The sequence below is a fragment of the Amborella trichopoda genome, chromosome 13, assembly GCF_054954075.1.
Source record: "Amborella trichopoda isolate Santa Cruz 75 chromosome 13, AtrichopodaSantaCruz75HAP2 v2.0, whole genome shotgun sequence".
NCBI lineage: Eukaryota > Viridiplantae > Streptophyta > Magnoliopsida > Amborellales > Amborellaceae > Amborella > Amborella trichopoda.
In genome coordinates, this window is record NC_142348.1 from 34901565 (window position 1) to 35045743 (window position 144179).

The 144179-nt window shown below is 36.4% G+C and overlaps 2 protein-coding genes and 1 long non-coding RNA gene across 24 annotated transcripts; 2 read left to right on the plus strand and 1 right to left on the minus strand.

The window, feature by feature from the left end:
* Positions 1-25826: 25826 nt before the first annotated feature.
* LOC18448978 (DNA-directed RNA polymerases II, IV and V subunit 8B) lies at positions 25827-57157 on the plus strand. Of its 21 annotated transcripts, none has more exons than XM_088855432.1 (7): positions 31853-31885; positions 39480-39738; positions 41095-41232; positions 42501-42611; positions 49700-49857; positions 53721-53812; positions 56732-57157. In XM_088855432.1, the coding sequence occupies exons 4-7, from the start codon at positions 42539-42541 to the stop codon at positions 56772-56774; spliced, it is 366 nt and encodes a 121-aa protein (XP_088711558.1). In that variant the 5' UTR covers positions 31853-31885; positions 39480-39738; positions 41095-41232; positions 42501-42538; the 3' UTR covers positions 56775-57157. The 21 variants fall into 21 exon arrangements, 20 of the variants coding, with proteins under 20 accessions (XP_088711553.1, XP_088711552.1, XP_088711550.1 ...); XM_088855422.1 differs by having other exon boundaries at positions 56743-57157; XM_088855424.1 differs by lacking the exons at positions 31853-31885; positions 41095-41232 and adding an exon at positions 25891-26039 and having other exon boundaries at positions 56743-57157.
* A 66900-nt stretch (positions 57158-124057) lies between these two features.
* On the plus strand, positions 124058-127151 carry LOC105421786 (uncharacterized). The gene is made up of 3 exons (XR_016047277.1): positions 124058-124230; positions 124567-124645; positions 126033-127151. It is a non-coding gene; the product is annotated as an uncharacterized LOC105421786 (long non-coding RNA).
* A 47-nt stretch (positions 127152-127198) lies between these two features.
* LOC18448976 (kinesin-like protein KIN-10A) lies at positions 127199-132868 on the minus strand. 2 transcript variants are annotated; one of them, XM_020676539.2, is made up of 5 exons: positions 132172-132868; positions 129645-129788; positions 129303-129413; positions 129094-129204; positions 127199-129008 (listed from the first exon to the last, which is right to left on the minus strand). In XM_020676539.2, exons 1-5 carry the CDS (start codon positions 132703-132705, stop codon positions 127557-127559), a joined length of 2352 nt encoding a protein of 783 aa, XP_020532198.1. In that variant the 5' UTR covers positions 132706-132868; the 3' UTR covers positions 127199-127556. The 2 variants fall into 2 exon arrangements, with proteins under 2 accessions (XP_020532198.1, XP_088711561.1); XM_088855435.1 differs by having other exon boundaries at positions 132159-132254.
* Positions 132869-144179: the final 11311 nt, after the last annotated feature.

Consider the following 144179-nt stretch of genomic DNA (forward strand, 5'->3'; position numbering starts at 1 on the left):
GAGGCTTTGAGAGGAGGGAAATGGCATGGTTAGAGAGAGAGAGTACATTTAGATAGAGAGGAGTTAGAGAGAGAAACCACACATTTAGAGAGAAAGGAGTCATGGGCATGTTTTGGGAGAGGAGTCGGAGTACATTTAGAGAGAGTTAGAGAAAAATGACACGGTTAGAGAGAATTTAGATGAGGAGCATGGTTTATGGAGAGATGAGTTAGAGGGAGGGAGTTAGAGAGGACATGGGAAACCAAAAAAAAAAAGTAAAAAAGGCGAGAAACTAACTCCCTGACAAACACGATCAGCGAACTTCCATGAGGGGATAATGGAAGCTACAGGTTATCATTTTTGAGAACCTAGAACTTCCGAAAGCCAGTTCCCTTTAGCACTTCTTGTTAACAAATGAGGAAGTGCTACGGTATGTGTCCCCAAGGACTACTTGTAATGTAGGAGGCAAACAAGGAATCTCCTCCAAACAAGCTGGAAAGTCTTGTTTTCCATGATTTGTAACTTCTGCTGAGTCCTCCCCAAGTTGAGGGAACAATGATTAGAGCTAGCCACCCCTCCTGTCTAAATTCTAAAGAGCCCAAGAGCCAATCATCTTAGAAAATTGATGGTCTACGTCCCACTTTACAATCGCATTTCCTATTTTCGTAGACGACCACTTTCATGCATGCAATACACGCAAAATGAATGATTTATACTTCATGGTGTTCAGCTATTATCATTGACCAACATTCTTTTTTTTTTTAATTTCATATGTTTATATATCTAGTTGATTTTAACCAGTTTTGGAGTTTAAAATTTTATAATTAGAAATGAAAATAGATTTTAAGAAATCCTAAAGAATTTTACGCCTAATTTATATGTTATGATGAAATTTGAAGGTGCGCCTTAATTTGATTGTTTAACGTTGCAGCCTTATAGAAACCACACATTTCTTTTAAATAACAAAAATCTTAAATGATGGAGACCTAGAAGGTAAGTACATTTTTAGGAATGAATTCAAAGCATAGATAGTTAGGGTATGTAATATTTTGAGTTTCATTCATGCCATATGGGATACCTTCCTTGCTAATCTATCCGAAAAACGAACTGAGATAGAGATGGTAGATATTTCTACTATGATTGAGTTTTTAACAAAAGGGATAAGATTTATACTGTGATCCAACTTTTAGGAATCAATGTTTTCTACCAAGGTTTGAAAAAATGGCGAACCTGACTAGAATTGTTGGGGGTCAGTCCCGCTTCTCCAAAATATTGGGAACCGATTGATTGGGAACCGGGATGTCTATTCACTAACAGAACCGACTAATTCTATCAGAGAACTGATCCCATTTTTATTTTTAATATTTTCAAATTTTTATTTTCTAATCATTTTAAATTTTTATGAGCCAGTTCACTTAGTCGGATCGCAAATTCAGACTGGTTGTCTGGATGGCCGATCTAGGTCACATATCTATATTTTTAACCCTTATTTTCTACTGAGAGCGCAAACTTTTTAAAAGACAAATTTGCCCTCGCTAGAGGTTAAATGGCTTCTTCCAATTGTGTAGGGTACGGATTAACCAAAGAAATTGTAGGGAAACATAGAGATGCATAATTATATGTGGAAGGAGATGCAAGATCAGCTTTGATTTCCATGATTCAAGCTCTCCATCATGCCAAGACTGGCAAAGACGTCGTATCCCATACTCCAGTATAGTACACCGCACCCCCCTGTGCCTTATTGTTTATATTCAAGTCCAATAAGCATCTAAAGCACACAATAGAGAGAGAGATGCGTGTATACTTTGTTTCCTTGGGAGCAAAGTTTATTTCTACTCCATGGGTCTAAAGAGTTACTAGGGAGTAGTTTTTCAATCTGAAATTTTGAGAAGCACTTAAAAATTACTTAGTGATTATTTCAAATACAAAAATTAAAATGTGTTTTTCTAACACTTAGATCTCATCCCAAAAAATAGGATGGTCTCTATTCAATTTTGAGACATTATTTATTTTTTAGTGATAGAGAGTGCAAACAGAATTTAAAAAAAAAAAAAAAAATTGAGATTAATCCATAGATTGAAGATGTTACAGTCAAAACCTTAGGTTCCTAAAATTAATCCTAGGTGAGGATTTACCCAAGGGAGTAAGTGTGCATTTTACTCCCGAAGGAGTAGAATATCTTTTGGAAAAAAAAAGAACTCCATTTACCTGTATTGCAGATATATCCATGGTTGAATAATTGTGCCTAAGCACACATTGTAGAGAGAGAAAGAGAGATAGAGAGAGAGAGAGAGAGTATATACATTTGCTTAATGTTAAGATCTTAAGTTAAGGCCTATATGGATTTTGGACAGGGGAGGGCGCACTTTGCTAGACCAAATTGGCACAGAGTCTATTGCAACTTGGCAGAACGCCATGCTGGAAACATCGTCATCTTAGAGAGAGAGAGAGAGAGAGCATAAAGTGGGAGGAATTTTTATGGGTGATGAAGAATAATATACCCGCGGAACTTTGTTGCAGGAGTATTCTGTTGTGGACCTCAAAGTTTGGCAAAAGAGCTAGAGAGGTTGTGCAAAAAGTTTACAAATAAAACCAGCACAATATTTGTTTTCCACAAAGAGAATTATTGAATTTTTGCTTCTCAAGAAAGTAAAAAACTAATAAATTTGTTTACGCAATTTTTGTTTTCGTTTTCTTTTCAGGGGTTACGAAAGCCCCTAATTTGTAACTGAGCTATTTGCTTTCAATAACTTCATTTTGTGAGTTGCATTTTGTTTATCAATGCATATCTAATTTGTACAATAATGACTTAATTTGACAAAATACTAATAAAAAACTAGCAATCCGATATTTTGGGCACTGAAAAAAAAAAATGCAGTTCGAAGTGTGTAACAAGGGGAGCAAAACTAGAATTAAAGAAAAACCAGGAAAAAAAAAGATCCATGCATAAAATTTCAAAAATTTAAAACCATGCGGTAATTCCACAAATTAATTCTGATCCATATACGTACATAGCACGATGAGATGTAAACTATAGTGCCAAAGGATTTCCGACTCCCTCAGGAGTACACTATCTATTTACGCCTCCAGGTGTGACATAGGGTAGGAATATCATTTAGATCTCAAATTTTGAGGATGTAATCTTTACACCCATGAACTAATCTCAATTTAAAAAATTCTGAAATAAACCTATAACAAAAATAATGTCTCAAGATTGAATAGAGACCGTCCAATTTTTGAAGAGCTAGATCTAAGTGTACAAAACTCAAAATTAAAATTTTTTATCTTGAAAATAATCATCTATTATATGTGGTTCCCAAAATTTTAGACTAAATTAATCTTTTTGAATAGGTTTTTCGTACGAGGGAGCATATGCATAGTATGCTCCCACGGGACTATAGATACATGCTCAACTAAAATAAGATAGTTATTTGGCTATCTTAGTACTACGCTGGAGGCCTTATATGTCAACATGGGTTAGTTGAACTAAGGGAATTAGCATGGTAGTTCGTAGTGATACATGCACGTAATAAATAACTTATCGGCTAAACATATATGTATTTCATTTTACTTAGGCGCGTATAAGGTGCTCACCTTATGCCTTACAAGTAAGGTGCACTTTTAAATTTTGCCAAAAGATGTAGTTCTATTGTTGGTAACTTTATCATGGTTTGAAAATTTATGTTCAATCCTAATAAAAAAGGTTAAATTTCATAAATATGCAGATTGAGCAAATCTACAAACACATGAAAATCTTGAAAATAGACAGCCTAGATAACTCGTTGTAATATTTTAGAATTTGAAATTCTTTTATTATTTATATTATAGATCTCGAGGTCAAGATGAACTACTAGAAGATTTTCCAACTTTCAAAAACTATTTTCTATTGGAGTTTAGGTGCATCTAACTTCTATCGTATAAGGTTGCAACCTTAAAGATTTTACCAATTGTTGCCACTAGCAAGGTCTTGGGCCCATCCGGCTGGGCCTAGCCCAACAAAAATAAATAAAAGTTTAACAATAAATAAAAATACAAGATCGGACTGGTCCTGTCATGGCCTAGGCTTAGGCCTAGCCTAGCCCCAGCCTAGCCCCGTCCGGACTTGGCATAGCCCTCAAGTTGAATTTTGTAGCCCAGACCCTAATTTTTCAGGGCCCGCCCACCCTCTCATTGCTAGCCTTACATACAACCTAAGGATGCAGTTTTAGTGAGTGAGCAAACTCATCTATTTTGGTGAGTATTTATGTGGCGTCGAACGTCTATCTTTGAGATGAAATGCCAAAAAATGATGCCTTCACTAAAAGTCAAAATGTGGTAGAAAAATTCAAAAATAATAGTCCCCGACTGTGGAAAAGTGGGGACCACTTTTATTTTTTAGCCTGGGTGAATCTTTGAGGGGCTCGTCCGTGCTTCCATTGCTTTTCGGGTGTATTTGGTACCCAAATGTTGTTGTTGCTACCATGGCCTCTGTTATTTGTAAGCGGGGTACGGTGCACCGAAAATACATGCAAACATACCACGACACGCAAAGATGGGAACTCAATCTCAAGTGACAAACCGCCTTGCAACTGTAGATTAGAGAAAAAGAGGGTGGCATCAGTTGCACCCCTTGTGGCGGTTCTATAAGCTTACAAAACCTCATGTCATTTTTTATGCCAGTCGCTTTTGGCAGACTACCTTATTTAAGGCACTACACAAGGTCTTGTTGAAAGCCTCGGCTTGCGCATTGGCGTGAGGATAGTATACAATATACTATTTCCATGGCAAGTAAAACTCCTGATGTGACTTGGAGATGTCCTTACTTTTTGGAAGGAGGAATTGTTGTCTGAGTTTATAACATCAAGGATCCTGTATATGAAGATGATGTGGGTACAAACGCCACCTTTGTGGCGACCCTACCATCCATCCCCCACTTAGAAAATGGCCATGAGGGTATTGTCGGATAAAGGGATTCGGGCAAATTATGTATATAATTGTCACAAAACTCTCACACAATGTATTTCTTAGTGTGCCACAAGTTCTCTTATATCATTGCGGGCCAATAGTATCCAAGATGCCAAATCCTCTCATAGAGTTTGGGACCAGACTGATGTAAACCACAAATCCCCTTACGAGCCTCAATCTAGATTTTACGAACTTCTTCCTAAGGTAAGAACTAGAGTAACATGCCATTAAAACTTCTCTGATATAGGACTCCATGCAAGAGTGTGAACCAAATCTCCCTTCTCCAAATGGAATTTCTCTCATATTTGTCTTCAAGGAGAATTTCATATCTATGAAGTCCAAGTAAGGCTACCTCCAATTCACTAATTCGAGCTAAGACAGTGAATTACTTGTGTAGCTTCCCCAATGCTTCTATCGAGTACGGTATCAACTTACCAGATATAACTGGCTCAGGTAGAGTGAGAATCTTTTTCTCTTGAACCCATGCTTATAACTTCTTAGAGTTAAAGAGTTATTGATGCTCCCAACTTAGCCAGAGCACCGGCTTGACTGTTCTAACTTCATGACAAATGTGCGAAGGATATGCTTTTGAAATTGTGGATTAAACTTAAAGCTTATTGATGGTAATAGAGTAGCTCCTCCTTATGTACCACATAACTCACATCTATTTGACGACTTACCAGTTGTGAGTCGCCAAATACAAACAGCTTATCAATCCCTAATACGAGAACCATTCGTAGTTCTGTGATAAGAGCTTCGTACTCAGCTTGGTTTCCTAAACATTTCTTTTTGAGGGAAAAAGAATATGGAAGGAGTGTTAGAATCTCAGAATATGTAAAGAACTCTCTATGTATTGATTGAATATACAAGACCCGTAATAATATACGTCCATTAAAAATAAATACAACAGTTATGGATAGACAACACCCAATCTCATCAACAGTAACTACCAACAGTTATGGATAGACACCACCCAATCTCGTAAAAAGTAAATACCAACTGTTATAAATATACAAAACCTAATCTTATCAACAGATATTTGTACTAATACATATCAGTATGATACAGATCTATATCTATACATTAACATCCTCTCTCAAACTCAACATACTTTGACAAAAAGCAACTGGAGTTTCAACAATAAGTTGAATGAACAAACGAGTTGGGTCTTCAGGTGCATGGCGTGACCGATAGAGGCAGTAATCTCCATGCTCAGATTGCTTGAACAACAAGCACACAGATTGCTTGAACAACAAGCACAAAAAGCAGTGGTAGATCAACAAGCCTCAGGAACATACGGCCTCAAGAACAAAAAACAACCTCTAACAAAAAACTCCAGATCTTGACCAGAGACCTCAGGAACAATAGACGGCCTCAGGAACATACTTGAATTGAAAAAAAACTCCAGATCTTCAACAGAGACACGATTTCGATCTAGGATAGATTCAGCAGCTTGCATATCGGAGCAAACATGATCGAGTAACGGAAAACTCAATCAAAATAAGATCATTCCATAAGGGTGTTTTTGGGTCAACAGAGAGGGTCAATGACATGGCGAGATTTTGGATGGATCTAGACCATGAGATCAAGATCCAAAGGCAAATGTAGAGCGGTTTTTTGGTTTTTTGGTTTCTCGGATGGGGCAAATAGATCGTTTTCAGTGGCCATTTTTCAAAGGTAGATTTAAAGGCGGGTTTCAGATCCGGCTAATAAAGATCCGACATTAGAAGAGAGTCCGGTATAAAAAACGTTTCGTGCCAACGGAGAATGCGACAATGACATGCCTCAATCATCTTGTGCTTACCAATCTGTCGATCTTAAAATGCCTCGAAAACCTTCAGAATGCAACGACAATTATCAAGACAATGGGCAGGTGCCTTGAATAACTTCTATATGCAAACTTGTCAATGGTAGTGATCTGCTCCAGCACGAGCTATCCAAGAAGCTTGAACTCATCTAAAAGTGGTTGCACCACAAGGAGTTTTCACATTAAGAAAAGCTTTTACAACCACTAGGAAACAATCTCGCACTTTCTCTCTTAGAGCTGCACCGTCAAAAATTTTCAAGTTTTCATAGATTTGCTCAATCCACACTACTTTTTAAGCTGTAAATTTTATAATTGAACATAAAAATATATTTTAAGTCTATCACAAAGATTTTCAACATTTCATTTCTTGAAATTATCTAAAGGTGTGCTTTACTTTGATTGTTTATAGCCTAGGCTCTGTACAAACTCACCCTTGTAATAAATACCCCTTTTTCTTCTACTATTTCTCACTTTTCTCGTTTTTAGTTTTTGCCCTCCACCCTCTGCTTTGTGAGACAGAGAGCAACAAGCACACATATTGCTTGAACAACCGGCACAAAAAGCAATGGCAGATCAACAAGCCTCAAGAATAAACGGCCTCAAGAACAACAAACGGCCTTGGACAAAAAACTCCAGATCTTTAGCAGAGACCTCAGGAACAATAGACGGCCTCGGGAACAGACTTGATCTGACCAAAAACTCGAGATCTTCACCAGAAACATGATTTGGATCTAGGACAGATTCAACAACTCGCAGATCAGAACAAATATGATCTAGTACGAAAAACTCGATCAAAAGAAGATCATTCCAAATGGGTGTTTTCAGGTCAACAGAGAGGGTCAGTGATATGGTGAGATTTTGGATGGATCTAGACCTTGAGATCAAGATCTAGAGCCAAATATAGTGTGGTTTTTTGGTTTTTCGGTTCCTCAGATGGGGCAAAGATACGATTTTCAGTGGCCATTTTTCAGAGGTAGATTTAAAGGTGGGTTTTAGATCCGACTCAATAAAGATCCGGCATTAGAAGAGATTCTGGTAGCAAAATGGTTTCGTGCCAGCGGAGAATGCGACAATGACATGCCTCAATCATCTCGTGCTCACCGATCTACCGGTCGCAAAATGCCTCGGAAACCTTCAAAATGCAACAAAAATTATCAAGACAAGGGACATGTGCCTCGAATAAATAGTATATGCAAACTTTGCAACGGCAACGATCTACTCCTTCACGAGCTATCCAATAAGCTGGAACTCGTCCAAAAGTAGTTGCACCACAAGGAGTTTTCACATTAAGAAAAGCTTTTGCAACAACTGGGAAACAATCCCGCACTTCTCTCTCAGAGATGCACCATCAAAGAGTTTCATGTTTTCATAAATTTACTCGATCTACACTATTTTCTAAGCTTTAAATTTTATAATTGAAGATAAAAATATATTTTATGACTATCACAAAGATTTTCAACATATCAATTCTTGAAACTATCTGAAGGTGTGCTTTACTTTGATAGTTTAGAGCCTAGGCTCTATACAAATTGTACCCTTGCAATAAATACCCCTTTTCCTTCTACTATGTCTCTCTTTTCTCATTTTCAGTTGTCTCCCTCTACCCTCTGCTCTGTGAGACAGAGACCAAACTCTCTCTCTCTCTGACCAAGGACAACATGGAGAAAAAAGTGAGTTTTACATCCTTTTTTGTGCTTATTTCCATTTTTTCTGAATTTTTATGTTATTTCCCCATTTTCGGTAATTAAAGAGATCATGAAATTGAATTCAAATATTGGGAGTTTTAGTTTTTTATTTCATTTTTCTTTTGTTGTTTTTTCCTTCATATTTCCTTATGGTTTTCTTGAAATTTATGTCTTTCCTTGTATTTTTTTTTCTTTTTTTTATAGTTTGATATGCTATTCTAACATATTGCAAAATCTGGATGCAAACATGAATGTATATTGTAATCCCTATAATCATATATGTCGGGGAAACGATTATACATATCACTCGATCAAATCACTATGACTGTAATGTTCACGAGGTTTGCAAGCTTCTGTATTTTAAATATTTTTCAACAATCAATAAAAGTTTCCCTAAAGTGCATAAAATTTCATGTAAATTGCTTTTTCTCATCTCCAATATTGGCAAAAACACAGTGGACATTTAAATTTTAAAAAGAAAAAAATTGTTTTCTCTATATTCCTTTTTAGAATACCAAAATGAAAATTTTGCTAAATTTTGACATATTTGTGCTCTGTTTCGTGCATATTGAGAAAATTGTTGATGAAATTCACCGTTTTGTTGATTTATTGGAGCTCCATGTAGGCTGTGATTTATCCTGGAAAAGTTCTATCATTAAAATTGAGAAAGCCAGATGGATTTCATTATAGAAGCGGAATGTATATTTTCCTACAGTGTCATCAAATTTCTCCATATGAATGGTGAGCTTACATTTAATCCCAAAAGGTTTCTGAAAACCCTAAAAATTATATGCAAAACATACATATGCTTCCCTAGGTAAAATCCTAGCTACGAATATGGTAGACCCCAAAATTTTGGGATGTGATCTACTCAGACTTGCACTCATCTAGAAACTAGAAGACTCCAATTTGCATCCAAGGAATGCATGACATCCTAAGACTGCATATTGGATGTCCGGTTTTTTGGCATATCAGATCTGTAAAGAACATTGTACTTCTCTATATTAAATTATGTATAGGCACCCTTATTTATAGGGTTACAAAACAATATAGAAGAAATAACATTCCTAATATGAGTACAGAGAAAAAGGAAAAGATCCAAGTGTTTAGGTACTTAAAGTCGTGTTTTTGTTCTTTTGATAATATACTCTGATTGGTCAGTTACTTGAGTGAGCAAATGTAATTTTTTCTAATTTCTTGGGGATAGTTCAGTAATAAGAATCCAACTTGAGATGCAGCACTTATAAACGTCGACTACTAATCACTTAAGCCCAAGCCCAAGCCCAATTCTTATGTAAAATTTGCCCATGATGGAGTACAATAAACATGCTTTTGAAATAATAAAGAATTGACAGACAACAAGAATAAAGGGATTGTATACAATAAACCATTTACCTTTGAAACAAGGTGTTTACAATTACTTACAACCATCCGATGTGAAATATGATAGCTTGAATATGTCACAAAGTTCAAAAAAATTTCTTTTGAAGTTTGAGTTTGATTAATGAAAGAATAGCAACCACCCAATTTCACATCCAATAGCCAAGATTAATGTTACCACCTTACACCAAAGATAAATGGTTTCATTCTATACTTTCCCAAGAAAAAAATAGAAAAACAATGAAACTTGTAAAAAATTTATAACATGCTTTTTGGTGCCGAGTCCTATTGACACCCCAACATCTCAACCTTTTTTAATCATTTGAATCAACAAAGCATAGTCTGATAGTTTGATTAGAATTAAGTTTTGGATGCTACATTTTGTTCTCATCATCATTTTTCTGTTTCAATCTTTATATTATGTTTTGAAATGGCTAGGCATCCACTCTCATTGACATCAGCTCGAGATGACCCATATCTTGCTCTTCATATAAGAACCCTTGGTGATTGGACTCTTCAAATTTACAACGCTTTCCAAGAGGTAATTAGTCTACAAATATATATGTTTTTACCTAGCCAAATATGAGAAGGAATATGTTATTATATAAAATAATAAGAGTAATTTATTAAAATACGCTTAACATGAAAAGTTTTGACAAAATTTTATGTGGAAAAATATGGCTAACATATAAAATAACATTTTTTCCTTTTTCAACTATTTAAAGTCATGATCTTGTGTAAGTTTATGAGAAATTTATCAAAATACGCCTAACATGAAAAGTTTTGACAAAGTTTTATACACGCCTAACAGATAAAATGTTCATCATTTTCTCTTATTGCAACTATTTAAAGTCATGATCTTGTGTAATTTTATGGGTATTGTGAAATTAAATAAAGAGAAATGAGTAAAATGTTAAATGGTTCGCCTCTTAGGTGTACTTTGACAAATTTCCCTTGTATTATACAACTCTAAAAGCTAGGTAATATCATTGTGAAAAACAAGGAGCAATTTGTAGGAATCAACGATGAATATGCAAGCTAAAGTAACTGGGAAAATTGTTTCATGCGGGTGGACCGCATTTCTACAATCTGTGGTCCCAAGTTATAAAGCATCCATCTTAAAAATAGATGCAAATAGGTGGTCCATCTAAAAACAATTGAAACTAACAGTTCAAATTCTTTCTTAATAGAATTATTATTCTAATTCTCAAAATTTATTTATTTTTTATATTCATGAACTCCATATTAGAGATTACATGTCCTTAAACATCAGTCCAAAAATCCATCTCAAAAACAGGTTTTTAAGTGGTGACTCATTTCTACATGGACTCATAGAAATTGTGTCCAAGTTATTGAGTTAGTGATTTTTAATATTTAAATTTTAATATAAATAAAAATTAATGTCAATTTCATTGCAAAAATATGTTGCACATTTATGTTTATGAGTGTGTAGGATGGAATTTCATATGTACTGCTATTAATAAAAACATATTCATTTAATATTTTAAAGTCTTGATAATTATTTGATAAATTCCCAAAAAGCTATAAAGTTCCCAGTCAATAATATCGTGACAACGATAACTATTAGATAAGGTCAAAACAAACACACACACTTGTGACAGCAGGTGAGCACGCACAAACACACATTCATACATATACATACAGAAATGCGCAGTTAAAGTTTGTGGCATGCATTAACAGACATCAAATTCCCGCACTGTAAAGAACTCGAGATTATTGATCGATAGACCGTATGGATCGGCATCGCAAGATCACATAAACTACGACATCGTCCTCTCGTCGGCCTCGGCATTGGTGCAACACCTTTCATCAGCATCCTACACCACATTGTTCATGCTCTTGATAGACCAAGTCCAAACATTGTAAGTTTTTCTAGGCCATATTAACAAATTTTCCATTTTCTCATTATTAGAATGCAAAGAAAATGCCTCTTAGAATGAACCTCCCTTTCTTTTTTTAAAAAAAATTTACTTTGCATTTTCTTTTTTTAAAATTTCTTATTATTTGTCTTTATTTAGATAGAATAAAATAAAGTTAGAATAAAAAATCACAATTAGTATCATGATATTAATAGCAAATCCCTTTGACCCTCGTTTCTTTATTAAAAATCACAAAAATAAGTATAAAACCTATGTAAAAGTATTGCATTAAAATTAATATCAATATACTCCAACAAAATACATCTCATATTCACAAATTTTTGCAAACTATTTAAAATCCATAATTCACTACCCCACTTTTAAAAAATCTGAAAAAACAATATTTATAATGATTTTAACACTTTTTTGAAAAACCAATTAGGTCAAATCAGGCCCATCCGACCAATACACCAATCTAGATATTTGATCTGCCAATCCATACCAATTTTTGGATGGGCAATCTAGGTCACGGTTTTTAAAACATTGGTTTAGCGTTGGGAACTTGGGATAGAAATACAATAACCGATAAGTGGGCATCCGCTTCATCCCTCTTTGGGGCAAGGTCCCATGCTTGTCTTTTCACTGTTATATATATTAAAAATAAGAAATGATCCTATAGGACCCTCTCCTACCCATGTGTGTAGGACCCCAAAGGATCATTATTAAAGATGACAAAGATCTCTAAAAAAGTCAAGTCCCACACCCACGTGTTAAGTTTTCTAGAGATCCGTATCAACTTTAATGGTGATCCTTTGAGGTCTTACACACACAGGTGGGGGAGGGTCCTATAGGATCATCACTCATTAAAAATATATCCTAAGATTGAATCTCGACCATCTAAATTGTAGATTGACGGTGGAGAATTCAGCTCATCATCCCATCCCTCAAAAGTGTACTTTCATTGGGTTACAAGAGAACAAGGCTCTTTTGACTGGTTCCGACATATCATGAATGAGATCTCCAGCACCAATAGAAAGCAAGTAAAATGAGAGAGAGTTAAATATGTAAAAGGTTCAATTGTTTGGTTGTTGAAGCTTCAAATTTTACTGCAATGAGTGAAAATAGATTTTTAGGGCCTTTCAGTGGAGGAAAGCTTTCCATCTTTCCCTACTGTATGGAAGTTATATACTTTCCTATAATTGTGTGAAGTGTATTTTTCGATGGAGTTTTAAGGTGTTATTTTACGTTTGAATCACAACAGCTACATATATATATATATATATATATATATATATATATATATATATATATATATATATATATATATATATATAATAAGATTCATGATGGATTTTGGTAAAATTTTACATTGGCTGTTTACCTAATACAACCATGCTATTTTTTCTGAGCATGGGATAACTGCCTACCTAACCCTTCTTAGACCCATATATAATAAGAGTACTTAATTTTTATATTAAAAAGTCACAATCATCATTGACTATTATATTTAAAATCAGGTAGTTGAGGATGTGCCATTGTTTGGGCATAATATCCAAAATAAAATTTCTTGAATATTGCAACATGCTTTCATCTATTAGACTTCACATCCCATGGCTAAAGATAACTATACCAAATATTGTTCTCGTAGTATCCCTTTATATAATTACCTAATTTCTTTTAAAGAAAAAAGTTTACATAAGGTTGCAACCTTAAAATGTAAAATTATTGATGCACCTCAAAAATCCATCGAAAAAAGTTGTTTTAATGTTGAACAACCCTATAATTGATCATTTCGACATCGTGATGTATGAATATGGGAAAGAAAAAAAAAAGAATTTAAGTCTCGAAAATAGTGTATCTTGCAACACATTATCTAGAACGTCCATTTTTCGAGATTTTCATATGTTTATAGATCTACTTGATTTGAACCATTTTTTTATTTCAAAATGTTATATAGATGAAAATAGATTTTAAGAAAATCCTAAAGAATTTTTACACCAGAAATATATGTTACGATAAATTTGAAGGTGCACCTTAATTGGATTGTTTAATGTTGCGATCTTATAAAAACCGCACCCTTCTTTTAAATAACAAAGATCTTAAATGATGGCCACCTAGAAGGTATATATACATTTTAGGAACGCATTCAAGGCATAGATAGTTAAGGTATGCAATATTTTGAGTTTCATTCATACCATGGGTATGGGATCCCTTCCTTGTTAATCTACCCGAACAAACATGATTAAGTTTTTTACGTAGGGGAGGAGATTTATATTGCGATCCAACTTTTGAGAGAGAGAGAGAGAGGCGAATTAATGTTTTCTGCCAAGGTTTGAAAAAATGACGAACCTGACTGGAACTGGTGGGGTATGTCCCACTTCGCCAAAATATCGGGAACAGATCGATTGGGAACCGGCTGGTCTGTTCTCTAACAGAACCACTAGTTCTATCAGAGAATCGGTCTCATTTTTATTTTTAAATTTTTTATTTTCTAATTTTTTTGTAACTTTTTACTACCCTGTTCATTTAGTGGGATCACGAATCCATATGGGTTGTCTGGATGGGCAATCTAGGTCACAGATCCGTGTTTTTAAACCTTATTTTCTACTGAGAGCCCAAACTTTTTAAATGACAAGTTTGCCCTCACTAGAGGTAAGAGATGGCTTCTTCCAGTTGTGTAGTGTGTGGATTAACCAAAGAAATTGCAGGAAAAGATAGAGATGAATAATTATCTCACTAGCGTCTACGAGGAAGGGGATGCAAGATCAGCGTTGATTTCCATGATTCAAGCTCTCTATCATGCCAAGACTGGCATAGACACCATATCCCGTACTCCAGTACAGTACACCACACCCCCCTGCACCTTCTTGTTTATATTCTAGTCCAATAAGCATGTAAAGCACACAATAGGGAGAGAGAGAGAAGCCTGTATACTTTGTTTCCTTGGGAGCATAGTTTATTTCTACTCCATTGGGCTGAAGAGTTACTTGGGAGTAGTTTTCAATCTGAAATTTGAGAAGCACTTAAAATTTACTTAATGATTCTCAAATATAAAAATTAAAATGTGTTTTCTAACTCTTAGATGTCATCCCTAAAAATCGAATGGTCTCTATTCAATTTCGAAGCATTATTTCTTTTTTAGTGATAAAGGGTGCACTCAAAATGTTTTTTTTTAAAAAAAAATTGAGAATGATCTATTGAACGAAGATGTTACATCCCAAAAGTTACGTTCCTAAAATTAATCCGGATTTACCCAAGGGAGTAAGTGCGCATTTTACTCCCAAAAGAGTAGAGTATCTTTTGGCAAAAAAAAAACATAACTCCATTGACCTGTGTTGTAGACATATCCATGGATGAATAATTGTGCCTAAGCACACTTTGTAGAGAGAGAAAGAGAGAGAGAGAGAGATTTGTGTGTTGGGGTGGATGATGTGAATAGAGAGAGTGAGAGAGAGAGAGAGAGAGAGAGAGAGAGTATATACATTTGCTTCATGTTAACATCCTAAGTTAAGGCCTATTTGGATTTTGGACAGGTGAGGGCGCACTTTGCTTGACCAAATTGGCACAGAGTCTATTGCAACTTGGCAGAACGCCATGCTGGAGCCAAAATTGGTAAGAAACATCGTCATCTTAGAGAGAGAGAGAAAGAGAGAGCATAAAGTGGGTGGGATTTTTATGGGTGATCAGCAATAATTTACCCGCGGGACTTTGTTGCAGGAATATTCTGTTGTGGACCTCAAATTTTGGCAAAGCAGCTAGAGAGGTTTTACAAAAAGTTTAAAAATAAAACCAGCACAAGATTTGTTTTCCACAAAGAGAATTATTGAATTTTTGCTTCTCAAGAAAGTAAAAAGCTAATAAATTTGTTTACTCAATTTTTGTTTTCGTTTTCTTTTCAGGGGATAAGAAAGCCCCTAATTTGTAACTGAGCTATTTGCTTTCAATAAATCCATTTTGTGAGTTGCATTTTGTTTATCAATGCATATCTGATTTGTACAATAATGATTTAATTTGACAAAAAATAAATTAATAAGCTGTCCGATATTTGTGGGCACAGAAAAAAAAATGCACTTCGAAGTATGTAACATGGGGAGCAAAACTAGAATTAAAGAGCAACCAGGAAAACAAAAGATCCATGAATAAAATTTCAAAAATTTAAAATCATGTGGTAATTCCACAAATTAATTCTGATCCATATACAATAGTAAATAGCAGATGAGATGTAGACTACAGTGCCAAAGGATATCCTACTCCCTCAGGGGTATACTATCCATTTACGCCCCCGGTTGTGACATAGGGTAGGAATATCTTTTAGATCTCAAATTTTGAGGATGTAATCTTTACAACCCATGAACTAATCTCAATTAAAAAACTTCTGAAATAAACCTATAACGAAAATAATGCCTCTAGATTGAATAGAGGCCGTCCATTTTTTGAAAAATGGAGAGTTAGATCTAAGTGTCAAAAAACTCAAAAAAAAAGAAAATTTGTGGTTCCCAAAATTTTAGACTAAATTAATCTTTTTGAATAGGCTTTTAGCATGCGGAACATGTATAGTATGCTCCCACAGGACTATAGTATACACGCTCAACTAAAATGAGATGGTTCTTTGGCTATCCAAGTACTAACTACGCTGGAGGCCTTATGGTGTCTACATGGGTTATTTCAAGGGAATTAGCATGGTGGTTCATAGTGATACAGGCACGTAATAAACAACAATCATGTTATAGGCTAAACGTATATGTATTTCATTTTATTATTTCATTTTATTTAGGCGCGTATGAGGTGCCCACCTTATGCCTTACAAGTAAGGCGCGCCTTTAAATTTGCCAAAATATGTAGTTCTATTGTTGATAACCTTATCATGGCTTGAAAATTTATGTTGAACCCTAATCATAAAGTTCAAAATTTCATAAATATGCAGATTGAGCAGATCGATAAACACATGGAAATCTTGAAAATAGACGTTTTAGATAACTTGGTGCAAAATATACTATTTTTAGGATTTGAAATTCTTATATTATTTATATTATAGATCTCAAGGTCAAGATGAACTACTAGAAGATTTTCCAACTTCGGAACACTATTTTCTACTGGATTTTAAGTGCATCTTACTTCTATAGTATAAGGTTGCAACCTTAAATATTTTTCCACTTGTTTCCACTAGCAAGGTCTCGGTTGGGCCTAGCCTAACAAAAATAAATAAAAGTTTAACAATAAAGAAAAATGCAAGGCCAGACCGGTCCTGTGATGCCTTAGTCCCATGCCCGGCCTGCCCTATCCTCGAGCCATGATGGCTAGGACTTGGCCTAGCCCTCAAGCCAAATTTTGTGCCCTAGGCCCTAATTTTTTAAGGCCTGCCCACCCTACTCATTGCTAGCCCTACTTATAACCTAAGGATGCAGTTTTAGTGAGTCAGCAAACTCACCTATTTTCGTGAGTATTTGTGTGGCGTCGAACGTTTATTTTTGAGATGAAATGCCAAAAAACGGTGCCTTCACTAAAAGTCCAAATGTGGCAAAAAAAATTAAAAAATAATAGTCTCCGATTGTGGAAAAGTGGGGACTTCACTTTGTTTTTAGCTCGGGTGAATCTTTGAATGGGGCTCGCCCGTGCTTCCATGGCTTTTCGAGTGTATTTGGTACCCAAAGGTCGTCGTTGCTACCATGGCCTCTATCATTTGCACGAGGGGTATGGTGCACCGAAAATACATGCAACATACCACAACACGCAAAGATGGGAACTCAATTTCAAGCGACAAGCCACTTCACAACTATAGATTAGAGTAAAGGAGGGTGGAATCAGTTGCACCCCTTGTGGAGGTTCTATAAGCCTGCAAAACCTCACTTAGAATTAGCCACCGCCTTTCAGGTGATTCCCCTAAATGGGACATCTGTAGCCTACTTAGAGAAATAGTCGGTAGCAGCCAATATAAAGGCACGTCTACTTGCAAAGCAAGTCCAATGGGCATGATACCATCCATCCCCCACATAGAAAATGGCCATGAGGTTACCGTTGGATCAAGAGATTTGTGCAGGTTATGTATATAATTGTCATGAAACTATCACACAACATATTTCTTACAGTGTGCCACCAGAGCTGTCTTATATCATTGTGGGCCAATAGTAGTCAAGATGTCGAATCCTCTCATAGACTTTGGGACCAAACTAATGTAAACCGCAAATCCCCTCATTTCGATTTTACGAGCTTCTTCCTAAGTTAAGAACTGGTTTAGCATGCCATTGAAACTTTTCTGATATAAGAGTCCATTCAAGAGTGTGAACCAAATCTCCCTTCTCCAAATGGAATTTCTCTCATATTTATCGTCAAAGAGGACTTCATATCTATGAAGTCCAAATAAGGCTACCTCCAATCGACTAATTCGAGCTAAGACAATGGCTTCCCCAATGCTTCTATCGAGTACGATATCAACAACTCTCAGGTAGAGTCAGAATTCTTTTCTCTTGAACCCATACTTATAACTTCTTAGAGTTAGATAGATATTCATATGCCTAACTTAGCAGAGCATCGGCTTGATTGTTCTAGCATCGTGATAAATGTGTTAAGGATATGCTTTTGAAATTGTGGATTAAGCTTAAAGCTTATTGATGGTAATAGAGTAGCTCCTCCTTATGTACCTCATAACTCACATTCATCTGATGACTTAGCAGTTGTGAGTCACTAATTACAAACAGCTTATCGATCCCTAATGCAAGAGCCATTTGTAGTCCTATGATAAATACAAACAGCTTTTATTGATCCCTAATGCAAGAACCATTCGTAGTCCTGTGATGAATGCCAGAGCCATTCATGGTCTTGTGATGAGGGCTTTGCACTTAGCTTGGTTTCCTGAACTTTTCTTTTTAAGGGAAAAATAATATGGAAGTAGTGTTCGAATATGAGAAAATCCTCTTTATATTGATTGATAAAAAAAATATACATGACCCATATAAATATAAGGCCAATAACAGTTAAAGATAAATACAACAGTTATGGATAGACAACACCTAATCTTATCAAGAGTAAAGACCAACAGTTATGGATAGACACCACTTGAGATATTCATATTATTGCAGTATGATATCAGTGTTCACAAAACCGGCCAATCTAACCACCCGGTTAGATGGATCCGGCCAGCCACCGATTCCAGTTTTGGGCGGTTTTGGTGATCAATTGGTATTTTGAACTTTAAATAGAATTCTACTTTACACTTGCATCAATATATGTTCAAATGGATTATTGGTTAGTGTTGAGGGTCAAGGTTCAAATCTTGCCTGCAACGTTTTTTCTTTTGGTTCAAAAAAATTACCAACTATAAATTTTTTATAAATAAAATTTTTTTCTTTCAAAAAATTTACTTGCCCTCTAGAATTGAATTATAAACTTCTTTTGGTTCAAAAAAATTACCAACTATAAATTTTTTATAAATAAAAATTTTTTCTTTCAAAAAATTTACTTGCCTGCTAGAATTGAATTAGAAACTTTTCATAAAGAAGTCCTTTATTATTATACCCACCAACCAATATACCATTTACTAGTTAGTTAACAAAAAAAAAAGGCTTATAGTATATTTAACTTAACTTTTTCTTTATTTTCTTTTTAAAAAAAGAGTTTGTCAAGTCAATTTTTTAACATTATTTTAATATTCATTACATTATGGCAAAGAATAAAAAACAATTTGGTCATTGATAATCACTTTTATGTTTTTCTCATCTTTTATAGAAAATTTTAAAAATACCCCTGGGCACAAATCGATTCGTTAAAATCCATTTTTTCATTAATTTTCAAGTTCATTTTAGTGGTTTTGTTTTAATCACATTCTCTATATGATTTTATGAGAATTTTTTGTATGGTTTTTATTTTTTAACACCTTTTTTATTGTTTGGGACTTGTCCAGTTATGGCAGTTGAATCGGCCAGTTTATCGGTTAGACCGGTTAAATCGCTTCCGGGCCCATGTCTGGTTAACCATTCTGGTTTGATTTTGCGAACACTGTATGATATCCATATCTATGTACCTACAGTTATGGATAGATACTACCTAATCTTATCAAGCCTCAAGAACAACAAATGGCGGATCAACAAGCCTCAGGAACAAGAGGCCTCAAGAACAACAAATGGGCCTCAAGAACAAGCGGCCTCAAGAACAACAAATGGGCCTCAAGAACAAGCGGCCTCAAGAACAACAAATGGGCCTCAAGAACAAGCGGCCTCAAGAACAACAAATGGGCCTCAGGAACAAGCGGCCTCAAGATCAAAAAACGGCCCCGGGAACGGAATTGAGCCATCAGATAAATAACTCAAGATCTGCACTAGAGACACTGTTTCGATCCGAAACAGATTCAACAGCCCGCAGACCAGAGCAGGCATGATCAAGTAACGGAAACTCGATAAAAAGAAGATCATTCCAAAGGGGTATTTTCAGGTCAATGGAGAGGGTCAATGACAATATCAGATTAGAGTGGCTGGTGAGATTTTGAAAAGATCAGGACCTTGGGATCAAGATCAAATGAAGAGTGATTTTTTGATTTTTCGAATGGGGCAGATGGTAGATAGGCTATTTTCAGAGGCCATTTTCAGATCTAGCTCAATAAAGGTCCCGCATTAGAAGAGAGCCCGTAAACCTTGCAAATGCAACAACAATTATCAAGACAATGGCATGTGGCTCAAATAACTTCTATATGCGAACTTGTCAATGGTAGCGAGCTGCTCTAGCACAATCGACCCAAGAAGCTTGAACTCGTCAAAACGTAGTTGCACCAAAAGGAGTTTCAACATTAAGAAAAGCTTTTGCACCATTGGGAAACAATCTAGCACTTTCTCTCTCAGAGTTGCACCGTCAAAAGAGCTTTTGCGAAGCTTCCAAATTTGCAAAGCATTGGGTCCCCTTAACTGCTGAATACTAAGAGAGAGAAAGGACGGAGCAAATAGTGGTAACTTGTAAATAAATGGTGCGAAAAGATTTCAACGGAACGGAAACAAGAGAGAAAGAGAGAGAGGGCTTGTAGGATTGCAGCATCAAAAATTCAAAATGGAACGGAAACAGAAGCAAGGTAGTATGCAAAGCAAAATGGAAGAAAAACAAAATTTTCTTTTTTTTCATTTTTGTTTTTTTAACATGGGAAGCTTCCCCAAAGGACGGGTGGTTGTTTTGTGGAGAATCTAAACACGATTAGTTGATTATATGTTTACAAATTTACGACGAATCTTCGATGTGGATAGGCTGGGCAAAGAAGCTACAAAATCTAAGATAGGTTGATACGAGGTTAAGAAGTCTTGGCTCTGATACAATGTGAGAATATCTATGGATAGGCTGAGCAAAAAGGCTACCGAAACCTAGATAGGTTAACCTATCTGAGGTTGAGAAGTTTATGGCTCTTATACGATGTTAGAATATATGGCTCTGATACGATGTTAGAATGGAGTCTATGGCTCTAATACGATGCTAGAATCTCAAAATATGTAGAGACTTCTCTATATCTTGATTGACAAAGAATATACAAGACTTGTATAAATACATGGCCAATAACATATAAACATAAATAAGCAGCATCTAATCTTATTGAATACCAATTCTTAGGGATAAAGGCCACCTAATCTTATCAAGAGATATTCATACAGCACCCCACGAAATTGGCTAGTACATGTCTCTTCATAGCATGTAGAGCCACACACATGTTACAATACTTGCCTCAATGCCTTCAAAAATTCCGGCCCCAATGTCATCTTCTCACCTCCGCCCCTAGTGCCATCTTCTCATCTTCCGGCCCTAGTGCCATCTTCTCACCTCCGCCCTTAGTGCCATCTTCTCATCTTCCGGCCCCAGTGCCATCTTCTCATCTTCCGGCCCCAGTGCCACCTTCTTATCTCGAGCCTTAATGCTGCCTGCAAACAAACAAAAAAAAAAAAAAATCCGGCCTTCGGGCCAAACTTATCCCGAGCTTTATGTCGTCTTCTTATTCTTGGTTCAAAATAACTTACCATTTAGCAGTCCTCATAGTTGATCAAGTTCGCCCTAGATATGAGCTTAACCAAATACTCAACGAGATAGCGTGACGCAAATGAACATTCAAAAAAATAATTTTATTTTATTTAATAATTTTAAAATGGGTTATGTCTTTAGGAATTGGGTGGGGGTGGCATGAGTGTTTTTTGCTAGGGGGTTGGATATTATGATAACCTATCTCTTAGTCGCTTTGAGTGTTTGAAGCTTGTGTAAAAAAAAAAAAAAAAACGAGTGGTATTTTTTTTTAAGATGTGGGCTATTGTCTAGAAGCCCAATTTCATTGAAATTTTTTTTTGATATCATTGTACTAAAAAAAAAGTATTATGCAAGTTGGGTATTTCTTCACATCTACAACCAACTTGAGGGAGAGAACATAGGAGATATGGAGATGATATAAGTAGAGATGAAGTTAATATCTCTAATGTAACCGCTATGTGGACAAAAACATCAATTCTTACAGGTATTTGCGCATTTTTTAGTCGTCTCACACATTATTTGCTCCTAGCACCTCACCATATAGCAAAACTGCGTCACACCATTGATGTCAGGGGGAGCACATTCATGATTAGCGTATTTTTCAAGGTGAAGTTTTCACCAATCTTCAGTGTTCATTGCCACTTTGTCGTAGAGTTGTCTTCATTGCACCTTTGTAGCACTTTTAGTGGTTTTTAGACAAAGTTTGGTGATCACGTACCCCGGATCACATCTCTTCGCTCTTGCAGGCAATTCAAGCACGCACATCTCTTCACTCTTGCAGATTATTCAAGTACGCCAGTGAGAGCAGTGTAAGTTTTTTTGGCAACTTCTAGTCTCAAGACTCCAATTCCTGTTTCAGTTTGGCAAGTTTGGCACTTCGCTTCAAATCTCGGTGCACCTACTTGAAGGGAAGTCTTGAAGATAAGAAGAAACCAAGTCAAATTACTTGGTCATTACATTGGTTATTGGTGATAAGGCCTCTTACTATATACGTCTATCTCCAATTGTCCTCTATATATAGAGGCACATATTTATGTAATTTTTATCCAAAATAATGAAGATGTAGTCAATTGGGCTTTGGATTCATGGACGTAAGGCTTCGGCTGGAACCGTGTAAATCTTGTGTTACCTCTTTTATCTTCTTCTTTGTTCTCTTCTCTTCAATGCCGGCATGTTCGCTCTCACAAATCTTAACATATATGCCCACCTACGTTATGAAAGCAGTCAATTCCACCTCTGCCAAATCCATTTTTATTTGATTGTACCCAATGTACCCATCTATGAATGAAAACAATAAGCTTGAACGACAGAATCGATGAGAATTTTGGCATTTTATTTGGGGGAAATCGCCCCATCTATGAATGAAAATAGTCAGATTGAACAACAGAATCTATGAGAATTTTGCTACTTTATTTGAGGGAGATCGCCTTAAGGGTAGGCAGCATTAAGGTCCTCAAAGTCTATAACAAACACGGATTTGCCCATTTTTCTTATTTACAGGTTTGTTGTCCAAGCAGGTGTTCTACTTCCAGAATGGATTTCGCCTATCGTGGTCTCTTAGCTTTAGCTTCAATCTTGTGTAATAGGTTTGGCCTCCAGGCTAACAAAATAACTAATGAAAAGCTACAGAGGGATCTAGCCCAAGCATTTCTTAACAATCCAGTAAAAAAAACATCACTATTTTCCTAAAGGAAACACTTATCAGATCCTTTTCGTGAGTGGACGAGATAGCACTACTAAAAAAAAGCTTACAGAATATCCATCTCTCCAGCTCTAGGAGGGACATGTTTCATCTCGGGTCATTGCGGGGCATATGCTTAAAAAGTATAATCTGTAGGTTATCTATAATTTTTTTTATTTTAAAGGGCAAGTTTTCTATGCTTTCCCTACAACATAAAACTTATATTCTTCTTTTTATCCAACCGTCCACTTTGAATGGAGGGCTAAGATTGCCCCAATCACAATGTCACATCTCTACTCTATTTTTTTTTATAAACTATTTTGACACCAAAGTTTTAAGTCAAATCCTCTTTTAAACTCGTACTATCGAAGAATATAAAAAAATATTTCCAATAAAATAAAATGATCAAAATACGATATTTCAGTCATCATATTTTATCGAAAAATTATTTTTAATATTTTTTATAGGTGCACCCTAATGAGAAGATGACACATACTAAATTTTCTATTTATAAAAAAACAAAAAATAAAATACTTTGAGACATCGGATCTAAGATCAAATGATGAGTGGCTCTAATCAAAATTGGATGGATGGATGGTAGGGGAAGCATAGATCTTATATGATGTAGAGAAAATAAAAAAACCTTTTCCTATTTTAAATACAACATATTACAATGTATAAGAGTTTTTTTAACCTTTCTTTGAAGAAATAACATTTTATCACTCTCTCTCATGTACCCTGCTAAAACTAAAATCCGAAACACTTTTGTCCACCTCGATCATGCTTAACTCAACCAATATTCTCACTCCTCTCTCTCTCCTAGCATACTCTATCATCTTTTGGATCTTGTCTTCCCAAAGCTACTTATTCTTCTCTCTTTTATGAAATCCATTTGGATAATCCAAAACATTCTAAATAAAGAAGAAAATGAAAAAAAAAAAGAAAATTTTGAAGTACCGCCATGTCCAAGTTCTAACATTGCTTTAAAACCAATGGTTTAAAAAAAGGATCGGTGACCCGGATCGAGCTTCCAAAAAACCGATCTGGATTGGCGAATCGGCGATCCGGATCGGAAATCGGGTGAATCGGTCAGAATAAAGCTTAAAAAAAATTCGAAAAAATTATTAAAATTCATTATAAATATTATTTTTTAGGAATTCAATAAGAAATGAGGGTACTCCATTAAGAATTTTCATGTTTTTGAATGAATATGCGAATATTGATATGTTTTTTCCCTGCATGAACCGCCATTCAGTATTTAATTTACATCGCACAAAAGGATAAACATATAATTATCATGGAATAAGTATATCAGCATACATGGACTACAATAAAGCATAAAATTAGTAACATATGATCTAAAAACAAAATGATAGACGACGTTATTGTTCTTCTTGGTCACGTTGGTGCCATTGATTGAATTCGTTTAACAATTCATTGATTCGATCTAAAAACGAATCATCGATATTAGCAGGCGTCTGACTATTCCCAAATCCCTAAGTGTTAGTGTTTTGTTGTGTTCTCAATCTAAAATCCCCGAAGATTGTCCATCCTTCATGCTCACCTGCACTGTCGTGCTCATCCCTACACTGTTGCTGTTGGAACTCGATATGTGAATAATATGACTGGGATAGGGTGGCCTCAGAATCATCATCTCTCTCATTTTCTCTTTGAATAATATGGATTAAAAAAAAAAAAAAAACAAATTTTCAAAAAAATCGATCATGGATTTAAAAAAAAAATCACAATTTTTCAAAAAATTCTATCATGGATTACAAAAAAAAATTCGATCATGGATTAAAAAAAAAAAATCACAAATTTTCAAAAAATTCAATCATGGATTACAAAAAATTCGATCATGGATTACATAAAATTCTATCATGGATTACAAAAAAAACAAACAAAAAAAAACAAAAAATTTAATCGTGGATTACAAAAAAAGAAAAAAACAATTCGATCAAGATTACAAAAAATTCAATCATGGATTACAAAAAACTCTATCATGGGTTACAAAAAAAGCAAAAAACAAAAAATTCGATCATGGATTACAAAAAAAAAAACAAACATTTCGATCATAGATTACAAAAAAAAAACAAACATTTCGATCATGTATTACAAAACATTTGATCATGGATTACAAAAAATTCTATCAGATTACAAAAAATTCTATCATGGGTTACAAAAAAAAAAACAAAAAACAAAAAATTCGATCATGGATTACAAGAAAAAAAAACAAACATTTCGATCATGGATTACAAAAAATTCAATCATGGATTACAAAAAATTATATCATGGGTTACAAAAAAAAGAAAAAAACAAAAAATTCGATCTTGGATTACAAAAAAAAAAACAATTCGATCATGGATTATAAAAAAATCAATCAAGTATTACAAAAAAATCTATCATGGATTGCACACAAGATAAAAAAAAAAAAAAAATCCGTACGGAGCTCGCCGATTCACTATTTAAAACAAAACTTCCAACCCAACGGATGGAACTCAAAGTTGGAACCTTTTTTTTTTAACCCCCGCCCGATAACCCGGGCCCTACTTCGCAGACCAGAGAGAAGGAGTCCTCGGCCGCCATCTCTTCACAGAGGTGCGAGCTCTCTCTCCGCTATCTTTCGAGCTCGCAGTTCGCACACAGGTTCGAGCTCTCTTTCGGGTTCGCAGACAGCTCTCCGTCAGCCAACTCTCACACAAGTTATGCAACGTTTTTGCTTTCCTGATTATTGAAAATAGGGTTTTTCTTTGATTTACAGAGACAGACTGTTTTGGCAGAGAGAGAGAATCGTTTGTCCTATAGAGAGAGAAAGAGAATCGTAAGAGAGAGATTGTTTTGAGAGATAGATTGTTTTGGCTAAAGCCAAGACGAGAGACTCCTGGTTTTTCGATTATTTCTCTCTCTACACTTTTTCCCCTTTAATTTTCAGTTGTAGATGAGGAATGTTATATTCAAATTATAAGGGAAGTCTTAGAGCAAAGGTGTGGAAAGATGAGGCAGTTGATGGGTTTTTACAGGAGTTAGTATGGGGGTTTAAATGGAGAGGTGAGGTTCAAGTATTGGGAGTACTATTGGAAGTTTGGGAAAGGTGGGTTGGAGGAAGAGAGAGAAAGAGAGGGTTTAGAGGGAAGCAAAGGGGAAGAGAGAGAAAGGGATGGTTTTTTGGGGAAGAATGGGGAAGAGAGATGTAGGTTTCTGAGATTAAAAAAAAGAGAGGTTATTCATCACAATCACCTCTCTCTCGTTTTTTGCTTTATTTTTCACGTTTCTCGAAAAAGGTTTGAAATTTAGATTACTGGGTGAATGTTATAATATGAGCTTGAATTTTCGTATTATTATGGCGTATATTTTTGCTTATTTATTGAATTGGGAGAGTTAATTTTCACTGATATACTGACTTTGTTGTTCATCTGCTCCATTCTCTTCTTCAAGTCTGATTTTGAAAAAGCGGGTTTGTGATTGTTGTATTTATCTGGTTTTTGCAAAGGTTTCTTAGTCCAGTGATTGTTTTTCTCCTCCTTTATTTATTACCCAAAATTCATCTGCATTTCCTTTTCTCAAATCAAAATTTGGCAAATGCATTCTCTTGGCCATACTGCGGAGTCCTTTTTTCGATGTTATTATTATTTATGCATAAAGTTACACTCGTTTTAATTTTCCTCTCTTCATAATATCAACACCACACAAAAAGCTTTATGAAAGATGATAGGTAAGAATGACTGATAATGGAATCTGTTACTATAGCCAAGAACCAATTCACATTTCAATATGCATATAAGATATCTGGTATATTTGCTGAAAAGTTCTTGCCCTGACTAAAGTATCTTGCCTTTTGTATATTATTGCAAGTTCGATTTAGAGACCACCATGCATGCCTGTGAGCAATCCTATTAAAGTATTTATTTTCTTTAACACCTCATTTTGGACGGATTTATAACATGGGTAAAAGTGGTTATGACCTGATATTTCATGCATCAAAATGATATAGGACATTTTGCATGAAGCTGATTTTTAGAAAATATAAATTTATAAAACAATTATATGCCGGGTTTAAGGGATATTTGAATAGAAAATATTCTCAAACTTGTATTGGTTAATGCATGCTCTAAACTTGATCAGATGACAATTAGGTGTGATCCATTTAGATATTGGCTAGAGGAATGGGGATTCTATTCAGCTATCTGATGGCCTAGATAATCCAATACTATGGCCTAAATAATCCAATATTTGAGTGTGCGGAAGCAGTGTTAGGGCCCTCCCCCCGTAGGAGAAAAAATTCATAGTTGCTGATCACTGATAAGAATCATTCAGTCACTTTGAGCTCATGTTCGAGCCATATGGTCATCTTCAATAGTACGTAGTAAGGTAAGGTTGTTTCATTTCTATATTAGGCTCCATGTGAATTTCTCTATTTGGACAAAAGAGAATGGAGATACACCCACCCTGCTTCATAGCGGCCTTCTACTCTGTAGAACTATAGAACCTTGTTTTATAATCATTTGAGCTTGAAGATTTAGAAAAGCTTTAGTAGAATTAAACTTTGAATATTGCAATTGGTTGCCTCACCTTCAACTGATATACATCATGCTATCAAATGAGGAATTGAGTCTTGGAAAGAATGTACAACATTTTCCATATTGATTTTCTTGTTAAATCCTGGGTAATTTGGAAGCAAATTTCTATTACATGATCAGAATGTTGTAACATAGCATGATGACCTTATTGTTATGAAAAAATATGTTTGTGAATAATCTTGCCAAGAGAGAGGGAGCACACAACATATCTTGCCGAGAGAGAGAGAGAGCACACAAATGTTGTGTGCATGACTTGTGAATGACGTATAGTTTTTGAATTGTGAATGACCTGTACAGGTTATTGTTTAAACTATTACGGGTTATTGTTTAAACTTAATTAAATTATGGTAAGGACTATAGGCCGGTTTGGAAAACAAAATGCATTTTTATCATGTGGTGTTAGTGGTAGGCATATAAAAAATGTAAGTCTTGCCAATGGGATGAAAACCGGTCTTTCAATACAGATACTCAGTTCTTTTTTAACTTCTTAGGAGGTTATCAAACACAGAATCAAGAATTTCTTAACTTCTCTGGAGGTTATCAAATACAAGAACTTTTGAACTTCCCATAGATGTTATCCAACACAAAATCCAGGAACTTCTTAAGTTCACAAAACTTAAGAATTTCCAATTTACAGTTCTATGAACTTGTTTCCAATTATCTAACAGGCCCTTAATGTTGAGAGTACTACTATTTTTTCAACCTTATGAGCTTCTTTAAGGGAAAAGATGATATTTTAGAAAAATCCACTTCTCTAATAGCTCATTAGTGAAAAATGTGAGCGAGGAAGCCTATGGTATTGGTAAGAAAAGAGAAATGTGAGCGAGTTGTTTTTTATTGCAACCTTAAACTATTGACGTAAGTTGCACCTCAAAAATCCTCTCAATGAGAGTGTTTCGATGCTGGAGAACCCTCTAATAAATCATCTCGACCTCAAGATACGCTGATATGAAGAAAAAGAATTTCAACTCCTAGAAATGACACATCTTAAAAAAGATTTTATGTAGACTGTAGAGTTTCAAAATTTCCGCGTGTTGATCGATATGCTTGATTTGCACCATTTTTTGAAATTTTAAATTTTATAATTAAGGAAAAATATATTTTCAAGCCACCGTAAATTTTTTACATCGGAATTATATTTCCAAGTAAATTTTAGTAGTGAGTCTTACTCCTATAGTATAAAGAGTGCTTTTACAAGCCTCATCCAAAATTATATATATGTATATGGAAAATTGTGAGATTAGTCCACTAGCTCATATAAACATATGAGCCCAACGGTGCAGATTGAATCTGGGCCGATCTGACAGTCACAACATTATTTCAGATTTTAATTTTAATTTTTTTTACAAATCCAAATAACTTGAAATTTAAGGCGTCTATTCTTCTCATCAATGCACACCTAATAAAAATATTTTAAAAATAATCTATAGAGAAAAACTAAAATTTAAATACGAAATGAAGTTGTGATTATTAGATTGGTCAAGATTCAATCCGAGTCTTTGGACTCATATCAACACATATGTTCATATGAGCTAGTAGGTTAATCTCAACATTTTCTATATGGGAAAATATCTTGTTAGCTCGCGGGCTGACAACTTCAATATTAGCCAACGGTCCAGATTGAATTTGAGCTCAATCCAATAAGCACAATTTTATTTCATATTGAATTTCTATTTTTTTAATACAAATTCTGGGCATTTGAAATTTTAAGTATGTATTTTTAAACAATATTAGAGTCTAATAAAAATATCAAAACTCGAAAATATAAATTGATCAAAATACCCTCAAAATGTTTCGGGGGTATTTTGATCAATTTATATTTTAAGAATTATTATTTTTATTAGCCGTACTTTGATGAGTATAATGTACTCTTAAATTTTCAAGTGATTTTGATTTGTAAAAAATAAAAAAAAAATTCAAATACAAAATAAGGTCGTGACCGTCAAATCGGTTTTGATTCAATCTAGGCCATTGGTTGACATTGTAACAATATATATATATATATATATATATATATATATATATATATATATATATATATATATATATTGAGATTAGCCGACTACTTCATATGAATATATGAGTTTGTATGAGTCCATTGGCCCATATTGGATCTGGGTCGATCTGACGGTCATGTCCTCATTTTGTATTTAAATTTTATTTTATTTATATAAATTCAAATAACTTGAAATTTTAGGCATGTATTATTCAAAAATATGATAATCTGATAAAAATATCAAAAAATATTCACAATAAATAATTTGACCAAAATACGCCTGAAATGTTTTGAAGGTATTTTGGTTAATTTGGTTTTTACAAATTATTTTTAAATATTTTTATTAGGTGAGAAGAATGGAGGCCTAAAATTTCAAGTTATTTGAATTTGTAGAAAAAATATTAAAATTCAAACACGAAAAGGAGTCGTGACCGTTATATCGGCTCAGATTCAAGCTGGGTCGTTGAGATCATATGAGCTAGTGGGTTAATCTCGGTATTTTCCTCTATATATATGAAAGAGTGATTGAAGTAATTTATTACTGTGCTTAACAATTTTGGACATTTCTATACCCTTGTTTTGAATATTAAACATTTTTTTAATTAGAGCATTTACCAAAAACGTATTTACTAAAATAAAGGTCAATATACAAACAATAGTATATATAGGTCTAAACTTTGTCGTGTCAGCCTACGAACAGATGGCTATAGTATCAGCCAATGGCCCAGATTGAATATAGGTCGATCTGACTGTCACAACTTTATTTCGTATTTGAATTTTTATTGTTTTTTCAACAAATCTAAATCACTTGAAATTTTGGACGTAGATGTTATTCATCATGATGCACCAAATAAAAATATTTAAAAAATAATTCGAAATATATAAATTGGCTAAAATACCTTCGATAAATTTTGAAGGTATTTTAATATTTTTATATTTTTTTGAATTATTATTTTAATATTTTTATTAGATTCTAATATCTTCTAATATCAATCAACATGGGATTTGCGTGAGAGTGGTTTTTGGTTGTCGCAATATCCACTAAAAATCCTTGAACACATGCGTCCATTTATTTAGTGGAAATTTATCAAATTGCAAAGAGATGAGCTCTTTAATATTTTACCCATCTGTTTTGAATTATAGTTGATAAGCAAGGTATATTTTGGTAAACTTATCTTTATTTTAACAGGTACACTTAGGGCCTGTTTGGAAACTTGGATTTTGAAGTATGGATTTATAAAATCTTGGATACTAACCAAATCCACTGGATTATTTAAAGACCAAGATATCAAAAATCTAGAAAACCAAAATCATGGAAATGTGGCTTACTTTTCCATGAACCCATTTTCTTGAAAAAAAAAAATAAAAAATCTGGAAAACCAAAATCATAAAAATGTGGCTTACTTTTCCATGATCCCATTTCTTTGAAAAAAAAGGAGGTTGTAGTTTGTATAAAGCCGAGGCTCTAAACAATCAAATTTGAACCTACCTTCAAATAGCGTCAAGAAATGTGGTTTCAATATTAGAAATTTCTGATTAACCTTAAAATATAATTTTAACTTTAATTATAAAATTTAAAACTTCAAAAATAGTGTAAATTGAACATATCTATGAAAATTCGAATAACTTAAAAATTAATGGTCAAAAAATATAATACAAGATCCGCTTTTCTAAAAATTAAAATCTATTTTTTTCTCAAGTTCATACATCTTGATGTCGAGATGGTCAATTTGAAGATGTTTGAGCATCAAAACAACTTCTTCTAGTGAAATTTTTGAGGTAGGCTCTTATTTGATTGTTTAGAGCCTAGGCTCTATACAAACTTTCCCCAAAAAAAAAAGAAAAAACCTGATTTTTTTTTTGCATTTCCACGCTCACTTTTCCACGTCGTCACTCATTTTAATTTCATGACTATAAAACCTCTCTCTCTCTAGCCCACTCCACGCCGCAGCCCGTGCTCTCTCTCTCTAACCAGGTAACTTCTTGTGGCCCTTCTCTCTCTAAGCCTTCTCACATGCCACAGTCTCTTCTCACTCCCATTCTCTCTCTAACCACAATCTCTTCTACCTCCCATTTTCTCTCTAACCAGGCCACGGCCTCTGCTCTCTCTAAGCCCTTTCTCTCAACCACAAACTCTCTCTCTCTAAGCCTACAATCTCTTCTCTCTCTTACCAGATGCCTCCCTCTCTCTAAGCCCCATCTCTGTCATTCTGTAGGGTTTTACTTTTATCTCGCTTTTAGTTTTTACAGGGCTTTGTATATTTTTTGGACATATACAGGTTTGTTCAATCTCTACGCATACAAATAAGTTTGTAATTAGGGATTCATTGCATTTTCTTATCCTTTGAATTGTAATTTATACCCTATTTTAGTAGTTCTAGATCCATGCCTTTTGCCCTCATTTAGATCATCGTTTGATTGTGTTTTCTTGACATTGTAATTGATTATTGTTTGAATTAGATCATAAGGTCATATTGCCCAAATTTCATTGATGATTTCATTCAATATTTTGAGCATATGTTGCGGTTTTTGGATGATTTGGTTCAATATATTTGACGCATATGTTGCTGTTTTTCTATTATAGATTGGTTCATACTTTATAGTTTTAAGGAAATGAGAATTGGAAAAGACCAAAGTTAGAGAAATGTGTAACTCTCTCTCTAGATTTTTATTTGTGTTTGAGTGACAGAGAGAAAAACCCCTTTTCCTTCTCTCTAGATTTTGATTGATTGATTTTCATCCCTTCATTGATAGTAGATAAGAATTGAGAAATACCCATTTTTAGAAAGACAAAATTCAGTAATAATGGAAATAAAAATTGAGATAGACCCAAGCTAGGAAAGCAGAGAACAGAGGAGATAGAAAGGACTTTGATGAGGCTATCAACCTAGTGCCTTGAGTGAATTATTTAGCTATCATATTTTGCTTCTTTTAATTGTTTGGAGCTTCATGTTTCAAGGTCTCTCATGTTTTCTTTCCAAGTAAAGTAAGCATGAGATATCATTATTCTTATGAGGAATGATCTCACGTATTTTAGAACATGGTATTGCACTGATAAGAGCCTAAAACTGCAGGATTGAGAACCTACCTCAGTGTACAGAAGTGGATTCTACTGGATAACTGGTTCACCTGATTTCGTTTTAAGTATTCTTGGTTTGAGTTTTTTCACTTGTTTACTTCTTTTGATTTTTTATTTGTGGTAGGGAGAACTGGCCCCAAGTACACAAAAGATGGACTCCCTCCCATTTGATGGTTTGGGCGTTCTCTCTCTTTTTGAGGGAGGAAACATGGGATGGCCTTACATAATTGTGATGATGATAATCAAGGTTATAGTTTTTAGCCCCGTCATTTAGTTAAGGACTTGGTTTCTATGTGCCCACATATTGTAGAAATGCCGGCTTGACAGTAAAAATATTTTTTAAATATAATTTTGATCCTAATTTTTAGAGAATATATAATCTTTAACATGGATATCATGAATATGAAAAAATAAAAAAAAATTTAAAAAATTAAAAAGTAAAAATAATAACATTTGGGCCGTTAATTACAATTGTTTTTAGATGGACCACCCATTTGCATCCATCTTTAAGATGGATGCTTTATACCTTTGGACCACATATTATAGAAATGCTGTAGAAATACGGTCCAGCCCGCATGAAACTATTTTCCTTTAGTTAACCATTGACCCTGTGGCTGATTTTTATTGCCACTCGATTTAAATCCATCCTTGCATACTATAATACTAGAGCTAAGCTTCCTACTTTAGAGAGCTAGGTGTTTTAGAAAGTTCTCACCTTTTTATATTCTGAATCTTCTTAATCTCCTGATGCACTTCTTATAACATATGATATTTACTTATTTGGTTCTTTATACATTGGTGTCGTGAAAACTGAAGGTTGTGTCAGTTGTGTTAGTAATATAAGTCGCAGTTGGCAATCCATGTCCTGAAATTTTGTTTACACGATAGAATAATTTTAAATTCATTGAAGAGATATTTAGGTTTATTGAGAAAATACTTCCTTCTTTCCAATTGAAGTTGTAAGATGTCAGAGACATGTCCAAGGGGCTCATGGATCTGATATATAAGACTGATCAGATTGTACGCATGAGTGACAATGTGATAAAATATAGTTTTAGGAGCCACAAAATAAGTTATTGTGTTCCTGATCAATGTTAGAATGTAAGGATCCATTTTGTTTGATTTTCTTAAGCTCTAGGTTAGTAGATACTGCCCCATCATTGCGTTTAAAAAAATAAAAATAAAAAGAAAAGAAAGAAAAAAAGCTTGTCAATGTCAATTTCATTATTCATCTCATTTTTGCTTAAGACTTGGTAATTACAGAGCGGTTGCCATGATAATGGTGTTACAGGGATTAGGGTAACTGGTTGAGGTTCAAAGTAAATACTCTTTGTATCGCACAAACTCATTGGCTTTGAACTTTAATGTCCAAACACTTGGAAGGTTCTTAAGCTTCTTAGAAGGTTCTTAAGCTTCATAACTATTGAATTATGTTCATGATTTGCATGAGACATGGTGTATATTTGGATTAATTTCCTGATTTTTTTAAGGATAGCTGTAAAATTGGATGTAAATAACAATAGTTTCAATCAAAATGCTATGAGTTGTTGTGGAATGTATCCCTTCACTACATAAGGATTGCCTTGTTAACTCTTGTGAGAAGAAAAATGACTCCCCACCCCACCCCACCTCCCTTCTGTTTAGTTCCTGCTAGTGCCCCCCACCCCAAGGGCCCCTTTTCACATACACATAACACTGAAACCTGAAATGCCTTATTATTGTGACTGTTATTAATATTGTGCATCTCCGTTCCAATTTGGATGCATTTGGATTTTATTATAATGTCTTCTTTATTATTCGTACTTTATTGTTAAGTTTCCCATTTGATGTTTACCTTTGTTTCTTATCTTCTTGCGAGTTATTTAAGTTCTATGTAGCTTTTAAGAATGAATTGTCTAAAAATGTGGTTTAATGAGTGATAGATGTCTAACAACCATGGGGAAAATGTTTGCATTAATGAAATGGAAACATAAGAGGACGATGAACTTGATATGTTAACCATGCTTATGTTGGTAGTTGCAACTACATGTGCTGCAGCTGCGGCCTGGTATCATACAAGTTACATAGATAGAGAACCAAATGTGGATAAGGATCTAGGAAGAAACAAATGCATAAATGAAATCATTAACGCATCAGATGTACTTTAAGGTTGTGTATTTAAATACAACCTTGTCCTCATCTTAGTTTAAACACAACCTTTATTTGGACAACTACAACTTGCCCTGGTGAACCACATTAAAATTGGTGTTGTAGTTTGTCACTCTAATTTTCTCTCATGACTAAGTTTTTCCATCACTAGTTTATTTTCTTAAATTGTTGCACACGATCCTTGAGCTTATTGTTGGATTATCGATTTTACATGTTTGGTATTGAGTGTGTGATATTCGGTGATCGGTTGAATTGGAGTTTCGGGTATTCGGATCTTCAACAACATCACAAAAAGAAAAGTTCTCCCAAGCATTGTGTAGAGAGGCCTTACAAAATTATAATAAGTGTCATCCATGTTTTTTTAGTGTGTAAAAGCACAAAAATAAATGAATCTTTACTCACCCATTCGATTCAATAAAAACCCCCCAAAAACACCATCAACAACATCAAAACCCTAACACTGACAAAAAGCAGAAAATGGGCCAAAAAATCGAGTAAATTTTTCTCATACCTAGCAAGATTAATGGAGAGAAAGGGGGCTTCCGGCTCTGCAAAAAATGGGCCAACAATGAAGTCCAAAATGATGCAGTGAAGATTGAGGCTTGGTTTAATGCCTTCTGAGCTTCACTTGGTTGTGATGGCAAGGCAGAATGGAGAACAGAAGCTCGGTGACTTCTCCAATTATGACGGTCGAGAGAGAAGGGTATGAATCGTTTCATCAGTCGGGGATGCATTTCTACATTTGAGTCCCCCAAGTTATAAAGCAATGGATACAAATGGACGGTCTATCTAAAAACAGTAGAAACTGACGGTCCAAATATTTTCTTTATAAAACTATTATTTTAAAAATTGTAATTCTTTTTTGCCTCTAAATCAATTGTTTTTTACCATCAAGTGAACACATATTATGTGTGGTTTAAACAAATTTTAGATGGTTAAAATCTTAGATGTTTGGTAAAATTATCTAATTGGTTTTGTAATGTTTTAGTGCTTCTATCCTACCTCAAATGAAGCAATCTATCCTAACTTTAGTTGGTAAAATAAAGATAAAATACTGTAGGGCCCTTCGCACTTCCTCCTTCGATCTTAGTTTAAACACAACCTTATTTTAGTAGGGCCCTAAGTGTAGTTAAAATACATCTGATGCGTTAATGATTTCATTTATGTATTTGTTTCTTCCTAGGTCCCTATCCACATTTGGTTCTTTATCTATGTAACTTGTATGATAACATGAATGAAATCATTAACGCATCAGATGTATTTTAACAATTACACTTAGGGCCCTACTAAAATAAGGTTGTGTTTAAACTAAGATTGAAGGAGGGAGTGGAGAGGGCCCTACAATATTTTATCTTTATTTTAGCAACTACACTTAGGGTACATTGCTTCATTTGAGGTAGGATAGAAGCACTAAAACATTACAAAACCAATTAGATAATTTTACCAAACATCTAAGATTTTAACCATCTAAAATTTGTTTAAACCACACATAGTGTGTGTTCACTTGATGGTAAAAAACAATTGATTTAGAGGCAAAAAAGAATTACAATTTTTAAAATAATAGTTTTATAAAGAAAATATTTAGACCGTTAGTTTCTACTGTTTTTAGATAGACCGTCCATTTGTATCCATTGTTTTATAACTTGGAGGACTCTAATGTAGAAATGCATCCCCGACTGATGAAATGATTCATACCCTTTTCTCTCGACCGTCATAGTTGGAGAAATCACCGAGCTTCTGTTCTTTTGCCTTGCCATCACAACCAAGTGAAGCTTAGAAGGCATTAAACCAAACCTCAATCTTCACTGCATCATTTTGGGCTTCGTTGTTGGCCCATTTTTTGTAGAGCCGGAAGCCCCCTTTCTCTCGATTAATCTTGTCAAGTATGGGAAAAATTTAATCGATTTTTGGCCCATTTTCTGATGTTGTTGATGGTGTTTTTGGGGGTTTTTTATTGAATCGAATGGGTGAGTAAAGATTGGTTTATCTTTGTGCTTTTACACAATAAAAAAACATGAATGCCACTTATTATAATTTTGTGAGGCCTCTCTACACAATGCTTGGGAGAACTTTTCTTTTTGTGATGTTGTTGAAGATCCAAATACCCGAAACTCCAATTCAACTGATCACCGAATATCACATACTCAATACCAAATATGTAAAATCGATAATCCAACAATAAACTCAAGGATCGTGTACAACAATTTAAGAAAATAAACAAAAACTTAGTCATGAGAGAAAATTAGAGAGACAAATCACAACGCCAATTTTAACGTGGTTCACCCTGTAGGGCTACGTCCACAGGCAAGCCGGCAAGTATTCCACTATCAAAAAGAGAAATTTACAAGGGGATACAGAGTTACCTCAAAAGGAAAAAAATGATGAAAAAATATCTTGAAAAGACCTTCCTTGTGATCATCCAAAAGAACACGATTTACCCCACTTCACTTCAGATGACCCAAGAACATGAGCAATACAAGCTCTTACTATTTCTCCCAAAAATAGGACAAGAAAAACCATCTTCACCTCCTTCTCTTTCTCAACCTAACCCAAAGAAGCCCTAGCCCCTTTTAGAGAGAGAGAGGAACTCAAAAGAAGAACCGTGTTTTTCAAAAAAACCCCTTTGTTATGGCTTTTATACAAGTCACGTAATTACAGTGACCAAAAAAGCCCCAAAACAAATGATAAAAGACAAGCATACAAAAGGTTATTTTTATATCACAATTCAACATTTGTTTCCTTTAGTTGTTCTTGGTTATTGAATATAGAATGCTTGAGAAATCTTAAGTGAGATAATTTCCGTTTTAGTGGGGATAGCAAAATTTGTCTTAATGGATTGTAGCATGTTTTATGACTTATTTGATGATCCATAATTTCTTGGCTTTATATGGATACGTTTTCTTCGTTCTGGGACTATTAGAAGTTGAAAATTTTTCCTTGTTGATTTTTGATTAAATAGAATGGTTTTTAAATCCCTTCTTTTTGGTGCTGGCTTTACCATATGAATATTATCATTTGATTGGATTCCACGTAGGAATTCTCTTTGCAGTTTATTCAGAAAAAAAAGATGCTCTCTGTAGTGATGCTGGTCGCAACAGTTTTGATATCCAGGGATTGATGAATCATATGTATTTCTCAATAGTTTTTTTAATGCTTTATTTTTTTAAGTGCATTTTGGTTATTTGTATTCTACAGAATTCACAATAGAAAGAGCTATCAGGTCAAGTCAATGAGTCTTGCCATTTTTTCTTTCTAATTTTATAGTTTAGAAAACTCACATGCTGGTATACATATTAAACCTGTACAATTTGCACGTGCATAGGCTAATGACGCAGCTTCGAAGATATTCCACATTGTTCTATCTCCTATACACCTCATGGATCAAGTTTTCTTAGAGGACATAGAATAATACAACCTATGCAATAGTTTAATTTCATTATGATTATAAGACTGAAAAACAACCTATGCTAAGTGTACTTTGGACTTCATGGCAATTTTATATTTAACTTCTTAAGTCTCTAATGAGATGTAGTATGGATGTAGAGAGAGAGAGAGAGAGAGAGAGAGAGACAACGTGAGAGAGAGAATATCATAACTCGATTCTAAAATGATAAAACAGAAATGATCGAAACTATCTAATTTATTTCTCATATAGGTGATTACTTCTTACCAAAAAATCTTTTTGATTGGCCGTATATTACTTTGGAATCATCAACTTATGAAATGAACAACTGAACTGGTTTAATGGCAAACAACCATATCCTGATTTTCAACTTAGTGGAGCCAAACAGGGCATTTTTCAAATACTGGGCTCTCCCAATAGCCAGCCAAACAACATTGTTTTTAAAATCAGGTTTTGCATATACTAGAATATGCATAACCAGTTTTTGAGGCATATCCAGGATATGCATATCCAAGGACCCAAATGACCAATTAGATAATAAAAATAGAAAGGAGGGGTTTAGTGTCGTAATATTAAAATTTGAAAAAAGTTTATGTAGTGTTGAGGTTCCAAACAATCAAATTCAAGGCCACCTCAAAATTTTCACTAGAAAATGTTGTTTTGATACCCAAATATCTTCAAATTGTTCATCTTGACATCAAGATGCACGGACATGAGAAAAAAATGGATTTCAAGTTTTGGAAATAGTGCATCTTGTAATGCATTTTTGGATCGTTAATTTTCAAGATTTTCATAGATTTACTTGATCTACACAATTTTTGAAGCTTTAAATTTTATAATTAAAGATAGAAATCTATTTTAAGGCAATCAGAAAGATTTTCAATATTGAAACCACATTTCTTGAAACCATCTGAAGGTGTGTTTTACTTGTGTTTACAGCCTAGGCTCTATACAAACTACACCCTTGCAATAAATATCCCTTTTCCTTCCTCTATTTCTCACCTTTCTCGTTTTCACTTTTCACCCTCCACCCTCTGCTCTGTGAGACAGAGAGCAAGCGCTCCCTCCCCTCCCCCAACCCCAACCCAAGTGAACCCACAAAGTCGAATCTTTGTGAAGCTGTGACATCGTGAAGCCTGATAATCTTCAACCCTAATCTCTCTGTGAAGTCTGATCACTGTTGGTTTATATCTATCGGGTATGATTAAGCATTTTCGTGGTGTGTTCTTTCTTCTTTCTTTTTTCTTTTTCTGCTCTCTTCTGTGTGTAAATTTTCTCTCTTCTGCCCTCTCTCTTTCCCTTCCTCTCTCTAGGTCATGGTATACTCAAAATATATGTTATTTTAATCATCTATAGTATAAAACTATCATCTAAAGAGTAAGTAAATATCTTTTATCTCTCTCTAAGTCCCTGATATTCAGAATATGTGTTATTTCAATTATACATGGATCCCATAAATTGTCACCTAAAGAATCAGTAAATCTCTGTTTTAGTGTATTCAAGAGTGTAAAATATTGAATAACCTAAATAAAGAGTGTAAAATCTCAATGTCTTTTTTCCTGTGTGAAATCCTTGTATAAAAACAGAAAATTCTATGTTCATTATCAAGAAACAGGAAAGCTCGTGCGAAAAGAGTATAATCTTTGTGAAAACAGTAAACTAATCTAATTTTATAAAGAATAAATGAATCTTTGGTTTTTTAAAAACCACACTGTAAAATCTGTGTCTCTATCACTGGTTGAAATTGATGTGAAACTAGTAATATCCGTTGTTGATCAAATTCATTCATAAAATAGTAAATATCTGTTATATATGTCAATTTTGTTATTTTTTTTTTTCATATTTGTACACAAAACTGAGGAAAAAGAACTAAAGAAAGACTAAGTAAAGCACCAAAGGCATAGTCCCTTTTTCTCCACAAGTGCTGAATTATTGCTTGCTTTTTTCTTTCTCCTTGCATTTTTATTTTATTTTATTGCGTGATACGTCCAAGTTATCAGTGGGCACCATCTTCTAGCAAGAGATTTTACATAACATCCGAGGAGAACTCACTCCATGTATTATGATGAATTACATAGTTTTATTTCTAAGTAGGAGTTTAGTCATGATTTTGTGGAGTGGTTTGTTTGTGATTATTAACATCATTGATCATGGAAATTTAGAATCTAGAGAGATTTGCTTCAAGTTAAATGCTCATGGATGAGCATCACTCTGAAGTGCAAGAGTTACCTAGATGTTTGGCTTTTGTGCTCATTTTATTTGGGTTTGTGTTTTCTTATTCATTTCAGAGATGTGGTTGAATGGTTAGTATCTGTTCCCATCTGTGGTTATTCAATGTTGGGTTAGAAAAAATCTTTTGGCAAGCAATTAAAATAGTAGAGGACTAGCATAATGTTCTTGAATGTTAGAAATTCCGCTTAAGCTTAGAAGGGAAACATTATCACAGAAGTTTGATTAAGTCATAGTATGAAGTTGGTGCAACAGTTTTACCATATTCTCCATCGATCTATTATTGTTTCATTTTCTCTGATGCACTTGAGGTTAGCATTTTCAGTTTGGTAGCCATTCTGTTTCTTTCCACTTTGTGGTTCACATGGAAAGTTTCAACATACAAGTGAGAAAGGAGAAGAGTGAGAAGAAAAGAAATGGAAATCTTCTTCTATCCTATTTTATTTTACGAGTTCTCTTTTTGGTATGTATTGTATTGTCTTTTCCTCCTCTTCATTTTGATTGGTTGAGAAAATAAATTGAATGTTAATATGGACATGTTTTAATTCTATGTAATAAAAGTTTATTGAGTGTACTTACTTTCTCCTACTTATTATTAAAATGCAATCTCATGTGAAGCTCTGTTGATTTCTTTTTCCTTTTAATTTCTCACTATGGGTTCTCTATTTTAAGGGATTGTATATTATGAGACTATTTATTTGGGTACAAGGAGCTCACGATCACTTTTGGCCATTGGATGTGAAATCTAATAGATGAGCGTGTCACAACATTCAAGAAATTTTTTTTGGACTTTGTGCCCGCCCAAACAATGGCACATCCTCAATCATTGGATTTCATATCGAAAGCTTAATGATGATTGTGACCACCCTATATCAAAAGTAAATGGTCTCATTGTGAGCATGTCCTTTGAATTCATTGAATGTCTTATGATTGGAGGGTGAGAGGTGGAACTCAACAAAAAAGAGATGCTTCTTTAGTTTTGAGTTAAAATGAGTCATTTGTTGTTTTTTTCGTTTTATGTGTGTTTTTGAGAGAGAGAATTGAGACTTCTTCATTAATCAAAGAATACTTCTTCATTGTTGGGCTAAATTGGGAGGTGACTCTCTCTCTCTCTCCTCCCCCCTACCCCCATGCATGTGTGTGTGTGTGTGTGTGTGATCATGAACTTCTAATCGGGAGATGTAGTGAAAATCTAGCATAAGTTGAAATTTTGGATCTAATAATGGGGTTTTGAGACTTGAACGTGTAAGAAAATTGAGGTAGGGAGCGGATTTCTGCCTCCATTTTATTTTCTGTTGTAGTGAACAATACTTGGGTGACTATTGTAGCCCCTTGCCAAGTACTGTAGAACTTGGGGAGTCTCCCTGAATAGCACCGGAATGAGTTTGTACAGTACTCGGCATTCCACCAATTTGATTGGAAGTACTCGCCTTGGAACCCTGCCAAGGCCAAGTAACTCGGCCTCTGAGTTGGCTTGGCTAAGTTCTCGAGTACTACTATAAGGCCCTTTTGATGTCAATGATATATCATTGAAATAATTTCTGACATTTAATAAAAAGATAATTGAAATTCGGTTAGCTTGCTTTGATTATCATGATGTTCACTCATAACATGCCTGTTGATTAGTGGGATAGTGTGGAACTCTTGAATTTGTCTAAACTCATGCAAATGAATGGACTTCTTGTTAACATTGTTTAATTTTTGCCTCTCTCTCTATCCCATTACTTGCAGGAACAGTTCTGCTTGTGTGGGAAATTTTATTCTAGAAAATGGTGGAGCTACTCTTTGAGGACATCTTTACTTTGACAAAGTTGAACCCAGATGGAAAGAAGTTCGATAAAGGTATACATTTTTTGTCTTTCCACATTTACATATTCTACTGTATTGAATATTTCATGGTTTTTAGTAGGAAATATGCGATCTTCAAAGTATATATATTCCGCCCTATTGATTTTTTTATCTGGTTTAGTGGTAAACATGCTACCTCGAAAGTATAACTTTGAAATAAATAGTGTTCATGGAAAATCACCAAAAGCCATGTCAATTACATGCCTGTGGCTTTTGGTCTGGTGGTGTAACTTCTAGTTTGGGTGAGCAGGTATAATGTTTTTAGTTGTCCCTCACACACACCAAACTTGCATTCTCTAAAAAAATTGCTCTTATTTTAGTGAGTTTTATATTTGATTGATGTAAACTTTGTAATTAAATAGCCTGTGCATAGAAAGTAGAAATCAATGTATGAAGTGCTTGCAGTAAATTACATGACAGCAAGAATGCAAGTCAACCAAAAAAATGATGTAACCGGTGATAATTCCTATAGGCACCCTATTAGTGTGAATCATGCCTTATTTATCAACTTAAAATCACATGAATGGTCAAAGGTTCAATTTTTTTGCATCGAATCTATTCTTTTCATCTTTCAATTTTGCAGTTCTTGTGTGATGGTCATTGCTAGTAAAATATGATGCATTATTCAGAGGAAGACCGTCAAAACAATTGTTGAGACTGTTGATTGATATTATAGTTGCTATAACCTTGTTGGATTTGATAAAAAAATTGAAATCGGTAACTTTCAAAGGAGGTAGGGCTCAGGTTACTTCTTTCTGGTTTTTTGTTTTTTGTTTTTATTTTTATTTTATTTGGTGGTGTCGAGAGGTCTTGATGAAGTTAAAGTGAACTTTAGGGTTAATAATAAAGGGTTTAATGGATGCTAAAGTTATTGAACTTTAACAGTCCGGCAAGATACATGAATGAAGGGCTCTTAGGTTGGTTTTGAAATAGAAAAGATTGAGGATTGAAAATATATTGTTAGGTTCTGTTATGGGCTGAATTTCCTAGGGTTCGAAAGAACTTCTGGAATGATGGAGGTAGAGTTTTCATAGGGTTTTGGTGAAATGGTGGGATATGAATAGTAAGGAGAGAATGGTTAAAGGAAGAAGAAGGTTTTAACTTGTATAAGGAGTCAAAGACCTTATTCTACTTAGGAGGCATAGAATTGTATTGGCATCAACACTAACCAAAATGCTTTCAACTAAATCAATCATAAGCAAACCTTTTCTCAACTCAAGCTCTATCATCGTTGGCCTTGGGCTTACATCTTCATTTATAGATGTAGGAACCTCCTATCTTCCTTAACTTGGAATTTAGTCAGTAAAAAATCATGCCTTTCCTATATCAAGGAACTACATCCTTTATATTTTTGGGAGCTAGACCCTTTACAAAATTAGGAAGTTAATTTATGGAACACTTCTAACAACAAATGAGAAATAACTGACTTTCTAAAACAAAATCGAAGTTTCAAACTTTCTTATTTAATTCCAATATTCCTAATAAAAATTTCGGTTGCTTGTCAACAAAGATTTGAGGGCTGAAACATCAATATTGTTAAAAAGACCTAGAGATATAGCCATGGATCTCCGAGAGACCTTCAAATTTTAGATCCGAATCACCTGAAATGGGCATCCATGTGTAAAGTTATACCTTTAAAAAGGAGTTTGCGTCACGTTTATCAAGGTTTTGGGGCTTGGATGCCTAGTGGGCACCTTTTACTTGAGGATCCTCAAACCTTATAGGGCTGTAACCCTATGCTGGTCTCGCCAACGCAGGTTGCTGGGAGGGGTGAGCTGGAAACAGTCTTTACCTTTGGCTTTTATGCACAAAGTGGCCATTCTCAGGACTCGAACCTGCGCTCTTGTGCTGGCTACCCGAGCCTTTTACTGCCACACCAAGTGACGGCCTCTAGGGTCCCCAATCCTATCAATCAATCTATCTATCTATCTATCTATCTACCTATATATATATATATATATATATATATATATATATATATATATATATATATATATATATATATATATATATATATATATATATATATATATATATATTCATATGCTATACACAATTACATATAATGCATGTGATATCTAATAAATTATATGTTTTATATAACATGTGTATAAAAATTGAAGAACTGAATTATAGAATCCAAAGTTTGAGAATAATTAAGTAGATGTTGAAACACATTCAGTTGATTTATGATCCGAGATGTTTTGGATGAATTTTGAGTTTTAAATCAGCCCAAATATCTCCTTGTAACCTCCCTTGATATTCCAAATATACCCACCCAAGGGAATGCTAGTTGTCCCCCTTAACACTGAGAGCTTTGATTGTGTACCGTTTTTTAGTGTTATAGTGAGGAGACCTGTACATAGTGAGCTCGAGAGAGCTTGATATATTTAGTCAATAATCCACGAGAAAGGAGAAATTGAGGAAGGTGTTACTCATAAAATTAGAGCTTGGTGGACGAAATGGAGATGCATTTTTGGATTCTCATGTGATCGTCGCATACCAATGAAACTGAAAGGGGAAGTTTATAGGCCGGACGGTTGTAAGACCAGCCATAATTTATGGGATGGAATGTTGGGTTATCAAGAAACAACATATTATAGAATGAGTATAGTTGAGATCATTGTTCAAATAAATGGTCCACCCAACGCCTAGGCATTGAAAGGATCTTATGGTGCATGCCTAGGCCTCGATGGCCCTCCCTGAACGTCAATACCTTGGTGCCAGCCCTGGCGATCTAAGTGGGTGCACTGTGCCCAGTCCTTGGTAGGCACCTAGGTATTGGGCCCTTTTTTTTGAGATTAAAGTAATCCCAAGGGCACTTGGGTCATTTTGGCCAACTAATTTTACATAAATGACTATGGGGATATTCTTTTTTTTTTACCATCGTATGCCTCCACAGGGGCGACTATGGGGATATTCTAAACTGCCAAAGTGAAAAACATTTCAAATCTAAGCCCTCAAATTGATTGATTTTGAGATATCTTTGAATTGAAAAGGAATCTATGTTTGAAGAAGCATCCAAAAGCGTACTCTTCACTTTCGGAATTTCTTTTAGGTTATTGGTGAAGGTTTTTGAAGACTTTTGCGAGGTGAGTTCTAGCTTGAAAGATATATAAACATTGAAGAACAAAGACCGGGCAAAAAGTTGGTTTACAATCAATATTTGAGATTTCTTTTTTCAGATTTTAGATGGCTTCCTTGCGGTCTAATAGGAGTTGGGATTAGGGATGGAAGTATTATGTTAACCAGGATAAAAAAGACTACACAAAGTTATGTGCAATTTTTGTGTACTTTTTTGAATCCCGGGATAAATAAATTTAAGAAACATCTTGCCAGTATTAGAGGAAATATTGCCCCATGTGAAAAGTTCCCGATCTTGTAAAGAACAAGAATTTTGACTACATGGAAAACTGAAATAAAAGATTAACAAAGGAGAAGGATATAGAATAAATGCAGAATTGAGGGTTGGCGTTAATATTTTTGATGATGAAAAACATTGATGAGGATGATGAAGGGGGAGAGGAGGTGGGCTAGGTGGCAGTATCTCAGAGTTCTAAGAGGCATTAAATAAAAGGGCCCTTTGATTTTGTTTTTTACACCTAACTCGAAGACTGCAGTTGAGAAAGTGAAAGGGTAAGGGGAAGAAGCGACACTAGAAAAGAGATAAAGAAGGAAAATCGAGGCTAAGTAATTTAGTATATTGCTAGTTGGTTTTATCATGCTGTCATTTCTTTTAATAATGCTCGTTTAAGTGGCTTCCATACAATGTTAATGCAATTGGCCAATTTGGGCTAGGGTTGAATGGCCCAACCCCTTATGAGATTTCAAAGCCACTATTGAAGAAAGAGGTAGAACGCACTACAAATGGGTGGCTCACTTTGGGGTTTACATGAGGATGGGTGGGCGCAGTTTAGGGTTTCTAGAATGACTGATGCTTGCCCTTTGATTTTTTTTTTTTACACCAAACACGAAGTCTGCGGTTGAGAAAGTGAAAGGGTAAGGGGAAGAAGCGACACTAGAAAAGAGATATAAGAAGGAAAATTGAGGCTGGGTAATTTAGTATATTGCTAGTTGGTTTTATCATGCTGACATTTCTTTTAATAATGCTCGTTTAAGTGGCTTCGATACAATGTTGATGCAATTGGCCAATTTGGGCCAGGGTTGAATGGCCCAACCCCTTATGAGATTTTAGAGTCACTATTGAAGAAAGAGGTAGAACACACTAAGGATTGGTGGCTCACTTCGGGGTTTACATGAGGATGGGTGGGCGCAGTTCAGGGTTTCCATAATGATTGGTGCATGAAGTGATATGAGGGGGAATATCATGAACCTATTGGTGAATTGTCCCTTTGCTATAGTATTTTGACTTCCATTGAGGCTTTTGAAGAGGTTCAAATGTGTATTATATATTATCTTTAATTGATAAGGGCATTGAGGTTGGGGAGGAGCATATAATTCATTGGCGACTTGTCTAGTGTTAAAGGACACTTTCGAAGGCTAAGGAGGTCACAAAGTTCACATTCAGCCACACTATTACCCTTAACATGATATACAAGTTTACCAAAAAGGAGGAGCTAGTGAGGCCTGTGGTCATCAGTTTGCTACTACTCACCTGAGTGGCTGAGTCTTAAGAGCATATATAGCAAGAGGATCCCATTGAGATCTATGTTCACTTCATAGGATTGGAATGGTTTAGGTGGTCTAGAGAGTTTTTTGATTTGGGATGAACCACTCACTAGCAGTTTTCTACCCTTGGTCGAGGTCTTACTCTTGGCTGATGCTCACAAGCCCTCTATGGGCCTTATATATGATATATTAGAAGGAGCTAAGGAGGAGATGGCAGAGAATTTGGGCAACATGATGAGGCCAAGTATGGCCCAATTTGGGAAATTGTAAATGAAAGTGGAATGGGCAGCTTTATAGATCATTTGCATGTAGTTGGATACTATTTGAGCCCAAAGTTCTTTTATGCTGACCTAGATATGGAGAGGAAATATACAATCATGGATGGATTTAGTGAGTGCCTTGAGAGATTAGTTCTCAACACTGAAATCCAAGATAAAATGTCCATTTGAACTCATTTTGTATAAGTGTGCTTGAAGTCGTTCAGAAAAGAAATCGCAGTGAGACGAAGGACAAATTAGATCCAGGTAAAATATATTTCATTTGGAAATGTTTTTTTGAGTTCCTAATGACTAATGTTGTATCTTAAATTTGCTAAACTTCTATATGAATTATGACAATGTTAAATTAATTATGGAAATTGCACCCAAATTGCAGCCTGCATGGGAGTGGTGCTCCAAACATGTAGAGATTGCTATTTGGGTTTGAGTTTAATAACTAGCTCTGCTAGTTGTGAGAGGAATTGGAGTTTGTTTGAGATGTCATTTTAGTTCTTTTTTTGTTTAGTTCGTTTCTTTTTTAGTTGTTTTTGAAAAAGTTAGTTAGAATACACATAAATGAAAAAATACGAAATTAACACAAATATTTACATATATGTGCTTTTGAACAACACATATATGCAATTTTCTAAAGACTTTTCACCTCGGGGCGCCCGCCCAATGCCTAGTCGCTAGGCGTCGGGCCGACCGCCTTGCGTTTTATGAAACATTGACTGAGGATGAGGATGTTGAGATGGATGAGTGGCAAGTGAAGGCAGGATAAAATTAAAAAAGAATACATTTGAGGGTCCTTAAGGTTAGCTCCAATAGGCAAGAAAATGAGAGAAAGTAGATATAGCTGGTCTAGGCATGTGCAATGTTGACCTAGAACAACACCGGTTAGGAAGGATGATTTATTTTAGGTGGAAGACTCTAGGCAAGGGGAAGGCCCCAAAGGATATAGATAGAAGTATTGGAAAAACATATGTTGACTTATGATTTGACTGAGCGTATGGCTTTTTGATAACACGGAATGGTGGAACGGGTTTCGTGTGGCTGGTCCCAAATAGTTGGGATAAAGCTTAGATGATGATGATGACGACAGGAGAATTACATAGACCCTCCACCTTGCATTTTCTACACATAGATACCCGATACCCCCGATACTTTTTTATTCACACCATAAACCTTTTTATTTTGTCATTTTGGATGAAAATACCCTATTTAGTCAAATACATAAAATTTCAAGTTTAAGGCCAATTCATCCTTGGGGAAAGTTCTTGGAGCCGAGGTCAGTCAGGTCCTCCAAGGGTTGAACCTGCCTTAAATTTAAATTATTTTTATTTTTAATTTTTTGATCTTTAAATTTTTAATCTTTAATTTTTTAATTTTTTGTGTTTGACTGATAGGGGTATTTTTATCCAAAATTACCTAACAACTTCACCTTGGGCAGTCAATGCAAAAAGAGAATAGTAACAAGTTTTATGATTTGAATACAGGGGATTTTATGTGTAGGAAGTTTGTGGAAGGGTGATCCATGTAATTTTCTCTTAATATGATGGGTGGGGTGCCCGCTCAAACACCTCAATTGGTATGCAATTTAATGTGTGCATTTCTTAAGTGTAACTTCATACAGATCTGCCTTAATGATGAGTTAGTTTATCATCATATCTTACGCTTGGTATGCAATTTAATGTGTGCATTTCTTAAACTGTAACTTCATACAGATATGCCTTAATGATGCATTAGTTTATCATTATATTCTAATGTTGCATATGTTTTCTCTTGGATATGTATGCTAGGTATTTTATGTAACTTGATGCATGCTTAGTCAATATAGAATTTAGAGTTACACATTTGGTGTCTTAATATTATATTTGATACATTCACAATTTAATATATTATAAAAAAAAAAGTTTCCGTATATATGTGTTCATCTTTCTCTGCCTTTGATGCACTTATAAGTAAATGTTATTCGAGTATCGAATTTATTGTGCTAGTAGTTGAATGTCGTCTGCGAGTGTAGTCCCCATTTTGTGAAAATTGAGTTGGAGGTTGATTTTGGGAGATCTCAAAATTTGATTAGCATGCTAGTTTGTACAAGCAATTTTCTTTAACTAATATCTATCTTTTCTTTATCATGTTATGTTCCTCTCGTATATCTTATGAGCTGAGGCTTTTGAAAATACTGCCTTTCAGTTTCCCGAATTGAAGCACGCAGCGAGCAGTTTGATATGTTCATGCAGTTAGATGTTAATACAGAGGTATATCCTCTTAATGTGGGTGACAAATTTACAATGGTGCTGGCTCCAACTCTGAGCTTGGATGGGACACCTGATACTGGTTACTTTACTCAGGTATATGCATCTGCATTTCACCTTCTTTGATATGTCAATCCTTCGCTTGATATATTCCTCAACGCACAACTATATGCTCTAGTGGGCTTAACTATAGCTTGTATGTCGCTTGGGAAAGACGCGAGGGCAGCATCGACAGGGGGGCAGAATAGAGTCGACAGAGGAAAGGCCTACATCGGGTGACACCTGTACGGCGGTGGCTCGTCCACCAAAAGGTAATACAACCAAGGGGCTTGATTCCGGCGGGATCATCACGATCGCCGACGAAGCAGTAGGAGAGAGAGGGGGTCCTCAAGAAGCTCCTCCGTAGGAGGACACGCGTCCAGGGGGGCCGCCTCAGCAGGACACGCCATCGACAAGGGTTGTACCAAGGCAGTACAGGTGACGGTGGAGTTGGCATCCTTTGGGGCCTGTGATGGGTCACACCCTCCCGATGGCGCTGTCTTGACAGGGCACGCGTCCACCGAGTAGATAGCCACTCCTGCAGGGGCACACGTGTGAGACCCATCGACCTGGGTAGAGGGGTATGATGCCAACGGCTGGGAGAGAGCGAGATCAGTCGGGTCTTGGATGTAGCCCGAGACCCGACCACTGAGCTCGTCGATATTGGAATAAGATGGGCTCGGGTCGAGGGAGAGCCCAAAGGAAGACACACTTCCTTGCCCAACCTTTGCGTAGAGGCGAAGGATGCTACCGGGGGATGGGTCAAGGTACCTGGCTCACACGAATTCGGGTCGACGTTCAGACGTCTGTCGGTGGCCGTCGTCTTTTCTTGTGTTGACGACGTTTCCTGGTCACCTTCGTCTAGCCTTCCATCTGGGCTTTAGGGAAGAAACCTTGGGGGTTGTTGTGCAGGAAAAACCGGGAAGGGGGAGAAGAGTAGGACCAAGATAGATGGATGGGGTAGAAGTGGTTATGGACCTCTAACCAAATAATCTTGGGAAGGGCGAGGGGGTCTAAGAGTTCAACAAGATCTCGAATCACACCTTTGGGTAGAGTTTCAAGGGAGATCCAATGGATAGAAATCAAGAACCCACATTCGGAAGCCAGGCGCCTGAAAGTTTTTGGGCACCAGGCATGAAGAGGTATATGGCGAAAGGTGACCCAAACCTTTTGCTTCTTGACTGAGCCATCTAGCGGGGACCATTGTCGAAGGTGAGGGTGCACGGATCTTGAAGCGCTGCAGTAGCCTCATGGACGGTCAGGAACGAGAAGAGGATATCTCCACAGGATAGATTTTGCGAACACTGGTCGATTTTGCGAACACTGGTCTATATCCTTGCACAACATAAAAGGAATAGTGAGAGTTTGTGGTAGTGTAAGGTCAAATTTCAGTTAGCTCATACTTCACAAACTTTATTTGGGTTCTAGGTCCATTATGTAAAATTCCAATTGTTGCTCGCTTCTCACTTTATTCTTTACATCTTTGTATTTCACATTATTACACCTTTAGCCTGTGTCAACCTGCACCTTGTTTTTTGTGTGTGCCATCACTATGACCTGTATCAACATTTCTTGACTGTCCTTTGAAACATTATCCATTTCTTAAATACATGTTCATGTTTCAAAATGTTAGAACCTTGGTTCCATCCTAAAGTCCTATTGACATTTTTGACATTAAAGGTCCTTGGCATTTCTTTGAAACTGTTAAACATCTTGTAAGTCTGTCACTTTTCATGGAAAGTAGGAAGAGATGCTGTTTATACTTCCTATACATGTCAGACTTTCTGTTGGAACTTGGATAAATTAACTGGTGTTCCCATCTTTCTTTGAACTTTATGGATTTTTAATCTACACAAACTTTAATTTATTGATCTATTTTCCCAATTGGCCATTTTAGCTGTCATGTGGGACACCTGAACAGGTGTTTTGCTTCTTCTTTATCTTTTTCAATAGATCACTATTTCTTTAGATCCAGGAGGTTCATTAGTTCAATTTAGATGAGGAATATCGTTTTCAATAGATCACTTTGGAGTATAATGCAAGTCTTTACGCATTTTATGCACCATTTGTCCTCTTTCTGATTTGTATTTTGTAAAGTTCGGCTCCTCATTTGATTGGTAAATTTTGGAGTTGCGCTCTGAACATTATGTCCTGGACTAAGAGTTCCATATCAGTAGGCTGCTAGGTACTTCTTATGTGTACTTTTTTGTGATAATGCTCAAAAATACCTTTTTGAAGAGCCCCTTGGTACTTGTCAAAATACCTTTTTGAAGAGCCGCTTGGTACTTCTCAAAATACCTTTTTGAAGAGCCACTTAGTTTTCACACTTTTTTATTTCTTATTGGGGAAAAAATGTTTTCTCATTAAATATCTCCTGTCAAGGTTGGTATATTTTTACTTAAACATACAATTAAAGTTGTCTTTGATTTTCTCAAGCATAAACACGTGCACATAGTCGCATGATTAATTTCCTCTTCAGTGAAGATGAAGTATTTTTGGGATTAGTCCTGATTACATGTAACTGTTCTCATGAACTGTTCACCACAATTAACTAGGAAATAAGGTTATTTTTTATTTGTTCTCATGAACTGTTCACCACAATTAACTAGGAAATAAGGCTATTTTTTATTGTTCAAAATAAAATTTTAAACCTCTGCAAGAAATACATACTAGAAAACTGGATGACAAGATTAATAAGATTGTTAACCTTTTCTTCAAAAGAATATATTGATTAATGAGAAAGCACCGCAAAGAGAAGATTGTATGTTAAATGCTAACAAGGCTAAAGCAAGAACAACACCACAAGAAACTTAGGCAAAAAAAGACAAAATCCGAGTTGTGCACTTCAAGTCAATGTTGGTCAGTGCATAATGCTCTCGCAATGCCAATCCCATTGCGTCACATTGTAGTTGGCTCTGTAGTAGGTTCAATGATTCAAAAAGCGGACCGCCTAGTGCCTAGGCGGTCCAGAAGGCTTGGGCGCATCGCGCAGGCCTAGGCAGCCAATCTGGGCGGTAGTCCTTGGCGGGCGCTTGGCGCCCAGCCCAAGGTGGCCATCTAGAGCTTGCGCTCCGCCTAAGCGGTACGTAACCTGCCTGGGCAGCCGCCCTGCCTAGAGGCACAATTTTTTATTTATTTTCAAAGTTGATAAAAATTGATCAAAACATCACCCATTGATATTAGATTTAATTGATGTTTTATAAATTGATCAAAACATCACCTGTTGGGGGGTATTTTAGAAGATTTTGAGTCCTTTGAAGCATCTTTGACTGGATATCTTTTTTGGATTTGACTGGGCTGTTCAGGTTCTGGGCACCCGCCTAGGCGTTGGGCGGCCTGGACCTCCCATGCCGCCTAGGACCTGCTTAGCACTTTTTGAAACTATAAGTATGTTGCATACTTTTTATCTCTTGGGACTCTATTGCACTGCTGTTTGCATTTCTTCGCCAGAGGTACCATGCTTTTCATAGGATCTCAACCTTGTAGCCATTTCATCTTCACACTATTTGTCTCCCTCTCTCTATCTATATTTTTAAAAGGATTCAATAATTCATCGAATACTGTCTAATTTGTATCTGGTGCATTCAAAGGCATGCAGTTCTGTTGGATTGGATTATAGGCAAACATTTTGAGACAATGGTAGTGCATTCCATAGATCCTTTTTATGTGGTGTCCTTGGTGTTAATGCACAAGGAACCTTTTTTCTTGTACATATGTGCTAGATGAGCACTTTCTAGCTGCACCTGGACAAATCATTATCTTAGCCATAAAGTTTCTTTGTTATCTAAGTTATGTTTATCTATCTTAAATTTTAAAAATGACTATATTTCTCAAATTATGATTTCACAGACTAATAGATTTGCTTGTGATATTGTCCTAAGGCTAGATCGTAAATAGTGTGTGATGTTTCTGCTATCCAGGGAGGGCGTAAATCACTTGCAGACAAATTTGAGTATGTTATGCATGGAAAGCTGTATAAGATCTCCGAAGATTCTGGAACCAACGTCAAAGTGTAAGTCTTCTGAATATTTTTATATTAAAGCTATAAGATTGTTGCACTAGATTGTTACATTTAAAGTTTGAAATGTGTTGAGTGGTCTAGGAGTTTGGAATTTTCTGTTCTTGGCATAATCTTTAGCCTGCGTGCTGTTTCATTGGCAATTCATGCTAATTTTGAGTTGATTTCATGTGATTCAATTCATTGTGTTGTTATATTTATTATGTACAATAAGTAGGATATGTGAAGTTAAGAAGGGGGGTGGTTGATATATGGTTTGTATATTTGTTTTAACGATTTAGTCTTTACTGAGTGAGTATGTTGCGTTCTATCCGAATTCCCTTTCACTTGTTTTTCTCCTTATTTTGTGCTGTGAACTTATATGAAGTGAATGTATGAAAATACCTTTGGGAAGAATTAAAATAAACCATTGTTAATATTTTCCTTGATGTCAGAGCTTTTCTCTATGCTATTGAATTTCTGAGGCATCAGTACTATTAATTGTGCATATTGTGCTTTTGGACAGCTCAGAAGCATTGTACTTTTTTACTATATTTATATAATAATCATCAACTGATGAATGAATTGTGCAATTTGATCCTTAGAAACTAGTGCATAATATTTTTGAACTCAGAAATCTGTTCGGGCTTTGCTGAGATTCCAAGTTGAGTTTTGGATGATGTTACTCAGTTTGTTTACTGTTATGTGGAACTCAATTTATGGTCATGACTCATGAAACCCTCACTTGATATAAGGAACCAACTGGCCATGGTGTGCTCGCACGCCCACACCTATACTTGGCCAGTAGACAAAAATGGAACACTCATTATATTACAATGGAATGGCTCATGTATCATTCTAAATGATATTTAATATGTAAGCTATCGAGGCCACAAAAATTCGAGGGGCCTTAGCTTATATCCATGTGTAAATATTGTCAAGTTCTTTATGGAGGAGGTCGTCAATCTCAAGATAAATATGTTTTTGGAGTCTCTATGTGTTGTTTTGTGATTTGTGATAATAGTGATCTCAACATGCATAGATGTGATAAAGTAAAACCAAAAAAAAAAAGCCATGCGTATGTGATATAAATACACGCACACACACACACACTGCATAATAGATATGATATTTTGCCTTCTAAACTTTCACAACATCAATTCATCTGCAAAAATGCAAAGGCCTCTAAAGTTTGCTTTTGTGGATTTTAGTCATTTAGCGGAAGTCAGTAATGGGGGGAGACAATGTTATTTCAATTTCTGAGGGTATTGTTCGTAGTTCTTCATAACATAACAGAACTCACATTTTAGATATTTTCCCTTTTTAAAACACCTCTTATCTATTTTGTAAAATAATGTGGCAAAAGGGTATTTCCTAGCAGTGTTCGCAAAACCGGCCAATTTAACCGCTAACCGGCCGGTTAGATCGGAACTGGTCAGCGCTTGGTTTCGGTTTTGGCTGGTTTTTGTGGTCACCCAGTATTTTAAACTTGAAATATAATAATACATCATATTTATATCAAATACGTTGGAATGACGTATTGGTTAGCTTTGACGAGTGGTTTCTATATAAATCGGGGTTCAATTCCTACTGCCAGCATTTTAAAAACCCATGAATTAATTGCTTCAAAAACCATATGCGTTTTTCTTTAAAAAAACCTTGAATTGGTTAAAAAACCATATGCCATTTAGATCCCCATTTACTACTTAGTTGATAAAAATAAAGGTTTATATTATATATAACATAATTTTTTCTTCATTTTCTTTTAAGAAAAAAATGGCATTTTTTTTTAGAAAATATCTTTTTCTTTTAAAAAAAAAGATAAGAAAATATCATTTTTTTAAAAAAAGAAAGATCATTTTCTTTAAAAATAAGTGTTGGTCAAGTCGATTTTTTTAACACTATTTTAATATTCTTTACATTATTGTAAAGATTAAAAAATATTTTGGTCATTGACACTCACTTTTATATTTTCCTATCTTTTTAGAAAATTTTAAAAATACCCTTAGGCACAAATCAACTAGTTAAAATCTATTTTTTCATTAAATTTCAACTTCATTTGAGTGTGTTTTGTTTTAAGCACATTCTTTTATGTTTTTCATATTTTAGTAGATTTTTTTGTGTCTTTTTTATGTTTTTAATTGTTCCGGACTTGCTTGGATAGAGCGGTTGAATTGGCAAGTTTATCGGTTAGGCCAGTTAAATCGCTTCCAGGCTTATGTCGGATTAACCGTTCCGATTCGATTTTGCGAACATTGCTTCCAAGTCATGGTTTAAATCATCGTACTCATTAAGAGTACACATCAGATATATCTATTTTTTTATGTATTTTTTTCTCTTTTGGATATCTTGGTCATTTCCGTAGTGCACTTGGCAATTGACCAACTTAAGTATTTTGGTCATTCCTTTATTATGTTTCTGGTACTATAAGTATTTTTTATTTTAGTAGATGGGTTGATGGTTGTACTAGTTCGTCACTAAGAAATTTCATTACACTGAAATAAACTCGATACTGTACTTTCTGCTCCTGAGCAGCAGAGACATCTGAATTTGTTGGGAATTTGCTGGCAAGTACATTATGAACTACTAGTTCTTTTCTAACTCTTATACATGTTTTCTGCTTTTACTCTCTCTCTCTCCCTCTGTGTGTGTGCGTGCGTGCACACGTGCGTGTCTGTTTGTGGATTGCTCAGTGAATTCAATGTGGTCACTAAATCGCAGTTAAAGATAGTTTTTGCTCCTTAGGGAGTTGCATTAAATGGTCAGATGAGCATGTTGAGATGGTCAACAAAACCTAGATGTTTTAAACTTGTTCCAAATGATCTCTGCCACTTTTATACTTTGAAGCAGTGGTTTTGATATTTATTTTTGCGATTGTGTAGTTGAATATATAGCAATTAGATCTCCTTTTGACTGAAGGCTCATTATGTTTAGCTTTTGTGCAGAGAGATCTATGCATCATTTGGTGGGCTTCTAATGTTATTGAGGGGTGATCCTTCTAATGCGGTTAATTTTGAGCTGGATCAGAGATTGTTTCTTCTGATGAGGAAAGTCTGAGTGGCATATTGTGTTAATATTACAAGCCTTTTGATGATCTTTTAAGATCTGATGGGAATTACTTAATCTTCGTGGGAAGATCTTACTGTATACTAAAGGCATTAGTAGCCTTATGAACTTCTACTATAAGATAGGAAATACTTGATTTTATTTGTACCCCAACTTCGTATCTGTGTTTGGGCGCATGCATGCGCAATTGTGGATGGGTGGTGCATGGTTATATATAGTACCATGTTGCCGCCCTTTAAATACATACTCGAGAAAGAGAAAGTAATGAAAGGAAATCGGGAAATTTGACTACTATTTAGATTTTACTTTTAATTATATAAACTGTAACGAGCATTTAACAAAGATATGAAACCAATTATGGTTCATACAATTTGGGAGAACCTTGTTCAAATTAAAATTTTGGTGACTTCAAATTTTTTATTTTTTTATTTTTCTCGTATTTCGTTTGGTTGATTGGTTTGTAACTATGGGAAATCAATGACTGCCAATGAAAGCATATTAAACAGGTTTGTTGTGCTGGTTAATTTTTTAAACGTTGTCAATAAATTGAGGGGAAATGTTGAATAACACCAATAAGCAGCGTGGCCATTATCCACCTGAAGAGCTTAACAAGTGATGATGAGTCGACTTTTAGTTAATTAGTTAATTTTTGACGGTATGATGCAAAGGTAATAAAAAGTTGGGAAATTATTAGAATATACATTAATTTTTGGCAAATTAGAAAATTGTATGCTTTTCTAAATCTCATGCGTACCTTTTTTTCTCATTTTTCGTGTTTTTTTTTTTTTTTTAGCAAAATAGTAATTGCATTAAAGTACTTTGATGAATTTAACATGTTTTACCGCCCTTAAAGTGCGGTGATTATATTAGACAAGATCTAAAATTAGAGAGTAGAAAAAACATGGAAAAAACAGTAGGAGCTTATGACAGCGAACTCCTGGCATGTGATTGAATCTCGATCTCATGTGCCTACGTGCTCAGAGAAAAAAGCTTCTCTCTCTCTCTCTAGACTTTTAGACTTCTCTTGCACTGGCTCTCTGCTCCTTTTGCAGGCCACAAAGTTTGCTTTTATTGCGACTTGAAGCTTTTCTCTTCTTTTAAGCTTTAGAAGTTTTTGATATAAGCCGTATACTGCAGGGGATCTCAAGCACGTTTATAGAGAAATCAAAAGAGATACCTTTCTCTCTCTAAAACACATGTATTAGCTTTCTCAATCATCTCACTTTTCTTCTCTTACTAACAACTGTAATCTTCTCACTCCATAAACACGATATGTAGATCTCTGAGTCTCTTCTCTCTTCCCTCTCCACCAAGTCGTGATCTCTCTCTCTCTAATTTGGAATGTTGTTAGGCATCTTTGTTTGCTTTCTCTCTAGCCACAGTATCTCTTTACAAGAATTGCTCTATCACGGTCTTTCGAGTGTCATAGTACTCCTAGTCCTCATGGCATTTTAAATGCCTTATAATCTGTGCTAGTCACCATGTACTTAAAGTATTGTGATGCCAATCTATAACCTCTAATTGTCATCACGACACTTTAATACCGTGATGCATAGGGCCTTCATGGTAATACGACTACCGTTGATGCTATTTTGGTCTAAAAATCATCAAAAATGAAAAAAAATATATGAACAAGGTTTGTGAAAGTACAGATTTTTTTTTTTTTTTTTTCTAATTCGTCAAAAGTTAAAGTATATTTTTGATAATTTCTCTAAAATGCTTAATTTAACAAATATGACATGACAGTGAGCTGTTTTTTGGGTTTGTCTTGGCATTCTCTTACACTGAATCTAATTGGTTTTTTTTTTTTTAATTGCTCTATTCCCAGCAAGGTTTGGATCCTTTTCCAACTTTTTAATGAGTTGATTGAGCTCATGGTTTGATGTTTTTCTCGTTAACCAATGAACTTGGGGAGGACCAAGGCCCTGTCCGGCCCTATGTTTCCTTTTCTTTTCTTTTCTTTTTGTTCTTCTTTTATTTTTTTTTCTTCGAGTGAATTAGGTCCAGCCTGAGCTAGGGTTGGGATGGCTTAGGGCGTTTGTCAGGCCCCGGCTGAGTTCGGGCTGGCCCTTTAAAGACTAGGGTTGAGCTGGCTTAGGGCTCTTGTCAGGGCAGGCCCCAGTTCGAGCCGGCCCTTTAGAGAACAGGTCCTGGGTAGGGGTAGGGTTTGCCCGGCTCGATTCGGTCCTAGCCAAAATGATGGGAGGAGGCACAAAGTAACATCATTTCCTTATGACTTCCCAGCACAAAATGGCTATTTTTACATTCCCTTGTTTTCCAAAAGGACTTAGCAAGCACTTTGGAATTAATGGACAAATCTCAAGCGGATGCCTTGAGTAAGAAGTGCAGAGAAGTGAAAAATAGAGAGAATAATGATGAAGATGAAAATATAATCCATATATATCAAAAGCACACAAGAAAAAAAAAAATGTTGGATGCTACTCTGTAGAATTATAGCGATGGATAATATCGACCACATGCGATACGCATCAACGGTGGGGAGTAAGGTCCTATATAAGTCCGACTACTCTTGCCCTAACGGTATTAGTAATAACAAGGAATTATTACGAGCTTCCATCATGGTTGGACTTTGTTTTGCCTCACTTGATATTTTGGACGCGTTAACCTCTTACCTCTTAGGCAAATTAGTTTTGGACTTTGCTAGGGGATTTTTAAAGATGGGATTGAACATTTTTCTTTTGTACATCGACATTACAATCATTTTCATGCATTAGATGTCAAATTGGATGGCTTGAGGTAAGTCACGAAGTCTGAATTAATTTTTTTTATGGAACTTTGTGTATACCTTTACAACTACCTTTTTTTTTTGTTTTGTTAATGTAATCTTGACCATTGGATGTGTAACTGGGTAGCAGTAATTATTTCATTGACCAAGCTCAAACTTCAAAAGAAATTTTTTCGAACTTTATGACACTTTCATGCTATCAAACATCACATCGGATGGTTGTAAGTAATTGTGATCATTTTGTATTAAAGGTAAATAATCTCTTTGTAGACAATCCCTTTAAATATAATGCAAGACAATGGAGCATGGATATTTATCTATGGCTTACACACATTTAATCCCATGAAGTAAATGTTACTCCATAAAATCACATTTTGATAAGTAAAATTGGTGTAAAAATAAGGAAAAATATAAAAAGAGACCCTTCATTTTTTATCCAAGGAGGTCACAATCACTCTCGTTCATTGGATTTCAAATTGGACTACAAGTTCACATTTTTTTTTCTCAAACTTCGTAACTAGCCTAAGCCTTCCAATTTGATATCCAACAGTATGAGTGATTGTGATCTCATTGTAAAAAAGATAAATGGTCTCATTGTATACAATCCCAAAAAATAATGAAAAAATATGCAGTTAGAATATTTACATTGGTTTGATACAAGAATATCATACTCACCCTTAAATGTTGAATATAAAGTCGTGCACCAGGAGTTATGTTATTGGTCAGGTGTACAACCCAAAAAGAATTTATTTGTACTTTGTGACATCCCAAGCTGTCAGATTTCATATCTAGCAGGCATGAGTAATTGTAACATAGCATAGGTCAATAGTTTTATTGTACACTATCCAAAAAAATTCATATGAAAAGAAGATTTTGCTCGAACTAGGACATCAAGGTCCAATTGAGCTATGAGCTTGAATTGAGGTTGGGAATTACGCTTTCGAACTGACATGTGTCTATCTCGAGTCGAGGTCAATTCGATCCTGACATTTATATGTGTGTACGGAAAAGGCTTCCGAACACCTATAGGCAAATAGTAACAGTAATTTCGCTTACCCCTTGTCCACTGTCAATTTAAATTGAAATAAATGAAAGGTCGTGAATGCCTCAAAAATCTTCAAACCTAATATATTTTAAACCAACACCCTCCTTCTAACACAAAACTCAGCGAACTTCTCTTTCTTTCGCTCGCCTTCTCCTCTGCTATGCAAAAGGTCGCCTCTCTCTCGTTCGCCATCTCTTTTGCTTTGCAAAGCTCACACCTCTATCGCTCGCTCTCTCCTCTTTGCACTCTCCTCACGATCGCCCTCTCGAATCTCAACAAAGCTTTTGGCAGCAACATACGCCACCCACAACAAGCAAAGTTATTTAGCATCAATCGGTGAGTGACCTCCATTGATGCTGAAGAACTTTGCTCTAGAAGCTTTGTTGAGAAAAGAGAGGGCGACCGTGAGGAGAATGTAAAGAGGACAGAGTGAGCGATAGAGATGCGAGCTTTGCAGTGCAAAAGAGTGGGCGAGCGAGAGAGAAGCGACCTTTTGCAGAGCAGAGGAGAAGGCGAACAAAAGAAAGAGAAGTTTGCTGAGCTTCGCGTAGGAGGGAGAGTACTGATTGAAAATATGTTAGGTTTGAAGTTTTTTGAGGCAATCACGACTTTTCATTTATTTCAATTTACATTGACAGTGCACATATGGTAGGCAAAATCACTATTACTATTCGCCTATAGGCCTCGTTCGGAAGCCTTTTCCATATATATATATATATATATATATATATATCCTCTCAACCCACTAGCTGATGGAATAACATAAGCTCAATGGCCCAGATTGAATCTGGGTCAATTTAATAATCACAAGAGTATTTCGTATTTATATTTTAATCTTTTTTAAAATCTAAATTACTTGAAATTTGGAGCATCCACTCTTAACATCAAGGCTCATCTAATGAAAATATTATTCACAAAAAGTAAATTAATAAAAATACCCTAGTAACTTTAAGGGTATTTTAGTTATTATAAATTATTTTCAATAATTTATTTGGTTCTTCTATTTTCCAAGAGGTTCCGCTCAAATTTCAAATGAATTAGATTTGTAAAACCAAATTTAAAATTTAAATACCAAATGCCGTTGTGACCCATAATCAGCCAAGATTCAATCTGGGCTGTTGAACACTTGGTGTAATTGTCAGATATATATATATATATATATATATATATATATATATATATATATATATATGAAAAATTCTTTCCAATGCCTATAGGTGAAAATGAACAATGTTTTCACCTACTCTCATCACCGTCTAAAATTCATCGCATGGTCATGTTTGTCCAGTAGTGTTTCATTTTTCATTTTTTTACAAATAAAAATGATCTGAAATTTAGAGCATGTGTACATCTTAGTGAGTTGCACCTAATAAAAATATAAAAAAAGTAATCCGTGAAAAACAATTGGCCAAAATACCCTCAAAACATTCTGAAGGTATTTTGGTCATTTTATTTCATGTAAAATATTTTTTTGATATTTTTCATAGATTCATTTAGTTTTTATAAACACGCACACTAAATTTTAGATCATTCCAATTTGTAGAAAACAAATGAAAAATAAAAAACTACCGGATAATTGTGACTGTGTGATGAACTTTGGACGATAATGAGGGTAGACGAAATTACTATTCATTTTCGTCTATAGACATTTTGTAATATCTTCTTATATATATATATATATATATATATATATATATATATATATATATATACTTAGAATCACTTAGAATCTCTATAGATAGACTGGGCAAAGAGGCTACTGAAACCTAGATAGGTTAACCTATCTGAAGTTGAGGAGTTTATGGCTCTTATACGATGTTAGAATGGTAGAATCTCATAATATGTAGAGACCTCTATATATATTGATTGACAAAGAATATACAAGACTTGTATAAATATACCGCCAATAACGTATAAACATAAATAGACACCACATAATCTTATTAAATACCAATTGTTATGGATAAAGGCCACCTAATCTTATCAAGAGATATTCGTACGGCAGCCACGAAATTGGCTAGTGCATGCCTCTTCATAGCATGCTAAGCCACACACATGTTACCATACTTCTGGCCTCAGTGCCTTCAAAAATTCCCGCCCCAGTGCCATCTTCTCATCTCTAGCCCTAGTGCTATCTTCTCATCTTCCGGCTCCAGTGCCATCTGCTCATCTTTCGGCCCCAGTGCCACCTTCTTATCCCGGGCCTTAGAACTGCCTGCAAAAAAAAAAAAAAAAAAATTCCGACATTCGTGCCAAACTTATCCCGGGCCTTTGTGTCGTCTTCTTATTCTTGGTTCAAAATAACTTCCCATTTAGTAGTCGTCATATTTGATCAAGTTAGCTCTAGATATGAGCATAACCAAATACTCAAGGAGATAGTGTGACGCAAATAAACATTCAAAAAATAATTTTATTTTATTTATTAATTTTAAAATGGGTTATCTCTTTAAGAATTGGGTGGGGGTGGCATGAGTGTTTTTTGTTAGGGGGTTGGATATTAGGATAAGAAATCTCTTAGTCGGTTTTAAAGAGATAAGTAGGTATTGTTGGATTATTCAGGATATACACTTAAGGAAACTTGAGCTTATCTAAAGATGTCCTATATTTATGATCTTATAATCTAGGAAGAGATTTTTATGGTGAATCCTTGTGGGTTGATAAAGGATATACACTTAGGCAGGGTTCTGAGAGGGGTGAGCTGGAAACGGTCTTTAACTTTAGCTTTATGCACAAAGTGGCTGCTCTTACGACTCAAACCCCCTCTTACACTGGCTACCTAAGCCTTTTACCATCACACAAAATGACGGCCCTTTTATAAAGTGACAATAAAAAAATACAAAATGCAAAACATAATAATAATAGGTGCAGTTTGCAAACGGACGCCTCCGTAGGTATAATGGTAAGGTACCCTTCAAAATTTAATCATGGTAATATTTTTTATGTAAAATTTTTTTACGATTATCTCAAAATCTATTTTTATATCTAATTATAAAATTTTAAATTTTAAAAATGGTTAAAATCAAGTAGATCTATAAACATATGAAAATCTTGAAAATGGACGGTGTAGATAATATGTTGTAAAATGTACTATTTTTGAGGCTTAAAATCTTTTTATTTTTCATGGTCATACGTCTTGATGTCGAGAATATCAATTGAAGGGTTTCTCAACATTAAAACTACCTTTTCCGATGGTTTTTTGAGGTGCATCCGTAGTTCTACATTACATCCTTATATAAACTTTTTCTTTATAAAAAAGAGCTGCGCATCAAAACAGATAGTAATATAATTTTTCGTAAAAAAAAATTATAACAAAGAGCCACGCATTAAAATATTATAAAAACGGATATTTATGCAATTTTTCCTAAAAAAAATATTATAAAAAAGAGCCACGCATTAAAATATTATAAAAAAAGAAGATGGTTATTTAAATATTTTTTAAAAAAATTATTATAGAAAAGAGCCGTGCATTAAAATATGGGAAAAGTTCATATAGAGCCGAGGCTCTAACAATCAAATTAGAGCCTATCACAAAAAAATCACTAGAAGAGGTTGTTTTGATGTCCAAATATCCTCAAATTGATCATCTTGACTCAAAATGCACGGACATAAGAAAAAAATGGATTTCAAGTTTTGGAAATAGTATATTTTGTAATGCATTTTTGGACTCCCAGTTTTTAGTTTTTAAAATTTTGAAGTTTTAATAGTTCTGTCTGTCTACATTATTTTTTAAGCTTTATACTTTATAAATAAAGATGAAAATATATTTAAAGGCTATCAAAAATATTAAATATTTCTAATATTGAAATCAAATTTCTCAACACTATTTGAAGGTGTAGGCACTAATCCTCAAATTGATCATCTTGACATAAAGAAGCATGGACATAAGAAAAAATGGATTTCAAGTTTTGAAAATAGTATATTTTGTAATGCATTTTTTAACCATCAATTTTTTAAATTTTCAAGTTTTAATATATTTGTCGATCTACATTATTTTTTAAGCTTTAAACTTTATAAATAAGATGAAAATATATTTTAAGGCTATCAGAAATATTAAATATTTATAATATTGGAATCAAATTTCTCGGCACTATTTGAAAGTAGGCTCTAATTTGATTGTTTAGAGCCTAGGCTCTATACAAACAGCACCTTTAAAATATTATAAAGAGGGAAAAAAATATAAACAAACCGCACCCTTAAAATATTATAGAAAAGGCAAAAAAATGTTAAAAAATATTTTAAAAGAAGCGCTAGAAGGAGGACTTAAAACCTCCGACCTTGTGGTTAACAGCCACACGCTGTAGCCAAGTGAGCTATTCCAGCAACTGTTTGTTATATTGAACCCAATAATTTAATATTAGTTTAGGTAGTTGAGCTCTCTCTCTAGAATCACCACCAATGGTTTACTAATTTCCTTTGTTTTTCTCTCTTAAATTATTTCTAACGAGCCATGTCTCTCCCTTTATAAATGATTGCTAATGAGCCATCTCTCTCTCTACATTTACAACCAATGGTTCAATATTATGCTTTCTCTCTCTTAATGATCCATGTCTCTTTCTATGTTTCACACCCTTCCCTTGAATCTCATCCTTTTGAAATCGATGTATGAGTTATTATTTCAGCATATAACTATTAAGGGAAAGTAATATAAATATTAAAGTTATTAATAGCGTAACGGAAAGTATGTAACGACATCATTTATCTTTTGCATAAGATGATCATAGTTAATTTTGACCATTGGATGTTAAATATATTAATTGACCAAGCTTAAAGTTTAAAAGAAATTTTTTTGAACTTTACTATAGATCTAAGAGCCGGATGTACCTAAAATTATAATCTTTTTAAATGATAACAAAATAAAGATTGAGATAGCAACGGGCAACCGTTTAGGTAACCTCATTGGATTTTATTCTCCATCAAAATAAATTATAATGCTATGTCAAATTTTTCCAAAAACTTGAGCGAAAAAAATTTGAGTTTGACTCAAATTTTTTTAGCTCAATTTTTTTTTTTCGCTTCCCTGGTCGCGCCTTTCCCCTTCCCTAGCTCAAAAGGTTTTCAGATATAGATGTTTTACAACGTCAAAACATTAATAGAGGAAAGTTTGTAAATGGCTCTCACCTCTTTTGCCTATCCATCAAAGTACTCTCTCTCGAATAATAATATTAAATCTTTTAATCCTTTCTCTTGTTTCATAGCTGCTAAATCCGAGAGAAATAATTCCAGAAAACCCAAATTAGGGTTTGTGAACTCAAAAGGGAATAAACTCCATAGAACGTATTTCCTCAATTCAATGGTTTCACCTACTAATTTTCGCAACCAATTTCTTTCTGTTTCATAGGCACATACCAAGTTTTCTCACTCTAGTTTGTAATTTCTCTCTCTAGGAGTTTTTTAGTTTTTGTTTGACGTGTTTCTGTTTTTTCAAGGTTCAATGGTTTTCTCTTCCTTTTAACTCGTGCTATGATAGAATTTATTGCAACACATCGAAACAAATAAATTTGGCAAATAAGATTTTTTTCTCATATTTTAATAGAGATCCAAATAGTTTACCATTATAATAAAATAAAACGATAAGGCTTTTCAATTGATGAGGGAAAAAAATGCATTTTTTTTAACTTGAATATTTTTTCTTTGACATCCAACTGGGCCTAAGCTATCAAATTTCATGTCGGATAGTTGTAAGTAATTGTAACCTGGTCTCATTGTATACAAGCCCATAACATAAAAAGATACTATGTAAGTTTTTTTATACGCGAAAAAAAGATAAAAAAATAAAAATAAATAAATAAATAAATAAATAAATATATATATATATATATATATATATATATATATATATATATATATATGAAAATACTTCGCAATGCCTATAGGCGAAAATGAACAGTGATTTCGCCTACCCCCATCACCGCCCAAAGTTCATCGTATGGTCACGATTGTCTGGTTGTGTTTCATTTTTCATTTTTTTTCTACAAATCAAAATTACTTGAAATTTGGAGCGTGTATTCATCAAAAAGTGGAGAATCTTAGAAAAATATAAAAACAATATTTTACATGAAAAAAATTGACCAAAATAATCAATGTTTTTTTCACGGATAATTTTTTTTATATTTTTATTAGATGCACCTCAGTAAGATGTACATACCCTCCAAATTTCAGGCCATTACGATTTATAAAAAAAATGAAAAATACTACTACCGGACAATCGTGACCGCGTGATGAAACTTGGACGGTGATGAGGGTAGGCGAAATCACTATTCATTTTCGCCTATAGGCATTAGGAAAACTATATATATATATATATATATATATAAAGATATTACAAAATGCTTATAGGTGAAAATGAACAGTACTTCCGCTTAAGCTCATCATCGTCCAACGTTCATCGTGCGGTCACGATTGTCTATAGGAATATATTACAAAATTCTTATAGGTGAAAATGAACAGTAATTCCGCTTACCCTCATCATCGTCCAACGTTCATCGCACGGTCACGATTGTCAGGTAGTGTTTTGTTTTTTATTTTTTTTTACAAATCAGAATGATCTGAAATTTAAAATGCGAGTTCATAAAACATAAATGAATCTATAAACAATATCAAAAAAATATTTTACACTAAATAAAATGACCAAAATACCCACAAACGTTTTGAGGGTATTTTGATCAATTATTTTTTACGAATTATTTTTTTATATTTTTATTAGGTGCGACTCAGTAAGATGTACACATGCTCCAAATTTCAGACTATTCCTATTTGTAAAAAAAATAATAAAAGAAGAAAACACTACCTGACAAACAGGACCGTGCGATGAACTTTGGTCGGTGATGAGAGTAGACGAAATCATTGTTCATTTTCACCTATAGGCATTGAGAAGAATGTTATATATATATATATATATATATATATATATATATATATATATATATATATATATATAACAATTACACCAAGCGTTCAACAACCCAGATTGAATCTGGGCTGATCTAAAGGTCACAACTGCATTTTGTATTTAAATTTTAAATTTGGTTTTACAAATCCAATTCATTTGAAATTTTGAGCTCAACCTCTTGGAAAATTGAAGAACCAAATCAAATTATTGAAATAATTTATAAAAGCTAAAATAACTAAAATACCCTTAAAGTTACTAGGGTATTTTTAATAATTTACTTTTTGCGAATAATTTTTTTAAATATTTTCATTAGATGATCATTGATGTGAAGAGTGGATGCTCCAAATTTCAAGTAATTTAGATTTAAAAAAAGATAAAAATTTAAATACTTAATACTCTTGTGATCATCAAATTGACCCAGATTCAATCTGAGCCATTGAGCTTATACTATTCCATCAGCTAGTGGGCTGAGAGGATATATATATATATATATATATATATATATAAGGCTTCCGAACGATGCTTATAGGTGAATAGTAACAGTGATTTCACCTACCATCTGTGCACTGTCAATTTAAATTGAAATAAATGAAAGGTCGTGATTGCTTCACAAAGCTTCAAACCTAACATATTTTCAGTCAGTACTCTCCCTCTCGCGTGAAGCTCATCAAACTTCTCTTTCTTTTGCTCGCTTTCTTCTCTGCTCTGCAAAAGGTCGCCTCGCTCTCTCGCTCGCCCTCTCTTTTGCACTGCAAAGCTCATATCTCTATTGCTCGTTCTCTCCTCTTTGTGCTCTCCTCACAGTCGCCCTCTCGTATCTCAACAAAGCTTTTGGCCACCCATACCAGGCAATGTTCTTCTGCATCAATAGAGGTCATTCACTCGATTGATGTTGAAGAACTTTGCTTGTTGTGGATGACGTACGTTGCTGCCGGAAGCTTTATTGAGATAAGAGAGGGCGACTATGAGGAGAGCGCAAAGGGGACAGCGAGCGATAGAGGTGTGAGCTTTGCAGAGCAAAAGAGAGGGCGAGCGAGAAAGAGGCAACCTTTTGCATAGCAGAGGAGAGGGTGAGCGAAAGAAAGAGAAGTTCGCTGAGATTTTATACTCTCTCTCTAATTTTAGGTCCCATCAAATATAATTACAGCACTTTAAGCGCCGTAAAACATATTAAGTTCATCAAAGGACTTTAATACAAATACTATTTTGCTAAAAAAAATACTAAAAATGAGAAAAAAAAGTATGTATGAAATTTTAAAAGCGTACAATTTGATTCTAATTTGTCGAAAATTAAAATATATTTCTAATAATTTCCCAACTTTTTATTACCTTTGCATTATGCCGTAAAAAATTAACTAAATTAACTAAAAGTCACATCATCTTCACTTATTAAGCTCTTCAGGTGGATAAAGGCCACGCTGCTTATTGGTGTTATTCAACATTTCCCCTCAATTTATTGACAATATTTAAAAAATTAACCACCACAACAAACCTGTATGACATGTTTTCATCGGCAGTCATTTATTTCCCATGTTTACAAACCAATCAACCAAAAGAAATACAAGGAGAAAATAAAAAAAGGCAAAAAAAAAAAAAAAAAAATTTTATTTACCAAAATTTCAATTTGAACAAGGATTTCCCATATTGTATGAACCATAATCGGTTTCATGTCTTTCTCAAATGCTCGTTTCATTTATATAACTAAAAGTAAAAGCTAAATGGTAGTCAAATTTCCCAATTTCCTTTCATTACTTCCTCGTTCTCGCGTATGAATTTAAAGGGTGGCCACATGGTGCTATATATAACCATGCACCACCCAACCACAATTGCGCGTGCACGCGCCCACATACATACACAGATACGAAGTTGGGGTCAAAACAAAATTAAGTATTTCCTATGTTATAGTAGTTCATAACAAGGCTACTAATGCTTTTAGTATATCATAAGATCTTCCCACCAAGATTAAGTAATTCCCATAAGATCTTAAAAGCTAATCAAAAGGTTTGTAATATTAACAGAATATGCCACTCAGACTTTCCTCATCAGAAGAAATAATCTCTGATCCAGCTCAAAATTAGCCGCATTAGAAGGATCACACCTCAATAACATTAGAAGCCCACCAAATGATGCATTGATCTCTCTGCACAAAAGCTAAACATAATGAGCCTTCAGTCGAAAGGAGATCTAATTGCTATATATCGACTATACCATCGCAAAAATAAATATCAAAACCATTGCTTCATAGTATAAAAGTGGCAGAGATCATTTGGAAGCAAGCTCAAATCATCAAGGTTTTGTTGACCAGCTCAACATGCTCATCTGACCGTTTAATGCACTCCCTATGGAGAAAATGAAATGACTTTATGATAAAGCACGGTGTATATATTTTTAAAAAAAATTTATTTCTACACCGGCACGATCATTTACAATGTCCAATTGCAATTAAACCACTCTTAAGCAAAACAAAAAAAAATCGGTTCTCAATTGCTACCTCTTCAAATACAATTCTTTTATTCAACAAACAAAACTAGACTTTTATTGCTTTATAGGAAAAGAAGATAAAAAGTAGATAAATATTTAAAAAGGTAAAATTGCCAGAGATTACCTCAACCGGGCTTAGTATACCCCACGCGGAGTCTCCTTCTTCTAATGGTGCTTGGGATATGTGATCGGTATGTTGATTTCCCTACTATGGCAAAAATTCACTTAATGATTTAATCTTGATCAAACCTCTTAGCTTGATTTTAGAGGGATGAGAGATGTATATCAAGAGAGAGGGAGAGATCTACTAGCAAAGAGTTCACCCTTTTGCCACCCATAAAAAAGTACCACCTAGGCTTAGGCGTACTACCCAAAGAGAATTTCCCAAAGAGAAAAAGACACCCAATACAACATAGAAAGATAGAGATAAAATTAGGGTGTGCCTTAAAATTGGGGCGTGCCTCTCTTTCGTAATCTTTCTAGAGAGAGCTAAATTTTGGAGTAGGGAGAGAGAAAATACATACGTAACTTGTTAAAGGGGGAGACTTTCTTTTATAGATTTTCTATGCCATAGATTTTGCCTCAATCCATAGGGTCAAATCTCAACCGTCGATTTAGGGAGACTTGTGGGGTGAGAGATTTGAGCCTTCCATCTCTTTGATCCACCATCAAGATTCAAAGATAAGAGCTAGAGCCTTATCCTCCATTTCCTAAATCTATTCCCATCAAATAAAGAAAGCTTCTATTTTAATATATCAAATATTTAATTATTGAATCAAGATTGTCATTAAATAAAAAAACTTATATTTTAATATATCCAATAATTAATAATTAGATCAATCAATATTGATTAAAAAATTTAGTAAATATATAAAATATTCAACTTTATTATGGATATATCCAAAAGATAAACCAATAAGAGATAAACATTCTTTCCAAGAAGAATACGTGAATGGGTAAGGCGTGCCACTCGTGTGGGCCCACCTAATCCACATGTATTTACAATTTATGCCCCATATTTTATGGAGGTCCCATATATTTTTAGAAAATATTTTATTTCATATTTAAATTTTTTTTTAAATCTTATATTTTATTTAAAATATTGAAAATTTAATTTCTCTTAATTTATAAATCCAAATGACAAAAATAAAATACCTTAAGATTCACAAAAATTCAAATAAACATTCTAAAAATCAGATAGCATACAATTAATTAAAATTAATTATTTTTTATGGGAATCAGATTCGTTAGATCTAGAAAATTATCAATACATAGGAGCACTCCATCTTCAACTGCGAATCATTATCCGCTTAGCTTTTTCAAATTGACCCAACAATTCCCATGACCCACAGTCCACTGCAGGGGTTCATGATTGGACCACCAAAGTCAACCAATAGACTAGGAGACACAATCCCAGTTTATGGATTTCAGGTTCTCCCCTAAAGGCAAAAATCATGATCCTCCAGACCATGATGCAATCATGACTCTATGGTGCATGGGGTAATCTCTTGCACATGTACACGCTTCATCCGCATTGGCGAATCTCAAAACGACTATCTATGTACATGTCGCGTGATGATATAACTATGAGGTTTTAACCCTGTCTCTAAAGGCTATTCATCACACGCAAGGGCCACACAGTCCTTTGGCTCTTATCTGAGCATACTCCGACCTCATCAAGGGATAACCTACTAAACCCTTCTTGGTAGATCCCTATGCCCAAGTATCTTGGGTTTTTCCAAACTTCGGCTGGCCTAGCTCGTCGAGCCGAATCCGAGTATCAGCAAATAACATTTGCCTAGTATGGTCCACAAAAGGATCACACTCCCACTGAGTTTATGTTTCATTTATTAAATATATTTTACAGTATCTCATAAAGCCTTTAAAGGCCACATAAGCCCAACAATAAAAACTATCTTCAACTACGATTTAGTGACCATATTGAATTCACTGAGCAGCCCACAAACAGACACACACATGCGCATGCACACACGCGTATGCGCATGCACACACACGCATAGAGCAAGAGAGAGAGAACGCAGAGAGCAAGAGAGAGAGAGAGCGCGAGAGAGTTAAAGCCGAAAACATACATAATAGTTAGAAAAGAACTAGTAGTTCATAATGTTCAGTACTTGCCAGCAAATACCCAACAAATTAAGATGTTTTACGCTGCTCAGGAACATAAAGTACAGTATCGAGTTTATTTCAACGTAATGACATTTCTTAGTGAAGAACTAGTAACTACAACCATCAACCCATCTACTAAAATGAAAAGTACTTAATAGTACGAGAAACAAAATAAAGGAATGTCCAAAATATTAAGTTGGTCAATTCCCAAGTACACTAAGGAGATGACCAAGATATCCAAAGGAGAAAAAAATACATAAATAAATACATATGACTTGGAAGCAGTGTTCGCAAAATCGAACGGGAAAGGTTAACATGGGCCCGGAAGCGATTTAACCGGCCTAATTGGTAAATCGGCCGATTCAACCACTCTAACCGGGCCAGTATGGAAAGATTAAAAAAATGTTAAAAAATAAAAAAGACAAAAAAATCTACTAAAACATGAAAAACATATAAATAATGTGATTAAAACAAAACACACTCAAATGAAGTTGAAAATTAATGAAAAAATAGATTGTAATGAGTCGATTTGTGCCTAGGGGTATTTTTAAAATATTATGAAAAGATAGGAAACTATAAAAGTGAGTATCAATGACCAAAATAGTGATAAAAAAATCGACTTGACCAACTTTTTTTTTAAAGAAAATGATCTTCCTTTTTTTAAAAAATGATATTTTTATCTTTTTTTTTAAAAGAAAAAGATCTTTTTTTTTAAAAAAAAGAACTTTTTTTTCTTAAAAGAAAATGAAGAAAAAATTATGTTATATATAATATAAACGTTTATTTTTATCAACTAAGTAGTAAATGGTGATCAAGTAATAAATGGCATATGGTTTTTTAACCAATTCATGGTTTTTTAAAAGAAAAAGCACATATGGTTTTTGAACCAATTAACCAATTCATGGTTTTTAAAAAGAAAAAGCACATATAGTTTTTGAATCCAATGGTCAAAGTTAACCAATATGCCATTCCAACGTATTTGATATAAATATGAAGTATTAATATATTAAAGTTTAAAATACTGGGTGACCACCAAAACCGACTAAAACCGAAACCGGTAGCTGGCTGGTTCCAATCTAACCGGCCATTTAGCTGTTAGATTAGCTAGTTTTGCGAACACTACTTGGAAGTACCCTTTTGCCGCATTATTTTATAAAATAGATAAGAGGTGTTTTAAAAAGGGAAAATATCCAAAATGTGAGTTGTGTTATGTTATGAAGAACTATCAACAATACCCTCATAAATTGAAATAACATTGTCTCCCCCCATTATTGACTTCCGCTAAATGACTGAAATCAACAAAAGCAGACTTTAGAGGCCTTTGCATTTTTGCAGATGAATTGATGCTGTGAATGTTTAGAAGGAAAAATATCACATCTCTTATGCAGTGTGTGTATTTATATCACATATGCGTGGTTTTTGTTTTTTTTGTTTTACTTTTATCACATTTATGCATGTTGAGATCACTATTATCACAAAACAACACAGAGAGACTCCAAAAACATACTTACCTTGAGATTGACGGCGACAATTTTTACTCATGGATATAAGCTAAGGCCCCTTGAATTTTTGTGGCCTTGATAGCCTACATATCAAATATCCTTCAGAATGATTCATAGGTAATTCCATTCTAATATAATGAGTTTCTCATTTTTGTCTGTTGGCCAAGTATAGGTGTGGGCGTGCCGACGAGCACACCATGGCCAGGTGGTTCGTTAATATCAAGTGAGGGGACCATAAATTGAGTTCCACATTATAGTAAACATACTGGGTAGCATCATCCAAAACTCAACTTGGAATCTCAGCAAAGCTCGAACGGATTTCTGAGTTCAAAAATATTGTGCACTAGTTTCTAAAGATCAAATTGCACAATTCATTCATCAGTGATGATTATTATAGTAAAATACTATAATGCTTCTGAGCTGTCCAAAAGATCAATATGAACAATTAATAGTACTGATGCCTCAGAAATTCAATAGCATAGAGAAAAGCTCTGACATCAAGGAAAATCTTAACAATGTTTTATTTTGATTCTTCACCAAGGCATTTAAATACATTCACTTCGTATAACTTCACAGCACAAAATAAGGAGAAAAACAAGTGAAAGGGAATTCGAACACAAAATGCTCACTCAGTAAAGACTAAATCGTTAAAACAAATATACAAACCAGTGTTTCAAAAGCACTAGGCGGGCCAGTGGAAATATTTTTTTTGAGTTTTCTCTCTCTAGGTTTTAGGTTTCAAATGAACCTAAAATTCACAATTTTGACTCTTAAGTATTAAAAAATGACCAAAAAATACTTTCAAGGAGCTGCAGTTCCGCCACCCCTAGGTGGGGGACAAGCCCTGGGCTCCCTAGGCGGGGTGAGGCGGGGCCCAAGGAAATCCGCCTAGGCAGCCGTGCCAAGCACTGGGCGGTCCGCTTTTTGAAGCAATGATACAAACCATATATCAACCACCCCATTCTTACCTTCACATATCCTACTTATTGTACATAGTAAATATAACAACACGGAGTTGAATCACGTAAAATCAACTCAAAATTAACATGAATTGCCAACAAAACAGCACGCAGGCTAAAGATTATCCAAAGAACAGAAAATTCCAGACTCCTAGACCACTCAACATATTTCGAACTTTAAATGTAACAATCTAGTGTAAAAATCTTAGCTTTAATATAAAAAAATTAAGAAGACTTACACTTTGACGTTGGTTCCAGAATCTTCGGAGATCTTATACAGCTTTCCATGCATAACATACTCAAATTTGTCTGCAAGTGATTTACGCCCTCCCTGGATAGCATAAACATCACACACTATTTTACGATCTAGCCCTAGGACAATATCACAAGTAAATCTACTGGTCTGTGAAATCATAATTTGAGAAATATAGCATTTTTTAAATTTAAGATAGATAAACATAATTTAGAGAACCAAGTAACTTTATGGCTAAGATAATAATTTGTCAAGGTGCAGCTAGAAAGTGTTCATCTAGCACATATGTAGAAGAAAAAAGGTTCCTTGTGCATTAACACCAAGGACACCACATAAAAAGGATCTATGGAATGCACTACCATTGTCTCAAAATGTTTGTCTATAATCCAATCCAACAGTACTGTATACCTTTGAATGCATCAGATACAAATTAGACAATATTCAACGAATTATTGAATCATCTTAAAAAAATAAACATAAAGGAAGACAAATAGTGTGAAGATGAAATGCCTACATGGTTGAGATCTTATGAAAAGCATGGTACCTCTGGCGACGAGATGTAGACAGCAATGAAATAGTGTCCCAAGAGATAAAAAATATGCAACCTACTCATAGTTTAAAAAAGCGCTAGGCGGGTCCAGGCCGCCCAGTGTTTAGGCGTGTGCTCAAGTGGGTGCCTAGAACCTGGGCAGCCTAGTCGAATCCAAAAAGGATGCCCAGTCAAAGATGCTTCTAAGGACTCAAAATCTTCTAAAAAAAACCCAATAGATTTATAAAACATCAAAAATTAAATCTAATATCAATGGGAGATATTTGATCAATTTTTGTCAACTTTGAACAAAAAAAAAATGTCGCTTTTGGGCAGGGCGAGGCGGCTGCTTAGGCAGGTTCCATACCGCCTAGGCGGGGCGCCGGCCCTGGGTTGGGAGCTGGGCTGCCGCCTAGGTGGTACAGACCACCCAGATTGGCCACCTAGGCCTGGGCAATGCCTCCAGGCCTTCTGAACTGCCTAGGCGACTGCCTAGGGGGTCCACTTTTTGAATCACTGAACCTACTATAGAACCAACTACAATGTGGCCCAAAGGGATTGGCATTACAAGAGCATCATGCACTGACGAACAATGACTTGAAGTGCACAACTTGGATTTTTTATTTTTTTGCCTAATTTTATTTTGTTGTTCTTGCTTTAGCCTTGCTAGCATTTAACATAGAGTCCTCTCTTCACGGTGCTTTCTCATTGATCAATATATTCTTTTGAAGAAAATGTTAACAATCTATTGTATCAAAAAGCGCTAGGTGGGTCCTAGGCAGCTTGGGGGTTAGGCCGCCTAATGCCTAGGTGGGGGCCCAGAACCTGGGCGGCTGCCTAGTTGAACATAGAAAAAAAAAGTAAAAAGTAAAACCATACCAAATTACCAATATACTATATTCTAAGTTGAAAAAAAAGAAAAAAAAGATACACGTTAAGAAGAGAATTTTGATAATCCATATTGTTAAAACAATAGACTGTAAAACCATACAAGTATAGGTACGATATAAAAGTCAACACTCAACACAACAGAAATATACAAAAACTCTGAAAACATATAATATAACAAAAGTTAACACTCATCACTTAACACAACAGTCAACATAATCAACACTCAACACACAGCAGTCAGCACCAAGAGGCAAGAGTCTTCAATCGTCATCGTCATTATCATCATCAGAACGAATATCAGTAGGGCAAGCCTCATCGTATGCATCAAAGTTGAGGCCATGATCATCAGAGTCATCTCCCTCTTCAATATATCGCTCGTCCTCCTCTGTTTCTTCTGAATCTACCTCTTCCTCCTCCTTTTCTTCTACCTTCCTCTTACTAGTCTATACAGATGAGGCCCTAGGAGTCTTAGCTGCTCTACCCTTTTATCTGTGCTTCTTTGAACTTAAATATTATATAATTTCCTCCTTGGTAGCCTCAGGAATATTTTTACACGGGGCAACATCCCCTTTAATACCGGCACGGTGTTTTTTAAACCGATAAATGCCCCCATTAGTATCCTTCCACAATAATTACATTTAATACAATTTTTATCACTTGGATTAGGGTTATAACCATACTTCCAACTCGGATCACCACTCCGTCTAGAACCTGACAAAGATACTTCCATAGAACAAGGCTTATTTTCATCTTTTTCTGGTTCTTCAAATTTCAGAAGATGTCTAATCTCATCCCGAGCTGCTTCAAAAACCTTTGTACAAGAAGCAACATTACCTCTAACACCAGCAAGGTGTTTTTTAAATCAGCTAATACCCCCATTGGTATCTTTTTTACAAAAATTACACCTTATACAATTTTTATTATTTGGTTTTGGGTTGTACCCATACTGCCAACCCGGATCACTTTTTTTAGGAGTAGGAGAAATAGATCTATGACAATGATTTTGTTCTTGTTTTTGTTTTACATAACTTATAATTGCTCATCTCTGATAGCTTCAGGAACAATTTTACAAGGAGCAACATCTCCTTTAATACCAGCAAGATGTTTCTTAAACCGGTTTATTCCTCATTTTGTATCGTTTTCACAAAAATTACATCTAATGTAATTTTCATCATTTGAATTCAGGTTGTATCCATACTTTCAACCCAGATCTCTACTCCAACTAGCTCCTAAAGAAGACATCTCAAAATGAAACAAGCAATCTAAAAAATGCACTTACTTTGGTTGCTCGAACTCCAATTTTTACGAAACACTTCGATGATTCAATCCAATGAAATATAGTTTTTTGGAGGTTTCTTTATCTGTAAAAGGGTTTCTTGTGGTTTATATTTCAAATGAACCTAAAACCCATCGTTCTAAAGTTTTATATCTTGAAAAACACGAGAAAAAAAAAAAAAAAAAAAAATCTCTTTCCCCGCTAGGCGGGCCGCAGGCCCTAGGCTGCCAGGGCGCTGTGCTCCTCCTAGAGACGAAAAAGATTTTTTTTTGTTTTTTGTTTTTATCAAGATATAAAACTTTAGAAAGATGGGTTTTAGGTCAATTTGAAACCTAAACCCACAAGAAACCCTTTTAGAGAGAAAGAAACCTCCAAAAAACTATATTTCATTGGATCGAATCATCGAAGTATTTCACAAAATTTGGAGTTCGAGCAACCAAAGTAAGTGCATTTTTTTTATTTGCTTATTTCATTTTGAGATGTCTTCTTTAAGTGCTAGTCGGAGTGGAGATCCGGGTTGGAAATATGGATACAACCCGAATCCAAATGGCAAAAATTGTGTTAGATGCAATTTTTGTAAAAAAGATACAAAAAGAAGCATACATAAAAAATACTCTTGAGAAAATCAAAGAAAAATGTGTGCAATTTTTGTATTTAAAAAAGGAAAATAATCATACGACTGTGGGCAAGTGTTTATCCTTGAGAAAATCAAGGACAACTTTAACTGTTTGTTTGAGTAAAAATATACCACCCTTGACTGGAGATATTAAATGAGTAGACATCTTTCCCCCAATAAGAAATAAAAAAGTTTGACAACTAAGCGACTCTTCGAAAAGGTGTTTTGAGAAGTACCAAGCGACTCTTCAAAAAGGTTTTTTGAGAAGTACCAAGAGGCTCTTCAAAAGGGTATTTCTGAGCATTGTCACAAAAAGTACACATAAGAAGTACCTAGCAGCCTACTGATTTGGAACTCTTAGTCTAGGACATAATGTTCAGAGCTCAACTCCAAAATTTACGAATCAAATGAGGAGACGTACTTTACAAAATACAAATCAGAAAGAGGACAAATGGTGCATAAAATGCGTAAAGACTTGCATTGTACTCCAAAGTGATCTACTGAAAACAATATTCCTTATCTAAATTGAAATAATGAACCTTCCGGATCTAAAGAAATAGTGATCTATTGAAAAAGATAAAGCAGCAGCAAAACACCTGTTCAGGTGTCCCACAAGGCAGCCAATATGGCCAATTGGGAAAATAGATCAATAAATTAAAGTTTTTGTGGAGTAAAAATCCAATAAAGTTCAAAAAAAGATGGGAACACTAGTTAATTTTTCCAAGTTCCAACAGAAAGTTTGACATATATAGGAAGTATAAACAACATCTCTTCCTACTTTCCATGAAAAGTTACAGACTTAAAAGATGTTTAGCAATTTCAAAGAAATGCCAAGGACCTTTAATGTCAAAAATATCAATAGGACTTTAGGATGGAACCAAGGTTGTAACGTTTAAAACATGAACACGTATTTAAGAAATGGATAGTGTTTCAAAGGGCAGTCAAGAAATGTTGATGCAGGTCACAGTATCAATATGTATCAATAGATGGCAAACACAAAAAACAGGGTCCAGGTTAAAACAGGTTAAAGGTGAAATAAAAAGAAGAAAAGAATAAAGTGATAAGTGAGCAACAATTGGAATTTTATTTTTACTCCCACATAATGGACCTAGAACCCAAATAAATTTTGTGCAGTATGAGCAAACTGAAATTTGACCTTACACTACCACAAACTCTCACTATTCCTTTTCTGCTGTGCAAGGATATAGACTATCACAATTAAGAAACTGAAATTGTAAATGAGCAGGAAAAACCCAAGATAACAAGAAAAAAATAAAGCAACGTCTGGAAAATTTAGATCTTCAAAGACAGTGGTAATCCCTTTTTATTGAATGGAAGTCCTTTTGTAATATGATTTCAAAATGGATGGTTACTATATTAATAAGAAGGTGACATTGTACATTTATTCGGCACATTGTATTCGATATAGATAAGGCCCTGTAGGATAATTCCACCATGGCCAGGCAAGCCGGTCATGCCGATCCCAAGACCGGTTAAAAGAGGAGGATTATGTTAGGTAGGGAAGCCAGCGTAAATCGTTGCCATATCTTTTTATGAAGGCGACCCCAAGTAGTTGGGATATGGCTCAAATGATGATGATGGAAGATAAGACACTGTCATCCTCTAAATGGAACTGAATCACACCAGAGCATGGCATACATTAGAATATGATGATAAACTAATGCATCATGAAGGCAGATCTATATGAAGTTACAGTTTAAGAAATACACACATTAAATTGCATACCAAGTGTACGATATGATGATAAACTAACCCATCATTAAGGCAGATCTGTATGAAATTACACTTAAGAAATGCACACATTAAATTGCATACCAAGTGAGGAGTTTGAGCGGGCACCCCACCCATCGTATTAAGAGAAAATTACATGGATCACCCTTCCACAAACTTCCCATACATAAATCCCTTGTATTTTTTTATTCAAATAATAGAACTTGTTACTATTCTCTTTTTGCATTGACCGCCCAATGTGAAGTTGTTAGGTAATTTTGGATGAAAATACCCCTATCAGTCAAACACAGAAAATAAAAAAATTAAAGATTAAAAATTAAAAATAAAAATAATTTAAGTTTAAGGCGGGTTCAACCCTTGGAGGACCTGACTGACCTCAGCTCCAAGAACTTTCCCCAAGGATGAATTGGCCTTAAACTTGAAATTTTATGTATTTGACTAAGTAGGTATTTTCATCCAAAATGACAAAAAAAAAAAAGGTTTATGGTGTGGATAAAAACGTACCGGGGGTATCTATGTGTAGAAAATGCAAGGTGGGGAGTCTATGTAATTCTCTCGTTATCATCATCATCTATGCCATATCCCAACTATTTGGGACCTGCTATCAAAGGCCATACGCTCAGTCAGATCATAAGTCAACATATTTTTTCCCGCTACTTCCATCTATATCCTTTGGGGCCTCCCCTTGCCTAGAGTCTTTCACCTAAAATAAATCAACCTTCCTAATCGGTGTTGTTCTAGGTCAACATTGCACATGCCTAGACCAGCTATATCTACTTTCTCTCATTTTCTTGCCTAATGGAGCTAACCTTAAGCCCCCTCAAATGTATTATTTATGAATTTTATCTTACCTTCTCGTGCCACTCCTACATCTCAACATCCTGATCCCCAATCAATGTTTCATAAAACGCTAGGTGTACGGCCCGACGCCTGGAGACTAGGCATTCGGAGGGTGCCCTGAGGTGAAAAGTTTTAGAAAATCGTATTATTGTGTTGTTCAAAAGCACATATATGCAAATATTTGTGTTAATTTCGTATTTTTTGCATTTATGTGTATTCTAACTAACTTTTTTAAGAAACAACTAAACAAGAAAAGAACTAAACAAAAAAAGAACTAAAAATGACATCTCAAACAAGCTCCAATTCCTATCATAACCGGAAGAGCTAGTTATTAAACTCAAACCCAAATAGCAATCTTCTACATGTTTGGAGCACCACTCTCATGCTGGCTGCAATTTGGGTGCAATTTCCATAATTAATTTAACATTGTCATAATTAATTCATATATTACTTGGATCTGATTTGTCCTTCGTCTCACTGCGAACGACTTATACAAAATGAGTTCATTAAATCCATCCATGATTGTCTATTTTCTCCCTATATCTAGGTAAGTATAAAAGAACTTTGGTTCAAATAGTATCCAACTACATGCAAATGATCTATAAAGCTGCCTATCCCACTTTCATTTACAATATCCCAAATTGGGCCATACTTGGCCTCATTATATTGCCCAAATTCTCTGCCATCTCCTCCTTAGTTCCTTCTAGTGGATCATTTTAAGGCCCATAGAAGGCATGTCATCATCACTTCAGAGCACGACCTCGACCAAGGGTAGAAAAATTGCTAGTGAGTGCTTCATCCCAAACCATTCCAATCCTATGAAGTGAACATAGATCTCAATGGGATCCTCTTGCTATATATGCTCTTAAGACTCAGCCACTTAGGTAAGTAGTAGCAAACTGATGACCACAAGCCTCACTAGAAACTCCTTTTTGGTAAACTTGTATATAATGTTAAGGGTAATAGTGTGGCTGGATATGAACTTTTTGACCTCCTTAGCCTTCGAAAGTGTCCCTTTAATATTAGACAAGTCGTCAATGAATTATATGCTCCTCCCCAACCTCCTCAATGCCCTTATCAATTAAAGATAATATATAATACGCATATGAACCTCTGCAAAAGCATCAATGGAAGTCAAAGGACTATGGTAAAGGGACAATTCACCAATAGTTCATGATATTCCCCCTCGTATCACTTCATGCAGCAGTCATTATGGAAACTCATCTTCATGTAAACCCCAAAGTGAGCCACCCATCCTTAGTGTGTTCTACCTCTTTCTTCAATAGTGGCTCTGAAAACTTGTAAGGGGTTGGGCCATTCAACCCTGGCCCAAATTGGCCAATTGCGTCAACATCGTATAGAAGCCACTTAAACGAGCATTACTAAAAGAAATGTCAGCATGATAAAATGAACTAGCAATATACCAAATTACCTGACCTCAATTTTCCTTCTTATATCTCTTTTCTAGTGTCGCTTCTTCCCCTTACCCTTGCACTTTCTCAACCGCAGTCTTCGGGTTAGGTGTAAAAAAATAATAATCAAAGGGCATGCATCGGTCATTATGGAAACCCTGAACTAAGCCCACCCATCCTCATATAAACCCCAAAGTGAGCCACCCATCCTTAATGTGTTCTACCTCTTTTTCAATAGTGGCTTTGAAATCTCATAAGAAGTTGGGCCATTCAACCCTGGTCCAAATTGGCCAATTGCGTCAACATTGTATGGAAGCCACTTAAACGAGCATTATTAAAAGAAATGCCAGCATGATAAAACCAACGTACAATATACTAAATTACTCAGCCTCAATTTTCCTTCTTATATCTCTTTTCTAGTGTCGCTTCTTCCCCTTACCCTTTCACTTTCTCAACTGCAGTCTTCAGGTTAGGCGTAAATAAAAAATAAAAAATAAAAATAAATAAATAAATAAATAAATAAATCAAAGGGCCCTTTTATTCAAGGCCACTTAGAACTCTGAGATACTGCCACCTAGCCCACCTCCTCTCGCATTTCATCATCCTCATCACTGTTTTCATCATACAAAATATTAATGCCAGCCCTTCATTCTGGATTTCTTCTATATCCTTCTCCTCTATTAATCTTTTATTTTAGCTTTCCATGTAGTCAAAATTCTGGTTCTTTACAAGATCGGGAACTTTTCACATGGGGCAATATTTCCTCTAATACTGACAAGATGTTTCTTAAATTTATTTATCTCGGGATTCAAAAAAGTCCACAAAAATTGCACATTAGTTTGTGTAGTCCTTTTTATCTTGTTTAACATAATACTTCCATCCCTAATCCCAATTCCTATTAGACCGTAAGGAAGCTGTCTAAAATATGAAAAAATAAATCTCAAATATTGATTGTAAACCAACTTTTTGCCTTGTTCTTCAATGTTTTTATATCTTTTGAGCTATATAATTCACTGTTTGAACATATTTTGCAGCACCCCGATAGAAAAGTCAACAAAGCCTGATTATCAAGGGATAGTTTTGACAGTCCTTGGAGGCTCTAGGATGAGTTAAGATCTTCGTCAGGACACCATAAAGCCTCTTGCGAAGTTTCGTCGTATCTCGGCATGTCTAAGGCAGACGAAGAAACTGTTTCGGCAGAATCAACCTCTGACACCCTAAAACAGACCCCTATAACTGAAACTATACTTTCAGAGCGTCAAATAACTATGGGATTACCGCCATCTGATCCGACGCGGACGAAAACCCCTAGGGGTCAAATTTCAGCTCAAACCGACACTCCAGAAAGAAGTTATGGGCAGAACACTGAAGTAGATGAGGCCGCGCACTATTCCCATAAGGCCACCCTGCAACCAAGCTCCATTAAAACACAAGTCATAAACAATGACTTGAGATCCCCATATCTCCCTCATCCGAGGTCGGATCGCGCTCAAACTGGTTGGAGCATGTTCGTCTCGTCGAGAGGAACATTTTGATATGTGGCCATGGTGTTGCCCAAGCAGGTCGAAAAGCTAGAGAGAAGTTCATGATTCGAAGTTGAACCCTGCAGTTTTCCAGCAAAACCTCCGGTCACTCAAGCAGCCAAATCACAGTGCCCGAGAGCTCGATCAATGTGAGACCAATCCCCTCGCATGTGTAAGGACTGTGGTTATTACCAGTCTGAATGCCATGCGAGATGAATGGTCGGATTTCTCCCAAGGACCCGTCGAAGGTGCTGCTGATTCCGGCAATGAAATTCTTAATTCCAGCACCGGAATTCCTAATTCTGGCCAAAAGTTTGAAGTTGCCAAATCCTCATTCGAGCACCAAATCGAGTCCCGTTTGTTGCAGCGTGATCATGGTGAGATGTTCAGTGCAGTTCAGGGAAGAAGTCATAGAAAAATCTGAAGATGAAGATGCACAGTCGATCACAAGTTTTCAAGTTTTACTTAAATTTTCAAGTTCATGGTTATACTGATTAAGTGTGATTCATGGTTCAAGTTTGTTATCAAAATGATCGTGACATCAAGCCCTACGCAATGGCAGTCATCCTTCATTCATTCAGCAGCCGGATCATCCATGGATCGTTCGAGGAAGATCGAAGAACGTCCCAAGGTTCAGCAGGGGCAGTTTTAAAATTCTCCAATTGTCAGGCAGGGGCAAAACGATCACTTTTCACTCTGATTTTCTATTTTTCTTTAATTTGGAAAATCATGTAATTATCCCAAAGTTGGGTAATCTACACTTATCATGTCTTTTTGGGCCAAGAATTAGGTTTATTCTACTCGTTTTGGTCAAGTCTTAGAGTAATCCCTCACACGGTTGAGGAAGTCTATATAAGCATGTAATCTCTCATGAGATAGCATAGATAGAGATAGAGAGAAAGACACTCGATCATATACAAGGAAGCACAGAGAGTAACAGAGAGCTAGTATCAACATTTTCTTTTAATAAAAGAGTTTATCTTTTCTCCTTTATCTGAGTGTGCTTGAGAAGGTGAGTGAAGAGTGAGAGCTTTGGTAAGGTGTTTTTTGACGAACGTAATCCATTCTCTTTTTCTCCTTTTTTTTTTTCATCTGGGCGAGCTTTACTCTCTTTTCTGTTGAAGTTTTCTCAGAGGACATGCACGGCAGTGGCAGTGTCGTACATGCCTCTTTTCTTTCCTCTTTGTATCTTCTCTTCTCTCCCCATCTCTCCTATCACTCACAATCGAAGCAATGGAGGCAGGAGGGACGTGGGTAGCACTGATCGAGTACTCCTACTCTTTCCTTTCTACCACACTTCACGTGTACATGGCGGTAGTAATGTCGAGAGACAGGGGTGCTTCCTATTTTCGCCCGTCGAGCCCCGTTATTGTCCAGTGGTTGCGAGACGGCGGTACGAGTAGTTGATGCCCGAGCACCTGGCGCGAGACGGTGATCCCTCTCGTTGTCTATGAAAGATCTCCTTTCTTTGGCAAAAGGGAAAATCGCCGTCTGGGAGTATTTTCACATTTTTCTTTCTCTTTGTTGTTTCTGATATCCCACTCATGACATGCACCCTATGCACATTTATCCCAAGACAAGGGCGGGTCCCTTGGCTCCCTTTGTCTTCCAAATTAAGCAGTGATATATATTTGCAAATAGGTGAAGAAATAGCTAATCAAGGGAGGTATGTAAGGACCCACACTTTTTCCGGTGTGAGGGTTGCGCGGCGATAGTGCTCACGAAAGAGAGAAGGTGCGCCACGATAGAGCGTGCGACAGTATAAGGGCCAAAACATTCCCGACGGTGGTAGCACGCGGCGGTGAGAGGGAGGTGCCATTGCGAGTATAGGGATACAATAAATTTAGACCACCAGGATGGGTGATATAGGGTGGTCTTTGAAGGACTACCTCTTTTCTTTTTTCCCCTTTTTCCTTTCCCTTTCTATGTGTCATCCCTTGTGGACACATCACCCTTATACGTGCCACTTGGAGGTGGCTTGTTGCCACCTCTCCTCTCATCCTCTCCCTACCTTTTAAACCCCCCCCGCCCTCATCTCTCTCTTCTCTCCCTTTCATTCTCACGTCCTCATCTCTCACCCCTCCATTCGTCTCTCTCTCTCTCTAAGGCATTTGGAGAGCTTAGAAGAAACCCCTTTAGTTCACTGTTAGGACAGTGGAAGGGGGTTTTGGAGGCACATTACACCCTAGGTAAGTGGATTACTGCCTTGTACTTCCCTAAATGTAAGTTAATCATGAACTAGCATGCAAAAGGAGATGAATAGTTGTATAAGTGATGGAGGTTCCTGCCACTGTTAATTTCCAGCAATATAACTTGTTTTTGCATGATTACAATGAGCATAGGATTGCTTTGTTCTTCATGAAAAATCTGTGATTTGGAATTCTTAAGTATCTATTTGAAAATGGGAGGTTTATGTTAATAATTTGCACTTGTAAAGGCCATTTGGGTATTGTATTATGTGGTAATGTGTCCGTGCTGTGAATTTCCAGGAAGCTTTCATATTTTTGCAATTCACTTTTGACCTATCAAACGAGGTCCAATTGGCTTCAAATCACTACCTTTAGAAAGATATACGAGTCTAGTATAATCTTTGTGTTTACCTACTGTTAAGATTTTTTATAAAAAAATGAAGTTATGTTTTAAAATACACATGTAGGTCACTGTTTGACTATTTTCCTGGATTTTGCATTAACCCTGCTGTGGTCACTAGTTTTTACTAACTAAATGAAGCCTATCTCCTGTAAAACCAAATCCATTTGAAAGATATTTTAGTGGGCTAAATGTTGCATGTAGAAATTATTTTGAAATTCTTCTTATTTGGAAATTATTTAGAGCCGCCACCATTGCGCACCAAAAACCGGCACAGCTTCGAGCGAATCACACGCATTGAGTTGAGAGCTCGCGATGCGAGCGTGCACAAAACTCCGTATGCAGGGCAATTTAGTGGAACTTTTTGAGTGCATTTTTGGGGAAACGAGGGGGAATAGTACGGTGTACAATTGCACAAAAGCCCCCACAATTGTGTGCCAAAAACTGGCACGATTTTCATGCAAATCACACACGTTGAGTTGAGCGTGTGCGGTGGTGCACAAGTGCACGAAACACCGTACGGAGGAAAATTTAGTGGAATATTTTGGGTGAACTTTTTTGTGAACATGGGGGAAATAGTACGGAGCACAATTGCGCCAAAGCCGCCACAATTGCGTGCCAAAAAATCGGCACGGTTTTCATGCGAATCGCACGCGTTGAGTTGAGCTCGAATGGTGCGCATGTGCACGAAACTCCGTATGAGGGGCAATTTAGTGGCACTTTTTTCCAGTAGTTTCTGGGGAATGTGGGGGAGTAAGTGTTGTGCACAATTGCACAAAAGCCGCCACAATTGCGCGCAAAAAACCAACACGGTTTTTGTGCGAATCGCACGCATTGAGTTTAGCGTACGCGAAACTCCGTACAAAGGGCAATTTAGTGGCACTTTTTGCTCGCATTTTTTGGGAAACGTGGGGGAAATAGTACGGTGCACAATTGCAAACAAGCCGCTACAATTGTGTGCCAAAAACCGTCACTGTTTTCATGCTAATCGCGTACATTAAATTGTGCGCGAGCGGTGTGCGTGTGCACGAGACTCCATACGGAGGGCAATTTAGTAGCACTGTTTGGGCGTATTTTTTGGGGAAAGTGGGGGAAATAGTACGGCGCACAATTGCGTACAGCCGCCACAATTGAGCGAAAAAAAACCGGCACGATTTTCATGCGAATCACACTCGTTGAGTTGAGCGCACTCATTGCGCGCGTGCATGAAACTCCGTACGGAGGGAAATTTAATGGCACCTTTTATGTGCATTTTGGGGGAACATGGGGGAAATAGTATGGTACACAATTGTGCAAAAGCCGTAGCAATTGAGTGCAAAAAACTGGCACAACAAAACGCACGTATTGAGTTGAGCGTGCGGGTATGCACGTGCATGAAACTCCGTATGGTGGGCAATTTAGTGGCACTTTTTGGGCGCATTTTTGGGGAAACGTGGGGGAAATAGTACGGTTCACAATTGCACCAAAGCCGCCACAAATGCACGTCAAAACTGGCATGATTTTCGTGCGAATCGCATGCGTTGTGTTTAGTACACTAAATTTTGTACGAGGGCAATTTAGTGGCATTTTTTGCACGTATTTTTGGGGGAAAGTGGGGGAAATAGTACACTGTAAAATTGGACAATAGCCGCCACAATCGCGTGTAAAAAACCGGCATAGCTTTTGAGCGAATCGCACATGTTGATTTGAGCACGTGTGGTACGAAACTTCATACAGAGAGCAATTTAGTGGCAATTTTTCTGCATATTTTTTGGGGAACATGGGGAAAATAGTATGGTGCACAATTGCACCTCAGCATCCCCAATTGCTCGCCAAAAACTGGCACGATTTTCGCATGATTCGCATCTGTTGAGCGCGCGCATTGCACACGTGCACGAAACTCCATACGGAGGACAATTTAGTAGCACTTTTTACGTGCATTTTTGGGGGAATACAGGGGAAATAGTACGGTGCACAATTGTCCAAAATCTATCGCAATTGCCCGCAAAAAACCGGCATGGTTTTCGCGTAAAACGCACGCGTTGAGTTGAGTGCACGCGTTGCTCGCGTGCACGGAACTCTGCACAGAGGGCAATTTGGGGGCACTTTTTGCATGCAGTTTTGGGGGACGGCTGGGGAAGTAGTATGGTGCAGAATTACGCAAAACCTGCCACCATTGCGAGCCAAAAATGTCATAGTTTCCATGCGAATCACATGCGCTGAGTTGAACTCAAGCGGTGTGCGCGTGCACAAAATGCGGGGAAATAGTCCGTGCAAAATTGCACAAAATCCGCCACAATTGCATGTCAAAAATTGGCACGGTTTTCATGCGAATCGCATGCGTTGAGTTGTACGCATGGTGTGCGTGTGTACACGAAACTCCGTACATAGGGCAATTTAGTGGCACTTTTTACACATATTTTTTGAGAAACAGAGGGGAAATAGTATGGTGCACAATTGTGCAAAAGGCGCCATTATTGGTGCAAAAATCTAACACGATTTTCGCACGAATCTGACACGGTTTTCGTACGGGTTGAGTTGAGTGCATGTGATGCGAACGTGCATGAAACTTCGTACGGAGGTTAATTTAGTGGCACCTTTTGCGTGCATTTTTTGGGGAACGTCGAGATAATAGTACGATACGCAATTGCGCGATAAAAACTAGCACGATTTTCATGCGAATCACATGCGTTGACTTGAGCGCACGTAGTTTGCGCGTACACGAATTCTGTACAAAGGGCAATTTAGTGGCACTATTTGCGTGCATTTTTTGGGGAACATGGGAAATAGTCTGGTGCACAATTGTGCAAAATCCGGCACAATTGTGCGCCAAAAACCATAGCAGTTTTCTCGCGAATCGCACGCGTTGAGTTGAGCGTGCGCAGTGCATAGAGGCACGAAACTCCATACGGAGAGCAATTTAGTGGCACTTTTTACGCACATTTTTTGGGGAACATGGGGGAGATAGTACGGTGCACAATTGTGCAAAAGCCGCCACAATTGCGCGCAAAAAACCGGCATGGTTTTCGCGTGAATTGCACGTGTTGAGTTGTTTGCACGCGGTGCATGGGTGCACGAAACTCCGTACAGAGGGCAATTTAGTGGCACTTTTTTTGCGTATATTTGGGGGAACGTGAAGAATAGTATGGTGTATAATTGTGCAGAAGCCACCACAATTGAGCGTCAAAAACCGAAATGGTTTTCGCGTGCGTCGCATGTATTGGGTTGAGCACGTGCAATGCACGTGTGCACGAAACTATCTATGGAGGGAAATTTAGTGGCACTTTTTGTGTGGATTTTTGGGGGAATGTGAGTGAAATAGTATGGTGCACAATTATGCAAAAGCCATCATAATTGTGCACCAAAAGCCGTCACGATTTTCGAGCAAGTCGCATAGCTTCTCTAACCGCCAAAGCCTATAACATTTGTGCAGATAGAGGTTCCTATTGTTGGAAGATATTTTTCATCAACATGGGGCCCTTGCTCAATAAAAGCCTAGCATAGATTGAAAAGTCTAATAGTCTCAAAATATCCCCAGAACTAGTCAAGATATTCATGTGGACTCTCAAGAGTCTACTGTCAAGTTTCGTTGTATTCCGATATGTATAAGGCAATGTAGATTGAGAAACAGTTCCGACAAAATCGGCCTCTTAAACTCTGAAACGGACCCTATAACTAGAGTTACATTTTCAATGTCTCAATTTGCTGCAGGACCACTTCCATTGGATCCGGCACAGTTGAAAACCCCAAGGGGTCAAATTTCAGCTTAAACAGACACTCCAGGAAGAAGTTCTAAGTGAAAGAGTGAAACAGGAAGAGCCGCACGCTATTCCCATGCGGCCACCCTGCAACTCCACACCATTGAAGGGACAATCACGAATAGTGACTTTTGACCCTCATATCTCGCCTGTCCCAAGTCTGATCGCGCTCAAATTTGATGAAGACGTTCGTCTCGTCAAGACGAGCGTTTCAATATGTGGCATGCCTCGCGATGACACCCGAGTGCGAAGAAAAGCCAGAGAGAAGTTGCTGATCCGTGAAAAAAGTGCATGAAATTCAACAGCAATGTGCCTCGCTCGAGCGGCCAAATCACATCGCCCGCAAGCCCAATTGACATAAGACCAATTCCATCGTGTGCTTAAGGTCTCAGGATATCTCTAACCCGAACTTTGTATATGATGAACAGTCGGATTCTGCACATGAAGCCAATGAAATGACTATAAATTTTGTCGCCGAAATTTCATATTTTGGCCAAAAATCCAAAGTTGCAAAATCTTCGTTCGGGCATGGATTTGAGCTGCGTTTGTTGCCCTGCCATCGTAACAACATGCTTAGTGTGATCCAACAAAGAAATCATCGAACAACATCAAGGAACGAGCACACTATCGATTCGAAGTTTCAAGATTCATTCAAATTTTAAATCACATGGTCGTGAACTTAAAACACGATCCATGACTCAAAGTTGGTATCAAATCGATCGCCATGTCGAGCCCTACAAGAAAACAATCATCTTTCGATCAACTAGGCATCAAAATGACCTCGGATCATCCATGAAAAATCATGCACGTTCTAGGGAAACACAGAGACTGTTCTGAAATGCCACAAATTGTTAGGAAAGGGCAAATCTGTCATTTGCACCCTGTTTTAGAATTTCTTTCAATTCCATTTAAACTTAATTTCCAACGATTCGGGTTACTTTTGATCATCAACCCATGTTTGAAGCAAATTCTATATATACCACATACCATCATTGTTCGCAAAAAAAAAAAAAAAACACACACACAGGATTCAACTGTTTACAAAGAGAGAGTTTTTACTTAATAAAGTTTATCTTTCTTCTCATTGTTGGGTCATATTTGGAGAGAGATGGTAAGGTGAGAGAAACTTTTGGATCGGTACCCTTAGGCTCGAGGTAAATCTTCTCTCTTCTTTTTCTTTTCTTCTCTCTTTTCCTCTCTTTCTTCTTCCTCTTCTCCGTCTGAGTTCCTCTCAGAGGCCATGCAAAGCAGTGGCAGTGTCGTGCATGCCTCTTCGGTGGTCTCACAGGTCACACATGATGATGGCAGCGTCATGCGCGAGCTTCTTTCCCCTTCTGTTTCCTCTCTACCTCCTAGCGAGGCTTGCAGACGGCGCTTCTCATCGCAGTCCATAACCGTATCCTCGACGTCTCATCGAGGAACACGAGTAGCGAAGTCTATTACCGTCCGCAAGGTCTTCACCCTGTCGTGTGACTATTGTAGGTGGCGATGTCCATCGCTGTGGATCGCGATAATACCTGTCGCAGTGCGTAGGCTCCTTCCACGCCTCTTTGCGTTCATCGCCATGAACTCCCGTGGGGTACTCGCCGCGCTACTCATGAGACGTTATCACCGAGAACCTTGTCAAGAGTTATCGTCGTCCGCAAGGGACATGTTGCCTCATCACATTACCAATGGTGATGCTTAATTTCGCCCACGGGCTTCTCTCGTGCTCCACAACTACCACCGTGTGTCTCATGGGGAGCTATCGTCGTGAGCCTCATCAAAAGCCATCGCCGCCCGCAAAGGACGCGACGTCTTCTCATGATGGCAGTGGCGATGCTTATTGCCATCTGGGTTCTTCTTCTCTCTGTCGTCTCTCTCTCTTTCTTTTCATCCCCTTTTTGTCTCTTCATTGTTTTCTCTTCTCACTTGACTGAGGGTAAACTTAGCCTGGCACTGCCATATTGGCTTCGGTTTCGAATAGTATTGCCCTCGTGCTGGTCCTGAGAACCATGCCCGTCTTGCTACCACTCCGAGTTGGTAATTTTTTGGCCGTCATGTTAGTCTCGCTCCTCCGTCAAGTTCTCTTCTTTCCTGTCTTTATTTAAACCTTCCACTTCATCACTCTCATATGAACGTACAATGCCCTAAGATAATGGTGGGTCTCTTTGACCCACTTGTCTGGCAAATTAACCGTAGAAATGTTGTGCAGAAAACAAGAGGATTGCAGGTCAAGGGAGGAGATTCCGAACCAGATAAAGCAGCGAGGGGGCTTTCTTTGTGATCTAATAGGTTGCCCACACGAGCCAGCCCGAGTAAATCCTGAACCCACCTTAAATTCCTCTCTCATCGGTTGGTATACCTGCCCTTGCTCTTGAATAAGGTTCCTAGAGAGCGATCTCAAATCTCAGATTCACTAGAAACTCAAGATACGCGCTGCCAGATCATCTAGATCCGGAGGGCGAGATCGAGGTGCCTAATCAGCTTGGCGACTCCACTGGGGACTTACTACTCCTTAGTCGGTTTGCTTTTGTTTGACCAGTATCTCCGTTTACTTTATGCATTAATTTCTATGACATATGGGTTGTTCAACTCATTTATCCGAATAGAGGACTTCCTTATCCCCACACTCGTGATGCTTCCATGGAAGTGAACTACTCAAGCTTCCTTCCCTACTCTCTGGCTCCCAGGTTTTTTCTTGGGTTAGTGCGAGAGGGGACTTGAAGGACCCTGACTCCCTGCTTACTCGCCTTGGTGGCCCTCCACCAAGCTTGCATTGGTAACACGTCTGCTACCGCACACCGCATACAGCCAAGGGATCATGGTCCATCCACTCGAGTCGCACCTCAAGGCAACCTTCATGTCGCCTTAAGCTTGCATTCAGGGCTAGGCCTTCTCAGGCCCAACCCTACATGCGCCATGCATTTGCTTTCCACAAGTCAGGGCAGCGCTAGCTATATGCCACCTCGAGCACATGAGGGTCGATCGTGCCAGCGGCGATGCCCATTACCGTCTGAGTTCTTCTTGTCTCTGCCGTCTCTCTCTCTTTCTCTTCGTCCCCTTTTCGTCTCTTCATTCTTTTCTCTTCTCACTTAACTGAGGGTAGACATAGCCTGACACCGCCATATCGACTTCGGTTTCGAATAGTATTGCCCTTGTGCTGGTCCTGAAAACCATGCCCTTCTTGCTACCACTCCGAGTCGGTAATTTCTGGCCGTCATGTTAGTCTCGCTTCTCCGTCAAGTTCTCTTCTCTTTCCTGTCTTTATTTAAACCTTCTGCTTCATCACTCTCATATGAACATACAATGCCCTATGATAATGGTAGGTCTCTTTGACCCACTTGTCTTGCAAATTAATCGTAGAAGTGTTGTGCAGAAAACAAGAGGGTTGCAGGTCAAGGGAGGCGATTTCGAACCAACTAAGCAGTTGGGAGGTTTTCTTCATGATCTAAGACCACCCGAGCCAGTCCGAGTAAGTCCCGAACCTACCTTAAATTCCTCTCTCATCAGTTGGTATACCTGCCTTTACTCTTGAGCTAGGTTCGGAGAGTGCGATCTCAAATCTCGGGTTCACTAGAAACCTGAGAAACGTGCTGCCAGATCATCTAGATTCGAAGGGCGAGATCGAGGTACCTAACCAGCTTGACGACTCCATTGGGGACTTACTACCCCTTAGTCGGTTTGCTCTTGTTTGACCAATATCCTTTTTAACTTTCTGCATTAATTTCTATGGCATTTGGGTTGTTCAACCCGTGTATCCGAGTCAGGGACTTCCTTATCCCCGCACTCATGATACTTCCAGGGAAGCGATCTGCTCAAGCTTCCTTCCCTACTCTCTTGCTGAGTAGCGACTCACAGTCCTGCTCTCAGGTTCTTTCTTGGGTTAGTGCGAGAGGGGACTTAAAGGTCCCTAACTCCCTGCTTACCCAAGGCTCATGGTCCATCCACTCGAGCCGCACCTCAAGGCAACCTTCACGTCGCCTTAAGCTTGCATTCAGGGCTAGGCCTTCTCGTGCTGCACCCTGCATGCGCCATGCATTTGCTTTCCACAACTCGGGCAGCGCTACCTATATGCCACCTCGAGCACATGAAGGTCGACCGCTCCATCCTCCCTCTCAACACACACAGCTTCACCCTGTGAGTGCCCAGTCTCTCACAGACGCAAGCTCGCAGGTCTCGGCCTCCTCAGGTCAAACCCATTGACCGAGCTCGGGCTGACCCCCAAGTTACCCGGATGGCTAACCCTAAGGGTGCACACACACCATCTTTGTAAGTTCCTCCCTGGTCCAGACTCAGGCGGCATCATGAACCAGCTACCTCCTTTATCGCTCTCCTGACACCAAGCAAGCACCTCCAGCCCTGATACTCAAAGGTCTTCCCTAAGAGTACCATCTTGAGTCAGCCTCAAGTCAACTGCGCACTCGGGCCTCACAAAGGAATTTGGGGCAACGGCCTAATGTCAGACAGAGGCCTCCAGTCTCCAAGGCAGAAACCCAGGGTGCGTTCTGTCCTTGGACCCCACTCCCTGCTCCAACTCATAGACACGGCCCTCGCATGCTCAAAGAAAGCGGGGCAGTCTAAGTCTCAGGCTCGGTTCTAGAATGAGGTCCACAACCGCCTCAGGATTAAGCAGAAGAAGGGCCTACAGATCCTGACCAAAGAAGCCTCCAAGGTAGTTGAGGTCACCATCCTTGGTGACCTCCTGCCTCATAATCCCTTCTAACCCCTCCAAACTCTAGAACCTAAGTAGTTCCAAGAGTATTGCTTGGTCATCACTGCTCATAAGCCATGATACCAAGACCGTCAAGAACCAGTCCTCACAACATCAGCATATAAAGCTCAAGTGCAGTCAGGGCAAGTTGAGCCCCTCTACACTGACATGCCACCCACGACTCGCCAACCACGACAGTCCACTGCGCTCTGACCCTCCAAAAGAGACGGTTAGTCTCATGGTGATAGAAGATCCGGATGACACTCAAGAAGAGCGGATGAACAAGTTTGAGGTAATGATGCAATCCATCCTTGAAAAGATGGAATGCCTAAAGTCCTCCAGGTCCCCTTCTTCGACAGATTCCCCGACCGGTGAGGACACGGTTCCCAGAAAAACTCCCCCACTAGCCTCCCAAGAGAGTTATGCCTCCCGCGGGGTCTCCCAAATCGACATAGATGTTATGGTGGCCCATAGTCTCAAGAACACGATCCCAGGCATGCAGGAGGTGTCGCTCTACCAGAAGTCGTACCCTTCATACATTGACAAGGTGTTGTTTCCCCCAAACTACCAAAGAGGAAAACTCCCCCTATTCAACGGTACTACGTCCCCTCACCAGTATACTGCCCACTTCCAAGCAGTGTGTCGAGAGGTGGTGACTGATGGACTCCTCCTCCTCCATCAGTTCGTCGAGACTCTTGAAGGGCCAGCCTTCCAGTAGTATGCTTGCCTGCCTCCAAACTCGATAAGAAATGGAGTAGTTGTTTTACCAATGCTTCTACGAAGTCCAAAGGAATGTGGAAACCATCGAGCTTCTTACTCTGATGCAAGACCCTGGTGAGCCAGTTGACAAGTTCATCGCCTGATGGAGAGAGCGGGCAACCTTTCAAGCCACTCCCATGACTGAGAAGGAAGCAGTCCAGACCTTCATACGGAACATGCTTCCCGAGATCGCCTTGCATGTCGAGGCAACCAATCCACCGTCCATGTCATATCTCATCTCTAAGGCAGTTCGTATTGAGGGATTGTTCAAGCACCATGGCAGCTCTCGTCAGCAACCCTCCACCTCAAATTCTCGCTCCAACAGTCGGGGCGACCAAAACACAGTGATCAGCGTGGCCGTCATCATGATTGACATTAAGAGCATGGCTCCTCAAACCCTAAACCTCTCCAAGGCACAGACACCTCAGGCTCGGGGCAAGCAGCAATCCTACAATGAGGTCCCCCCTCCTAAAAATTATAAGCAAAATGACTTCCATGGCCAGCACCAAAATAAAGTTTACCCCTTTACCAAGGCGTGGACTCTTGCATTGCTCTGACTGCTACTAGAATAGAACATGATCTAGTTGCCGGAGGTCAACACCCCAGAGCTGGCCGGGCAGAAGACAAATGAGAGGTATTGCGCCTATCATAGGAAAGTAGGACACCCCACTCATGACTAATATAAGCTCAATGACACTATCGAACCCTTACTAATAAGGGTCCGATAAAGCTCGAAGAGTAAAAGAAAGCATTTGGGGCAATTGAGGCTTCTCACATAGTAACAATTCAAGAGGGTGACGACGCCCCTGCTATCCTCCATGCATTTTTCGCCATAATACTCGAAGAAGGACTCGTCACCCCAAAGCCGACAAGGCGACCCAAATTCCTGCCTCTAGGAACTGAGAATCTCAGGTGCACGTATCACCAGATACGAGGCCATGACATCAACGAATGCACCAGCTTCCACAAGCTCTTGGTAAAGAAGATGCAGCAATGTCAAGAAGCTCATGGTAACCCAAGAGGACACCCTCAAGTCCCTCTTCCGCCAGTGCAAGAAGACCTCCCGACGTACGCCCAGGGAAACACGAAGCAAGACCCTCTGCAGGCACTCTTAGAGGCAATGCTCCAGCAGAGCCTTGTCACTCCTAAGCCCGCCAAGCAGCTTAAGCGCCTTGCCCAAGGTATGGAAAACCTCTGGTGCCCATATCACCAAGTATGGGGCTACGAGCTGAAGGAATGCTCTGGTTTCGAATCTATAGCCACGAAGAAAGTCCAGGAAGGTCACATTGTTTGTGCCATCCTCCCATAACGCTTCTAGGTTGTCGCTCCTGTTCAAGAGAAAGCCACACTACAAGCCCTCATGAGCATAGACCGGAACCTTCGGAGCCCTCGACTTCTCAACCCTGTGAAGTTTATCATGGATGAAGCAGGCCCAAGTCCTTGAAGCGTGAGGCAGTCCACCAAGCTAGGGCTACTCACCAATCTGATAAGACTGTACAAACACCTCCTCAGGGATCCAGAAGGAGACAACGAGCACCCAGATTGGCTCAGCGAAGAAATCATCTTCCTCAGCCACCAGTCTAGGAAGAATTTCTCAGGCCTCTCCCCCTACTACCCACCTTACAAGATTTCATCCCAGGCGCAGCTCACCTTATCCTTACTCCAATCAAGCGGACATCCCTGAGTCACCAGCAGCTCGAGATTCCTCTAATATGGGTGACGACGCTAAAAGCACCCCACAATAGTTAAAGTCGGGGCAAGACCTAAAATAGCCCCTGCAAACGTCCAATTCCAGCAATGACGTATAATGTTGTCAGGAACATTCTAACTCTTCTTCTCCTCCCTCCTCTTATATTTCTCCTATAGGTGCAGCTCGGCAATGCTCAGACTTCAACTCTCTAATCAGAGAGCTTGGAAGTACCAGCCTCAGTGAGTCACAGCAAAAGCGCCTCAGAGAAATGCTGGCCCAAGTAGCTGGATTTTCGACAATCACTAACACCTTGGCAGCCCGAGCCAAAAACGAGTCATCTCTAGGCTCATGTTCCAAAGAGGCCTCCCATATGGTGCAGATCTTGGAAGTACCAGCCAGCACGGGGAAAATGGATCTAAGATTGGGAAGAAGCTAGAGCCCACACCTCAAAGCTCAAGGTCCTCAAGTTTCTTGATCCCTCACTTTTCTCTAAGCTATAACCTCAAACCTCTACATCCCTAATACAAGTCCCTATTACTTGCCCATCAACTTAGACCACACCGACTGAACAACAAAGTAAGCCAGTGTCACAAACCAAAACCCAACCAAAACTTGTTCCTAAGCCTAACTTACCACCTACACCAGTGACTGAATCACGAGCACAGAAGACTAATGAGGATAAAGTGAAATATGACGTAATTAGGCACCTAAGAAAGCGTACAACCCTTCTAAGTATTTATGACGCCCTCTTACTGTCTAGGGACTATCGTATGGCTCTGGTTCAAGCTCTTTCTAACCCAGAGGTGTACGAGATGAAAGTGGAGCCTATTGAGGTTGACCCAACCATCTTGAGTGGGTGCTAGGCAATCTCTTTTTTCCAAGACGACCTTCAGTTGGGAGGAAAATTCCACAATCGCTCCCTCTTTGTGAATGGTGAACTCCATGCCTGCCCTATCAACCAGATCATACTGGATGAAGGTTAGCAGTCAACCTGATCCCAAGAAGGATCCTCACCAGATTGGGATTAGGGTCTGACGATCTCACTCCTACCCACATCACCGTGCAAGGATTCAACCAATCAGGAGAGAAGCCAGCTGGCACGATGCGCCTTCGTCTCAAGATCGGTGACCTCAACCTTTACACCCAGTTCTACGTAATCGACACCAATACCTCCTACAACGTCCAGCTTGATCGCCCTTGGCTTCACCATTAGGGGGTGGTTCCTTACATTTCCGTCATTATCTTCCCTCATCACTAGCTGGACAGGGTCACTGACAAAGGTGATACTCAAGGGCAACCTCGGTTCACACAAGCTTTCAGTGAGCTAGACTGGCTCGCCTCTCACCAATTTGTCGTCGGTTAATTCATCAGTACCAAGCTCCCCTGCTCACAAGAGGTTCTTCACGTTTGGAATGACACCTGAAGACTGGGCCATTAGATAAGAAGTTTCACTGATAAAGGACGACAAGCTGCCGCAGAAGAACTGTGCTCAAAAAAGTGTATCGCCGATTGATCACTCAAGGCATAATGCTAGGCAGGCTACCGTCGTCTCGCAACCAACGGAGGACTATCGTCTTCCCACGACCAAGGTGGATTAGATGCTTGTACTCCAGCTGTCAACACACGCCACACGTGCATTCCTCAAAGTCTGGGCTCACCGCCTGACAATCTCAATGTGGCATGTCACCGTATGTGCGGAGGGCGACCGTTCGCCGTCCCACAACCTTTCGTCTCTTCAATCGTTATGGCCTCGCAACCCTTCGGGTTCCCACCGGCGTTTCCCCTTCTCATCGGGAACTAACTCCTGTTCACCGAAAAACCCTTCCCTAGCCTTCTACTTGTTACTAAAGTTAGCGGAAACCACCGAAAATCCTCAAACAGCTTCCCTGACCTTGCGAGTTTCCCTCCTCCCTGGTTTTCCCACTTCAATAGTTCACCACAAAACTCCCTGATCGAGTTCCCGATGAGCCCACTGCTGCTCCTTCTTCTTCTCCTCCAATAGCCAGAGGACCGACAGAGCCCTTTGAACTCTCTGCAACCTCCCTTCAGCCACAAGACTGTCGAAGAAACACTTGAACTCCAGCAAAGCACCTTTGCAAAACCTGTTAAGGCTCTGAGAAGCTCAAAGAGAGCCTCGATACTCTTCGAAAATGTTCGCGATCACGGTACAAAGCTTCGCGACCTGCTGAAGCTCGTCAGAAATGCTCCTAACCGCTCATCTCTGTAAATTTTATCCAAGAAGTTCTCGTCAGAAATCTCTTGCCAAAAGCTCTACATCTCTCTTTCTCTCTAAAACTCTTCAACTATTTTACCCTTCAGTAAAATAGTAAAATAGGGTTTTCCCCCTTTTATACTCAGCAGTGTCGCAAACTACCCTCGACAAATATGAAATGACGCTCCAGTGCCCAGCTCCTAATGGCAATAAGACCAGGTCAGGGCGGGTCAAGCCTGAGACCCTAAAGGGTCATCTTCACCTAAAGGCTATCGCCTCGCTCTTCGTCAGGGGGCAATCGTCGCACGCCTCACGCTTTGTCAAGAGGCTATCGCCGTGCGCCTCATCAAGACTATCGTCGAGTAATCGTCAAGGGGCTATCGCCACGTGCTTCGTTAGGGGCTACTGCTGAGCGCTTCACTAATGCCATGCACGCATCATCTAGGCCTAATGTCGTGTGCGCCATACAAGAAGTTCATTCACTATACCACAATCTCTCTCCTCAGGGAGTCCAGTTCCCAGTGACGGCTCTGTTCCCCATAGAGCCGAGGTCTAGTTGCAAGGCCTTAAAATGCTTAATCCTCCTCGCATGACTCTAAACTACACGACCATGGTCCAGCTGTGTGTCCTTAAACCATAGTGCACGTCCTGACCGCATGACGTTAAAAGGTTTAGCGCCATGGTCCAAACTACATGACCTTAAACTGTAGCGAAGGTCTAGTTGCACGACCTTAAATTGCATTGTCCATGCTGCATGACTTTAAACTGCACAGCCATAGTCCTAACTGCATGACTTTAAACTGCATAGCTATGGTCCATACTGCATGACCTTAAAATGCACAGCCATAGTCCAAACTATATGACCTTAAACTGTAGCGGAGGTCTAGTTACACGACCTTAAATTGCTTAGTCCTCGTCGCATGACTCTAAACTGCACGACCATGGTCCAGTTGTGTGACCTTAAACCATAGTGCACGTTCTGACCGTATGACGTTAAAAGGCTTAGCGCATGGTCCAAACTACATGACGTTAAACTGTAGCGAAAGTCTAGTTGTACGACCTTAAACTGCATGGTCCTAGTTGTACGACCTTAAACTGCATGGTCCTAGTCACATGACTTTAAACTGCATCGCCATGGTCTGAGCTACAAGACCTTAAAACTGTAATACCTGGCCTGAGAGATGAACCACCTCTTCGCTAAGGTGTATTTCATCAACATCCCCAGTGGAGTTAGATGTATGCAAAGGTCATACCTACCCCTTTAATCCCCAATGGATTTGTTTCGCACCAACATCCCAGTGAGAGTCACATCCTATTGCGACCCGCTATCTCCTGGGAGTTAGGGTCATTCTTATCCCTTCAACCCTCAGTGAGGTCCATCTGTGTACTAGCCTGTCATTCTCAGTAGAGTTACATGCATACCACTACTCACTGTCCCCGTGGAGTCACACTGGCCCTCCTAATCCCCAGTGAAGTCTCTTCCGCTTGTACCATCTTCATTTAAATCTATCTGCTTGTATATAGCCTTAACTATATTTATCACTAAGGAGTCAGATGGCTATCCATAGACTTATCCCCCATGTAGCTTCACCTCCATGGTGACCCGGTCCGTGCTGCATGACCTTAAACTGCACAGCTCTAGTCCGTACTGCATGACTTTAAACTGTACAGCCATAATCCTAACTACATGACTTTAAACTGCACAGCTATGGTCCATGCTGCATGACCTTAAACTGCACAAGCTACGGTCCAAACTATATGGCCTTAAACTGTAGTGGAGATCTAGTTGCACGACCTTAAACTGCACGGTCCTAGTTGCATGACTTTAAACTACATAACCACGGTCCAAGCTATATGACCTTAAACCATAGTGCACGTTCTGGTCAAATGACGTTAAACTGCTTTGCATAGGCCCAGGAGGCATGACCTTAAAAGACGCCCTCATATACATGCACACCCCCTTTACGTGCATCTCCACACATGCTCTCCCTAATCGACCCATTCGTATTCGCACACCACCTTCATTACCTCCCCAGTGTGTCCACGTACGCACACACGCCCTTTACGTGCATCTTCACGCACGCCTTCCCTAACCGACCCGTTCGTGTGCGCACACCATCCATCATTCCCCAGTGAGTCTTACCCATACTCACGAAACGACGAACCATTTCACAATCCATATTCGTCGTCAACTACTGGGTCACCATTCTTCACCTACCATTCTCCCTCCATAGGTAGCCTTGTGCCATCTTCCCAACATGAGTCGTAACTACCACCATACTCACTCCATGGCCTTTACAGACTGCTATTCATCACAGTCATGGTCCAGCTGTATGGCCCTAAACTATAGTGCACGTCCTAGCCTAATGACGTTAAAAGGCTTTGCACAGGTCTCGAAGGCATGACCCTAAACACGCCTTCACAAAAGAAAGGGCATGGTGTACACCTGGACAAGGGAACGCCATGAGTAAAAGTGACAGACGGGCATGGTCATGAAACCATGCGTAAAAGAGTTCCATGAAAACAAAAACCCAGGCACGGTGAAAACCCCAAAAGGGCACCATGAGTAAAAACGGATGAAAGGGGTGGACAAGACCGTGAAGTCATGGGTAAAAGAGCCCAAAAATAACAGAAGTTGGTGAAAACTGTCTTTACGGTACTACTTCCCTTGTTCAAGTGAAAACCCGCAAAAGGGCGGTTGGACCACAAAACAAGTTGACGCACTACTGTCGCCTCACCCGACACTCAATTTCCAAACAGTTACAATCCTGACTAATGACGTCTACCTAAAATCCTCAAATGAAAGCATTCAATCACAACACAAATTGGCTCATCAGGGAGTGAGATCCACATAAGATCTCTCACTTTTTAACATCAACAACAACAATAGTCCTTGAGGGTGAGGACGATGACCAAAAGATCCCTTCGAAACGCTGACGATCATCATGAAGGAAAGAAACTAACGAAGCGAGGGGCCAACCTACTAGAGACTTCAAGGTATCTCTCGCCATGAGATCGCCTCACCTAAAACCATCCTTGGTCGACATGCTCAGACCTTCTGGACCAGACAGGATGGGGCCCACGAGGTCGCCTTGCCAAAAGCTCCTCTAACCGACAGGCCCACAGCTTCGAGACATGCCCACGACTGGACTCTGCTAGATGGCACCTACAGAGATACCCTAAACATAAAAATAAAACTTGGTGTAGCAGCGAACAATGCCAACCAAGGTTCATAGCATTTGGCCTCCAAATAGGCCTGATTCTATCCGAGGAGGTCCCTACAAAAGCGTCACCCTTTAGAATCACAAATAGTCTCTTGAGGGTGAGGACTTCGACAGGATCCCTCAAAAGTTTTTTCTCCCCATATAAGTCTCCATGAATGGACCCGTACATTGCCTTCAAACGTCCGAGCATCCTGGTCAACTCCTCAACGTTCATGTAGTCCTTAGCTAGCCTGAGAGAAAATTTCATGAATGATTGCACTTCTCTATTCTATCAAAGCACAAAATTTGGCGGGGCATGTTGTTGGAAGATGTTGTCATCAACATGTGCCCCACTCAATAAAGTCCTAGCAAACAGTGGAAATTTTGACAGTCTCATAACAGCCCTAGAACTGGTCAAGATCTTCATATGGACTCTCAAGAGTCTCCTGCCAAGATTCATCATATTCTGACATGTCTAAGGCAGTGAAGACTGAGAAACAGTTCCTGCAAAATCGGCATCTAACACTTTGAAACGGACCCTATAACTAGTGCTACTTTTTCAGTGTCTCAATTTACTGTGGGACTATCGCCATTAGATCCGGCACGATTGAAAACACCTAAGGATCAAATTTCAGCTTAAATGGACATTCCAAGAAGAAGCTATAGGCAAAAGCGTGAAACAGGAGGAGCCACACGCTATACCCGTGCGGCCACCCTGCAGCTCCACACCATTGAAGGGACAGTCATGAACAATGAATTTCGATGCTTATATCTCTTCCATCTCAAGTCGGATCATACTTAAATTTGGTGATCGTGTTCATCTCATCAAGACGAGCGTTTCGATATGTGGCACGCCTTGCGATGACACTCGAGCGCAAAGAAAAGCTAGAGAGAAGTTGTTGATCCTTGAATAAAGTACAGAAAATTCAGCAGCGTCGTACCTCACTCGAGTGGACAAATCACGTCACTCGTGAGTCTGATCGATGTGAGACCAATTCCATCACGTGCGTAAGGTCTCGAGCCATCTCTGACCCGAACCTCATACGTGATGAACGGTCAGATTTTGTACACAAAGCCGATGAAGTGACTGCAAATTTCGTCATTGAAATTCCAAATTCCAGCCAAAATTCCAAAGTTACAAAATTTTCGTTCGGGCACAGAATCGGGCTGTGTTTGTTGCCCCGCGATCGTAACAGCATGCTAAGTGTGATCTAGCGAAGAACTCACCAAGAAACATTAAAGAACGAGCACACTATTGATCCGAATTTTCAAGAACCATTCAAATTTCAATCTCATGATCATCCACCTAAAACATGATCCATGACTCGAAGTTGGTATCAAATCAATCGTCATGCCGAACCCTACAAGAAGACAATCATCTTTCGATCAACCGAGCATTAGAACGACCCCGGATCATTCATGAAAAATCATGCACGTTCTAGAGCAACTCAGGGACTGTTCTAGAATTCTACAAATTGTTAGGAAGGGGCAAATATGTCATTTTGTACCCTATTTTTTAATTTCTTTTAATTCAATTTAATCTTAATTTTCAACAATTAGGGTTACTTTTGATAATCCACCTATGTTTGGGGTAAATTCTATATATACCCTTAGGCTCGAGGTAATCTTCTTGCTCTTCTTTTTCTTTTCTTCTCTCTCTTCCTCTCTTTCTTCTTCCTCTTTTCCATCTAAGTTCCTCTCAGTGGCCATGCATGGTAGTAGAAATGTCGTGCATACCTCTTAGGTGGTTTCACAGGTCGCACATGATGATGACAGTGCTATGCATGAGCTTCTTTTCCCTTCTGTTTTCATCTCTACTTCCTAGCGAGGTTTGCAGACGACGCTACTTTTCGCCGTCTGCAGACGTATCCTCGACGTCTCAACAAGGAATGCGGGTGACGAAGCCTATTGTCGTCCTCAAGGGCTTCACCCTGTCGCGTGACTATTGCAGGCAGTGATGTCCATCGCCGTCTGTGGGTTGTGGCAATATGTATCGCCGCACGTGGGCTCTTTCTGCGCCTCTCTGCATCCATCACCGTGTGCTCCACGAGGGGTACTCGCCGCTTGACTTTTGAGAAGTTATCGTCGTGCGCCTCGTCAGGAATTATCGTTGTCCACAAGGGACGTGTTGCCTCCTCGCATTACCAACGGCAACTCTTATTACAGCCTGCAGGCTTCTCTCGTGTTCCACGATTACTACCATGTGTCTCAAGGGGAGCTATCGTCGTGAGCCTCACCAGAAGCCATCGCCGCTCACAAGGGACGCGACATCTTCTCATTATGCCAACGGCAATGCTCATTGTTGTCTGGGTTCTTCTTCTCTCTGCCGTCTCTCTCTCTTTCTCTTCATCCCCTTTTCGTCTTTTCATTATTTTTCTCTTCTCACTTGACTGAGGGTAGACTTAGCCTGGCGCCACCATATCGGCTTCAGTTTCGAATAGTATTGTTGCCGTGCTAGTCCTGAGAACCGTACATTTCTTGCTACCATTCCGAGTCAATAATTTTTCGGGTGTCATGTTAGTCTCACCCCTTCGTCAAGTTCTCTTCTCTTTCTTGTCTTTATTTAAACCTTTCGTTTCATCACTCTCATATGAACGTACAATGCCTTAAGACAAGGGGGGGTCTCTTTGACCCACTTGTCTTGCAAATTAACCGTAGAAGTGTTGTGCAGAAAACAAGAGGATTGCAAGTCAAGGGAGGTGATTTCGAACCAGCTAAAGTAGCTGGGGGGCTTTCTTTATGATCTAAGAGGGCGCCCACGCAAGCAAGCCTGAGTTAGTTCCAAACCCATCTTAAATTGCTCTCTCATCAGTTGGTATACCTGCCTTGCCCTTGACCAACGTTCCGAGAGAGCGATCTCAAATCCCGAGTTCACTAGAAACCCAAGATACGTGCCAGATCATCTAGATCTGGAGGGTGAGATCTAGGCACCTAACCACCTGTCTTTGCTTCTCCCCACCTTCTTTCCTTTACCAGTCAGTCCTTGTTCGAGTGAACAAATACAGAGGGGTATTTTCAAGTGCACATTGCAAGTCTTGGAGAAACAACATAAAAAAGAGACGAGACGACGCATTAAAGTTTGAGGAGAGTTCGTGTCCAAACCATACTGGTAGACAATCGAAGGGCTTCGTGATTGTTCTTAGAGGGCGTCTGCCCAGGTGTATCCACAAATCTGCAAACAACGAGGTAAGCACCTAAAACATGTCTTCATTGAAAAATCTCCCTTGTTGCTGGTTCATATCCGCATAAAGAAGAGTGCACACGTACACCTAAAACACATCCCGTGTGCACACCACTCGCGATTGTTTGAGAGAGGGTTTCTCTCATCAAGAAAACCAGGCCCCGACCAACATGATCTCCTAGTCGGTGCTCAGGCTCCTCTTGAACTGGTACACATACTAGTCAACGAAAAGGCCTTCTCGAGAATCCCCAATGGGAAAACGCTTGAATTTGAGAAAGTCATCTTCCCAGAATAGTCGCCTTGCTTGAATAGGCAAGTGGGAGACTACCCTGCCCGCCATCAAGTAGAGCAAATAAGGGAAGGTGTCGGCTTTGATATCTGGGGAATACTTGTAGGTGCCTGAAAAATAGGCATACTTGTAGGTTTCTGAAAAATAGGTACGCAGCCATCCGTAGACATAATGAATGGGGAAAGAGGTCCTGGAACTTCCCAAAGTCTTGTTAGCATCCGTTGCTGCCATTAGTCCATTGTAAATACTACACAACATGGGCTAGGCTAAAGTATACTTATGGCCTTAGACCAAATTATAGGCAGCATAAAGACATTTTGGTTTGACCACATGGACCTTGGAGTCCGGAAGTGCAAAATGACATAAGAACAAAGCAATGTAGGATGCCAGATAGACCGACGGGTCCCAGGTAGCAGGACGTGGGGGCATCACCACAGTAAGAGCAGGAGGCGTTTCAGGCCCATTAAAAAGAGGATTCTTCTGCTCATTTCTAGCCTTCTACATATCAAAGAAATGATTAATCCATACTTGGAAAGGGATGTCCTTGCTTGCACGCAGTGGCCAGTTCCACGTATTCCCTGAACAGGTCCTCCAAACAATCGGCCCTCCGAAGCCCATGAAAAGAACCATTTCCGAAAATGATTTCATTCTCAGGGGTAAACTCTTTATAGAGCTCCTCTAGGAGGGAGAGGCCTTCAGTGAAATGCAATTCCAGGTGGGACAATCCACTCTCTCCATGGCCGAAGAAATTGATGTTTGTCTCAGCACACCAAGTTTCCAAATAAGCCCGGAAGACATTGGAACAACGAGCTTACAGGAAGGCCGAGCATTCGTGTGCACTAAGAAGCCCTGCGTGTTCGAGTCTATCTTGGAAACGCCCACATATGTCTCGGGTCCAAGTGTAGTAACCTGAGATATACCCACTCTCACCCTCGCATCTAAAGCCCGAATTTTCTCATGAGGCATTACATTCACGAATTTCATGCCCCAAAATTGGAAGAACCTCAAATTGGACAATATTTGTATGCGCGAAATGAAGGAGAAGGGTCCATCAGTGAAGGCCATGGAAAAAATGGGGGGTAAATTCCCCACATTCAACTTGATCCATCAAGAAATTAATATTCGAAGGCCATGTAAGGTGGTTGAGATATGGGTCGTCATGCCGGCACACAGGCGAATGCCGAGACACTGAAATACCAGTACACTCTCTCCTCCAATTTTCACCTTCCTTTGAGAAGGTTTAGAATGCATGATGACTGAAAGAAGCATGGAAGTTGTATGATTAAAATCCCAACATATATGGCTCAAGGCTTCCAACTTATGCCCGATGTTTTTGTGTATCAGGACGAGGTCCGAATCTTGGTCTCATAACTCTTTCATATGGCTCAAGATTTCCAACCTATGCTCAATGCCTCCGTGGCTCAAGAAGAGGTCCGACCCTTGGTACCATATCTCTTTCATACGGCCTAAGGTTTCCAACCTATGTCAGATGCCTTCGTGGCTTAGGACGAGGTCCAACCCTTATTCCCATATCTCATACAGCCTAAGGTTTCCAACTTATGCCTGATGCCTTCGCAGCTCAAGACGAGGTCTGATCCTTGGTCCCATATCTCTTTCATTTGGCCCAAGGTTTCCAACCTACGCCCGATGCCTTCGTGGCTCAGGACAAAGTCTGACCCTTGGTCCCATATCTCTTTCATATGGCTCAAGATTTCTAACCTACGCTTGATGCCTTCGTGGCTCAAGACGAGGTCTGACCCTTTGTTTCATATCTATTTCATATGGCCCAAGGTTTCCAACTACGCTCGATGCCTTCATGGCACAGGATGAGGTCCGACCCCTGGTCCCATATCTCTTTCGTACGACTCAAGGTTTCCAACCTACGCCTAATGCCTTCATGGCTCAAGACAAGCTGACCCTTGGTCCCATATCTCTTTCATGTGAGCATGGATTGAGTTGAACAGCGGATGTAGTTGCAGTCTACTGACAATAGTGACGAATCCTTGATTTTGTTCACACATGATTATGAGATTCAAATATTTGAAATTCAAGACAAATATCAGTTGTTATCATCAAGAAAGGTCTGTGTGAACAACCCAACAATGCGATTAGCAGCGTGATAAACATAAGAGGTAAACAGTGTTATGGAGATAAGAATTACGCCCTACAGATACTGCGATTCAAACAAAAGGATAAGTCCATACTGTGAAGAGATTCCTGGATGCTTCGAAATTGTTACTGGCTAGAAGGTGAGTTTACATAAGACTCAATTAATGGAGTAGCTTGTGAGGAGGAATCTGTGAAGGACATTGCATTACAAATGGAGTGTGGTATAGGTACTTTTTCTATAAGATATTTAGGATTGCATTTATTGGATTATTCTAGAATGGCGATTTTATGGGATCCAGTAATTCACCGAGTGCAATATAAATTGGATTCTTGGAAATACAGATTATTGACTTTGGGGGGATGATTGGCCTTGACAAAAGCTTCCTTAGCAAATTTACCTCTCTACTTCATGCCACTCTTTAAAATGCCTAGTTGTATAGCTCGAAAGTTGGAAAGTCTCATGAGCAAATTTTGGTGGGATGAATGTGGTGATAAGAACAAAAATTCAATCTTTTCAAATGGAATAAGGTTTGTACACCTATTTCTGATGGGAGTATGAGAATTAGAAGTTTGAAAATCATGAATAGCTCCATGTTGACGAAATGGTGGTGGAGATATGTTAAGGAAGAAAATCAATCATGGAGATGTATTATAGGAAAGCAAAAGAAGATAAAGAACTTGGTATTGTGACAAAGGGTATAAATAAGAAAGGGATCTTGATTATGTGGAAGAGGATTGTGGCCCATAGAAGGTTCTTTTTAAGTTACTCTTAGAATGATGGTTCGAAATAGGAAAAATGTGAGATTTTGGCAACAAAAGTGAATTGATGATAGTGTTAGAAAATATCCCCAATTTGTGGTCTAACTATAATCATATATGGATAATATTATCTACAATTTAAGTGAGTTGATTATCCAATATTAAGATAAAGATTAGTGATAATCATCTCCCCCACTCTCTCTTAACGATAACTACTTATGATGGGTTAGGATAAAGGAAATAAACATAATAAAGAAAGGATATAAGGTGACATCCAAACTCTTGCTCATTCCCATCAAGCTTGGAGGAGAAAAGAGCGAAAGGCCGATCCATCCCTTTAGACATCAGAACACGAAGTCGTTTTCTTTTATTGTTGGATTATGGAAGGCATTTTTACATCTATTGTTTTATTCTTGTGTTTTGCTAATTGTAAACAATGATCCAAAGAGATTTAAATGTTTTTCAAGTTCTTAAATCTATAAATCTGTAGTATATTTTTTTACATGTGGTATCAGAGCAATGATTGGCCTGTTCATGAATACTGAAAATAAATTTTCATATGCAATTTTTAATGGCGTAAGAGATTCCGACCATCTCATGCAAGCCTCGGTCAAGCCCCATTCTTAACTTAGAAAGTCCGTGCATGACCCTGCATTTTTCTAAATCTAACGTTTTATATCTCTTTTTTTGAAACGGATTTCCCCTCCTTTTTATCTCTCTAAGGATTTGAGTTTTGATCCTTCCCTTATTTTGGCTTTTTGTGCACCTTCTTTTAAAAAACAATTCAAAAAAAATATGTGGTGTTGTCATCTGTTTCTTTTCTTTTTTCTTTCCTCTTGAGATCCTCTTCCTCTCTCTGTCTCTAAACTTTTCTCCCACTTGGGTAGGAGATCTTGCACCCTCTAGACGTCTGCACTAAGGGCATCACGTTGGGCCTTTAGGTGTTAGTGTGAGGAGCGTGATGGAGAGAAACTGTAGAGAGGAACAGCATATTGGGCCTTAGGGTGTTAGCGTGATGGAGAGAAATTATAGAGAATAAACATAATGAGTTGTTTAAAGAGTAGTACATATTCATTTTTTTTAGTAAAATAAGATAATGATAATAATAGTTTCTCACCTTAAATTTGGTGTGTGCATATGTGCACATGATCTCTGGTGTGTACATGTTTTATTCATGTGTTCTTGATTGCACACATAGTGCTTGTTTTTAGGGCAAATTTTTTGATTGCGCACATAATGTAATAAATTTTTTTTTTTATTGCGCATATTTGTTGATTGTATTGTTCATATTGTGTTGAGGAACCACTAGTCCATGGTTAATAACATGCAACAATAACATCCTCCTGTAGTAGGTTAGTTTATCAATTGTGTTGAAGTATTAGTATTTCTCTCCAGTATTAGCTTTTTGCTCTCTTTTAAAGGATTCATGTGTAAAATATGATTTTCTTATATGGTTTCCTCAGGTATGAGATATCAATTATTATTTGGGCGGTACTGATATAAGGTGCCTTATTTGGTATCTTAATATTAGATAATGTGAATTTTCATTTCAAAATGGATTGCAAATTTATGTTTGTTATTATTTATTGTGCAATCTCTTATCGTTTAGACACAGTCATCACCATTGAGTGGCTGTAATCTTCAGTTCCTTCTTCTTCTTTTGTTGGTGTGGTTTGTATATCCACATCTTCTTCTAATGTTAAAAGCAGCTTTATTTTAAGATCTTCTTTTGATAATTTGGGATTGTTTTGTTGCATTATTGTGACGTATTCTGTTATATTCATTTTTTGAACTTGGCGAGAAGGATGGTATTATCTTTTTATGAAGTTTTTCTAGGTCCAGGGAGTTAGGTTTGTAACTGTCTCACCATATTACTAATATTTGTTGGCGTAATTTAGGGATATAATCCCACCGATCCATATCATCTTCAAAGAATTGATATGTCCATTTTAGTATCCAAGAAACCTGATATAAGGCTATGAAGTATAAATGATAGTCTCTTTTTAGACAATGTTTATTGTAGTCAAATAATTTTCTCTGTGATATCTGCATTTTTTGAGGAAGTATCTGGATGCATGATTCCCATAATAGGAACCAACTTTTTAACCAATTAGGGAATTCCATGAGTTCAGTTATTTTAAACCGTATGCAAAGTTTTGGTATTTTGGTAGGCAAAGACTTCATCCCAAGCCTTCATATATTTGAAATAACGGTAGGATTTAATTTTAAATACTCTAGTATTTAATATCCTTGGTTTTAAAGGATCTAATCCCCAATCTCTATAGGAGATGATTTTATGAATTTGGAATTTTGAGTATGCAATCTCTGTGTCATTCTTTCTATAGTGGTGTACTATTGTCATAGATCATGTTTCCATGAGTATGGCTTCGTACCATTCTCTACATTTTTCTGCCATATTGGGATGAAGGTGATTTGGTAAATATATTACTGCTATTTCGATAGGGTCTTTTCCCCTATGATCATTCTCAATAATTATAAGTGGTACATATGTTGTTTCTAGAAACAAAATTCTATTAGCACTCGAGTTATTAGTGCTTAAAGGGGATTGTTGGGGAGATATATCAATCTCTTGCTTTCTTATTAAAGCTCTTGGAGTTAATGGTGAAGCCTGGACTTTTCCTGAGCAGAGAACTATATTCGTTGGATGACTATGTGGAGCCAGGCTTTTACCCTGGCTGAGAACTATATCCATCGAATGATTTTGCCTTTTCTTGTTATTTTTACTATTAATGTATTCAATTGTAAATTCAAATTATTTTTCCTCAAGGAGATGGTTATTTTTACTATTAATGTATTCAATTGTAAATTCAAATGATGAAAGGATACCTTGTCATCGAGAAAAAATTAGTTTTTGATACCAGATTTTTTACATCTTTTTCAAGAAGATATTTGGTTGTCTTACAATCAGTACGAATAAGAAAATTTTGGTTTATTAAGTCACTTTGGAGTTTAGCCAGATAATGAACGATAACCAATGTTTCTTTTTTGACCGTGGAATAGTTCTGTTGGGCAAGATTCCAAGTTTTGGAAGTAAAACGCACCAATTGTTCTTGCTCCTGAAATATTTGTTTGAGTATGCCACCTAGTCCGTGTTCTGAAGTGTCAGTTTCAAAATTTTTTAACGCTGTAGGATTAGATAATGCTAAGCATGGGAGTTCTTTGGCTTTCAATTTTAATTTTTTTACTGTCATGGTATGCTCGTTAGTCCAATCATGAAGGTTCTTTTTTAACCTTTGAAAAAAAAGCTTAGCGTCTAAAGCAAGGTTTTAAAAAAATCAACGATATAATTCAGGCAACCGAGAAATCGTTGAAGTTCGGTTTTGTCTTTAATAATATTTGGGAATTATGATGCAAATTCAGTCACCCTATCAAAAGGAATTATTCTCCCTTGATAAATATTATGTGCAAGAAAACTTATTTTTGTTTTAAAAAGATTTATCTTTTTTGCTGATACAACTAACCCAGCATTTTTAACAGCTTTAAAAAATGTATTTAGATGTTTCCAGTGTTGATCTATAGTTTCGGAATAAATAAGAATATCATCAATGTATACAATCATAAATTTGGTATAAGGATTAAATATGTCATTCATGATGTTTTGCAATTCAGAATGAGCATTTTTTAAACCAAAAGGCATAACATTCCATTCATAATATCCGAAGAGAACAATGAAGGCGGTTTTATATTTGTCATTTTCTATTATTTGTATTTGCCAATATCCAGATTTTAAATCAAATTTTGGTAATATGCAGGCATTAACCAATCTATCTAAGAGGTCTCTTTTGTTTGGAATGGGATATCGAATCCATCTTACAACCTTATTTAAATGTTTGTAGTTGATAACCAGTCTAAGGGCTGCTCTTTCTATTTCAGAAGCCTTTTCAACATACAAAGCTGAACAGCTCCAAGGTGAGGAACTTTTTCTGATAAGTCTTTTATCCAGCAAATCTTGTATTTCAGTTTTGCAAATTTCAATGAGCCTACTATTCATTTGAATAGGCCTAGCTTTTGTAGGAAAGTTTTGCTCATCAAACCCTAATTCGTAAGGAAGTTCAACAATATGTTGTTTCCTATTTCAAAAGGCGTTAGGGACATCAGAGCATATTTCTTTTTCGATAATAGATTTCAAACTATTAATTTTACTTTATATTTGAGGAGATAGTATTTTTTCCCCAATGGTTTTAAATTTGATTTCTTCTTTAAGATGAACAAGGAATTTTTCCTTGGTAGAGATTTTATCTTTGATAGTATTTATTTCATGAACTCTGAGTTTATCTATGAAGGTAAACTTTACCTCATGTCCCTCTATGTTAGCCTCAATACCAGTATTTTCAATTTTTATAGGGTAAAGAATATTTAGGAAGGGAGTTCCAAGAATAACCGGTTGACTTAATCATCTAACCATAATAAAAGGAAAGTTGAAGCAAGCGTTGTTATTGCAAACAGCCGCATCAGAAATCTTGGAGTTTATTATTATCTTACTTCCATCAGCAATATTTACAACCTGTATAGTTTTACTAAAATATTTTGTTGGGACTAAGCCCTCATTTATATAGTTCGAATCAGCTCTTGAATCAATAAGGGTCGTGGTTTGGAAAGAATATTCTTTTTGGACAATGATTTTGACGATACTAAACCATCTTTGAGTTATGACTTTGTCCAACAAATTAATATATTCACAGTTTTGAATTTTCTCTAACGTATTACATTTGGTCGAGTTTTCTAGGTCATCATTTTCCAGTATCTTTATCATAGTGTCTTCAATTTCAGGAGGCAAAAGATTATGGCTATAATCTTTTATCAAGTTACTGAATTCTTCTTTGGTATTTTCATCATTGTTACCTTCTCTTTTAAAAGTAGTATCAACCATTTCTAGGATTTGTACTCTATTTTTTAAAATTTATTAGTTCATTGCGAACTTCATTTATTTCACCTTTTAACTAAGGAATAGAAGGTTTCCAATTAGTTTGAGTTTTGTTTTGTACTCTTTTAAGAATGTCGTGAAAACAATAATCTTCTCTGGAAGGTAAGAGAGAAGATTTAGGAGTAGTCTAGAAGGCTCTTTAGCTATGTTGATATATTGCATCAAGGCTTCTTTTTCAACCTCAAGGTCGCTAATTTTATCAATCAGTTCTATGATAAGATTTTCTTCTTTTGTCAAAGTATTTATATTTAAACCATTCATATCAATGATGGTCTTTAAAAAATTACATTGGCAGTTATCTTCATGAGCATTCTCGGAGTCTGAATCAGAGTCCAAGCTAGTGAAGATCAAATTCTCGTCACTAATTTCTCCAATTAATATTTCATTATCCGAGTTAGAAGATTCGTCTGAGTCATCTCTTTTTATTCATAGAATATCAAATAATTGTTTTTTGATATCTAAGTTTATTTCGAGTGCATTAATTTTCTTTTTAATTCTGCATTTATTTTTGTAATGACCCACCTTTCCGCAGTTGTAGCAAATTGGTATCTTTTTTTTTTCCCTTTGTTTGAAAGAGTGATCTTGTAAATTTTTTTTGGGAAAAGTATTTTTCTTTTCATGTGAATGTCTAGATTTTGATTTCCGCAAATTTTTGTATTTTTCTTTGTGAGTAGGTTTAAAATTGAGAAAAGTATTATATTAAAATTGTTCACAGAAATCTCCAAGCTCTTTTTTCCCTGTCATTCTCTGTTTTTCTAATTATCTTCGCAGTTTTAGGTCTGTGTATAAGGCAAGTCCTTCAGCGCAGATTTTCACTGATAGTTCACCAAAAGTATAAAAGAAATAGAGAATAATTCCACCATGTTTATTTTTAAGTTTTGTTTTGACATTTTCAGCAAAAAGATGGGGAAGTCCATCTATAATTTTTCTTTCCAGTGATCTGCCTTACTATCTTCACTAGATAATAATCTGGAATAAAAAACATATTTATACTATTTAAAGTGAGAGAGAGTTGGACAACGTAAATTTGAAAGCAGGTTCTCAGATCTAGCTAATAAGAGAGTCGTATCCCACGAAGTGGAGTGTGATTGTATAGATTAGTGTATTTACTGCATCTCCTTCATCAACTATATTTTCTTGGACCTGTCCAAGTTCGATTTCAGTTTAATAATCCATTACTTGATAGCATTTTAGATTTGATCTTTTGCAGCTTCATCTATATGAAAGTCCCACCATCCTCTAAGCCATCATGTAAAACCGTATATGATAGCTTTGGCAATTTCATTATCCTTATTTTCACTTGCTTTGCAAACGGTGGCATACATTGTCATGTGTTTCATAAGGTCAAGAATCTGATTTTTAGACATACCATCTATATTTCAATTTACTATTGATCTTCTTGAATAGGATACATAACTAGCAATAAGGTCTTCTTCTATTTGAATATTTACAGGAGTAGGTTTAGAATATTACATTCTAGTTGGAGCCACATGCCTGATTTTCCTCCCATAATCTATTCTGCTAATATCTAAGCTCTCGGTTTTAAAAGCTTTTTTTATTTAAGATATTTCTTGACTTGTATAATTTAGATCTTCCTGAAGAACTTGTAGTTCACTGACTGTTAATTTTCCCTAATCATCAATATTCAATTTTGCAAGCTTCTTGATTAGCTTATCTACCAATTCTCTATTATCTTCTTTCTTCTTGATCCCTCGTAGGCTGAATTTTCTTGTTTCTATACTTGGTGGTGGTTTGAATAAAACTGCTCCTTATCATTTTCTTCCTTTTCCTATAGTTGTGGAGGTTTCAAGTTATTTAACACATTTTCAAGTATTGTTGTTTGTTTTCCTATTATTTGTAGGAAGAGATTTATGTAATTATTCTGTTATATAATGTGTGGTATTCCATCAAGTTTGGCCATTTGGTTTTCTGACTCTTTAGGTTCCAACTTAAAAGGTGAAGCTTTTATTTCATGTTTTTCTCCTTTTAACTATAAACATGATTCAAGGGGGTGGATAGATTCTATTTTTTCACCTTTGATTGTATGAAAGGTTTGGAAGGCATTTTGAGCCATATTTATTTCAAATTTGAGAAGTTGGATCCCATCTTTTTAAATGATGTATTTAAGCCATTTAAAGAATTTTACATTTCTTTTGTGTTTTATCATAAATTTATTAAATTTTATATGAAAAGTATTTATTAATTCTTCTTTAAATTCTTGAAAAAACCATTCTCTTATTTGTTTATTTTCGTTTGAAAGGAAATCTTCTCGAATCCATTTTTTATCAATGATAAATTCGTCTATTTTTTGGATTGTTAATATTTCGAAATCAAATTCAGATAGGGTTAGTTTTTCAAGTTCAATTTGGGAAGAACCGGGAGTGTCAATCTTATATATTGGATGTTGGACTTGATTTGGAGCATTTCTAAGTCCTTCAAGAACTATTCTCTCATTATGGGCCTTTTTGTAATCAGATTGAGGAATAGAGGAGTTTGAAGTTCTTGGTGGATTTCTAGGAAGTGTATTTGAAATACTGAGCCTAGTCCTTCTAGAGGATGGGAATTGTATTTCTATCTCTCCATCTGGAGATTCAATTATTTGTTCAGGTTCTCTATTTTCTGGGATCATGGTTTGAGTCTCAGACTAGAGAAACCATTTTTCTGATAATTTAACCTGTTTCCAAGATGCAGACTTTGGTATGACTAAATTAGATTTATCCATATTAGTCTGAAAGAAAATAGTTTGTCCCTTAATATCCATTTGCCTATCATTAGGGCACAAAGTGTTCATTACTTTATAACAGATCTATAAACAAAAGCTAAGTTTTGAAATCCAAGGTCCATATCAAAACCTTGAGTTTTAATGTTTAAAGTTAGAACTTTTAATAGATTAGGATCCGATTAGGCTACAGAAAAATTTGAAAAACAGTCAAAATATTTAGGTCCATTGCAAAGGGTTGACTCAACAATTCCTAATAAAGAATTGGTAAATCTTCTATGTCTGTTATCCCTTAAGCAAAGCAAAACAGAGTTATTTAACCATGTCCTTGTTAGGGGTTTAACGGCTATTTAGACAAGACCAATATGAAGATAGTTGAAGTCTTTCTTTTTATGTTCTTCAACCATCCTTGATGATAGGAGTTAGAAACTATCTTGAGTTTCGACGACAGAAATAGTTTTCTCATTAGTTTTAATTGAAAAACTACTTCTAAAATCAAAAGTCCCTTTTTTATAAACATATGTTGTAGGTACTTTTGGGATGTTCCAATTTTGGATTTGTTTTTCAATATTATTGATAATAATTTCTTCTTTATTATTAACATGTAGTGTACTGGTATAAGCAATTCTATTCGATAATGTTCTGAATAAATTTGTCATTTTGATTTTTGTCTTAATCTGAGTCAACTGGAAATAGTCCCTACACCTTTTCTGCCCTTCTAGCTTGACGGTGATCTTTGGGTCACAGCAACTTTAGGTTTTTGACAAAAATCTAAATATGCAAAGTTTTTCAGTTCACCACTGAATATAACTTGGCTCTAATACCATCAAGAAAAGATTATAGTTTTGAACTCGAGGATTATTCAAGAAAAGATTATAGAGAAAAAGAAAGAAAATGATAAGGAAGTAGTTTTATTCAAACCACTACCACGTATAGAAATAGGAAAATTCAGCCCTCAAGGGATCAAGAAGAAAGAAGATAATAGAAAATTGGTAGATGAGCTAATCAAAATGCTTGCAAAATTGAATATTGATGATAAGGGAAAATTAACAGTCGGTGAATTGCAAGTTCTTCAAGAAGATCCAAATTATACAAGCCAAGACATATCTAAAATAGAAAAATCTTTTAAAACCGAGAGCTTAGATATTAGCAGAATAGATTATGGGAGGAAAACCAGGCTTGTTGCTCCAACTAAAATATATTATCCTAGACCTACTCATGTAGATCTTCAAATAGAAGAAGACCTTATTGCTAGTTATGTGTCCTATTCAGGAATATCAATAGTAAATTGAAATATAGATGGCATGTCTGAAAATCAAATTTTTGACCGTATGAAACACATGACCGCTTGCAAAGCAAGTAGAAATAAGGATCATGAAATTGTCAAAGCTATCATATGCGGATTTACAAGATGGCTTAGAGGATGGTGGGACTTTCATATGGATGAAACTACAAAAGATCAAATCTTAAATGTTACAAAGCAATGGATTATTAAAACAGAAATCGGACCTGGACAGATTCAAGAAAATATAGTTGATGCAGGAGATGCAGTAAATACACTAATCTATATAATCACAATCCACTTCGTGGGAAGTACAACTCTCTTATCAGCTAGATCTGAGGACCTGCTTTCAAATTTACCTGGTCCAACTCTCTCTCACTTTAAATGGTATAAATATGTTTTTTATTCCAGATTATTATTTAGGGAAGATAGTAAGGCTAATCACTGGAAAGAAAAATTTATAGATGGACTTCCCCATCTTTTTGCTAAAAAAATGAAAACAAGACTTAAAAATAAACAAGGTGGAATTATTCACTATTTCATTTATACCCTTGGTGAACTATCAGCAGAAATCTACTCTAAAGGACTTGCCTCATGCACAAACCTAAAACTGCGAAGACAACTAGAAAAACAGAGAATGACAGGGAAAAAAGAGCTTGGAGATTTCTGTAAACAATTTGAGTATAATACTTTACTAACTTTTAAACCTACTCACAAAGAAAAATACAAAAATTTGTGGAAATCAAAATCTTGACATTCACATGAAAAGAAAATTACTTTTCCTAGGAAAAATTTACAAGATCACTCTTTCAAACAAATGGGAAAAAGAAATATACTAGTTTGCTACAACTGCGGAAAGGTGGGTCATAAACAAAAATAAATGCATAGTTAAAAAGAAAATTAATGCACGCGAAATAGACTTAAATATCAAAAAAAAATTATTTGATATTCTATTAATAAAAAGAGATGACTCAGACGAATCTTCTAACTCTGATAATAAATTATTTGATCTTCACTAGCTCGGACTCTGATTCAGACTCCAAGAATGCTCCGGAAGATAACTGCCAATGTAATTTTTTAAAGGTCATCATTCATATGAATGGTTTAAATATAAATAATTTGACAAAAGAAGAAAATCTTATCACATAACTGATTGATAAAATAAGTGACCCTAAGGCTAAAAAAGAAGCCTTGATGCAATATATCAACATAGCTAAAGAGCCTTCTAGACCCACTACTCCTAAACCTTCTCTCATACCTTCAAGAGAAGATTATAGTTTTAACGACATACTTAAAAGAGTTCAAAACAAAACTCAAACTAGTAGGAAACCTTCGATTCCTGAGCTAAAAGGTGGACTAAATGAAGTTCGCAATGAACTAATAAATTTAAAAAATAGAGTACAAATCCTAGAAATGGTTGATACTGCTTTCAAAAAAGAAGATAACAATGATGAAAATACTAAAGAAGAATTCAATAACTTGATAAAAGATTATAGCCATAATCTTCTACCTCCTGAAATTGAAGACACTATGCCAACGGTTCTGGAAAATAATGACCCTGAAAACTCGACCAAATGTAATACGTTAGAGAAAATTCAAAACTGTGAATATATTAATCTGTTGGACAAAGTCATAACTCAAAGATGGTTTAGTATCGTCAAAATCGTTGTCCAAAAAGAATATACTTTCCAAACCATGACCGTCATTGATTCAGGAGCTTATTTGAACGGTATAAATGAGGGCTTAGTCCCAACAAAATATTTTAGTAAAACTACACAGGCTCTAAATACCGCTGATGGAAGTAAGATGATAATAAACTACAAGCTTTCTGATGCGACTGTTTGCAATAACGATGTTTGCTTCAAATTTTTTTTTATCATGGTTAAAGGATTAAGTCAATCGGTTATTCTTGGAACTCCTTTCCTAAATATTCTTTACCCTATAAAAATTGATAATACTGGTATTGAGGCTAACATAGAGAGACATGAGGTAAAGTTTACCTTCATAGGTAAACCCAGAGTTCATGAAATAAATAATATCAAAGATAAAATCTCTACCACGGAAAAATTCCTTTTTCATCTTAAAGAAGAAATCAAATTTAAAACCATTGGGGAAAAAATACTATCTTCTTAAATACAAAGTAAAATTAATAGTTTCAAAACTATTCTTGAAAAATAAAATATGCTCTAATGTCCCTAACGCCTTTTGGAATTAGAAACAACATATTGTTGAACCTCCTTACGAACCAAGGTTTGATGAGCAAAACATTCCTACAAAAGCTAGGCATATTCAAATGAATAGTAGGCTCCTTGAAATTTACAAAACTGAAATACAAAATTTGCTTGATCAAAGGCTTATCAAAAAAAGTCTTCACCCTGAAGCTGTTCAATTTTTTATGTTGAAAAGGTTTCTGAAATAGAAAGAGGAACCTCTAGACTGGTTATAAAGTACAAACCTTTAAATAAGGTTTTAAGATGGATTCGATATCTCATTCCAAACAAATGAGGCCTCTTAGATAGATTGGTTAATGCCTTCATATTTTCAAATTTTGATTTAAAATCTGGATATTGGCAAATACAAATAATAGAAAATGACAGATATAAAACCGCCTTCAATGTTCCCTTCGGACATTATGAATGGAATGTATTGCCTTTTGGTTTAAAAAATGCTCCTTCTGAATTTAAAAACATCATGAATGACATATTTAATCCTTATACCAAATTTATGATTGTATACATTGATGATATTCTTATTTATTCCGAAACTATAGAACAACACTGGAAACTTCTAAACACATTTTTTAAAGCTATTAAAAATGCTGGGTTAGTTGTATCAGCAAAAAAGATAAATCTTTTTAAAACAAAAATAAGGTTTCTTGAACATAATATTTATCAAGGGAGAATAATTCCTATTAATAGGGGCGATTGAATTTGCATCAAAATTCTCAGATATTATTAAAGACAAAACCGAACTTCAAAGATTTCTCGGTTGCCTGAATTATATCGTTGATTTTTATAAAAACCTTGCTTTAGACGCTATACCTTTGTTTCAAAGGTTAAAAAAGAACTCTCCTTATTGGACTAACGAGCATACCATGGCAGTCAAAAAATTGAAATTGAAAGCCAAAGAATTGCCTAGCGTAGTATTATCTAATCCTATAGCGTTTAAAATTGTTGAAACTGACACTTCAGAACAAGGGCTAGGTGGCATACTCAAACAAAAATTTCAGGAGCAAGAACAATTGGTGCGTTTTACTTCTAAAACCTGGAATCTTGCCCAATAGAACTACTCCATAGTCAAAAAAGAAATATTGGCTGTCGTTCATTGTGTGACTAAATTCCAGAGTGACTTACTAAACCAAAATTTTCTTATTCGTACTAATTTTAAGGCAACCAAAGATATTATTGAAAAAGAAGTAAAACATCTTGTCTCAAAACAAATTTTTGCTCAATGGCAAGGTATTCTTTCATCGTTTGAATTTACAATTGAACACGTTAATGATAAAAATAACCATGTCCCTAACTTTTTGACCCGAGAATTTTTACGAGGACAAGAAAAGGCAAAATCATCCAATTGATATAGTTTTCATCCCGGGTAAAAAGCTTGGCTCCGCATAGTCATCCAACGAATATAGTTCGCAACTCAAGAAAAGGCCTGGCTTCACCATCAACTCCAAGAGCTTTAATAAGAAAGTAAGAGATTGATATATCTCCCCAACAATCCCGTTTAAGTACTAATAACCCGAGTGCTTCCATTTCTGGAAACAACATATATACCACGCATAAATTGTGGAGAACGATCACAGGGGAAAAGACCCTACCGAGATAGCAGCAATATATTTACAAAATCACCTTCATCCCAATATGGGAGAAAAATGTAGAGAATAGCATGAAGCCATACTCATGGAAACAAGATCTGTGACAATAGTACACCACTATAAAAATAATGACACAAAGATTGCATACTCAAAATTCCAAATTCATAAAATCATCTCCTATAGAGATTGGGGATTAGATCATTTAAAACCAATGATGTTAAATACTAGAGGATTTAAAAGTAAATCCTACCATTATTTCGAATATATCAAGGCTTGGGATGAAGTCTTTTCGTACCAAAATACCAAAACTTCGTATAGTTGGTATGTACAATTTAAAATAATTGAACTCATCGAATTCTCTAACTGGTTAAAAAGTTGGTTCCTGTTATGAGGATCATGCAGCCAGATACTTCCTCAAAAAATGCAAATATCACAAAGAAAATTCTCTGACTACAATAAACATTATCTACAAAGAGACTATTATTTATACTTCATGGCCTTATATCAGGTCCCTTGGATACTAAAATGGATATATCAACTCTCCGAAGATGATATGGACCAGTGGGATTATATCCCCGAATTACGCCAACAAATATCACCAAAATGGTGGGGCAGTTAAAAAAATAACTCCATGGACCTAGAACAAATTTATATGAAGATAATACCATCCTCCTCGCCAAGTTCAAACATCGATATAACATAATACATCACAATAATGCAACAAAAGAATCCCAAATTATCAAAAGCAGAGATTAAAAGAAAGTTATTTTTAGCACTAGAAGAAGATGTGGATATACAGACCACACCAACAAAAGAAGAAGAAGAAACCGAAGATGACAATCCACCATTGGTTATGACTGTGCATGGATAAATTTTTCCCCGATGAATTAAAAGAAAAATTAATAGGGACGGTAAGATTCAAAATTCACCCAGGACACGTGTCCCTAAAGCTAGCAGTAAAATATAAGAGCATTATTACTACTAACGAATTTCCAGCAAAAAGAAGAGCATTGTTGCAATCGACAAAACTGTGTAATGCAGGGAATGTTGCTTTTCCCAAAAGGTGTCAGGTTCACTGTAGGGAATTTTACTTTTTCCCAAAAAGATGTCGGTGGGGACTTAAAAGATTTTGACGTCAGACTCCTTCCCCTATATAAAAGAAGTAAAGAAGAAGATGAAGGCTTCCGAAAACAGGCAGAGTGTTTTCTTGATTTCTTGGTTTGTTTGAGTGTTTGTTTGTAAGAGTTTGTCTGAGTGCTTGGTTTGAATTTGTCTTTTTATTAATAGAATATCAAATAATTGTTTTTTGATATCTGACTCAAATAACAATTATTTGAAAGAAAATAGTTTTTTGATAAACTAGGCAAATCGGTTTATACAGTATATATATGTTTTGAAGTATATGCCTAGTTCATACAGTTGTTTTGTTAGTATTAAGTATACCCCGTTGAACTAAAAAACTTTTGCATATTTAGATTTTTGTCAAAAACCTAAAGTTGCTATAACCCAAAGATCACCGTTAAGCCAGAAGGGCAGAAAAGGTGTAGGGACTGTTTCCAGTTGACTCAGATTAAGATAAAAATCAAAATGACAAATTTATCCAGAACATTATCGATGTCAGTGCGGACTTAAAACATTTTGAAGTCCGACTCCTTCCCCTAGATAAGAGAAGCAGAGAAGAAGATGAAGGCATTCGAAAACAGACGGAGAGTTTTCTTGAGTGTTTGGTTTGTTTAAGTGTTTTAAGAGTTTTGTTTGAGTGCTTGGTTTGAGTCTGTCTGAGTGCTTGGTTTGAGCAGAAGTAAACCATACCTGTTGGTACATCAAGCTTACCCTATCTGTATCAAACCTACCATGTAAGCTTCCTATTGTTTATTTTAAAATATTTGTTGTTATTGTTATTTAATTGAAAGTGTTCTATTATTAGTTTAAGTTATTTGTTGCTATTGTTTCTTTTAATAGTCATCACCTTGGAGCTATTCAGCTTTTTATGTTGAAAAGGCTTCTGAAATAGAAAAAGGAGCCCCTAAAATGATAGCAGAATTAAGATGATCAGATATATAACAATGAGATTAAATATCAACAATAACAAAATACCTTCAATTAAATAACAATAGCAACAAATATCTTAAACTAATGGATCTCTAAGCATGAAATCTGATTGATGACATTTGCATAATGGATGCGATACAAATAAGAATCCCACATATGACTATGGAAACTGCATTGCCTTTTTAATTGTTAAATGACAAAATAAAACAAGGTAATTAGAGTCTTTATGTGATTTTAGTGGTTTTTCTGTTGCCTTTTTAATTGCTAAATGACAAAATAAAACATTGTAATTGGAGTGGTTTTTCTAGTGCCTTTTTAATAGCTAAATGACAAAATAAAACAATGTAATTGGAGCCTCTCTGATTTTAGTGGTTTTTCGTTCTTTCTTTTGGCTTGGAATATTAAAATTACATATATTTTTTTCGTTTTCGCTTCGCAAGCTGGGAAAGAAGTCTGGAGTGTGCTTTAACTTTGTTGACTAAGGAATTTGGTAATGCCTAATTTGGATTATTCTTTGGTGTTATTATTCTCTATGTTTATCTGCTATGGCCTGACCATCAAATTTGACCTATTTTGGACATCGATATGATAATTCACAATTGTTTATTTATCATGGAACTTTGAATTTGCTCGAGAAGTTTGAATTAAAACCAATATTCTGTACTTAAAGCTGGACTGCTCCCATGGGGCAGTACATTATTGGAGTTTTGCTTGGATTCCTTATAGGGTTATCGCATTAATTACTACTTAACCGTCTGGAGCTAAGTTTTAAATGTCTACAATTATTGTTTACATTTCATGCTTTCTAATTTTGATTGACTCACAGGTTATTCTGTCAAGTATAGAGGGAAGCCCAGGTGCTGATGCCGGCATACATGAAGGAGAAGAGCTTATTGAAATTGATGGTAGGTTTTCTGGTTATGCCTGTAGATTGAAATTGAAGGTAGGTTTTCTGCTTTTGCCTGTAAGGTTTTCTTGTTTCTTTCCTGCTATTTTTATTATTTGAACAGTATCACGAGTCAGAGAGTAGTAAAAAGGGTCCTGATACTTTGTTTTATAAATAACATATTCCTATTTTTGCTGGAGCAGTAGGTTGATGGAGCTACGATTTCGACTAATCTCCTTAAGATTTGCAATCCCGTCTCTAACAAAGGCATCTACAATTGTTGCTTTTCCTCATTTTTCTCTATGTGGAGGCATGGTTGTTGATCTAGGGCAAAAAAGCAGATCCCATATTACCGTTTGTACAGCGATATTATACCATGCTACAGTACTATTCAGTGAACAATGCTGTACTGTGCTATATTATTGTACAAACAATACTAGAGTACCGTAGAGATCGTGGGGCTCTTATACCAACTTGGCGCATACCTAGTAGCTTGGAGCTAGGTTTTAGTGAACAGATGACAAGAAGATCTAAAATTCGAAAACGATGCAAAAACCAGAGATAAAAGAAAGAGCTGCTTTATTATGCTTGAGTACATCTCTTATATAAGAAAGCCCCAAGCAAGACTTAATCTTGGTCATCCATCTAATTTAATCATAGCCATTTATTATAAAAGATTTTAAAGTGAATAAAAGACATAAAAGATTAAAAATTACTACTTATATACTCCTAAGTAAATAAAATGATTCAAAAAATAAGAAAAAGACATAAAAAGATATATTCAATGGCTATTTTGCCTTTCTACGGTTCTTCTTGTAAACTTTAAGCTTCTCTTTTTTATTTAGATACTCAAGAGTAGGATTCTGGGCTACATCACCATACTTTATTTGTATCATGACTCCATGTTCAATATAGCCATTAACGCTTGTTAAAGTTCCACACCCTTTAATACTCATTCTATGCTTTCATTGCAAGTATTTTATGTACTGAATGTGTAGGAATTGCAGCATCTGGGGTCGTATTCTTTACTGATTATTTATTATTGTAGTTCTGGTTCGTTGATTTGCTTTATTTGGAGAAGGTTGAGAGTGAACCCAATTCATGCTTCTATTTCTTTGTTTCCCTTTTTTTTTTCTCTAAAAATATGCTTCTGTCTCTTTGTTTTCCCAATGAGAAATACACCCCGCCAATTATGACTGTATGCACTTAAAAATCTTGGGGATGCTAAGTTCTTGAAGCTGAATGAAGTCATTCTATTGTTTCTTGGTGACTCTCACATTTCATATGCTCACTAAAATAGAATATTACTTATGAATGGGAAAAGAACATCGTGTTCAAATTTTGAGTAACTTTATCTATCATTGATCAAAGCTGATCTATCCTTTTCTGAATTTGTTCTTTTATAGGGCGCCTGACCTCTAAAAGTGATGTGTGTAGCTTCGGCGTTGTGTTACTAGAGATTCTAACAGGTCGACGATCCATAGATAAGAATCGTCCTGGTGGGGAGCAAAATTTGGTAGCTTGGGCCCTCCCCCGTTTGGCAGACAAGAGGAAGCTTCACCAACTAGTAGACCCTCGTTTGGAACTGAATTACTCAATCAAAGGAGTGCAAAGGTTGCACAGTTAGCATACTATTGCCTAAGCAGGGATCCCGAATTTCGGTCTTCAATGGATGAAGTGGTGAAGGGCTTAACGCCATTGTTGCATCTTGATGATCTAGCCCACTTGTCATTCCATAGTCGACCATCACACCAGGCTCGTAAGGGGTAGCAGGTAAGAAAGATGGAAGATGAAATGGTCATTGGAATGTCCAAGATTGTTTTCTCTGCCCCATTTGGCTTGATTGGTTGAGTTTTCTTCAATACTTGGGTTCGTGCAGAAACTTTGGAAGTGAAAGAGAGTTTCTTAAAAGTTCCATGTTCTTGTGAAACTCTTCATGCTTTGAATTCAGTGGGAAAGGTTTAGCAATGGCAATGAGGATTGCTTGCCTTATGGCTTTTTCTTCTGGAATGGCCCAACCAAACAGTGGCAGCAATCACTTTGGAATCTGGAAAAGCTCTTTCCAGAAATACCATGGACAGGCAATCTCGTATTAAGTATGGAAACATCAAGAACTTGCTATCGATTTGCCTGGCACTGCACTTATGGTAAGTTGTGTATAAGTAAGTAAAATATCTCCTGCTGGATGGGGACCAAAAGTTTATCATCCTTGATGCTGTTATGAGAAATCCTGATATTGTAATCAAAATGGATAGAAGACAAAGATATTGCCGCAAACCTCACATTCCTGAAATTAATGTTTCATTATGTTTCTTTTGCACTTTGGTGCTTCCATCTGTTATATGTTGAACTTTTTTAAGATTGTGAGAGGAATTTGTCATCACCTTAGGGATGAAAGGGGCATTCGACATGCGTAAGTCCTCGATGATGTCTTGGAAGGTTATGTGCATGACACACAGTCTCTCGTGTCTATTTCCCTTTGCTTATCAATCATGGAATGCGACCAAGAAGGAATTTGGAATTTCTATGATGATTGTGGAGAAAATACAGAATAATCAGCATTGATCAGGAGTTTCAATTGAAAATATAATATGGTCGTATAGTAAGATACTATGAGAATGTGTACACACACATGTATGTGTAGGTATAAAGGTTGAAGGATTTTTACGTAACTATAAAAAATTCACTATGCCGCAATTTCAATGTTTAAAGTCATGGAGGACTTGGGTGGTGAGGCTTTTGCATGGGCGGGATACTAGTCTTAGAAGTTGGATGCTTCCAGCGGTCGCAATTCCTCTAATTAATAAAGCAGAACTTTTCAAATATCTCATGGGTACTTTTTGCATACAGATAAATGTCGCCTTCTATTGCAGGACTGGGGAGTCCTTTGCACTCTGTGTTGAGAGATTGTTTGTGAGGAGCACCCAATATTAATATCGGCAATCCAACTGTGACTTGTTTAGCTGGTACTCCAATGTTCCATTCCCCATCCTCTTTGACTCTTTTCCTGAAAGTGGAGGCAACCCGACCAGCATAGCTAAGAACTCTACCTCCTCCTCTGAGTGACTCTGCCGCCCCTTATCTCTAGCATCCTTCTCATGTTTGCTTTCTCTTCTGACTTCATGACTGTTCTGCAATTCAGTGTTCTTTTTCCTTTGGGCCTGTGTGAAACTTAACACATCTCTCTCCAAGGAAATCCCTTCAGCTTCGGGATCAAGCATCTCTGTCTCAGTTACGGATGAGTTGCAAGTTTTCTTGCGAAGTTCTTTGAAATTATCATCTTTCTGAAGCTCAAAGAAATCTATGGGTCTATCTCTTTCCCTCTCCAATTCTCCACTTTCTAAGGAATCATCGTCCTCTCCCTCATTTATTCCTTCTGGGATCCTAGGAAGCCAACCAGTAAACGACAACCCTCCACCCCAATGACCACGATCCAGAAAGCCTTGTGCCGTGAAGGAAGATACACTGTCCTGCATGGGCAATTGCCTACCGCTATCTTCATGTACTTTGTTATCATCCTTCTTGATCTGTTCGACTTGGTTTTCTACCTCGGTGTCTTTGATTGACAGAGTTCTCAGACCATCCACCTGACTAATTTCTCCTTGGGGTGGTAATGTGTCCTCAAACTCTTCTTCACTTGAGCCACAGATAACTTCATTTTGTTTCAGATCTCCGATATTGAAGAATTGGATCTCTTCATCCCAGCTATTCAAAGGGGTTAGTTTCTTGGTTCGCAAAGGAGAGGGGTGAGCATCAGCTGCTACCTCTGATCTGTAATAACCGTTTTCCTCTCTGATTTCTCCCTTCTCCTGCCACCCATCTTTAGTTATCTCTGGTTCAGAGTGTTGTATCTGTTGGAGTTCAGGAAGTCTCATCAATTTTGATGCTATCTGCTCCAACTTTTCAATATAATCATCAATATTTTCCACATGTTGTTTGACTTCGTGTATGAAATTCTTCTCTCTTCTATCTATTGTATTGGCTAAATGGAGAACTTTATTGAAAAATTGACCCATCTTAACATTTGCTTCAACTGCCTTGTTTCTCTCTCTAACCAGTAAGCTTGTCAGCCTTTCTGCTTTGTCTCGCTCATATGCCAGTTCTTCTTCAGCTGTCATTCTTTTCTCATCTTTAGACAATATCTCTTCTTGAAGTTTTGAAATAAAGGTTTCCATGTAAGAGATTTTAGCTTTGAGCCCTGTTACTGATCTCTGGTCACCTGGGCCGCCAGGCTTCTGTGTGATAGGTGATCCTGGCAATCTCACTATTGATTTTGCTTTAGAACCATATTCAAAAGTTGCAATTGTCTTTTGAATATTCTTGGGCTCAGCACTCGCACAAAGAATCATGAGAAGTCTTGATTTTTCATCTTGGAAAGAGTCCTTTGAGACAAAAGAGATTGAAGTATGTTAACCTAAGAGTGAGTAAGAAAATACTATAACATGGCTTGCCAGAATTTCCTTTTACCTGAAGAAGCATTGTGAGCTTGCTGTCCCTGTAGGGTACATGGCTACCTCCATTTGCTATGGACTCCACAACCCTTTTAAGTGCTGCATTTCCTTGATTGATTTTCCCTGTCTGTTTTCCATTTTGAATAAGAAAACTGAGTAAACCCATTTTATTTTGTTAATCCAATTACAATTTGTTTGAACCAGAATTAGAAAGTAAAACTCGACCTGCATTTTATTCTGTGCACCTTGGGCATGTCCTGCCTGTTCTATATTCTCCGAACCAGCCATGTCCACTAATGTTAACCTTCCTCCGACTTGAGGCACATCGATTATTATCTGTTCTATATGAAACTTCATCAAGGATGGGTGATTTGAAGCAGAATGAGAAAGATTCGAAGCAGCTTCAGAGAGAGAGATGTTTTATGAAATTTCAGAAAGTAAACATGATTCAAAGCAGCTTGAGAGAGAGAGAGAGACTGTTTTATATGAAACTTCATAATGTCTGCGAGATTCGAAGCACCTTGAGAGAGAGAGAGAGAGAGAGAGAGAGGAAGGGAATGATTTTACCATGCAGTGGCTCCGAGAGCTCCTTGCATTACAATTTGTACTTCTAGTGCTACGTTTTTTCTCCACTTTCTCAATCTCTTCCACAACTCTTTGAGCATCGCTCCCATGAATCGAGCAAGCATTAGCGACTTTTGTCATTCTACCCTGCAACCTCACCTTCAAACGAGTCATATTGAAGAAAAAACAGGACAACCATATTTAACATGATATCCAAATTCAAACTTCTTTTTTACAATCCACATAATTGGATTATACACATTTCTTTTGGGGATTATGCAGAAATTATGCGAGCCATGTATGGAAACCAGATTATATGATATTGCATTTGTTTAGATTCTTTGAATTTCCCTGAAAAGGCAAGGGACTGAAAGCTGCTTGGAATTTGGTTTTACTCGGGGAATATCTCGAGATAAGTGTTCAATAAGAAAGAATAAACTAAACCGCTGGTTGTGGGCGACAAAAATGAGTAACTTTCAAAACCAGATAAAAAAAAAAAAATGGGATTTCTTGTTGGTAAATATTTGTTCACGAAATCTTTTAAACTATATGATAATCTATATTGAAATTTCAAGCATAAAATCATCTTTCGAAATAATTAACAGAGAAAAATAAGATGCAAGTTGAAAAGATGTCAAACCACTTCAAAAATTAATGATGGTTAATTGAACTAATTTACCAACATAGAATTATATTTAAATTTTGTTTCACTTGGGCACCTTACTCTACTAAAAAGGGAAACGTTTATTTAAATGTGAGGCTCTAAACAATCAAATTAAAGCGCATCTCAAAAATTTCACTAGAAGTTATTTTGATGCCCAAATATCCTCAAATTGATAATCTTGACCTCAACATGCATGGACATGAGAAAAAAATCGATTTCAAGTTTTGGAAATAATGCATTTTGTAATGCATTTTTGGATTGTCAAATTTCAAGAATTTCAAGTTTTTTTAAATTTGCTTGACCTGTACTATTTTTTAAGTTTTAAAGTTTATAATTAGAGATGAAAATATATTTTAAGGCTATCACAATGCTTTCCAACATTGAAACCACATTTCTTGACCCAATTTGAAGGTATGTTTTACTTTGATTGGTTAGAGCATTGGCTCTATACAAACCACACCCTACTAAGGAATTTTACAAATTGCCCCTATTTTGTAGTACAAATCGCCTCAGCAGGGGAGGGCATTTTGGAATTTGAGGCACTTTAGTTTTTTGAGCTAAGTGACGTAATTATCCTTGCCTGTTTTCCGTTACCAACCTAAATATATTTTTTCATAAAAAAGTCATGTTCTGGGTTCGGAATCAAGAACAAGCAGGCGTACTCATGCCTTTTGGCTTGGTTGGATTATGTGGGGCTCAATTGATAAAATGCCTCCTCTTATCGTGGAATAAGATCTCTCGGTAGAAAACAATTTTCGGATTTGGAACCTGGAACAAGAAGATGTAATATTAAGGTCATTTGGCTCGAGTGACTTGAATGCATCAAATTACCAAATCCCCTCCTTTGCACGGGGCACAAACCTAGAACAAGGGAATTTGAGTTTTTTTAGCCGAAGTTCTTGAGAAGGTACTAAATTTAAGGAATTTTAAAAACTAACTATAAAATTATTGATTTTAACTAACTCATTTATTTTTTGAGGTGGTTTGACCATTTTAATAATATTTCACAATAAAAGTATATGCCAAAAACATCATGATAATAAGAGAAATATTTCTATTTAAAATTATTAATTATTTTATCTAAGCCAAAAGATTTTGTGCTCCCTTGGGAGCATGATATTTATTTACTCCCTTGGGTAATACTCAATCTAGGAGTATTTTTAGGACCCAATCAATTGGGGCTATGACTTCTCGAACCTAATAATTGATATAAAAAAAAGCACTAGAAAAAAACATCCTGAGTTTGAACTGAGACCATCTAATTTGCAAAAGATGAAATCCAAATTTTGAAGAACTCAAAATCTTTTTTTTTTTTCTTATTAGGATTAATCATCTAATATCCATTAAATAAATTTTTAATAATTATTAATGGACCCGATTTCTATGCGACCAAGCCTGCATATGTAAAAATACGGGCCTATTAATAAATCTATTTTTGAGATGGAACTTTTGACTTAATTTTTAAGGACATTTAATCTCTAACATGGAGATCATGAATATGAAAAAATAATAAATTTTAAGAACTAAAAATAATAATTCTAGTAAGAAAATACTTGGACCATTAGTTTCCATTGTTTTTAGATGGAACATCTACTTGCATCGATCTTTTTAAGATCGATGCTATACAATTTTTGGACCGCAAATGTAGTCATGCAGTCCAGCGCGCATGGGACAATTTTCCATTATTAATTGGATGCGGAAATTTCAGATTGAAAAAATCCTTCCAACTAGCTCTTACACTCGAGGGAGTAAGTCTACAGAATATGCTCTTGGGGGAGCATAGCGTGCATGCTCATTATCTAATGAGTTGGGATAGAAGGGTAAAACACAAGAAATAAGATCAAGAACTAAACTCATCGGTAGTACCCGATTCAAGTGTGCAGCCCTTGAAACTTCCCCATGTCTATTAGGCATAGAAGGCGCAAGGAGGTCATATATTTCCTCATTATAAATCTCAACCACTTTGATCCTCACTTCCAAATCTTGTGTTATCAGATTGAGGGCAAGGAAAGCAATCCCTGGGTCTTCTACAGCTTCCGACCCGAACATCGTATAACTCTTTCCGGACCCTGTTGCACCATACATCAAAATTGTGGATTTGCCTCCACCTTTGACTGAAAGTACACCGTCTTTAACATATTTCTGATAAAATATGCATAAATTCTCATCTGATGAAAACGAGACCCCGTCAAGATGGAATTCTCGGCAAAATTCCTCGGTCTGAATTCGGAGGATTTTCATTGAAGGGTCAGAGGAGATCATCTCAGTGTGGCTGCCATTTGGGTTGGATGCTTCGCGCCTCATGCGAGCAATTACATGAATTGCGGAATCATCTGTGATGGGATTCAATTTTACTCTTGAGTTGGAGGACTTTGAAGGAGATTTGGTTCTCATGGTCATGAAATCAGGTCCAGGCAAGTACTGAGAATTGACCTAAAATATGGGTTTTCTTTGGGTTAGAGAGAGATTATTTCCTGCTCTTTTGGAATTTGAAAGAGAGAGTTTGTTTCCTGCTCATTTGGAATTTGGATGTGCTACCCATTGTTGCCATGGAGAGAGAGACAAATAGAAGGGAAGGGCGCTTGAACAGTTTGAAGTAAAACAAAATAGCCGTTACCTATTTGAGGAGGGGCGTAGTGGACCTTACTACTTTATTCATTCCACACCCGGACTCCTCATCCTTTATTGTTACAATACTTTGTAAGGTAAAAAGTAAAAAGGTGTAGTGTGGGGTTGAACTTCAAATGTTTGTGGCGGCCATTATCATTTGTTTTCATGGGGTTCTATTGTAACCATTACTACTAATAAATAAAAAAAGTAACTAAAATATTAACTAATCAATATTTAATCCGACAGTTTATTTAATCTACGGTTTTAACAATTGATTATATATATATATATATATATATATATATATATATATATATATATATATATATATATATATATATATATATATATATATATATATATATATATATATATATATATATATATATATATATATATATATATATATATGGTTTGTCTAGAGTTAACAACCCCTTAAAATACAAAGGTTCAAGTTAGAAGGGGTTGTGATGGATATATTTATCAAAACAATGATTACTTTTTTATTAAATTTTTTTTTAAATAGGTAACTTTACCATTAATCAAAAGCAAATTTGAAATTTTCACAAAAATACGATGGCATGTTGGAGGTTAGTATCCTGGAACTTTATTTGTAGAGTGCCTTTATCCTTTAGTTAAATTTTCAATTTTAATCCTTATAGAGAGGACAAAAATACCTTTTGTCTTATAATAAGATTCACAAAATTACCTTACAAAAGTAACTTTTTTAAAAAAATAGATTGTAAAATTACCTTACAACTCTCTCTATCTTTAACCTTTGTAATTTGAAGGGTTGTGAAGTTTAAATTATCCTGTATATAACTTTTGTAATTTTAAGGGTTGTGAAGTTTAAATTATCCTCTATATATATATATATATATATATATATCATAGTTGTATAGTAATATAATGTATATATATCACAGTTGTATAGTAATATAATGCAACCACACTTATAAAAAACCTTGTTTGTAACTTTTGTATCACCCAAAAAATTACACATACCCTCTCTTCATCCCAATAGTCAATAGTAAAAAAAAAAAAAGAAATTAAATTTGCATCATATATATAGTTAAAATGGTCCCCTCCAACATTGAATCTAGACCATCCATTTGGTCAATTTCAATATCTAGACCTTTAAAAACTCAAAAACATTTTTTTCCTTTTTCAATATTGTTCTCTAATGATAACAAGTCATTACTTTTTTAAAAAAAGTTATTTTAATTGGTAACTTAATCGCTACATAAGGCCAAATTAGAAATTTTAACAAAAGTACAATGGTATTTTGGAAATGAGTATTTTAGAACTTTATTTGTCGAGTATCTACATCATTTAGTAAGAATTTCAATTTTACCACTTACGAATATGACAAAAGTATTCATTGTTTTTTAGTAATATTTACACAAACATCCTTACTTGATTAACAAGATATCACAAAAGATAATTTTTTTAAAAAAAAATACATCTCATATTTAATAAATCCACCATTCACAACTCACTCTAGCATTAATATTTGTAATTTAAAAGGTCGTGAATTATAGATTATCCCATATATATAAACACTTTCCAACGCCTATAAGCGAAGTGAATAGTATTTTAGCTCCCAGAATGGACATAATAAGTCTGTGGTAGTCGATTATTCCCTACTACCCAAAAAATTGAGACACTTGCGAGCCTGTAGATAAAAATACTGCTCATTTTTTCCTATAGAAGTTACGCAATGCTTTATAATATATATATATATATATATATATATATATATATATATATATATATATATATATATATATATATATATATATATATATATGTGGGAAAATATCTTGTTAGCCCAAGGGCATACTGCTACAGTAAATGGCAACGCTCTAGATTAAATCTAGGCCGATCTGACGATCCCAAATGTCCGGTAGTGTTTGAATTTTAATTTTTTTTTATAAATCAGATTGATATAAAATTTGGATCGTGTGTACATAAAAAATAGATGAATCTTCGAAAAAAAATATATATATATTTTACATGAAAAAATTGACCAAAATATCCTTGTAAAATTTTGGGGGTATTTTGGTCAATTGTTTTCTTACAGATTATTTTTTTTATATTTTTATTAGGTGCGCCTTGATGAGAAGAATATATACCTAAACTTTCAAGTGATTTGGATGTATAGAAAAAAACATTAAAATTAAAACACAAAAAGATGTCGTGACTGTCAGATCGGCCCAGATTCAATCTGGGCCATTGGCGTTTACTGTAGCGGTCAGCTAGTGGGTGTACAAAATTCACTCCATATATATATATATATATATATATATATATATATATATATATAAACTATTCTCAATGCCCATAGGCGAAAATAAACAGTGATTTCGCCTGCCCTCATCACCACCCAAATTTCATCATACGGTCACAGTTGTCCGGTAATATTTCCATTTGTTATTTGTTTTTACTAATCAAAATTATTTAAATTTTGGAAAATATGTACATCTTAGTGAGGCGCACATAATAAAAATATGAAAAAGATAATTCACAAAATATAAATTGACCAAAATACCGCTATAAAATTTGGGGGGTATTTTGATCAATTTATATTTTACAAATTATTTTGTTTATATTTTTATTAGGTGTGCCTCACTAAGATGTACACACACTCCAAATTTCAAGTAATTTGGATTTGTAGAAAAAAAAATGAAATACTATCGGACAACTGTGATCGTGCGATGAAGTTTGAATGGTGATGAGAGTAAACGAAATCATTGTTCATTTTCGCCTATAGGCATTGGGAAGATTTTTCATATATATATATATATATATATATATATATATATATATATATATATATATATATATATATATATATATATATATATATATATATATATATATATATATATATATATATAGTTTTTCTAGAGTTAACAACCCCTCAAAATACAAAAGTTAAACTTTGAAGGGGTTGTGATGGGTGTATATATCAAAAAGATGATTATTTTTTGTTTAAAAAATTATTTTAATAGGTACTTAACTATTAAGCAAGGGAAAATTTGAATTTTTACAAAAGTACAATAGCATTTTGAAAGTTGATGTCCAGAAATTTTATTTGTAGGGTGTCCTTGTTTTTTAGTAAAAACTTCAACTTTACCCTTTATGGAGATGACAAAAGTACTTTTTGTCCCAAAGTAATATTTACAAAAATGCCCTTACTGAATGGTGAAGATATCACAAAAAGTAAATTTCTTTAAAAAATAGACCACAAAATTAATAAATCCACCCGTCACAACTCTCTCTATTTTTAACGTTTGTAATTTGAAGGGTTGTGAAGTTTAGATTATCCCATATATATATATATATATATATATATATATATATATATATATATATATATATATATATATATATATATCGGGCAAATATTTGTTTAGAAATCAAATTTTATATATATATATATATATATATATATATATATATATACATATATCGGGCAAATATTTGTTTAGAAATCAAATTTTTAACATCTTTTTGCAGAATATCTTTGGCTGCTTTGCAGTCTGTTCGTATAAGAAAAGGTTGGTTTAAAACATCGCTTTGAAATTTTGTGACACAATGAACAATGGCTAATAATTCTTTTTTGACCATTGAGTAATTCAATTGGGTGGAATTCCAAGCCTTGGATGTATAACGTAATAATTGTTCTTTGGAATCTAGTTGTTGTTTTAATATTCCACCAAGTCCTTTATCCGATGCATCACATTCAATTATTTTGAAAGCATTGGGATGAGGAAGAGAAAGGCATTCAAGGGTTTTGACCTTACTCTTTATTACCTTTATTGCTTGAGTATGGATGTCAGACCAAGGAGGAGGATTCTTCTTGAGTCTATCATATAATGGTTTGGAATCCAAAGCAAGGTTAGGATAGAAATCACTTACGTAATTGAGACATCCTAAAAACCTTTGTAATTCAGTTTTATCAAGAATCTTATCAGGAAATTTATCAGCAAAAGCTATAGATCTATCTATTGGGATAATAGTACCATGGTGTATCATATGTCCTAAAAACCTAATATTGGTTTTGAAAAGTGTAATCTTTTTGGCAGAAACCACTAAACCTGCTTGGCTTACAGCATGGATAAATGAATTGATATGTTTTATGTGTTGATCAATAGATTCAGAAAATATTAATACATCATCAATATAGACTATCATGAAATGGTACAAATTACAACAGTAAGAACTATTCCACAGTGGAACTGTGCAAACAGTTATAACTGTAGAATTTGTACAACTGTTCTTTCTACTTCATAAGTAAAGATAAAGATACATTTTACTATAAGAAATTAAGTGAGATTGACCACCAAGAAAGTTGGTCCGAGAGTTAAGACAAGAGACAAGTGAACGCCGATGCGAAAAGTACCGCCAAGGCAAGGAGAGCCGCTTAGGGAAAAAAGCTAAGGCCACTGAATGTCCAGATTGTCATTATCCGCAACCTACGGATGGCAAATCTCATAAGAAATCTTACTAGTAAAACTGTACCTTCATCTTCTAAACTTAGAGTTAAAAATAAAGAACAGATAATCATAAATGATATTGAGGAAAATATACAAAATTGGAATATCCCCAAGGTACCAATACATGATGTTTATAAAAAAGGACCATTCAAACTTAAGATGGGTTATGCCATCAAGACTGTAGAAGAAAGTCTATCAGTCACGCAAAATCAAGAAGACTTTCACATACTATCTAAAAAAGTAATAGAAAAACATAGAAAAAATAATTACAAATATTTACACATTGGCCTCATTCAAATAGCCGTAAAACCTTTAACCCGACCAGGGTTGAACACTTCTGTGCTTGTATGCCTAAGAGATACAAGACACAATATATTCACAGACTCTCTACTAGGCATGGTGGAATCCAGCCTCTGTAGCGGTCCAATTTATTTTAACTGTTTTCCTAATTTTTCTGTTTCGTTAAACGATCCCAATATCTTAGATATATTGACGATAAATCTTAAAACACATGGATTCAATATGGTCCATGGATCACAAAATCTTGCTATAGTCTATAGAATATACTATAAGGTTATGAATACATTAAGTCCCAATACCTTGAAACTTGATCAAAAAGATCAGACAATTTTGTTCCAAACAAATATAGAAAAATCTAATATGATAGTTCCAAAAACTATAAAATGGTCAGATATAATTCTACCTCAATCATGGGCATTGCAAAATGTCAATCAACCACGAGAAATTCCTCAACATCATATTCCCAATCATATAATAGAACATACCGATGGAAATGTAGAAATACAATTTCAAAATATAAATTCACGAATACAGGATGATATTGATATAAACAGGAAGAGAAATAATAAACAAAATATACCAAGTAGAAAATCAATTTCTCATAACCCAAATGTTATTATATTACCTCCTCCTCCTAGTCACAGTCATCCATCTTCATCCAATAATCAAATAAGTTCATCTAATTCAGATATACAATTTCAAGGAACACATAGAACCAGAGATAATATTGTAATCCCAACATATACATCATCTCATCCGACAACTTCTAATACTGAACCCAGTATAGAAGAATTACATGATTTTCAAGTTTGTACATTACAACTTGAAGAAGATGATCCTACTCAATATTCAGAAGAATATATAGCATCCTATCTAGCCGCCAAGCTAGAAAGGAAACAAAGAAAAATAAATAAAGCTTTTATTAAAAAAGATTATTTATCAGAAGAAAATAAAAATATTCGAGAATGGTATCTACAAAGGTTTCAACCACCTAGATTAATGGAATTACTACATAAGAAATATAATAAATTCTTACGCAAAGAAAGATTAAATATTGGATTTTTTCATTGGCTAAGAGACCTATGCTTAGAGAAGAATATTATTATTCCCTCGTTTGATAAAATTCAAAAAATTCAAACAATAGAAGAAAAAACGTATATAAGTACTGATGGTACTACAACTGCTAGTATCCATCCACCGGAGAAAAGCATTATACTTAAAGCAGGCATTCCAAAGAAAAATGAGCCTGTACACTCCTCATCCTTCTATGATATAGTTGCTACACCATATAAAGCCATACCTAAGGAGATCAATAAAAAACAAGAGTACATACCTCATATTGTAGAACAAAATAATTATACAAACCTATATCTACAATCCCTTGGAAAGCAAACTGAAAGAATAGAAAGAATAGTATCCAAGGAAATACCTACTGTATCTCTCATTCCTAAATCAGTATTATTTAAACCCCCTCCTGAGTTAAATAAGAAGAAATTCCACATTGGAGAAAATAATAAATCCCTTATGGATCAATTAATTTCCAAACTATCCCAACTAGATCTGAAAGGAGTACCTTCACCTCAAATCAATATTCCTCCACCTACTATACCTGAGTCATCTGACAAAGGAAAAGCTGTCATACCTGAGCATGAAACAATGATGCTCGCAGAGGAAGAACCCATAATAGAGGATACAATCCAAAATCAGGAAAAAGCATTTATGGATACTACACCTCTAATGGATACCATCAATAAAATAGCTTATGGGAAATATTGGAAACCCATAACAGCCTTACCCTATCATAAGAGACCTACTCCTGTTGACATTCAGATGGAAGAAGATTCAATACAACAGGCAGTATCTTATTCAGGAAGATCTATAGTCAATTGGCAAATAGATGGTTTATCTGAATTAAAAATATTAGATGTCATGAGACATATGACCATGTATGCCTCTGCAAATAAAATGGCAGGCAACCATGATCAAGAAGTTGCCAAAGCAATAGTAAATGGATTCACAGGATGGTTAAGAGGGTGGTGGAATTTTTATGTGGATGATGATACCAAACAAAGAATTTTAAACAATACTAGGCAATGGACTGGAAGAAATGAACAAAATCAAGAAGTGATATATACAGAAAGTGATGCTGTTAATACCTTGATATACACAATCACCTTACATTTTGTAGGCAGTACTTCATTACTAGCAACAAGATCAGAAGACTTGCTATCTAATTTACGCTGTCCTACTCTTTCTCATTATAAATGGTATAAAGATGTATTCTTTTCAAGGCTTTTAATATGTGAAGATTGCCAGCTAGACCATTGGAAAGAAAAATTCATAGCCGGTCTTCCGTATCTATTTGCAGAAAAAGTCAAGGAAAGACTTCGCAAAAAACATAATGGAAAAATAGTATATTCATCATATACCCTCTCCGCAGAAATTTGTGCAGAAGGCTTAGCCCTCTGTACTGATATGAAATTAAAAAGGCAAATAGATAAACAAAAGCTCACCAAGAAAAAAGAACTTGGAGACTTCTGTGAGCAATTTGGCTATTACTTAGATAGAAAAAATATGCCTGACTACGTCAAAAAGAAAAAGAAAAAATACAAAAAAGAAAAATATAGTACAGCCAAAAAGAAGAATAAGGATAAAGAATATTATAAAAAGTCAAAAAGAAAATTAATCAATAAATTTTCTCCAAATACAAAGAAAAAGAAAAAACTCCCAGTATGCTATAAGTGTGGTAAAATAGGACATTATAAACACCAATGCAAATTAAAAAAGAAAATAGATTCATTAAATTTAGATGACTCAACCAAAGCAAAATTAAAAAATATAATATCATATGATTCTTCTCCCTCTTCTTCAAGTGATTCTTATACTGAAGAAATAGACAGTAATGATATTGATCTTATAGGTTCAGATAGTTCTTATACTGAGACTACTACAGAATCATCAGAAGACTGTAGTTGTCCATTACCTCAACATAATGTTCATACACTCACTCAGGAAGATAATTTTATACTGGACATTATAGATAAAATAAATGATCCTGAGGAGAAAAGAGCTATCATTACCCAATTTATCAATATTACCAAAAATAAATCAAAATCACCTATTATCAAAAATCCAGATGAATATAATTTCTCTGCGATCATTAAACGAGTAAGTGATCAACACACTTCTCAAAAAGAACCTACAATCTCTGATCTCAAAAAAGAGATTAAAGAAATAAAATCCGAAATAGTACAATTGAAAGGAAGAATTCAAATATTAGAATTACAACAAATGTCTCAACAAGATTCTGAGACAGATGAAATAGAATTCAATGACTTGATAACAGATAACCCAATAGAAACCACTGGTCCAATAGAGACTAGTGAAATACCAACAATACCAAATCCTTCAGTTAATTTGATAAATAAGATAGTTGTACAAAAATGGTTTGTCCAAGTCAAAATCATTGTTGCTAGAAATTATAGTTTTGAAACATCAGCCCTTATAGATTCAGGAGCTGATCTCAATTGCATAAACGAAGGACTTGTACCTACAAAATATTTTGATAAAACTACGCAAATATTAAATACAGCAGATGGCAGTAGGTTATTTATCAAATATAAATTATCCAACGCCTCTGTATGTAATAATCACCAATGTATTGATACACCATTTATTATGGTTAAAGGATTAAGCCAATCAGTAATTTTGGGAGTCCCATTCCTAACATTGCTTTATCCTCTAACTATTGATGAAAAAGGAATTTCATCAACAATTCAAAATATTCCAATACATTTCAATTTCATACATAAACCTAAACTAAAAGAATTAAATAATGTCAAAAGCCAATTACAGGACAAAGAAAAATTTCTTTGCACCCTTAAACAAGAAATTAAATACAAAGTACTTGAAGAGCAATTACAAATGCCTTCAATACAACAAAAAATTCAATCAATACAAAAGCAAATAGAAACGTCAATATGTAGCGAACATCCTAATGCTTTTTGGGATAGGAAAAAACATAGTATCAGCTTACCATATGAATCAACTTTCACTGAAAGCCAAATCCCTACTAAAGCTAGACCAATACAAATGAATACTGTTTTATTGGAAATGTGTAGAAAAGAAATAGCAGAACTCCTACAGAGAAAGCTCATTAGACCAAGTTCTTCACCTTGGAGCTGTGCAGCTTTTTATGTCAACAAAAATGCTGAAAAAGAAAGAGGAGTTCCTAGACTGGTCATAAATTATAAACCATTAAATAAAGTTTTAAAATGGATCAGATATCCAATTCTTAATAAAAAAGATTTATTAGACAGAGTTGCTCAAGCTTGTATATTTTCAAAATTTGATATGAAATCAAGATACTGGCAAATTCAGATCCAGGAACAAGATAAATACAATACCGCATTTAATGTTCCTTTTGGACAATACGAATGGAATGTAATGCCTTTCGGTTTAAAAAATGCACCATCAGAATTTCAAAAAATAATGAATGACGTATTCAACTCTTATTACCATTTCATGATAGTCTATATTGATGATGTATTAATATTTTCTGAATCTATTGATCAACACATAAAACATATCAAGTCATTTATCCATGCTGTAAGCCAAGCAGGTTTAGTGGTTTCTACCAAAAAGATTACACTTTTCAAAACCAATATTAGGTTTTTAGGACATATGATACACCATGGTACTATTATCCCAATAGATAGATCTATAGCTTTTGCTGATAAATTTCCTGATAAGATTCTTGATAAAACTGAATTACAAAGGTTTTTAGGATTTCTCAATTACGTAAGTGATTTCTATCCTAACCTTGCTTTGGATTCCAAACCATTATATGATAGACTCAAGAAGAATCCTCCTCCTTGGTCTGACATCCATACTCAAGCAATAAAGGTAATAAAGAGTAAGGTCAAAACCCTTGAATGCCTTTCTCTTCCTCATCCCACTGCTTTCAAAATAATTGAATGTGATGCATCAGATAAAGGACTTGGTGGAATATTAAAACAACAACTAGATTCCAAAGAACAATTATTACGTTATACATCCAAAGCTTGGAATTCCACCCAATTGAATTACTCAATGGTCAGAATTATTAGCCATTTTTCATTGTGTCACAAAATTTCAAAGCGATGTTTTAAACCAACCTTTTCTTATACGAACAGACTGCAAAGCAGCCAAAGATATTCTGCAAAAAGATGTTAAAAATTTGATTTCTAAACAAATATTTGCCCGATGGCAGGCTATTCTTTCTGCCTTTGATTTCTCCATTGAACATCTTCCCGGGTCTTCTAATTCTTTACCCGATTTTCTGACCCGTGAATTTTTGCAGGGGGGGCAACACTGACGCCAACGACGAATCACCACTTTCACTTGCACTTCAATTATTCCAAGATAATCTTTCTGATAAGGATCTTTCATCCTTAAATATGGGCTCCCGAGGTAATACTCGCCGGGGAAAACAACCCATGAACTCTTTAGTTCCATATGAAGGGGAACCCTCACCCCTGAATATTCGTTCACCATCTCAATCACCAGTCCATCAAATTACATACCCAGAAGCTCGTACTTCAACTCCTACTTCTTCACCTGCCCAATCCAAGTCCACTCTTCCTACCAATACTCCCAGATCTGAATACATTGAAAGTGCCTTTTTAATAGACATTTCCATTGAGGACCATCAGGTTCACATGGATCCAAGCAAGCTTGCACCATTATACCTATTAAATCATCTTAATCCTATCAATGGGGTTAAGACCAGAGAATACTATGAAGCAATTCTAATGGAAACAGGATCCATCTCTGTTGTCCATCATTTCCAACAAAATACCAGAATCATAGCCTATTCAAAGGTACAGATAAAAAAGCTCCTTCCTTATACTGAGTGGGGTTCTAATCCCGCACAAGGGAAGAAATTACAAAATTCTGAATTTTCTTACAAATATTTCAAATACGCTGAGTACATAGAAGCTTGGCATAAATTTTTCTATTATCAAAACCCCAACAATACTCATAGCTGGTATTTACAGTTCCGGCTACCAATTTTTGAAAGATTCTCCACTTGGTTTCAAAACTGGTTTTTCGTGTGGGGATCAACTGCTATGATTTTACCTCCTGCTTTTAAGGAGTTGCAGGAGCAATTTATACAATACAATAATACCAATAATACAGTTGACACTCACCTTTACTTTATGGCTTTATACCAAATCCCTTGGATTATGAAATGGGATTATACCATCTCACCCAATACTTCCAACGATTATACATACATCCCTCGTTTGGGAAAAACCATCTCTGTAAAATGGTGGGATATCTTCCAAATGGATCTCACCAAAGCCACTCCAAAAAGAATACCGCCCAAAGAACCTATATACCAGGAAAACCCAAATACTCCAAACACTTCATTCGATTTTCCTACCTACTTGAGAAATATGCTTCAAACCAACCCACATG

Coding starts and splice junctions, on each gene's coding strand:
- LOC18448976 (XM_020676539.2), bottom strand. CDS start 132,705: ATGACCATGAGAACCAAATCTCCTTCAAAGTCCTCCAACTCAAGAGTA. Junction 129,789..132,171: donor GGGCTGCACACTTGAATCGG/GTACTACCGATG, acceptor GTGAGGTTGCAG/GGTAGAATGACAAAAGTCGC. Junction 129,414..129,644: donor GCTCTCGGAGCCACTGCATG/GTAAAATCATTC, acceptor CATATAGAACAG/ATAATAATCGATGTGCCTCA.
- LOC18448978 (XM_088855427.1), top strand. CDS start 42,539: ATGGTGGAGCTACTCTTTGAGGACATCTTTACTTTGACAAAGTTGAAC. Junction 49,858..53,720: donor ATACTGGTTACTTTACTCAG/GTATATGCATCT, acceptor TCTGCTATCCAG/GGAGGGCGTAAATCACTTGC. Junction 53,813..56,742: donor TCTGGAACCAACGTCAAAGT/GTAAGTCTTCTG, acceptor GCTTTTGTGCAG/AGAGATCTATGCATCATTTG.